Consider the following 110,226-nt stretch of genomic DNA (forward strand, 5'->3'; position numbering starts at 1 on the left):
CCCCTCGCTGCTGCCAACTGGCGTGCTCAGCTGCCTCTGGCTGTGGAGTGCATTTAAGGGAGCAAGGGTGTGTACTGTTGGCGGTGCAAAGGAGCCAAGTGCGCTGGCGGCAGTCAGAGGAAGCCGAGTGCGCTGCAGCAGCGAGAGGGAGCTGAGGATGCCAGGGATCGAAATGATGGGAAAACCTGACACTGACCTGACAATTTTCAAAGTCTCTGTTACTTCATTGCTTCTGGGGCTGTCCGGCAAGGGCTGGCAACCCAAATGCACCATGCTATGCAATGCACAGACAAGATTTCCTCAGAAAGAACAAGACCAAAACAAAACTGTCTGACTTTGGCTTTGAAAAGTGGCTCAACATGCAGAAAACAGAAGACGAAGCTTTTCCAAACACAGAATGATCTGGGATTACCTGCTAAAACAGCCAGTGTGGTGTAGTGGTTAAGAGCGGCAGGACTCTAATCTGGAGAACTGGGTTTGATTCTCCACTTGAAGCCAGCTGGGTGACCTTGGGTCAGTCACAGCTCTCTGGAGCTCTTTCAGCCCCGCCACCTCACAGGGTGTTATTGTTGTGGGGATAATAATAACATACTTTGTAAACTGCTCTGAGTGAGTGTTAAGTTGTCTGGAAGGGTGGTATATTAATCAAATGTTGTTGTTGTTGTTTTTAATATTGCTGTAGTTGGTAAAGACCCAGCAGCAGTGACTGATAGAAAAGGTGCCCTTGTGCCATCATTAACCTACATGCTAGGAAATGGAATTTCCAGACTACAGAGCCCTACATCAAGTTCATGTATCTTATTCCCATCTCTTATTCTGCACTAGAACAAGCACAATTGAGCAAAACTAGAAAGTCATGTTTATTCACAGAAATGTCATATTTTGATATTTGAGGCACACTTTCCCCATAACAATGAAAGTGTATTTATGCATCCAGCAGTCCCTTATTCAATCAATCTACCCTTAGCCTTCCATTGCAATAATTGGTTGCCCTAGAAGACATATCTCTATCTCTCTAGTACATTGTTTTCCCATTCTAAAATAATAATAATAAAAATAACATTTAATTTATATATCTTTCTTCAGGACAACTTAACGCCCACTCAGAGCAGTTTACAAAGCATGTTGATATTATCTTCACGGCAATCAGCCTGTGAGGTGGGTGGGGCTAAGAGTTGGCCAGTGGTTATAGTGGTATCTCAGCGATCTCCTGCCATGTCCTGTTTTTGAAATTCACTTTTAGGATAGTCACGTTAAGATCTACAAATATACATACCTTATGCACAGGACAAACTAATGGTCACAAATTTGACACTAAGAAAGGCAACACAGAAAAGCCTGTAGGGGAACTTTTTTAAAGTTTTTCTGGACATTCATTTACAGGAATCTTGTCTGAATCCACAACGGAGTGTGAGTGTCTTTCTGGTGTGTTTTATGATGTCATCGCGCCACGAGAGTGGCATCATGGGGCGATGATGTCATAAAACGTGCCAGAAAGATGCTCTCATTCCGCCTGTTTGGCACTGTGCCGGTGAGTGTGGATTCAGCCCTTGTTTCTGCCTTATTCATAAGGGTGACTTAGCACTGAAATTTACTAAATTATGGCATCGCAGATGCCTTCATTTGGTAAATGCATGGTTGAAGTTTCTGAGCTAGGGCACAGTTGCTGTGTGCTCAATTTCTGAGCAACGTACAGAGTTCGGAGTAGTAGCAATCAGGGCTTTTTTTCAGGGGGAACTTGGGGGAATGGAGTTCCGGAACCTCTTGAAAATGGTCACACGGCTGGTGGCCCCGCCCCCTGATCTCCAGACAGAGGGGAGTTGAGATTGAACCGGTGTGCTGCTGAGCAATCTCAACTCCCCTCTGTCTGGAGATCAGGGGGTGGGGCCACCGGCCATGTGACCATTTTCTCCGAGGGCAACCCACTGAGTTCCACCACCTCTTTTCCCAGAAAAAAAGCCCTGGTAGCAATCTTCTTCTCACTTCAAATGCATATCCTATAAGTGAGTACAAGCACGATTTCAAATAATATATATATACTATATTATTTTATTTTGAAATAAAAGTGCCTGTTATTTTATTTTGAAACAATATAAAAAAGAATGCAAATTAAGCCACAGCGCAATAATACTATTATATGCTTGAAACCATGTTAGCTGTAACTGCCTAGGTGGTCAACAATTGTGAATACACACCTGCTGACTACTTTATCAACTCTTTAGAGTGTAGACATTTTAAAAAGAATGCTTAACAGGCTTCCCGGGGCCATCAATTCACTTTAAAAAGGAACTGGTTCAGCATCCACTTCAGCAAACGTAGAAAATCACAAAATATCTATCTACCAAAAGAATCCCCGAATCTTATAGCAATATATTTGCTGTAGTTTTGAAAGTGCTACTCAACTGTGTTTTTCAGTTTCTTCTCTAAGCATTAGCTAGTTGGTTGCCCCTTTGAAATTGTACCACACCATTTTAGGTAACAGCAAAATGAAGAGCATGAACATATACAGAGTGCACATTCATTGCTAATTTTCTTTCTGGGCTGCACACAGGGGAAAAGGAAATTTTAAAAAGGCCTCTGATCTGCATCCCTCCCATCAGTTTTGTTCATACAAATAGGCAGGGCTTTTTTTCTGGGAAAAGAGGTGGTGGAACTCAGTGGGTTGCCAGCACAGGGGACAACTCTTGGCAGGAGGTGGTGCCCCTGGTACTACATGTGCACTCACAAAGTGCGTGCATGCTCCCAGAACCAATGATGTCACTTTGGGTCAGCTGGAACAAGGGGGGGGGGAGTTTTTAAAAGTTTAAATCACCCTCGGGCAAAAATAGTCACATGGCTGGTAGCCCCAGCCATGTATCCATTTTCAAGAGGTTCCAGAACTCCGTTCCACCACGTTCCAGCTGAAAAAAAGCCCTGCAAATAGGCTTTCTCATCGTTTCAGAGACAGCATCCAGGCTGCCATTTTAGGAATTGTCATTTTCTTCAATAGATACCACCTCACCATTTTGAAATGAAATGGAAATGGAAAGCAGAGTTTAGGAGTTGCTGATGCAGCCCCCCCCTTACTATCATGAAGAAATAACGGTTCTCAATCAAGGATAATTAGACTTATCCCACATCCAGCAAAACACAACAGCAGCAGTAAGCAAACAAACAAAGCTATTTCCGCAAGGAACCATGGGCCCTAGCCTTCCCCAGGGTTCCATACCCAAGATACAATATTATGATAACATAACTGCAAAGTAAAATAAAATAGAGACTCACTTTTCCCCTATCAAAAGGATCAGAATCTGGCCCTTAACAGAGTAGCATCGATTGCAGAGAAAACATGATGGGTGGTTGCAGTGTGCTGGCTGGTGTGTGAGAGAGAAAATAACAAACTTACACCTGTCTTAGGTTTAGAAAAGAAGGAAGAGTTCTTATAGGAACTCCATACTTTGATAGGAAAGTGAAAAGACAGATTCCCATCTACCTATCCAGTCTAAACTTGGATATTGATGGCAGGACAAGTCCTGCATCCATGGTGCAAGAAGGAGAGAAAAGGTAGTTGTGTGACAAAGGGAGAAAGAGAAAGATGTCACAGGGAGGAAATCCTGAGATTAGCAATCTACACATCAAAGGATAGATCAGGGCAATCAAGGAGTAAACAGATGCCCTGACCTGTTCATCTTTCTGACTCTCTAGTTGGTCCCACTCTGAACCCTGAGGGAAGGGACAGCATCAAGTCCTCTTCTAACATTGCCCAAATGTAAATTGGAGCCAAGCAAGTATCTTGGGCCTAATGGAGACATTGCAGTTAGACTGTTGCTACATGGAAAGTGGGTGGGGCTAGCCAGGGTTTTAGGGACTAAGCTACTTTGTGTGGGCCATAGCCACAGGTATTTTAAGACAGTGTATAAATTCTTTCTTTTTATAATTTTTTTCTATAAATAACAGAACAGAAAAATAAAATAAAAAGATATCACAATTATCATTACATCAACAGAAAAGAAAGAGTAAGCATAAAATAAACAATATTGTAAATAGTAAATAATTGTATGATAATAGCAACCGTTTTTGGTATGCCCTCTTGTAATACAAGATTATAATTTAATCTCCATCTTTCCCTTCTGCCTCTGTTTTGTTGCCAAGTAACTAGTAACTGATTGTGATCTGCAAAGGTTTTTGGTTGTATTTTTGCAATCTCTAGATTAATAACTGAAATTTTTGATATCCAGCACATATCAATCCTCGAATATGTTTGGTGTCTCTCAAAAAAGAAAATGTAGTCTCTAGTATTTGGATTTTTGATCCTCCAAGCATCTTCCAGTTGTAACATTTCCATATAATTAAACACATTTTGGGGAAGTTTGCCTTCTTTGGTCTTTTTCCACTGATCTTTTTAAAGCTCCATTACCCCATTTATAACTCTGAAGATCATTATCTCTTCTTCTTGAAAATCTAAAACGGATTGGAAAACATTTTCGTAAATTTTTTCTCTTGCATTATTTAGCACATATATTGTTGCTAGTGTGTAAATCTTGTCTTCTGGGAGCCTGATTTACAAAAACATATATCTTCCTTCAGAGTCTCTTAATTCTTCTGTAACATTTATTTGTATAAACTGTGACTCCTTTTTTATTATAAATTCTTAATAAAAACACAAATACATACTAGCAAACAGGAACAAAGCCCCTGAGAATCATCAAAATTATAATATGATACAACGGGAACAGTGGGCAGTCTTGTACTTCAGTTGCCATTGTATTACTGAGTCCTCCATGTGTCCCTGGTTGCCCAGCCAAATTCAGGGGGGCTTGAGCCCCTCAGCCCTCCCCCCCAAAGTTTATGCCTATGTTACTGGGCATGGCTGTGGCTCAGCGGTAGAGCCTCTGTTTGGTTTGCAGAAGTCCCAGGTTCAATCCCCAGTGATCGCAGAGAGTCACTGCTAGTCTGAGTAGATAAAGCTGAATTTGATGGGCCAAGGGTTCGATATATACGACAACTTCATGTGTGTGAGCAGATCCATATGGGATCCCCTGGGTCATAAGCCATCCCTAGTAAGAATATATGTTAACTAGAAACAAAGCCCGTTGTGCAAATAAATACAACGGGCTCTAGAAAGCTGGGGCTGGGGAGGGCTGGAGGGGGGGTGGGTCTGGGAAGGGCTAGAGGGCAGGGGGGGGGTCTGGGAAGGGCTAACAGGCAGGAGGAGTCTGGGAAAGGCTGGCAAGTGAAGGGGCAAGGGGGGTCTGGGGGGGGGGGCTGAGGCGCAGGGTGGATGCTCAAGTGCAGGATTTTATGTGTGGTCCTGCAATCACATGCAGGCTGTCTCTTGCTCAGCACACAGGCATGCCACTTTCACAGGAGCACCCTTGGTGTGATTGCTTTTGCAAATGAGTATAAATGCTACCACCGAGTCTCAGCTCCATTTTCGCAGTGAGAACTCTCAGGGATGGACACTGTAGAGCAAGTACTTTAGGCTCCTCTGACTTGCCAGTTTGTATTTCTTTAAGATGTGAGAAAGTGTCAAAATCTGCATTTCAATGAATGGATGGGGGCAGTGTCGGCGCCTCCATTGAGGCAACCCTGGCGATTGCCCCCAGCGCCTTAGCACTGGAGGGGGTGCTGGGGGCAGGGGCGCATGCTGTGGAGCTGGCAGTGGCAGTGTGCAGGTGGCTAACCGGGAGGGATGGGAAGCTGCCCACGTGCCACCCTGGCTGCCTGCCACGCCTGGCCCGCAGCTACTGGAGCCTCCCAGCTCTCCTGTGCTGCTGCTGCCACCAACACATGCCCCCGGCCGGGAGCAGCAGCCAAGGGCCAGGCGCAGCAGGCGTCCAGGGCGGCACACGGAGCAACAGATAAAATGGTGGTAATTTCATCCTGGCGCACCTACAAGAGAAAATGAAAAATTATTTAAGACCATTCCAATATTGGCAATATTGATTTACGGCCATGAACTGTGATTTTGATGAGCACATCTTACTACATAAAAGCGTGTGTTCAAGACGACTCACCCTGATTCCACTGCACAGGCACCCTTGTGCACCCCTAGTGGGGATAAGAGGTGAGACCTTGGCTGGCAGGCACAGGAGCATGTCAGGCTGCCTGCTCCCCCGCCACAGCATTCCCTGTACCTCCAGCCACCCGAACAGGGCTGGCAGGCGCAAGCAGGAGCGTGTCAAGCTGCCTGCTCCTCTCTCTCCCTCCCCTGCCACGCTTCCCTTGCCTCCAGCCACCTGAACGGGGCTGGCAGGCACAGGCAGGAGTGCATCAGGTTGCCTGCTCCCCTCCTCCCCAGTGCTCCCCACGCCTCCAGTAGAGTTGTCAGCTCCAGGTTGGAAAATACCTGGAGATCTGGGGGATGAAGGCTGGAGAGTACAGTATTTGGGGAGGGAAGGGACCTCAGCATCATGTAATGCCATAGAGTCCACCCTCCAAAGCAGCCCTTCTCTCCAGGTGAACTGATCTCTGTGGCCTGGAGATAAATTGAATTCCAGGAGATCTCCAGCCACCACTTGGAGGCTGGCAACCCTAGCCTACAGCCTCCTGGTTTGGCCCAAATGGGGCCAAACTGGGTGGCTGGCAGGTGCAGGAGCACACCAGGGTACCTGCTCCTCTCCCCACAACAGCACTCCCTGCCACACTAGCCATGTGTTCTGGCCCAAATAGGGCTGAACCAGGTGCTGCCAGGCACAGCAACGTGCCAGGGTGCCTGCCCTCCCCCCCACAGGGGTACTGGGAAGGGGGCAATGCCAGGCCCAGCCACCTTGCCCTTCCCTCCATCAGATCGGGGTGACAGAGGCAGCAATGCCTGGTCCGCTTGCCCTGCCCTTTCTAGAGCCCATTCCCCCCCCCACAATGGGCTTTGTTACTAGTGTATTAAATTATGAGTGATTAATGTATTCTACATTTATTTTTTTCATTGATGTTGTATTTAGAGAAGTGACGTAATGATGTGAGCACTTTATTCTTGAAATATTGGTTAGGTGATATATTATAACCACTTGACACTTTATACGTTGATATTGAACTTTATCTATTAATAGCTATATGTTTGATACAATTTGTATGTGAGATCTTTGAGGGTTGGATATTGTTTACACTTCTGGCCGTGGGGATTTCCTCCATCGATCAGGTTCAGCCTTACCAGGGGGTGCATCTCCCCCCCCTAATCTCTGTGGTTCCTGCAGATGGTAAAGGCTCAGCAGCAGAGCCTGATAAAAAAGCTAGCACCTCTGCCACTGCCTGTCACAATCCAGGAAATGGTGTTGCCAGTGGAGAGAGCACTAAGTTTAGCTCACGTATGTTATCATCTTCTGCACAAGGACAAACAGAGCTAAACAAAACTAGAGAGTCTCATTTATTCACAGAACTCTCATACAGTTACATCCAAGGTACGTTCTGCCCATAACATTGAAAGGACATTTACACTTCTAGAAACTCCTTGTTCAAATAACCCACTCTTCACCCTCCATGACAACAACTGGTTGCCCAATAAAAACACAGGACCTTTTTTCCTGGTGGTACACACCAGTATGCAATACCAGCACCTTTTTCCTTTGTACTAGCACCTGTTTCAGACTGTAGACTTGGGTCCCAAGGCAGCGAACACCATGAATGCTGGCACCGTTTCTTAAAGAAAAAACACTGTAAAAACAGATTCTTATCTATTTAGAATGTTGTTATCCTCAAAGTGGCATGCATAGGTCCCCCATCCCCCAATTTATCCTCACAACAGCCCTGTGAGGTAGGTTAAGCAGACAGCAGTTAAAGAAAAAGCACTGTAAAAACAGATTCTTATCTATTTAGAATGTTGTTATCCTCAAAGTGGCATGCATAGGTCCCCTATCTCCCATTTTATCCTCACAACAGCCCTGTGAGGTAGGTTAAGCAGACAGCAGACATTGGACAAGAAGTATAAAATGGAAAGATCCAAGCAGGTGTTGAAGGATCTGAGGGGAAAAGCATAATATCTCCAGTCATGGTCAACAAAACCTATGTAGCCCAAAATGTGGGAGCTGTTATAGGGGCCAAAGCAAACAGCATAAATAAGCAATGTGACTACTGCCAGTCCATAGGTGGCTTCTTGCTGGCCCAAACACTTGGCAGAGAAGCTAGGATGTATGTCACTTTGGCATAGTAAAACAGGCCAGTCCGGGAAAGGCCAACTTCTGTTTCAATTTGTACTTGATGGAAAATGAAACTCCTAGGAATTGGTCAACGCTGATTGCCCTAAGGGAAAGAATGCTGATGTATTCAGCATACAAGTGTGAATTCACAACTTCAAATCCAAAAATGGGATGAAAAAATTTAGAAGTTGTTCTATATTCACAAAAGTTCTTTCTTGGTCTAATGTGCAACGTGGCCTTCAGTGACGCTGGAGTACACTGCTGCTTGCTCTGGGTTCAGTGCCCTGACTTCACAGCTCTTTGCAGCATGGCCACAAGAGGAGGACTCCGTACCCACACTAGGCCCTCCTAATCCACTTGAAGAAGATAATCCAGCACCTCCCGCTCCTTCATCAGTTTCTCTGAGACGTTTGCAGCAGGGCAAAGAGCACTGTGGTAGAATGAGCCGGACTCTGCGGTAGAGGCCAGCCCAGCAAACAGTGACGTTTCGTCGCATGGCGTTGGACGAGAAGAAGAAGATGAAAGGATCCAAGCACGTGTTAAAGGAGCTGAGGGCAAAGCTAAAATCTCTCCATGTAGGGTCCTTCAAATTATGGTAACCAGATATGTGGGATATATTAAAGGGGCTGAAGCAAATGACAAAATTGAGCAAGGTGACCACAGCCAAGCCCATGGACCATTGCTTCTTGCGGGGCTGGACGTTGGGCAGGGAGGCCAAAATGCGGAGCACTTTGATGTAGCAGAAACAAGTGATTACGAAAGGGATGCAGAAGAGAATGAGGCAGAGTTCAAGCCGGAAGGGGTAGATGATCTTTTTCTGCTGCTCGTTGAACTCCTTATAGCACACCACATGACTGGAAGGGCGCAGTGATGTCTCCATTGAGTCATTGCGCATGGACCTCAGAACAAAGACGGTGCTGCAGTGGGAACCGACCAGTGACCAGATGAAGACACTGGCCACCACTGCATAGACCGACCTGCGGTTCAACTTATACTTGATGGGAAATGCAACTCCTAAGTAACGGTCCACGCTGATCGCTGTGAGGAAAAGGGTGCTGATGTAGATGCTGCTGTGGAAGGTGCAGCTGGTGATGCTGCAGAGGACCTCTTGGAAATGCCACTCATTTTTGTGGGCAGCTTCTGACATTTTGAGAGGCAGGAAGACTAGAAGCAAGATGTCAGATAAAGTCAGATTGAGCCACCTGCTGTGCCAGCAGCCTCTCAGCCCTCCGCCCAGCCGCCCGCCACCCTGCAGTCCGGCTGTGTGTGCATGCGCGCATGCATGTGGGGGCACGAGCAGTCCTGAAGCTGCCCCCCCCCAGCCTCAGGAGCCAGATATTCTGGCACCGGCCCTGGATGGGGGAAGTGAAGGAAACTGGGAATTTGGCAGTTCGGATACTTTTAGCAGTTGAGGAGGAACTGATATCGAATGCGTGCATGTACTCACATTAAGCAAACTGAAGTGTGAATGTGTGAGCGAGTGCATGGGAGGTTGGAGAGGGGACACATGCAATGAGGTTCACTTTATCATCCCTAGGCACTTTATAGTAAGTATTTCCACCCTTTGAGAGCTGAACAAAGTCAGTGTTATTAGTATCTCTACAATACAACTGGGGAGCTGAGGCTGAGGCCTACCCAAGGCCACCTCCTGAGCTCAGGGCAGCAGCTGGATTTGAATCAGCAGAATGCTAATTTGCAGTCCAACCACTTAACCACCATGCTACAGCAGCTCTTCATCAGTCATGGGCACCAGATTCTTATGATTAAGTTCTTCTAAGTAACCTAATTAGGACCTACTATGCAATGAAATGCACATTAGAAAAGACATTTTAATTCCAGCAACGTTTTCGAATCCTAGTTGTGCTCTAGATTGAAAGATGCTTCTTTTTTTCAAGGAGGGAGGAATCAAAGCCTTCCACAGGTGATGTGGCTAACCCTCATTTCTTCTTTGAAGAGCAAAATGCTGGGCATATTCATGTGCACTTAGAAGAGCGATGCCTATCTTTTGTGCAGGAAAAACAGGTACCTTATCAGGACTTGTGGAGGAAATAGTGGACTTGGGTGACCAATCCCCACTCCTGCTTCAAATAGGAAAGCTTTACCAACAATTTATCTGGATATTGCCCTTCCAGAATGAAACCGTGTTTTGATGCATAGGAAAAGTGCAATCTTTTGCAACTGGTTGCCCTCCATTTCCTAGGTATTGTCCAAATCAGCTTCCATATCCCCTCTCTCTGTTTGCCAAGCTGCTTTGAAAATAGCTATACTTCATGATCCATTCAATTAGGCAAGTGACAGGAAGACGTTTATACGGGGCCTGCTCCTAATATGAGCGCATTGCAAGGAAATGGCTAAATGGGGAGTGGTTGTTCTTTGCAGGACTAGGGGCCAAGCTACACATGACGAATGACACTTGAACAGCAAGTGTATTTCTCCCTGTTCACTTGCCCTCCACTCAATCCACTTGCCGTTCAAGTGTCATTCGTCATGTGTAGCTTGGCCCTAGCACTTAGTTGTCTCAGGGTGATTGTCCAGTGTGGTGCTTTATGAGGAGGTAATGCTTCCAGCAGTGAAACTATCTCATTAAAGTCACAGCTTTAAAAGGGTGTTTGTATCCTCCCTTCTCTCTGATAACCCCATGAACAGCTGTTGGTTGGATCTTTTCTTCTCAAGAGGAGGAAAACATCCCCTGAAGTAGTGGAGAGTGAATGTGAACAAATAACATGTGTCTTTGCAAAAGAAGAATTGGAAATAGGAGAACTCCTGAGGTTCTCAATACAAGGACAATCAGGTAAACACAAATTAGGGGCTGAAAACAAATGCAAAAAATGAACAAAAAAATGGAAAAGTGGTCACTTCAAGTAAGGAACTAGGTTTAACTAAGTTCAAGAACATGACAGGATCTTTAGAATAGCATTGGAGAATCTTGATCATTTGTGCACAGAGGCAAGCCACCTCTTGATGCTTTCCTCTAATCCCTGCTAGCCTATGGGAGAAAAATGAAGAAAATGGGAGGGTATGCTGGCATTTTGCTGGCATATGTTACTTCTGCCCAAAATCAGAAGAGATGTCATTAGGGTGAGGGCAATGCTCTGGGATTCACCCCAAACTCTACGGTTAAAACTAGACTTACAGTGCTATCCTAAGCAAAGTTACTCCAGTCTAAGACCGTTGATTTCAGTGGGCTTCGACGGGAGTAACTCTCCTTAGGATTGCACTGTTAGAGTCCTGGAGGGTTGCCCTCTATATAATGTCATCATCACTTCCAGTTTTTCCTACCCCAGCACCCCAATTACTCCTGGCTGCAGCTGGCAGCTCTATAAAAACAACATTTTATGTCGGGCTGTCAGTCGGCAACATAAACCCTTTAGTACTCTAAAACGTGTGGGTGAGAGCACAGGCAAAAGACTTTTCAGTTTTATTTATATGCCATTTTTTTCCTTGAACCATACAAAGAATGTAATTAAATTAGAAGTTTGCAAAAACATGGGCAATCCAAACTGCTCTCTTTCCATTCTGGGAAGTAGTTTCCAAGTTAATTGGCCATGCTTTTCTACTTTAAGTAGGAGAGTATTGGTTGCCCAATTCCCCAGCTTCCTCCACAAGTACAGATAAGGTAGCTGTACCACATAAATACATCACTTTTTGCTTTTAGACGATAGAAGGCGGGCTGACCGCAGCATGAATGGATTACTCTGATTCTTGCCCTCCTCAAAGAACAAGCAGAGAGGCTGTCCCCCTAGAACACAAGTAAGATTTGAAACTGCATCTGGACTTAATATGCCATTTCTATTGCAAAATGTATTTAGCTGCATAGTAGAATAAGGGGTCCCAATAAGGGTCCTAGGTGGAACTTAATCATAATTCCCCAAAAGATAAGACAGAGTGATTCTGGGTGGGTGATTTCAAGTCTGACGTAGTCTATCGGCCAACCTTGAGGGGCTGCTAGGAAGATAAAAAGGAGAAAGAAGCAGCTTCTTTGTTGTACTGAGTTTCTTTAAAGTGGGGCAAAAACCTTCAGAATAGAAAGCTTTATATTTCAGCGAGAGTTTTTTTCAGAAATATATATGTCATATATAGTCACTGCTTAAGTGGTATGTTTAAGTGGTATGTTCATCTATATTCATTGCTTAAGTGGAGATGTGGTCGAGGTTTTGTTCTGTAATGGTAGGGCTCAAAAATAAGAATGAGGGAAGATGGCTGGCATCCCATTGGAATGGAGGAGGTGACCAAGAATGTCACCCAAAGTCCTGTGAAACATACTTGGATTTCATGGTAGAGGAACTGATATAGAAAGTGTAAGTGGCAGATAGGCGATTTGAAAGACACCAGTGTATGAAATGTCTGATTGATGAACCTTTTTGATTTTTTCAGAGGTGGTGGGAGAGCATGCTAAGGTATTCTGCTCATGGGTTTGGATTGGAAACACGCTTCCTGTCTTAGCTTCCTATCTAACGATCGCGCCTTCCTTTACAGAAGCTGAGAAGATGGCCGCCCATGCTGCTGTTCTTGCCATCTATGTCTTCACTTTCCTGATTGGCCTCCCTGCCAACTTCCTGTCCCTCTACACATTTCTGGTGAAAGTCTGCAAGAAGCCAGTCCCCATTGACATCCTCCTGCTCAATCTGACTTTATCTGACATCTCGCTTCTGGTCTTCCTGCCTCTCAAAATGTCAGAAGCTGCCCACAAAAATGAGTGGCACTTCCCTGAGGTCCTCTGCGGCATCACCAGCTGCACCTTCCACAGCAGCATCTACATCAGCACCCTTTTCCTCACAGCGATCAGCGTGGACCGTTACTTAGGAGTTGCGTTTCCCATCAAGTATAAGTTGAACCGCAGGTCGGCCTATGCAGTGGTGGCCAGCGTCTTCATCTGATCACTGGTCGGTTCCCACTGCAGCACCATCTTTGTTCTGAGGTCCCTGCGCAATGACTCAATGGAGACATCACTGCGCCCTTCCAATCACGTGGTGTGCTATAAGGAATTCAATGAGCGACAGAGAAAGATCTTTTACCCCTTCCGACTTGAACTCTGCCTTGTTCTCTTCTGCATCCCTTTCGTAATCACTTGTTTCTGCTACATCAAAGTCATCCGCATCCTGGCCTCCCTGCCCAACGTCCAGCCCCGCAAGAAGCAACGCTCCATGGGCCTGGCTGTGGTCACCTTGCTCAATTTTGCCATCTGCTTCTGCCCCTTTAACATCTCCCACATTTTTGGCTTCCTTAGTTGTAAGGACCCTGAATGGAGAGATTTTAGCTTTGCCCTCAGCTCCTTCAACACCTGCCTGGATCCTTTCATCTTCTTCTTCTCGTCCAACGCCATGCGACGAAACGTCGCTGTTTGCTGGGCTGGCCTCTACCGCAGAGTCCGGCTCATTCTACCACAGTGCTCTTTGCCCTGCTGCAAACGTCTCAGAGACACTGATGAAGGAGCGGGGGCTGTCGGATTATCTTCCTCAAGCGGATTAGGAGGGCCTAGTGTAGGCACGGAGTCCTCCTCTTTTGGCCATGCTGCAAAGAGCTGTGAAGTCAGGGCACTGAACCCAGAGCAAGCAGCTGTGTACTCCAGCGTCACTGAAGGCCACGTGGCACATTAGACCAAGAAAGAACTTTTGTGAATATACGACAACTTCTAAATTTCTTCATCCCATTTTTGGATTTGAAGTTGTGAATTCACACTTGTACGATGAATATTTCAGCATCCCTTTCCTTACGGCAATCAGCATCGACTGATTCCTAGGAGTTCTGTTTCCCATCAAGTATAAGTTGAAATGCAAGTTGGCCTATGCCATGGTGGCCCTTTTTGCTATGCCAAAGTGGCCTCTCTGCTCAATATCCAGGCCAGCAAGAAGTAGCAGTCCCATGGTCATGTTGCTTATTTATGCTCTTTGCTTTGGCCCCTTTCATCTCCCACGTTTTGGACTACATAGATTTTGGTGACCATGACTGGAGATATTATGCTTTTTCCCTCAGTTCCTTCAACATCTACGTGGATCTTTTCATCTTATACTTCTCGTCCAATGCCATCCGATGAAACATTGGTGTTTGCTGGGCTGGCATGTACCAGAGAGTTCAGGCCATTATACCTCACTGTTTTTTGCCCTTCTGCAAAGATCCCAGAGACATGATGAAGGATTGGAAGCTGTTGGATTATCTTCTTAAAGTGGACTGGGAGATCTGGGTGTGGCCAGTGAACCCTCCTCCTCCTGCCATACTGAAAAGAGAAGAGGGGATAGCTAGGGATGCTATTCCCCAGGAGGGGGTGGGGGATCCCCTACTCCCACTATCTGCCCCCTGCCTCTACTTGCCTTAGGATTGCCAGGTCCCCTTACCCTCCTGGTGGGAGGAGGGGGACCCAGCGCTCAACTTCTTGGTGCTCAGAGAGTCATTTCCCAGAAGTGATGTCATCGTGTAGAACTGGGGAGTGTGTGTGCGTGCTTGGCAGCAGGCTGATTTGGGCCCCAGATGGACCCATTTTGGGTTCAAATTAGCTCACTGTGAAGAGCGGGAGTGCTCTCGGGCCAGTGCAGTGATGTCAGTGATGTGGTCACGCCAGCTCCGGGAGTGCGCCCAGGAGGCCTCTTCTTTGCCTTTCCCCACCACCGGCCAGGTAAGCAATGGCTAGGGGCAAAAGGTGGGAATGTGGGATCTCCCACCTCCACTGGGGGGGGATGGGATCCCTAACTCACCTGGATAGCAGGTGAGGGGAGAGGTGGATGGATGCTGCCCCAAGCAGCTTCTGGAGTGGTGCAATGATGTCACCTCCGGGAATGACAACGTTGCACCGCTCCTGCAGGAGCTCCTGTGCTTCTCAGCCAGCTGATTTTGTCCCCAAATGGGCTGAATTGGGCCTGTTTGGGGCTCAGCCCCCTGAGAAACGCATGTGCTCCTGCAGCTACAGTATGACATCACTCCTGCAGTGACAGAGCTGAGTCCAACAGAGCTCCCGGTGTTTGATAAAGAGAATTGGATCCCATATAAGCTGGGGCTCAGACCCCCTCCAAAGCAGATGCTTTATCAACCAGCGTTGGCAGGATTCAAGGGGCTGTCTGTGCTACATGTGCATACAAGGAACTCTTGGGAATGCTGAACAGGTAAGTGCCAGGTGCCCCTCTCCCGCCAGGATGGGAAGTGTACCTGGCAAGGCTACGGTCAGCCCACTGAACCCTCCACCAGAAACACGCTCCACCATGTTGCATTGAGGTTTGGCACAGCAGCTGGAGTGCAGAAGAAGCTCGCAACAGCAGCTGGCCAGGCTTGAGGGGGGATGGAGCCACACAGTAGCTAAAGGAAGTCTGCACAGAGCCTTCTGCCAGGCCTTTACCATCTGCTGGACCCGCAGAGATTAGCAGGTACTCTGAAAGATCTCATCTTTGGATGCCTGCAGACTGAATTTCTGGCAAGGCAGACATCAACCTCAGGCGGTTGTTTCTCCAGGCTAGCTTGTACGCATTACAGCATATATTGCATTACACTTTACTATTTATTTACGCTTTCTAGTCCAGGGGCTGCAACCGCTATTGCCGTCGTGGGAAACCCTTTCACTGAATGAGAGTAGCCAGTAACAAGCCCTATCTTACAATGGCCCCAGCCACTTTCTGGAAAGCTTGGCAGGTGCCAGGGGAAGCACGGGCAGGTTCCATGGTGCTCATGGGCACCCTGTTGGGGAAACCTACATTACAGCATATGCAGGCTAGACCCTGATTAAAGCAGCAATTACACAGAGTCAGTGTGGTGTCGTAGTTGCCTTCCATTTCCTAGGCATTGTCCAAGTCAGCTTCCATATCCCCTCTCTCTGTTTGCCAAGCTGTTTTGAAAATAGCTATACTTCATCATAATCCATTCAATTAGGCAAGTGACAGGAAGAAGTTTTATGGGTCCTGCTCCTAATATGAGTGCATTGCAAGGAAATGGCTAAGTGGGGAGTGAATGTTCTTTGCAGGACTAGCACTTAGTTGTCTCAGGGTGATTGTCCAGTGTGGTGCTTTATGAGGAGGTAATGCTTCCAGCAGTGAAACTATCTCGTTAAAGCCACAGCTTTAAAAGGGTGTTCGTATCCTCCCTTCTCTCTGATAACCCCATGAACAGCTGTTGGTTGGATCTTTTCTTCTCAAGAGGAGGAAAACGTCCTCTGAAGTAGTGGAGAGTGAATGTGAACAAATAACATATGTCTTTGCAAAAGTAGAATTGGAAATAGGAGAACTCCTGAGGTTCTCAATACAAGGGCAATCAGGTAAACACAAATTTTTTGGAAGTTGTTCCGAGATTAGGTTTTCGAAATCGCTTTCTCCTCCAGGCTGAGACTAGGTGGATTTTTAGACTTCATTCTATGATCCCACATGGCCTCAATAACTATCTAGATCTCTCCTCCTTCCTATGAATTTCCAGTCCCGGATCATTCCCGGTCGGCTAGCATCCTCCTAAAATGAAATTTTTCCTTCATTAAAATTAAGGATGTTTTAACTGAGTATTATTGAGCAGATAGTTATAAATGTCATGGCATGTGTTAGTGCCTGTCCTTTGATCTTTTTAATCAATAGTACAGATTTGTACTGTACCTTTAAATTAATTGCGTTTATGTTGCTATCGACCCACCTCTATGTATTTAAGCGCTTGAATTGTCCCATCCCCCTCACTCCGGAAATTTTGGATATGTTCCTGGGAGAATAAACTTGTGATTTGTAATGTAAATACTACCTTAATGATTGGGGGACGGTTATGCATGTATCGTTGGATATTACTGCTTTATGTTACCCTTTAGATATTGTGGCCTGACGAAAGATTTACTCAAGTCTGAAACGAGAAAAAGAGAACGATCTGGCCGGCTCACGCTCGTTGCCTCAGTTGCTTTATTTCCGCTCACCTCACAGCGGCTTCTACAAGCGCCGTATTGGGACGGCTTGCCTTTCAGCGGCTCTTACGAGTGCCTGCCTGGGCTCCCGCCCGCCCCGCGGCAGGCTTGCAAGCGCCTATAATTTCTCGTTATACAATTGGGAATTATATTGGCTACAGCTGACTAACGGTCATACCAGCAGCAATATTTTGGCGTTCACTGGACTTTGAAATTGCTGATATATAATGATTATTCTTGCATGTAACTTTGTATCATGTGTTACCCTTGCTGAAACTTTGTAATTTTGTCTTCAATTAATTCCGCCTTGGGCGTGCTTCCTTTTGTTGTGTTGTGTTGTTGAAACACAAATTAGGGGCTGAAAACAAATGCAAAAAATGAACAAAAAAATGGAAAAGTGATCACTTCAAGTAAGGAACTAGGTTTAACTAAGTTCAAGAACATGACAGGATCTTTAGAATAGCATTGGAGAATCTTGATCATTTGTGCACAGAGGCAAGCCACCTCTTGATGCTTTCCTCTAATCCCTGCTAGCCTATGGGAGAAAAATGAAGAAAATGGGAGGGTGTGCTGGCATTTTGCTGGCACATGTTACTTCTGCCCAAAATGAGAAGAGATGTCATTAGGGTGAGGGCAATGCTCTGGGATTCACCCCAAACTCTACGGTTAAAACTAGATTTACACTGCTATCCTAAGCAAAGTTACTCCAGTCTAAGACCGTTGATTTCAGTGGGCTTCGACGGGAGTAACTCTCCTTAGGATTGCACTGTTAGAGTCCTGGAGGGTTGCCCTCTATATAATGTCATCATCACTTCCAGTTTTTCCTACCCCAGCACCCCAATTACTCCTGGCTGCAGCTGGCAGCTCTATAAAAACACCATTTTATGTCGGGCTGTCAGTCGGCAACATAAACCCTTTAGTACTCTAATACGTGTGGGTGAGAGCACAGGCAAAAGACTTTCCAGTTTTATTTATATGCCATTTTTTTCCTTGAACCATACAAAGAATGTAATTATATTGGAAGTTTGCAAAAAAAAAAAAGGCAATCCAAACTGCTCTCTTTCCATTCTGGGAAGTAGTTTCCGAGTTAATTGGCCATCACGGGCAATGTTTTTCTACTTTAAGGAGGAGAGAATTGGTTGCCCAATTCCCCAGCTTCCTCCACAAGTCCAGATAAGGTAGCTGTACCACATAAATACATCACTTTTTGCTTTTAGACGATAGAAGGCGGGCTGACCGCAGCATGAACGGATTACTTTGATTCTTTCCCTCCTCAAAGAACAAGCAGAGAGGCTGTCCCTCTAGAACACAAGTAAGATTTGAAACTGCATCTGGACTTAATATGCCATTTCTATTGCAAAATGTATTTAGCTGCATAGTAGAATAAGGGGTCCCAATAAGGGTCCTAGGTGGAACTTAATCATAATTCCCCAAAAGATAAGATTCCGGGTAGGTGATTTCAAGTCTGACATAGTCTATCGGCCAACCTCGAGGGGCTGCTAGGAAGATAAAAAGGAGAAACAAGCAGCTTCTTTATTGTATTGAGTTTATTTAAAGCAGGGTAAAAATGTTCATAATAGAAAGCTTTATATTTCAGCTAGAGTTTTTTCAGAAATATAAATGTCATATATAGTTATTGCTTAAGTGGTATGTTTAAGTGGTATGTTTATATATATCCATTGCTTAAATGGATATTGTTTAAGTGGTAGGATGTTTTTCAATGGTATGGTTTCCTAGGGACCTTACAGTAGTTTCTCAGGTAATTTTCAGTAAGCGACTGAAAAACAGATTGCCTATATGACAACAAATCATTCCTTGCAAAAATGAGTTATAGCAGAAAGTGGCATGTGGTCGAGGTTTTGTTCTGTGATGGTAGGGCTCAAAAATAAAAATGAGTGAAGATGGCTGGCATCCCATTGGAATGGAGGAGGTGACCAAGAATGTCACCCAAATTCCTGTGAAACATACTTGGATTTCATGGTAGAGGAACTGATATAGAAAGTGTAAGCGGCAGGTAGGCGATTTGAAAGACACCAGTGTATGAAATGTCTGATTGATGAATCTTTTTGATTTTTTCAGAGGTGGTGGGAGAGCCTGCTAAAATATTCTGCTCATGGGTTTGGATTGGAAACACGCTTCCTGTCTTAGCTTCCTATCTAACGATCGCCCCTTCCTTTACAGAAGCTGAGAAGATGGCCACCCACGCTGCCGTTCTTGCCATCTACATCTTCACTTTCCTGATTGGTCTCCCTGCCAACCTCCTGTCCCTCTACACATTTCTGGTGAAAGTCTGCAAGAAGCCAGTCCCCATTGACATCCTCCTGCTCAATCTGACTTTATCTGACATCTTGCTTCTGGTCTTCCTGCCTCTCAAAATGTCAGAAGCTGCCCACAAAAATGAGTGGCATTTCCCAGAGGTCCTCTGCGCTGTCACCAGCTGCACATGCCACAGCAGCATCTACATCAGCACCCTTTTCCTCACAGCGATCAGCGTGGACCGTTACTTAGGAGTTGCGTTTCCCATCAAGTATAAGTTGAACCGCAGGTCGGCCTATGCAGTGGTGGCCAGCGTCTTCATCTGGTCACTGGTCGGTTCCCACTGCAGCACCGTCTTTGTTCTGAGGTCCATGCACAATGACTCAATGGAGACATCACTGCGCCCTTCCAATCATGTGGTGTGCTATAAGGAGTTCAACGAGCAGCAGAAAAAGATCATCTACCCCTTCCGGCTTGAACTCTGCCTCATTCTCTTCTGCATCCCTTTTGTAATCACCTGTTTCTGCTACATCAAAGTGCTCCGCATTTTGGCCTCCCTGCCCAACGTCCAGCCCCGCAAGAAGCAATGGTCCATGGGCTTGGCTGTGGTCACCTTGCTCAATTTTGTCATTTGCTTCAGCCCCTTTAATATATCCCACATTTCTGGTTACCATAATTTGAAGGACCCTACATGGAGAGATTTTAGCTTTGCCCTCAGCTCCTTTAACACGTGCTTGGATCCTTTCATCTTCTTCTTCTCGTCCAACGCCATGCGACGAAACGTCGCTGTTTGCTGGGCTGGCCTCTACCGCAGAGTCCGGCTCATTCTACCACAGTGCTCTTTGCCCTGCTGCAAACGTCTCAGAGACACTGATGAAGGAGCGGGAGGTGCTGGATTATCTTCTTCAAGCGGATTAGGAGGGCCTAGTGTAGGCACGGAGTCCTCCTCTTGTGGCCATGCTGCAAAGAGCTGTGAAGTCAGGGCACTGAACCCAGAGCAAGCAGCAGTGTACTCCAGCGTCACTGAAGGCCACGTTGCACATTAGACCAAGAAAGAACTTTTGTGAATATATGACAACTTCTAAATTTTTTCATCCCATTTTTGGATTTGAAGTTGTGAATTCACACTTGTATGCTGAATACATCAGCATTCTTTCCCTTAGGGCAATCAGCGTTGACCAATTCCTAGGAGTTTCATTTTCCATCAAGTACAAATTGAAACAGAAGTTGGCCTTTCCCGGACTGGCCTGTTTTACTATGCCAAAGTGACATATATCCTAGCTTCTCTGCCAAGTGTTTGGGCCAGCAAGAAGCCACCTATGGACTGGCAGTAGTCACATTGCTTATTTATGCTGTTTGCTTTGGCCCCTATAACAGCTCCCACACTTTGGGCTACATAGGTTTTGTTGACCATGACTGGAGATATTATGCTTTTCCCCTCAGATCCTTCAACACCTGCTTGGATCTTTCCATCTTTTTTTAAAAAAAAAAATTTATTAAGAATTTTCAATTTTTTTACACAGGGGAGTGGTGCAAAAATACTGCAAAGTGATATTCTTACATAACTTGATTATACATCCGATATAATAACTAGTATAAGTTTCATGATATAATATACTTGGTTGTCAAATTCAGCCTGACATATATGTCTTTCCATCTGTCTACAAAAGTTTTGTTATTTTCTAAATTCAGAATTGAGGTAAGTCTGTCCATTTCTATACAGTGTAACAACTTCTCTATTAATTTTTTCTCATCAGGTACGCACTTTTGTTTCCCGACCTGTGCATATACCAGTCTTGCAGCAGTAATAATATGTTGCAATAAGTATTTTTGTTCCTTTGGAAACTTGCTATCAAACATAGACAATAAAAATATCGTGGGATCTAGGGTAATATGCAAATCCAACATTTTCTTTATGAACAATGAGACCATATTCCAGAATTCCTTAGCTTTTTTACATGTTCACCAAGAATGAAAAAAGGTACCTCTTTCTACACCACATTTCCAACATCCATCGGAACAAGCATACATTTCTGCTAGCTTAGCTGGAGAGATATACCATCAATAATACATTTTATAGTGGTTTTCTCTGTATGCAGTTGATTTAAAGTTTTTAATATCTCTCCATACCCCTTGCCATCTATCTAGAGAGATCTGATACCCTATATTCTGTGCCCATTTAATCATACAGTCTTTAACTTGTTTGTCAGCCATTTTATAGTTCAGAAGATATTTATAAATTTTACCTAAAAGCTTTTGATTGCTAGATAGGAGGATTTTGTCAAATTGGTTTAAATCTTTGTGGATTCCAAATTTTTTTTTGTCAGAGTTGAACCTCGATTGAATCTGGATATATTACCACCAGTTCAAGTTGTATCCTTCCAGCTTTAGTTGACTTGATGACTTTAGTATCCCTGCATTTATGAGGAGATCTCTGTATGTGAGTGTAGTTTTATATTGTAGTGCATCCTTGGATATGGCTTCCTGAGGAGAGAACCACGGTGGGATCTCAGTGTATAATGACGGTCTTTTTATCTTCCATGTTCTTATTAGGCATTTTCTGATCCAATGTTCCATAAAGGTTTTCGGTGTTTTATTTGGATATGTCCATAAATAGGAGTGCCATCCTGAGGGGAGGTCATGACCTTCAAAAGTTAGCATTCTTTCGTCTGACAGAATTATCCAAGCCTTTGCAGATGATCTTTTGATTATCCTGGAGAATCCAGAAGATTCCATTGGCTCTCTATTATCTTTATTTGCAAGATATGCCGACTATGCTGGTCTAAAAATAAATAGACATAAAACACAAACCGTTTACAAAAATATGACCAAACAACAAATTAAGATATTAGAAACCAAAACTCAATTTGCAACCTCAAAGAAAGTTAGATACCTGGGTATACAGATATCATCAAGATACAGCTCTCTTTACGAAGATAACTATCTTAGACTACGTAAGGAAATATACCGAGACTTGGATATGTGGAGTAAAACTCACTTATCCTTCTTGGGTAGAACAGCCACTGTAAAGATGAATGTTTTGCCAAAAATACTTTTTCTATTTCAACACTTACCCATTCTGACATCGTTTAAAATTCTCGATGAATTAGACAAAAAATAAAGAAGTTTATTTGGCTACACAAAAAAGCAAGAATTAGATATAAACACCTCCAAGATAGAATTGAAAATGGAGGGCTTGCACTACCAAATTGGCTATTATATTATCAGGCGTCTTGCCTGGTATGGATCATTCCATCTTATACTTCTCGTCCAATGTCTGCTGTCTGCTTAACCTACCTCACAAGGCTGTTGTGAGGATAAAATGGGGGATAGGGGACCTATGCATGCCACTTTGAGGATAACAACATTCTAAATAGATAAGAATCTGTTTTTACAGTGTTTTTTCTTTAAGAAAAGGTGCCAGCATTCATGGTGTTCGCTGCCTTGGGACCCAAGTCTACAGTCTGAAACAGGTGCTAGTACAAAGGAAAAAGGTGCTGGTATTGCATACTGGTGTGTACCACCAGGAAAAAAGTCCTGTGTTTTTATTGGGCAACCAGTTGTTGTCATGGAGGGTGAAGAGTGGGTTATTTGAACAAGGAGTTTCTAGAAGTGTAAATGTCCTTTCAATGTTATGGGCAGAACGTACCTTGGATGTAACTGTATGAGAGTTCTGTGAATAAATGAGACTCTCTAGTTTTGTTTAGCTCTGTTTGTCCTTGTGCAGAAGATGATAACATACGTGAGCTAAACTTAGTGCTCTCTACACTGGCAACACCATTTCCTGGATTGTGACAGGCAGTGGCAGAGGTGCTAGCTTTTTTATCAGGCTCTGCTGCTGGGCCTTTACCATCTGCAGGAACCACAGAGATTAGGGGCGGGGGGAGATGCACCCCTGGTAAGGCTGAACCTGATCAATGGAGGAAATCCCCACAGCCAGAAGTGTAAACAATATCCAACCCTCAAAGATCTCACATACAAATTGTATCAAACATATAGCTATTTATAAAGTTCAGTATCAACGTATAAAGTGTCAAGTGGTTATAATAAATAACCTATCCAATATTCCAAGAATAAAGTGCTCACATCATTACGTCACTTCTCTAAATACAACATTAATGAAAAAAATAATGTAGAATACATTAATCACTCATAATTTAATACACTAGTAACAAAGCCCATTGTGGGGGGGGGGGAATGGGCTCTAGAAAGGGCAGGGCAGGCGGACCAGGCATTGCTGCCTCTGTCACCACGATCTGGCGGTCCCCCCCCCCCCTAAAATGGCAGCGAAAAAACAAAGTCCCGCTCTGGGCAAGTCAATGCATCAGCTGCCTCGCGAGATCATCATCGATTTTTCATCTAAAAGGATCCGAGACACTATCCTATACAATTCATATAACGTGGATCTGGACTTTTTGGGTAACAAAGTTAAGATACTGAAAGGCGTCCCATTTTTAGTTCGGAAAAGACGTTTTAAGTATAAAAAGCTCGCAGCTCTTCTGAGGGAACGTGGAATAAAGTACAAATGGCTATTTCCGGAAGGAATCTGGTTCAGTTACAAAGATCAAGCTTACAAGATATTATCAGAAGATCAACTAAGGGATTTTGAGGACAAAAATCCGGAATTTCAGCGCACCAAGCAAGAAGAAAAGGAGAAGTCTGAGGGGGGGGGGGGAGGAAACGAGCACTGCGGCTGCAGTTGCTCCGAGAGAACTGCGTCCAGGACCCAGGAGGGGGAGGAAAACTTAATTTGAATTTGAATTGTAATTTGCATTTTGTAAGGTCAACCACTCCATCAATACTATACAAAGCTTTAATTTTTTTTAAATAATGGCAGTATGAAGGGAAAGCATTCTGTGTAGTGTAGTTGTTATATGTTGTTGTTGGTTTTTTTTCTTTCCTTCCCTTGTTCCCCTTTCTTTCCTTTGTATTGTTAGTTAATGTAGTTAATAAAAAGAATAAAAAATCTTTTTTTTAAAAAAAGGATGAAATTACCACCATTTTATCAGGACATTACCCTTCCAGAATGAAAGGAGAACAGTTCTAATGCATAGTAAAATCCCAATCTTTTGCAACTTGCTGCCTTCCGTTTCTTAGGTATTGTCCAAAGTCATCTTCCATAACTCCTCTCCCTGTTTGCCAAGCTGCTTTGGGAACAGGTATTCTTCATAATCCCTTCAATTAGGCAAGTGACAGGAAGATGTTTATATGGAGCCACTCCTAACATGAGCACATTGCAAGGAAATGGCCAGGTGGGGACTGCTTGTTCTTTGCAGGACTAGCACTTAGGGTAATTGTCCAGTGTGGTGCTTCCTGCAGTGAAATAGTCTAGTTACAGTCACGGCTTTAATAAGGGGTTTGCATCCTTCCCTCTCTGATGACCCCATGAACAGCTGTTGGTTGGAGCTTTCCTTCTCAAGAGGAGGAATGCGATCTCTGCAGCAGCGGAGACAGAGTGTGAGGAAATAACACGTGTCCTTGCAAAAGAAGAATTGGAAATAGGAAAACTCCTAAGGTTCTCAAGACAGGGACAGTCAGGAAATGACAAATTAGGGGCTGGGAGCAGATGCAAAAAATAAACAAAAAAAAAAGATCATTTCAAGCTAGGAACTTGGTGTAACCACGGTCCAGGACATGTTAGGAGCTTTAGGATAGCATGAGGGAATCTTGATCATTTGTGCACATACGGAAACCAGCTACCTCTCAGTGCTTTCTTCTATTCCCCGCAGCCACTTCAAAGGCCTATGAGAGAAAAATGGGGAGAAATGGAAGGGGACACTGGCATTTTGCTGGCACATGTCACTTCTGCCCAAAATCAGATGTCATTAGAGTGAGGATGATGCTCTACGATTCATTGAAAACTCTATGATTAAGCCTCAGTCTAGAGTCCTGGAGAGTTGCCCCCTATATTATGCCATCACTTACAGTTTTTCCTGTCCCAGCTCCCCAATTGCTTCTGATATGTAATACTATGTGATCAAACCAAAATGATCATGAATATATCAAACATTCTTACAGTCATACAGAAAGTGTATTCATACAGTCTTGATAATTTCTAAACATAATACATTCAAAAGTCTACATCTAAAAGTTTCTACACAGACTCAATGTCCCATTAAAGTCTTCTCAGTAACAAACAAATGCTCCAGGTATGTACTGCACGGTAAGTATATGTCCATTTATGACAGTATTTAAATTCTTCTCATGTTCCTTTATCTGTTCTCTTTCAGGTGCCTCATAAGATGTTACACAAAGGATCCAACATGAAATAGCCCCAGCTGCAACCGGCTAGATGGCAGATTTCGTCGTCCCGACTTCCTCAGGGGCTGTGAGATCACTGTATCATGTGCAAACAATAAAACATATAGTACAATCCATTCTTATGTCCTTCAATGTATCAACTGTATCTTTAATTGGTGACTCAAACAGAACTTACCCTGAATCAATGTGAGTACTTCATACAACCCAGAGAGTGACGCAGAAGCAGAAGCCTGCATGTGTATCTCTGAGTCAGACATCAATTATATCAGGAAGCTCACCTGATTGTAATCCACAAACTCATTTCTTATTAATTTCTTAATTTCTAAAACTAATTTCTTATTAAAGGTGCAGAGACCTCTATCTAACCTGGGTGGGTTTCCACTTCTTTTGCTTGTCTGCACCGGGATTTGCCTTGTTGTTTGCTACCCCAATTGCTTCTGGCTGTGGCTGGCGAATCTATGGAAACATCATTTTATGTTAGGCTGTCAATAGGCAACATAAACCCTTTGTAGGTTTGTGTTGCCTATGTGGGTGAGAACACAGGCAAAAGACTTTATAGTTTTATTTATATACTATTTTTCTTTATAACCATACGAGGGATGTGATTAAATTAGAAGTTTGCAAAAAATAGGCTTTTTTCAGTGCAATCCAAACTGATCTCTTTCCTTTCAGGGAAATAGTTTTCTGGTAACTCGTTGGTCATGGGCAATGCTTTTCTACTTTAAGGAGAAGGGGATTGGTTGCTCAATTCCACAGCTTCCTCCACAAGTCCAGATAAGGTAGCTGTGTCATATAAATATATCACTTTTTGCTTTTAGAAGATAGAATGTGGGCTGACTGCAGCATGAATAGATTCTTCTCCTTCTCAAAGAATAAGCAGAGAGGCTGTCCTCTAGAATACAAGATATGAAACTGCTGCTGGAATTAATATATCATTTCTATTTCAAAATGCATTTAGCTGCATAGTAGAATAAAGGATCCCAATAAAGGTCCTTAGTGGAACTTAATTACCCAATAGATAAGCTAGATCGATGACAGGTGGGTGATCTCAAGTCTGCCATAGTGTATTAGCCAACCGATAGAGGGCTGGTAGGAAGATAAAAAGAAGAAAGAAGTAGCCTATTTGATGTTTGGAGTTCCTTTGAAGTGGGGCAAAAGTGTTCATGAAAGAAAGCTTTATATTTCAGCTAGAGTTATATTCATTGCTTAAGTGGGCATTGCTTAAACAAAAGGATGTTTTTCAATGGTCCCGTTTCCTGGGTACCTTACAGTAGTTTCTCAGGTAATTTTCAGTGAGCAACTAAAAAACAGATTGCCTATGACCACAAACCTTTCCTTGTAAAACTGAGCTACAGCAGAATGTGAGGTGTGGTCTAGGTTTTGTTCTGTGATGATAGAGCTCAAAAATAAGAATGAATGAAGATGGCCAGCATCCCATCGGAATGGAGGGAGGGTAACCAAGAATATCGCCTGGAGTCCTGTGAAACATACTTGGATTTCATGGTAGAGGAACTAATATAGAAAGTGTAAGTGGCAGGTAGGTGATTTGAAAGACACTAGCGTATGAGGTGTCTTATTGAGTCATCTTGTGGATATTTTCAGAGGTCGTGGGAAAGCCTGCTAAGGTATTCTGTCCTTGGGTTCAGAAACGTGCCCCTTGACTTAGTTTTATATCTAATGATCCCGCCTTCCTTTACAGAAGCGGAGAGGATGGCCAACAATGCTGTTATTCTTGCCTTCTACATCATTTTCTGTTCTGATTGGCCTCCCTGCCAAACTTCTGTCTCTCTACACATTTCTGGTGAAAGTCTGCAAGAAGCAAGCCCCCATTGACATCCCCCTGTTCAATCTGACTTTATCTGACATCTCGCTTCTTCCTGCCTCTCAAAATGTCAGAAGCTGCCCACAAAAATGAGTGGCAATTCCCGGAGGTCCTCTGTGGCATCACCAGCTGCACCTTCCACAGCAGCATCTACGTCAGCACCCTTTTCCTCACAGCGATCAGCGTGGACCGTTACTTGGGAGTTGCGTTTCCCATCAAGTATAAGTTGAACCGCAGGTCGACCTATGCAGTGATGGCCAGCGTCTTCGTCTGGTCACTGGTTGGTTCCCACTGCAGCACCATTTTTGTTGTCAGGTTCATGGACGATAAAACAACGGAGACTTCACAGCATGCTTCCAATCACATGGTGTGCTATAAGGAGTTCAACGAGCAGCAGAAAAAGACAATATACTCCTTCTGGCTTGAAGTCTGCACTGCCCTCTTTTTCATTCCTTTCATCATCACCTGTCTGTGCTACATCAAAGTGCTTCACATCCTGGCCTCCCTGCCCAATGTCCAGCCCCGCAAGAAGCAACGCTCCATGGGCCTGGCTGTGGTCATCTTGCTCCATTTTGCCATTTGTTTTGGCCCCTTTAACATCTCCCACAGTTCTGGATTCATAATGAATACTCTGAATGGAGAGATTATACCTTTGCCCTCAGCTCCTTCAACACTTGCTGGGATCTGTTCATCATCTTTTTCTCGCCTAACGCTATCCAAAGAAATGTTGGCGTTTGCTGGGCCAACATGTATCGCAGAGTCTGCCTCATTATACGGTGGTGCTCTCTGCCTTGCTGTAAAGATCAGAGACACTGATGAAGGTGTGGGCGCTGTTGGATTATCTTCTGGGAGGTCCTAGTGTAGGCACGGGGTCCTCCTCTTTTGGCCATGCTGCTAAGAGCTGGGAAGTCAGTGCACTGAACCCCGAGCAAGCAGCAGTGTACTCCAGCATCATTGAAGGGCACATTGCACATTAGACCAAGAAAGATTTTTTTTTCTAGCATGCTCTAAGAACATGTGTTGCATTGGACTTAGAAACAAGTTTTGTGAATATATTACCATTTCTAAATTTCTTCACCCTGTTTTTGGATTTTAAGTTGCAAATTTACACTTGTATGTTGAATACATCGACATCCTTTTCCTTACAGAACTCAGCATTCGATTCGTAGGAATTGTGTTTCCTGTGAAGTACAAGTTGAAATGCAAATTGGTCTATGCTGCGGTGGCTTTTTTTGCTATGCCAAAGTGATATACATCCTGGCTTCTTTGCTCAGAGTCCAGGCCCAACTACTCAATGTCCAGGCCAGCAAGAAGCAACAGTCCTATGGTCACATTGCTTATTTATGCTCTTTGCTTTGCCCCCTATAACATCTCCCACATTTTGGGCTACATAGAATTTGATGACCAGGACTGGAGATATTATGCTTTTCCCCTCAGATCTTTCAACGCCTGTTTGGATCTTTCCATCTTATACTTCTCGTCCAATGCCATCCTATGAAACATTGGTGTTTGCTCGGCTGGCATGTACCATAGAGTCCGGTCCATTATGCCAGTTTTTTACCCTGCTCCACAGATCCCAGAGACAATGATGAAGGACTGGGAGCTGTTGGATTATCTACTTCAAGTGGAATGGGAGGGCCGGGTACGGAAACTGAACCCTCCTCCTGTAGCCAGGGAGGTCAGTCCACTGAACCCTCCCCCAGAAACATGGTCCACCATGTTCCATTGACATTTGGCACAGTAGCTGGAGTGTAGAAGAAACTCTTGACAGTAGCTGGTCAGGCTTGAGGGGGAATGGAGCCACACAGAGGCTAAGGAAAACCTGCATAGAGCCTTCTGCTGGACCTTTACTACCTGCTACGACTTTACCATCTTCTGGAACCACAGAGATTCAGGAAAAGAGATATGCCAGGTTCAAATCCCTACTCTGCTATGGAAGCTCTCTCGATGACCTTGGGCCATACTGACAATGTCTGCCTAAGCTATCTCACAGGGTTGTTGTGAGGATAAAAGGGGGACAGGGGACCTATGCATGCCACTCAGAGGATAACAGCATACAAAATAGCTAATCACCTGTTTTTACAGTGCTTTTTCTTTTCTTTTCTTTTCTTTTTAAAAAGGGGGCTGGTACTCATGATGTTCGCCGCCTTGGGGCTCAATCCTGCTGGCTGAAACAGGTGCCAGTACAATGGAAAAAAGTGCTGGTATTGCATACTGGTGTGTACCACCAGAAAAAGTCCTGTGTTTTTATTGGGCAACCAGTTGTCAGGGAGGGTGAAGAGTGGGCTATTTGAACAAGGAGTTTCTGGAAGTGTAAATGTACTTTCAATGTTATGGGCAGGGCCGGCCCACCCATTGAGGCTGACCTGGCAGCAGCCTCTGGCAGTAAGACACCGGCCTGGGGGCAGGGGTGTGCACCATGGAGCTCAATTGCCACGTGCAGCTGCACCCAGCTAGGAGTGTGTGCTGGCGGTGGCAGCACAGAGCCACTGCTCTGTGCTGCCACTGCTGCTGCCGCCGGTGCCAGCACACAGCTGCGGGCCAGGTGCGGCAGGAGGCCGAGGCGGCGTGTGGAGCATCTGAGCTGGAGGGCTGGGAGGATGCATGCTGCTGCAAGCCGCCCCGGCTGCCTGCCACATCTGGCTTGCAGCTGCTCCACCTGGCCAGGCAGCCTCTCGCTCAGTTGCTCTGTGAGCCAGGTACAGCCAGCCACCCTGAGCAACTGAACGGGAGGGCTGACAGGCCCCCCGTGCACGCACCCAGCCCTGCATGATGACGTCACATGCAGTGACGTCATCACACAGTCCGGCACGTGCGCACAGCAGCAGCCTTTAAGCTGCCTCAGGTGCCAGCGACGCTGGAGCCAGCCCTGGTTCTGGGCGCAGCATGCCTTGGATGTAACTGTATGAGAGTTCTGTGAATAAATGAGACTTTCTAGTTTTGTTTGGCTCTGCTTGTACTTGTGCAGCAGTGGAGAAGATGATAAGGTATGTGAGCTAAACTTACAGTGAAACCCTAAGCAGAGTTACTCCAGTCTAAGCCCATTGAAATCAATGAGCTTAGACTGGAATAGCTCTGCTTGGGATTTCACTGTTAGCGCTCTATGCACTGGAAATACCACTTCCTGGATTGTAAGCGGTGGCAGAGGTGCCAAGTTTTTATCTGTCATGGCTACCGGACCTTTATGATCTACTTAAACCGCAGAGATTAGCAGGTAATCGTAGATTTCCCTTTGCTCTGAAAGGTTCCATCATCAGCTTTCTGCAGACTACATTTCTGACAAAACAGAAACCAGTCTTTTCTTACCAACACCCACCTGTAGGGGCTTACAACATTGTTTCTCCCTCCTCCATTTTATCCTCACAGCAACCCTGTGAGGTAGGTTAGGCTGAGAGAGAATGATAGATCCACAATCACCCAGTGAATTTCCATGCCAAAGTGGGGATTTGAACTTGGATTTTCTACATCTTAGTACAATGCTCTAACCACTACACACCACTGCGCTGGTTACATGTGATAATAGTTCTTCATAAACAAGAGGTGGAGGCTAAAGGGATGGGTGGAGCTTGTGACAGGGGAATCCCTCACACAGGTCACATACCCTGCAACATTTCACAGATGAAAATAAAGATATCTTTGTAAGGCCCTATTTTCATACTCTGCTGCTGTGAAATGCCAAGGGTCATTCCTCCTTTATTTTCAGAAATTCCTTTATTTATTGTTTAAACATCCAAGACAGTGTTTGCTCTTTGGTACAGAGATATACTTGTGGGAATCCCCTTACCCCAAATTATTTGATTCTTAGGTTCAAAGTATATCTCAGCATCTCTAATATGTAGAAAGGAACTAGTTTGTGTTATGCAGACCATCAGCTACCAGACAGAGTGACAAAGGTTACCAAGCTCATTTACTCCTGAGTAGATTGCCCACCAACTGATAGGGAGGCTTAGCCCCGCTTTCCAGACAGGTGAGATCTGAGCCCCCCCAGAGAGACAATATAAGCATTCTGTGGAGACTCACTGGTAGTTACCACCAAGTCTTCATCAGCCCACCGAAAAAGCCCCAAAGCAGCAAAAACTGAACATTCCTACCTCGTAATTGCTGGTGAAGGGAGTAAGGCCACCAAGCAAGTTTCTCCCTACTCAAGATCTTTCACAATTGTCCTTAGGATGCTGAAGTTATTCTGAGGGGAAAAAATCCCCCTTTAGCTACTGTTATGAGCCTGGGCCTAGTGGGTTAGGGTTGTCAGGTCCCCTTACCCTCTGGGGGGGGGGGGGAGGCAGGAGACTTGGCACTTACCTTTATTGAAATCTTCAAGTGTGCTCCTGGGCTATGTGTTGACCTTGCTTCTGGGAAGTGACATCATTGCGCAGGCCACGTGATGCCTCTGGGAGCAGCGAGCTAAATTGGGCCCATTTTGGGCTGAATTGAACCACTGTGGAGCGTGGGAGAGCTCCCAGGGCGGCACAACAGGCAATGGAGTGAACCTGAGGCACAAGGGGCACTGGAGTGATCCTGCGCTCTGCAGTAGGCCAAATTGGGCCTGTTTCGGGCTGAATTGGGCCCATTTCAGGATGAAATGGGCCTACTGTGGCACGCAGGAGTATGCCACACCGCCAGGGAGTGCACCTCGGGAGGCATGTTCACCCACCTCTTCCTCCGCTGGCCAGGTAAGTGGGGCGGCGACTGAAGGTGGAAGCAGGTGATCCCCTGCGTACAGTGGGGGACTGGCAACCCTATAGTGTCTCCAGGGGAGCCTGTACTACAGTGACTACAGGGTCTATATTTCCCAGGTTCCCTTTGGACCCTGTGATTGGTTAACAAGGGATTTGGAGGGAAAAACTGCACCAGTCGAGAAGTAGGGGGATGGTGCTGAGAAGGGATCAAAGGCCTTGCCCACAGTGGGAGGGTGTTTACTCCGAGGGAGCTGAGCTGAGGAGAGGCTGCTGCAGATGGAGGGACCCCTCATCCAGAGGGCGTGAGTCAGCTTGAAGCCAGACACCAGGAGGCAGCTAGAAACAGTCTAGATAGACACATTAGGGTGGTTTATTTCATTTGTTCACCTACCTTTACTATTCTCCTTATCCTACAAAGTTTTGAAATCCAGGCTATCAAGCCTCTTAAATAAGGTTGTTTATTATTCTGCCTCATTCGGTCACACATAGAGTGAAACCTACTGAGAAAGAGTGGACAAAAGAGGTCAGTTGGGTACTCTGGGCCCTTCCAAGGAAACCTGTACCACTTGCCAGCTCCAAGTTAAGACATTCCTGGAGATTTGTGTGTGTGTGTGTGAAACCTGGAGAAGGCAGGGTTTGGGGAAAGGAAAGGACCTCAGCATGGTATAATTCTATACAGCCACCCTCAAAATCAGCCATTTTCTCCAGGTGTACTAATCTCTGTGGCCTGGAGATCAGTTGTAATTCCAGGAGATCTCCAGCAACCACCTGGAGGCTGGCAACCCTGTGCACCAGAGTGGTGGCAGCCTACAGAGAGTTTCCTGGTCCCTGGCTCGCTGCGACAGCTGCTCTGATCATAATCTTGGCAAGATGCTTAAAAGGGAACAAGTGGAAACTAAGGAAAGCATTTTATATTCAAGGAAAGCTTAAGTCAATATCACTAAACTGGAAAAGAATGTTTTTGTTTAGTTTATATTAACCACTCCAACAGTGCACCCCTAAATAAAGTTACACTCTTCTATGTCCGGAGACGGACATAATCCTTCTTAGGAAGGCACTGTGACTCCCTTGTGTCTCAGAATCTCAAGTTGCATGTATCAGGAGAGACCTTTTTCTGCCTGTGGGGATTCACTACTAGTCAGTAAGTAGGCCAAAGTTCTGATTCGGTATGCGGCCATATTTTGCTGCTGACACGCGGCTTCATGGTAGAGTGTCTGCTTTGCCTGTTGAAACCCCCACTCTCAATCGCTGCCATCTCCAAGGATCTCAGGGAGGAGGTGCCGGGAAAGACCTTTTCCTGCCTGACACCCAGGAGAAGTGCTATCAATCGGAGCAGGGGAATTCCGTGACCCCAGTCCCAATCGCCCACCCTTGAGAAATTGAGCAGAAGAAACGGCCTCCCTAGCGCTGCTCAAGGAATTTTCCCTGACCTTTACCACAGAGGTTAGGGTGAATTTCTAGAGCGTCTCCTGAAACTGACATCACCTCCACTACTTGTCCCTTCAATAAAGTTAACTGCTTTAATATTCTATACTTGAGACCCGTTACTGGACTGAATCTACCGCTTATCATCATAATGGAACTCTTCTCTACCTGGGAATTCCTTTCTGCCCATCTGAAATTATTTCCCCTTCCTTACCTTTACTTTAGAAACAAAAGCAAGTATGTAACAGATAGGGTCACAAGGTCAGGCCTGAGAAATTCTTGGAGATTTGGGGGGGGGATGGAGTCTGGGGAGGGTGGAGTTTGGGGAACTCAGCAAAGATGTGGTGCTATGAAGTCCACTGTCCAAAGAAGCCATTTTCTGTAGGGGAACTGATCTTGGTATTCTGGAGATGTTGCAGTTCCAGGAGACCTTCAAGCCCCGCCTGGATGCTGGCAACCCTAGAACAGAGGCAGGTTGGGACCCCAAGTGCAGAGGAAAATCAGTATTCAAGCTTCTAGCATTATAATAAACCACCCTTAGCACCTGAACAGTATCAGCATCTCCAGGACAAAGTAATTTTTTTAGACAACAATGAAAAATTATGTGGTCATTCCCAGAACCTGAATTGTTTTAAGTAGGGATATTGTGAGATTTTTTATGTCATCCATTTTTGTGGCTGGTATTCTTGCATCTTTGGTTGCCCTTATTCCATTTACGTATCCTCGGCACACAATTAACATTGAAAAACATATACATTTTATAGAAGACATCATGAATTTTAAAACGAGGCACAAAGGAGCACTCCCAGGACCAATTCACCCAATATTTACTTACTTAAGTTATTGAAAGGGGCAGTTTGAAGATGAATCAGAGATCAGAAATCTGATAATATCCCCGTTTGTAATATGCAGAATGTTCCTTCTCCCAGCATGTTTGTAAACGTGCCTTACAGGCTAAATATCGACATTAATATAAGCTAATATGATGAAGAACTCAGTGGCAAAATGTGTTTTGTACAGAGAAAGTCCTGGGTTCAGTCCCTCACACTTCCAGTTAAAAGGATAAGGGAGTATCTGATGCCGTTACATACTTCTAGGTAAAACCATTGAGTTTTCCAGTGAGTCCTAGACCTACCCTGTGTCACTTCTGTGTTTTATGTGGAAGTGACATAGCAACGTCAGCAACGTCAACATCATTGTTTTTTATTTTATTTTTCTCTCGTTGCCACTTGGGTGTGCTGGGGCAGGCAATGGGGCTTGCCAGCCGGAGGCCGCTCACCATAGCAGGATCCCTGGAAAGCCTAGCCCCATGCTAGCTATGCTGTGATTGTCCCCCTGGGCAGCCATTTTGTGGTTGCTCTCTCTGGCAGCCATTTTGTAGTGTACCCATTCCTCATCCTCAAAATTCCAAAAACACTACTTAGGACTCATTCTATAGTTGAGTTGCCATAGACTTGCCAGTACCCCATAGCCTTTTGCAGGAGCTTGGTGAGAATACCCACTTAAGAACAGTAACCACCAGGAATTTATCTGTACATGTGACTGCAGTGAGAAAGATAATGAAACGGAATCTAAAAATGAACTGGATGGCCCGTTCAGTCACACAGGATCTTTGGGCTCCAACAGTTGGCTGAACGTCTGTCCACAACAGCTTGTGATTTTGACTGGACTAATTGAATTTAAGTTCTCTGAACTTTGGTTGCCCGGAGCGACTTGTGGACTTATCGTACCAAAAAGGGTCTAGTGCAATACTTGTGTGATTATTTCTTGTATAATGTATTTATGAAATGGTGAATATATGCAAATAAGCACTAGTGCTTTATGAGTATGAAATAATGTTGTAATACACATTGTGAATGTAATGCGGTCAATGATGAGGCAGATTGCATGATACGGAAACTTGGCATAAAGTTAAGATAAATAGAAATGATCTGTATAGAAGCATTAGCCCATATTAAGATGGAGACTGCTCGACCTTTTGTTGATCCAAAATTGAATAGGGAAAAGAACGTATTGAGTAGGGAAAAGAACGTATTTAGTTTGTGAAGGTAAATGTGAAAACACACAGTAGCTGGAATAGTAGATATATTCTTTAACATTGATAAACACTGATTAAGATATGTTTTGTTTACTCTGTATTTTAATAACTCTTGTAGTGCAAAACCTTACTGTTCCTTTGACCCCGTTATCCCCCCCTCTTTTTTCTGTACCCCTCTTTAATTTGAAAAAAAAACACCTATAATGAAAAAATAGTGACTGTAATGAAGTTGTAGGGAACTTTATTCTAAACATTAATGAAATACAAACCAGTGATATCCATTGTTCTGATACAATTATCTTGTTGAATGGTTATTAATTGTAGCTAAGTTGTTTCATAGTAAGTTTTCATGATTTGTTTGTTGAGTACTCCATAGGACCCTAAACACATTCCAGACCTGTCTGCAACTTGAAGGAAGTTCCCTGGAAAACCATCAATGTGAGACAGATCCTCTGCAGGAAGCATGGGGCCTCTGTAATCTTAGGGCCAAGCTACACATGACGAATGACACTTGAACAGCAAGTGTATTTCTCCCTGTTCACTTGCCCTCCACTCAATCCACTTGCTGTTCAAGTGTCATTCGTCATGTGTAGCTTGGCCCTTATATTCTATGCCTGTAAAAACAAACTAATCAAGAGATGTATACAAGATTCAAATGTTAATATAGAAATGTCATATTCAACACATCATTTTGAGTTCACAACTCCAAATCCAAAATGTGGGTAATAGGACCCCCACTCCCAGCCTCTGGCTCTCACCACCACTCACTTGGCTGGCAGGGAGAAAAGGCCCAGAGAAGGGGCCCAGGAGGCAAAAAATCTCCTAGGCTAGTGTGCAGCAGGTGCACTCCTGCCAGGTGCAACAATGTCACTTCCTTCATCACTTGAGGAAGTGACATCATCAGTCCCGGTTGTCGGCACACTCCTGCGCTTCACAGGGGCCCAAACTGAAGTGCAGGAGCATGCCCACCACCGGGAGTGATAACTTCACTTTCAGAAGTGATGTCATTGGGCCTGCTGAGAGCATGTGTGCTTTTTGCACATGTGCAAAGAGATCACTATGGTAGATCCTCCCTCCTGCCACAAAGGTAAGGGGTGAATTTACAGAAGCCCTGTTTAGAAATAGTGTGCAGAGTAGAAGAAAGAGCAGTGAGGTTTTTACTGTTCTCTCTCCTTCGCTGCATGGCCAAAGGAGGATTCAGTGGCCACACCAGTCTCTGCCAATCCATTTGAAGGAGATAAACTGACAGCTCCTTCTTTGTAATCCTTGTTGCAGGGCACAGAACACTGCAGTATAATGCGCTGGAGTCTGCGGTACCAGATGCCAGCGTTTTTCCGTATAGGGTTGGAAGAGAAAAAGAAGACAAAAGGATCCAGGCAGACACTGAAGGAGCTGAGGGCAAGGCTATAATCTCTCCATTCAACGTCTGCATAGTTTATGGCTCCAAAAATGTGGGAGACATTAAAGGGGCCATAGCAAATGGCAAAGATCAGAAAAGTAACCAGGGCCAGCCCCATGCAGTGTTGCTTCCTCCGGGCTTGGACATTGGACAGGGAGGCCAAGATGCGGAACACTTTGATGTAACAGAAAACGGCAATGATGAAAGGGAGGCAGAAAAGGGCAAGACAGAGTTCCAGCTGGAAGGGGTAGACGATCTTTTTCTGCTTCTCATTGAACTCCTTATAGCACACCACACGATTAGAAGGAAGCTGAAATGTCTCATTCGTATTAGTGTTCATGGACCTGATGACAAAGATGGTGCTGCAGTGAGAAAAGACCAGCAACCAGATGAAGACGCTGGCCACCACTGCATAGGCTGGCTTGCGCTTCATCTTGTACTTGATGGGAAATGCAACACTCAGGAAGCGGTTCACGCTGATTGCTGTGAGAAAAAGGACACTGGCGTAGATGCTGCTGAGGAAGATGCAGGTGCTGATGTCGCAGAAGACCTCGGGGAAGGGCCAATCAATCGTTTGGGCAGCCTCTGACATTTTGAAGGGCAGGAAGACCAGAAATATGAAGTCAGACAAAGCCAAGTTGAGCAAGAGGGTGTCTATGGGGACTGGCTCCTTGCGCCCTTTCATCAGGAATGTGTAGAGGGACAGGAGGTTGGCTGGGAGGCCAATCAGGAAGGTGATGATGTAGACGGCAAGAATAACAGCACGGTTGGCCATCCTCTCAGCTTCTGTAAAGGAAGGAGCGATCGTTAGATACAAAACTAAATCAGACGTCATGTTTCCTAACTTTCAGTGGAAAACCCAAGGGAGGACTTAACACCTGCAGGCTTTTCCCAGCCAGTAATGATTGTTCTGTCTCCTGATATGTTTTGATTCGGTTACATAGGAAAAACAAAAAAGGTTCCTCAGTAAGACATCTCGTACACTGAAAAACTTCAACGCCTCTAACTTCAGGAACCTTTTCATCTGTCACAGAACTTCAACATGTCGCAACAAATTCAGGATGAATTGTCACCTCCTCATGCCTGTGAGATACCTCCTCCGTTTTCTGACTCTTACCGTTGACCCCTATGAACAGAGAATGCAACCTAGGACAAACCTCATATTCTTCTATGGCCGTCTGTTGCAAGAAAATATTGGGAGGAGTAGCAAAAACACCCTTCAAGATAGAGATAGATCTGAACACACTGGAAAAGTGGGCAGATTTGAATAAGATGCCATTTAACACGGATAAGTGCCGGATTCGCCAACTGGGTAACAAAAATGTAAAGCATGTATACTGGATGAGGGATATACTTCTGGGTAGCAGTGTGTGTGAACAAGATCTTGAGATGGATGGTGGGAGCTAAATATGAGCAGTCAGTGTGATGCAGCAGCAAAAAAGGCTAATGCAGTCTTGGGATGTATCAGCAAAGGTGTAACATCCAAATCACAGGATGTCATTGTTCCACAATGTACTGTGTTGGTCAGGCCCCACCTGGAGTATTGTGTGCAGTTCTGGAGGCCTCACTTCAAAAAGGATCTGGACAAAATGGAACAAGTGTAGAGGAGAGCAACCAGGATAATGGGGAGCCTGAAGACCAAGCCCTACGATGAAAGACTGAGAACCTGGGAATCTTCTGTTTGGAGAAGAGGAGGTTGAAGGGAGACATGATTTCTCTCCTTAAATATTTAAAAGGCTGTCACTTAGAGGAGGAAAGGAGACTGTTCCTGTTGGCAACAGAGGATAGGACTTGAAACAATGGGTTTAAACTACAGGAGGGAAGGTTGCAGCTGGACATTAGGAAAAACTTCTTCATATTAAGAGTTATTCAACAGTGGAATTGGCTGCCTAAGGATACGGTCGGTTCCTCCTTATTGGCAGTCTTCAGGGAGCGGCTGGATGAATACTTGTTAGGCTATTCCTGCGCTGAGCAGGGGATTGGATTAGATAGTTTGTAAGACCCCTTCCAGTTCTTTGGTTCTATGACTGGTTGGGATAGGCAACCTGTTTTTCAGGATGAAAACTTAAAGGCTGCCTCAATATTGCCAGGAACACAGAGGATTGACATACGGCTTACCTAGTGATACTTAGTGCTAATAGGGATAATTCCAGATGTGTAGCCGTTTCAAACTGTAGCAGCAGAATAAAACAAGAACCCAGCAAAAAGTCCAACAAAAATTATTTCAGCAGGCGCTTTTGTGTTTCAGAGCTCACTTCATCAGATGCATCAGCTGGCATACCTATGAGGCTGATTTATACACACAAGAGAAAGGAGAGTGAGGGAGATGTTCCAAAGAAAGGCGGGTTTGAAACAAGATCCAGTCCAGAGAGTATTAAGTCCACTCATGGGTGTGAGACCCGATAGCCAAACCTAAAACCAAGTGCAGGATGACATGAGATAAGAGGATGGGGAGTGACAGAAGGTGCAGCTGAGAATGTGCTTCCCACTGACACTGGTGTAAATGCGAGTGTAACTACAACAAGTGACTTTCTTCACGTGGAGAACACTAAATTTTTTTCGCACGGTTAGCTGGGAAGTGAAGTCCGAGTGGTCCTTCCCCTCTCTGTTAGAATCGCTGCCTGAAGAGCCACAAGAGGGCTTTGTTTGGGGGTGGGGAGCTGCTACTTTCTCCCAGGGCATCCTGCAGGCTGCCTGCTCCTGGAGAGCTGCTCTGGAGAAAGCGGCCGCATCGGTGAAGCTTCAGCCACAGCGACAGTGGAAGAATCTGCAGCAGATTCTTCCGCTGTCGCTGTGGCTGAAGCTTCACCAATGCTGCCACTTCCAGAGCAGCTCTCTGGGAGCAGGCAGCCTGCAGGATGCCCTGGGAGAAAGTAGCAGCTCCCCACCCCCAAACAAAGCCCTCTTGTGGCTCTTCAGGCAGCAATTCTAACAGAGAGGGGAAGGACCACTCGGACTTCACTTCCCAGCTAACCGTGCGAAAAAAATTTAGTGTTCTCCACGTGAAGAAAGTAACTTGTAGCTTTGCTCTGACACTAACAGTGCAATCCTATGGAGAGTTACTCCAGTCTAAGCCCATTGAAGTCAATGGGCTTAGACTGGAGTAACTCTCCATAGGATTGCACTGTTAAATGATGCTGCCAGAACTAAGAATACTTATCACATAATGGTGATTATAAAATACTTAATACAAAATGTTCAATGTAAAGTAATGAGGGAGGGAGAGTAGAAGTATTATGTAGTTTAAGTACTTTGTTATATAGTCTATCTTGGCTACTTTAGGTATTGTTTACTGTTTATTTCTATTTTTATCTTTTATTTTTATTCTTCTCTTTTAATAAAATATACTAAAAGGTAAAAGTAGTCCCCTGTGCAAGCACCAAGTCATTACTGACCCATGGGGGGGACGTCACATCACGACTTTTTTGCATACTTTTTTTTGTTACGGGGGGGGGGGGCGGGGGTTGCCATTGCCTTCCCCAGTCATCTCCACTTTACCCCTAGGAAACTGGATACTCATTTAACCAACCTTGGAAGGATGGAAGGATGAGTCAATTTTGAGCTGGCTACCTGAACCTGGCATCTGCCAGGATCAACTTCAGGTCATGAGCAGAGCTTGGGCAGCAGTACAGCAGTTTACCACTCTGTGTCATGGGGCTCTTCAAAAAATAAAATAAAATATATAGAATAACTAAAAAAATATTATGCTGCCAAACTCAAGAATAGAGATATTAAAAGATCTCAACAAAATAAAACAAGCCCAGTCTTAAATACAATTCTTTTGCACGTCCTTGAGATTTGGGGACTCACTTTTCTTGGTATAAGGCATCTTCAAATATTAAATGTTTTGATCTATCTGGTAAAAAACAAGACACTTCCTCTGTGCATGTATTTTTCGATCTCTTACCCATCTAACACAAATAGTGGCTAGTTTCAATTCAGTTCTGTGAATGAACCTCACGGGGGCTCCTTCGTTTTACTGTGTAATTAAATAGTGTAGTCCTAAGCAGAGATACACAGTTTTAAGTCCGTGGATGTAGAAGGAAGTAACTCCGCTTAGGTTTTCACTGTGAAATCCAAAGGAGGAAATCTAAAATAGACATATTGAATCTAGTAGCAGTTTCAAATCTTACTTGAGATCTAGAGAGACAGGCTGCCTGCTTGCGTTTTCAGGGAGGGGAAGAATCACAGCCTTCGACAGATGATGTGGCCTGCCTGCCTTCTGTCTTCCAAAAAGCAATCGGTCACATACTTTCATATGCACTTTTTAAAATATTGACCTTGTGCAATAAAAGCAGCAGTCTTATGTGGAGGAAGTAAGGTTGTTAGGCAACCAACCCCTTCCTAAAAAAAACAGAAAAGTGAACTAGGACAGTGTTATCAGTGGCAACCAGTTTGCCTCCCAGAATGGAAGGAAATCAGCTTTGGTTGCACTGTAAAGGCCGAAATGTTTTGCAAACTTCTAACCGTATCACGCCCTCCACCAATTATATCTCCAGCCCCCTTAGACCAGTTCGAGCTGAAATGTTTGGCTGTGCACACTATTGTGTCTTGAGAAATGCAGACTGTAACATAAGAATTATACACTCTGAAATGGAAAGCTCCTGAACAGCAAAAAGAACTCACTCCAACATTAAGGATTCCCATCACATCCCTGCATGAGTCACTGATCTTTCCTTCTGCTATGAGGCAGTGCCAGAATAAGTGACTCATACAGAAATATAGGGGTGGGCTCCAAAAAGGTTGGGTGAATCTTGCTCAAAGAGCCTCTACAGCTAGGTGGTTTCAGAGGAGTAGCCATGGTGATCTGTAGTAGAAGAATAAGATTAGGTCCAGTAGCACCTTAAAGACCAGCTAGATTTCCAGGGTATGAGCTATCGAGAATCTGAAATAGTAGTTTTGTATCTGATGAAGGGAGCTCTGACTTGCGAAAGCTCATATCCTGGAAATCTAGTTGGTCTTTAAGGTGCTATTGGACCTAAACCATGCTCTACAGCAAGGTGGTAGGTGTATCATGTTCCTCTCAGCCCCTTGGAGTTCACCCACCCTTATCTGCACCTGCAACAGACCAGCATGCAGCCAAGAGATGGGTTTGGCCAGAGGCTGGGTCGGATTGGAAAAGAAACTCAATCTTCCTCATGTTTTCTTCACTGTTTCCCAATACCCTCCTAAGAGCATTGGGTGGCGGGAGCTTGGGTATCACTCTGCCCTAGGGTTGCCAGCCTCCAGGTAGTGGCTGGAGATCTCCTGGAATTACAACTGGTCTCCAGGCCAGAGAGATCAGTTCACCTGGAGAAAATGGCTAATTTTGGGGGGTGGATTCTTTGGAATTATGCCATGCCAAGGTCCTTTCCTTCCCCAAATCCCACTTTCTCCAGGTTTCTCCAGGTTTCACCCCCCAAGTTTGTAGGAATTTCCCAACTTGGGGCTGGCAACCCTACTCTGCCCCTTTTATTTACTATCCTCAAAAACCCATTTGGTGTTGAGGGGAACACGAAACCAGGAGACAGAAAGCAGGAAAGAGGCCCGAACTGGCCTGCTGAGAAGCACACATGCGCTCTCGCACCTGCACGATGACATCACTTCCTGGAAGTGGTGAAGGTAAATGCCAGGTCCCTCCTCCTGCTGGGAGGGTAGGGGGAACTGGCATCCCTAAGTGGGTCTCACCAGAAACCACAGGCCCTGGCAGCTGCCCCACCTCACCGTGAGCTGATGCCAGTCCTGGAGCTACATAGGGCTGTAGCCAGGGCTGGTTGCTCTGTGCCCCCTCAAGTACACTGATTTTGCCATATCTAAGCAACCCTGAAAGAAACCCCTTCCTCATTGATTTATGACAATGGTTTCTATTTAAAGAATGTTTTTTAGAATGCAACATTACTGGGTAAAAAGTCAAGGGGTGGCAGGTACCTTTCATAAGTTCTCCCAACTCCACCCATCTGATCTCCAAGACTAACACCCAAAGCTTTTCCCTTCTCATAACATTTTACAATTATTTTATGATCTTATGTTATCCTGGAAACAAAAATCCTGTTTAAAATGACAAGAGGTAACTTAACAAGAGTGTTTTTATTTCATTTGAATTAACAATTCCAACAGTGCACTCCTAAGCAGAGAGTTTCAGGCAGGTAGCCATGCTGGTTTTCAATAGAAGAGCAAGATTCGAGTCCTGTAGCACCTTAATGGCCAACGAGATTTCCAGTGCATAAACTTTTGAGAGTCAAAGCTCCCTTCATCAGATGTAAAATTACCACTGCCCTTAACTCCATAAAAAAGCAAAGCCACCCAGCACATTTTTCCTAATTCAATCCTTTTTGTAGCTTCCATGCCTGTATCCAACAGTATTTATCAAAGGTAAGACCATGGGAAAATATCACATTTCCAGAGAGAGAGCTGTTCTCCAATATCTGTCATATTTTTATCCTGACTTTATTTTCAGGAATTCAGGGCAGTTTACATAGCAGAGAGAGGATTTCAGCCAGATCCTAGGCCCAGTGGAAGGGTTGCCAACTTGCCAACCTTCAGGTGGGGCTTGGAGATCTCCCAGTATTAGAACTGGTATCCAAGACATGAGATCCTCTGTATAAATTGACTGTTTTGGAGGGGAACGCAACAGTTTTATACCCCGTTGAGGTCCCACCCCTACCCAAACTCTGTTCTCTCCAGGCACTGCCCCTAAATCTCCAGGAATTTCCCAACCCAGACTTGGCAACCCTACCCAGCACTCTAACCACTATGCCACACTGGCTCTGTTTTATTGCTACTTCAGTTCAGGCCATTTCATTGAAGCTAAGGTAGGTACAGTCTGCACCACCCTCAAGGTTGGAAGGGTTATCGACCACACAAATTATGCACACAAGATTCAAACATTAACATTTTTTTAAAAAAATGTATTCAGCATACAAGTGTGAATTCACAACTTCAAATCCAAAAACGAGGTGAAGAAATTTAGAAATTGTCATATATTCACAAAAGTTCTTTCCTGGTCTAATGTGCCACATGTCCTTAGATCATGCTGGAATACACAGCTGCTTGCTCTGGGTTCAGTGCCCTGACTTCACAGCTCTTTGCAGCATGGCCAAAAGAGGAGGACTCCGTGCCTACACTAGGCCCTCCTAATCCACTTGAGGAAGATAATCCGACAGCCCCCGCTCCTTCATCAGTGTCTCTGAGACGTTTGCAGCAGGGCAAAGAGCACTGTGGTAGAATGAGCCGGACTCTGCGGTAGAGGCCAGCCCAGCAAACAGTGACGTTTCGTCGCATGGCGTTGGACGAGAAGAAGAAGATGAAAGGATCCAGGCAGGTGTTGAAGGAGCTGAGGGCAAAGGTATAATCTCTCCATTCAGGGTCCTTACAACTAAGGAAGCCAAAAATGTGGGAGATGTTAAAGGGGCAGAAGCAGATGGCAAAATTGAGCAAGGTGACCACAGCCAGGCCCATGGAGCGTTGCTTCTTGCGGGGCTGGACGTTGGGCAGGGAGGCCAGGATGCGGATGACTTTGATGTAGCAGAAACAAGTGATTACGAAAGGGATGCAGAAGAGAACAAGGCAGAGTTCAAGTCGGAAGGGGTAAATGATCTTTCTCTGTCGCTCATTGAACTCCTTATAGCATACCACGTGATCAGAAACGTGCTGTGAAGTCTCTGGCATTTTGTCGTCCATGGACCTGACATAAAAAACCATACTGCAGTGGGAACCGACCAGCAACCAGATGAAGACGCTGGCCATCACTGCATAGGCTAACTTGCGTTTCAATTTGTACTTGATGGGAAACGCAACACCCAGGTAACGGTCCACGCTGATTGAAGTGAGGAAAAGGGTGCTGATGTAGATACTGCTGTGGAAGGTGCAGCTGGTGATGCCGCAGAGGACCTTATAGAAATGCCACTCATTTTTTTCGGCAGCCTCTGACATTTTGAGAGGCAGGAAGATCAGAAGCATGATGTCGGACAAAGTCAGGTTGAGCAAGAGGATGTCTATGGGGGCTGGCTTCTTGCAGACTTTCCGTAGGAATGTGTAGAGGGACAGGAGGTTGGCAGGGAGGCCAATCAGGAACGTGATGATGTAGATGGCAAGAATAACATCATAGTTGATGGTCTTGACGGTTTCGCTAAAGGAAGGGAAGCATCATTAGATATGAAACAGAGGGCCAAACTACAAGTGATGTCTGACACTAGTTGGACACTTGTCAGCTTCCCTCAAGTTTTGATGGGAAATGTAGGCAGCTTGGCGGAATGTTGAACAAATGACAGTTGAAAAGTCCATTGGACAGCAATCGGAGAGCCAAGCTGCAAGACCAGGACGCCTACATTTCCCCCCCAAAATAGACAAAATGAACCATATCCAATTCCTGTGCACGTCCATATGGTTCAGAGACACAGTTTTCCACCTTGGACCATTGCCTTCTCATTCACCATAGCATCAAGAAATCAGTTGCTTTAAAGTGTCCCTCCCAGTCAACTTCTAAAAAAGAAAATCTGAAATTCTATGTGAAATTCTGAAGTGCGAAATTCTGAATTGTGAAATATTTCAAATGTATGCCGAAATTTCGTTCTGCTTTGCACAGTACAGAAAGTACTTGTTATGATTGATAGGTTTAAACAAACAGAGAGGGGCTATGGCTCTGCAGTGCAACACGTGCCTTGCATGAAGAAAGTCCCAGACTAAATTAGTGGCATCTTCAGTTGAAGGAGATAGGAAGGAAAGGACTTTTTCTGCCTGTGGAGAGCCACTGCTAGTCAGAGAAGAGTGAACTAGATTGACCCCAAGGTCTGACATGGGAAAAAGAGGAGGTGGTGGGAAAGACCAGGGCTTTTTTTCTGGGAAAAGAGGTGGTGCAACTCAGTGGTGGAACTCAAGACCTCACAATGATGTCACTTTGGGTCAGCTGGAAGAAGGGGGGAGTTTTTTAAAGTTTAAATTGCCCTCGGTGAAAATGGTCACATGGTCGGTGGCCCAGGTGCAGAGGGCAATCTAAACTCCCCTCTGTCTGGAAATCAGGGGATGAGGCCACCGGCCATGTGACCATTTTTAAGAGGTGCTGGAAGTCCATTCCACTGCATTCCCGCTGAAAAAAAGCCCTGGGAAAGACCATGGCTGCCTGATACATGAGAAAGATACTGTCAATCAGAACAGACAACACTGAGCCAAATGGACCATTGGAGTGGCTTGGTATAATGCAGTTTCAAAAATTAAATACATTTGGGTCTACTGGCTGCAAAGAAACTTCTTCTGTGCTCATGTTTTTGGGCCCCTTATCCTTCTATCATGAAGATTGGTTAATTCCAATTAAGATCCACTAACAAATGCTATGGGGACCCTTCATTTTGCTCTCTGACAAAGGGAGCTCTGGCTTTCAAAAGCTCATACTCTGGAAATCTAGTTGGTCTTTAAGGTGTTACTGGAGCTGAAACTGGTTCTTTTACTACAGACCAACAAGACAACCCACCTGGAACTAGCTTCATTTTACTGTGTGACTCCCAGAGCAGGCCCAAGTAGAGTCACACTTTTCTAACTCCTTTGAAATCAATAGACTTAGAAGGAGGTAGTTCTATTTGAGGTTGCGCTGGTCATGCAGTCTGAATTTTTTAAAAAAGGCACATTAACAGTACACTCCTAAGCAGTGAATCTCATTGATTAGACTGGAGTAACTCTTCTTTGGATTGCACTGTAAGTCTAGTAGAAGTTTTAAATCTTACTTGTTTTCCAGGGTGACATTCTTTAGGCACATTCTTTGAGAAGGAAAAGAATCACAGCCTTTGACAGAGTATGTGGCCAGCCTTCCGTTTGTCTTCCAAAAGCAAGTAGTTAGGCACATTCATGTGCTCTTCCTAAAGAAAAAGTGACGTGTCTATGTGGTGCAACAAAAAAGTGCTGCCATATTTGGATGTGTGGAGGAAGCAGTGGAATTGGGCAACAAAATAGAAAAGCAAAGTAGGGCAACGTGATCAGCGGTAACCACTTTTGCTCTCCACATGACAAGAGACCGGTCTGGATTGCAGTGTAAAAAGCCAAATGTTTTGTTGACTTCTAATTCTATCCCACTGCAAAGTTATTAGACCTTCTGTCCTCTTGCACAGTTGGTTCACATAGCCAGCTATCTTCTGTTCAGTTCCTTGGAATATATCCCCTCGAATGAAATTTTTGGGACAGGCTCGAACAGGTTGTAGTTATCGCAGGAGGATTGTATCGAGGTTGTAATCAACTCATCTGTTAAGTTTACACAGAAACCATTAAACAGTACTTTAGCAGTAGCACTTTATATATACTTGAATACAGGGTCCTTTAAATATATCACCTATATTTATGAATGATTACTCCAACTGTGTTTTGAGAGTTATAGGATTTTGCTTGCCTTTACTGTCTATGTAATAAACATATAAATATCTATTCAAGTATTGCATTGATAAGGTTCATTTTGCACTAAAACGTGTGTTAGTAAGTTTATGTGGGTATTTTTATTTGCTGTTGTGAGTTTGTTCCTCGTTACCCTCTTTGCTTTGATACTTGAAGCCATGAACAGGGAGCTGGTTTGGCTGTTTGTCAACCCATTTGTGACAGTTTGGCAGATTGCGTCACTATTGCTTCCTAACAGAGATATATGGTGCAATGCCTTGCATGTACTTTCTGAGACAGTCTGATTGAGTTCTACCTCCCCCCCCTTCCTTGTTGTGTGACTGCTCTGCTCATCAGGAATTGTTTAAACATCCTTCCATCAGATCTTCAAAGCTTCCATTCACCACCCCTCCCCCACCACCCCTGCTACTACAGGAGGGCTTTTCAATGGTATATTTAAAAATTAGTGATTGCTCATGCAAAAGTGCACAAAACTCTACCATAATAACCACTTGCTGCCTTGATTGACTAGTTGCTCTGAATTTCCATCCTTCATTTAAAGAAAATGCCAAGTTTCTAGTCTTGTTACAACAACAAAGTTCATTAGCCAGAGGCCATCACATTCTTGGAATCAATTTAAAATCACATGATTGCACATCTGCGAGACACACGCCATTTTAAAATAAACATTTAAAAGGTACATATTTCAACAAATTACCACGTTTAGAAATTTACTTATAAAATTGATCCATCCTAAAAGCATAATTATTTGGCAACAATATAAACTTAAAATATCCAGGCAATCATTAAAATTGTAGCTTACTATAATTTACATAATATAAATACCTAAAATTCAAATTACCTTATATTATCAAATTATAACAATACTTATCTAGGATTCTGCACACTAAGCCAGGATTTCCTCCTATTAATGACCATCCAACCATATTTTGCCACTTGGAGTGTCGTTTCCCTATTCCTGTCTGCTAACATGATTGTAATATAGTTTTTTCTCTCTTTCCCTGGAAGGCCATCAAGTATAGGTTTGATATATATTTCCCTAATATGATCATATATTTTAAAATGAAAGCTAGTGTGATTCAAAGGAACCAGTAGATCGTAGCAACAGATCATTATTACATTAGTGCACAATTTTGAAATAACAATTATTGATTCAAAAAGAAAGTTCTCTGATGGCGCTGCAGGGGAAAAAAAGCATAGAAATAGTGACTTGTGGAGGGAAGTATGTGCACACCAATCTCATGTATGCTCAAACAGAATTGAACACTATGTTTTAAAATAACCCTACCCTTTGGCGCCTATCTAAGCAGACCTTAGTAACAGTAATCAGTCGATCTCCCTGAACTGGTGGTGTCTTTGCTGATTCAAGGGCTTGCAAAAACCCAACACAAACCTGTTTGGCATGCATTTTTGGTCTTTGGTCACAGTCTGAACAAGTGGAATGATCAGCTCATATCAGACCAATACTTTACAACATGGTAAGTTTGACTGTTGAATATCTTCACAATGAAATTTGTGACATACTGGCCTGGAAAGTTGGACTTGATTCCAGCAGAGTTAGAACGATGAGATCATCTGTTTGATGTACAATATGTTCAACTTCCATGGAACCCAGATCTTTTAGAAAGGCTGAGTACACACCAAAGGATGAGTGGCACTATTGCTTCTAAGCATTAATCACCATTAACCAGTTAAAACAAGAATTTATTTCATGGTACCTTAAGGACAACCAAGATTTTGCTCCAGTGTAAAAAAGGGCTTGTGTCTCTGACTTCACCAAACGTGAATAGAGCACCCACAGGGTTCTCCTACCTGTTGAGACCCAAACATGGGATAGAGTTAATATGCATGGATATTAGCATGAGTTTTCCTAGCTAGGCAAGAACTCTTACATTAATAATTTTAAGCTATCTCTTTCCAATTTCTTTTTGTGCTTGTTCCAGCCCTGCATTTGTCATTTTCTGATCGGTCCCCTCTTGAGAACTTTATCCAGTGCTCCTCCAATTTCCTGTTATTTTTTCACAAGGAAGTGTGTTTCGTCTACCTTGTTCCCTGCACTTGCGATGCCATGTATTCCTGCATTAAAATGTTCTCAGAGCCAAACTACAAGTGATGCCTTGCACAGGTTGGACACTTGTCAGCTTCCCTCAAGTTTTGATGGGAAATGTAGGCATCCTGGTTTTACAGCTTGGCTCTCCATTACAGCTGCAAGACCAGGATGCCTACATTTCCCATCAAAACTTGAGGAAAGCTGACAAGTGTCCAACCTGTGTCAGGCGTCACTTGTAGCTTGGCTCTCAGTTCACATGGAAGAACAGACACCTCGAAAATGTTATTTGATTGCATTCTGCTTCTGCTCCTGCAGGGGGCGCCTTCCTCCTCCAGAAGCTCCCAACAGCTGCTCACAGCACCAATCCAAGAGAGGGCAGGAAGCAAAAAGCTCTCCAAAGCTGTGGTTTTAACAAGGGCTATTTCTCTATCCTTTCGCCACAGAAAGCCTTAGCTCTCAACAGAACATCATGTCGGACAAACTGCCTGGTTGGGAAGGTGAAACAGGAAGAAGGCTACTTCTCAGCTCCACCTGCCATTAAGACACTACGTAGCAACCACCAAAGGCCACTAAGTGCTACCCTTGCAAGGAACAATGGATCCCCACCAAGCCATTTCCTTGCAATGTGCTCATACCAGGTCAGAGCCTGTTACAAGCATTCTTCCATCGTTTGCCTAATTGAAGTGGGATTAAAAGTACAGCTATTCCCAAGGCAGCTTGACAAACAGTGAGAAAAGGTGGAGAAGGTGAATTGGAGAATGCAGAGGAAATGGAATACAAAAAGGTGCAAGGACAGGAGGTCACACATGCCTTCAGGGCCTGGGTGGCTGGCATCAGCTACCACAGGGCTCAGACCAAGGCCAGAGCTCAAATAGTTACCAAAGAGTCTCTATACATGAGAAATCTTACACGGGGATGTGAAAGCGTAGGGAGACGCAATTTTTGCCAGTAAACGTAGTTTAACAAGACAGAGCTGGCAGAGATTGCTTCTCAGAGAGTTTGTTAATTTCATCTTTGCATCCCTGAAAGCTCTGTCAATTTCACCCCCCCCCTTGAGGACTCGAAGATGAAATTAACAAACCCTCTGAGGAGCAATCTCCCCTGGCTCTGTCTTTTGAAACTATGCTTCCTGGCTAACATTGCATCTCCCTACACTTGAGCATCCCCATGTAAGATGTCTTGTGTAGAGACCCAAAGATCAACAATGAAACTAGCCATTCTGTTGGAGGCAGGCTGCAGCTTGGCTCCTACAATCTGCCTTTGTCATGGGCTGAAGGCAAGCACTTGTGGCAGAGGAGAAGATGTCTTCCGGGGGTGCAAAGTTTAGCAACACAACTCTATCATCAGATGCAATTAACTGACTCCTTTAATGCACCAACCTTTGGGTTTGTTGGAACCTCCTCAGTTTGTTGAACTTCTGCAAGCACTGTAGCCAGCAAGTAGCAGTCCCTGGCCCAAAGACAGGCCCAGGAAAGTGCCGTCTCCTTCCCAAGTTGCAAATCCCAGCAGCGTACATTTCATGTGGGAGGCTTACCCCCACTCTCTGGCCATGCGTAACCCTACAATCAAATTAGCTACTCTAAGATTCAGCAATAGAGCTCAGTGGGCTTACATGGATGCAACTCAGTTTAGACTGTACTACAAGCCCTAAAAGCCAGTGCAGCTCTGGCTCCACCACTTATTTTCAAAATAGGTAGGACTGGCCCTTGCCCACGCACTGCTGCAGCCGACTGAATTTACTGCTCTAAAGACGCCAAGTAGTTTTAAACCTTTTAAGCCTTTCCCCCCCTTTTTTTCGATTGTTTTTATTTCCCTCATACTTCAAGGAGGTGCTTGGATATTTTGGCTGCGTTAAATTTATAGCTTGTTTGTTTAGTGAAGACCCCGCGACTCTTAAGATAAGATAAGACAAGAGACAATTGGGAGGACTTTCTGCAGCACGGGTTACTGCAATTGGGCTGGATGTTACATGTGTTATTTTAGTCATCACTTGAGTGGATTTGGGCTGCAGAAAGATTACTGAAAGCTATTCAACAACAGCCACAGTTACAGCTGTAAGGAATTCTTGGAGGGAGTGCGGCTCCCAGGAAAGACGCCAAAGATATCAGCGTGGACTGGTGTGTTTTAGTAAATTATCTGGCTTACGGCTGTGAGAGAACTTCTTGAATGGGGAGTTTCTAAACTAATACAGCATACTGTTGGGTTATTGCCAGCATATTGCTAACTAGTTTGTGGTATTTATTTTTATCAAGATGAAATCCTGTAAGCACATTAGACAGGATGAAGAACTCTCACCACCCCTCTCAAGACAGTTAAAAATCAATGACTATTACCTACCTCAGATTTCCACTTCTAACTGCTTTGAGGTGCTGGGGAGTCAGGACGTGTCAGCAGAAGAGCTGGGCTCTGCCCCTTCTGGTGGTTTAATGTCCAGGGAGGAGGCAGAGTGTGGAAGAGAGGAGGGGAGCCTTGCGATGCAGTGTAGTGCCGGGAAGGAGGATCTGCTGGAAGCAGACAAGGATTTTTCTGATCTGCTGCAGTTGACTGCGAGAACAGTGAATCATGTTTGCAAAATACTACAGCTGCTGCATAATAAGATGGAAGCCCTCAGTGAACAAGTCAGAACTCTATCCCAAACTAACAGTAAGGGCACTATGATCGACAGGGATGTCCCTGAGTGTACTAAGCAGGCTGAACTCAAGAAGATGTTCCCAAAGTATGGCTCCACACAGAAATCAGACCTGGCTTGTAGTCAAGCTAGACAAAAGCCTGATAGTTACAAAAAAAAAATCTTTACAGTTAACTCTGTGGGCCTCTAAGATCTGCTTGTACATCTACCCCTATAGGGGCAGGACACCAGACTGGAGTACCAGAGCAATGGCCACGAATCATCTGAAAGTCTTGATGGGTGATAGGCCGGAGGTAGGTGAGTTAATGGATGTGGAAGTGCTACCTAGAGTGAACCGGACAGTCAGAGTTCTTCTGTCCTTCCGTACTCAGCATTTTCTGGCTCTTCTATTGAAGAACGAAAGGTCTCTTAGGGCAAAGGGCATTTTCCCAACTTGTGTTTTCGGTAATGGTATCATGGAGCCTCTCTTGTCGAGGAAAAGCACTTTAGACTCGCAGCACCAATTTCAAAAGACATCCCCAAGGAAGGGACATCCCAAGGAAATAGTCAAAGAAGCCTTTCTCGTCAATAAGATTAACTCAAACATCATCCTCCCAGAGTCGACACAAGAAGAAGACCTTGTTGATGAGGAGGTTCAGAAAATGTTCACTGAGTTACTGGACCATCAACAGCGTGGATTGATTGATAGACTGGGGGGATGGAGGGACAAGCTGGCTAAGCTTAGAGTAAGCAGCCAGCAGACCATGGCCCCTGTCAATAACGAGATAGTGATGGAAATTGATATTAACCGTGATCTTCCCCCCTCTGATATTTCAACACCTCCACAGGCAGTTCAGGATATTGTGCCAGCAAGAACTCAAGTGTCCTGTGGAGGCGGAGTCAGTGATCAGAGAGTCCAGATGTCCTCATAGGGAAATGGAGTGCAAAGTTTGGAGAAATGGTAGCGTGTTCCATGACGAGAATGAGACACTTAGTCAAATAGTGGAAACTGAATGACTGAGTAGCCAGCCAGCATCCCCTAATTTTAACATAATCTCTTGGAATATTGCTGGCTGGAAGAATAAGTCTACTGATCCCTCCCTTAAAAACTTCCTGACAAGGTTTGATGTGATTCTACTCCAAGAAACCTGGGCCTGTGATGAAATTTCCTTGGAGGGATTAAGGGCTCACTCCTTGTGTGCTTTTAAAACTAAGAGATTTGGTCGTCCCCAAGCAGGTCTGGCCATACTTTGGTTTAATAACCTAAATTGGGAGTTCTGCCCCCTTGGGGATTGTGGCCACCTAGCTCAGGCCGGTATGCTGAAGAGTGCAGGGAAATGGTTGTTGTGGGTTTTCCGGGCTGTATTGCCGTGGTTTCGGCATTGTAGTTCCTGACGTTTCGCCAGCAGCTGTGGCTGGCATCTTCAGAGGTGTAGCACCAAAAGACAAAACTTCAACAGGAAAGAAGAAACCTTAAGAATGAACAGAGCATGGTTTCCAGTTCTGAAAAACACCAGGCTAACAAAACACTCTACACCCGACAATAGCCCTGCAGAGAAGATTAGCACATCAAGCACCAATCCATATGCAAAAGAACCTCCTCAGGATACAGTGAAGCCTCCCGCCATTAGCATTCCACACCCTGGGAAACTCTTACAGGATGACTCAGCTCAACCCCACCCCTCCTGAGTAGATATAAATGACCTGCCAACATCTTTTCCACACTGTGACACTGAGAGATCTCTGTCTTTTGGTGCTACACCTCTGAAGATGCCAGCCACAGCTGCTGGCGAAACGTCAGGAACTACAATGCCAAGACCACGGCAATACAGCCCGGAAAACCCACAACAACCATTGTTCTCCAGCCGTGAAAGCCTTCGACAATACAGTGCAGGGAAAGTCTTAATAGTAATTAATATTTATCTGCCTCCATGTGCCGATAGGGATGCCTTGTCCTCTCATTGGGAGACCCTCTTTAAGTATTTAGAGGAAGTGGAGCAGAGCTATCCAGGGGAAGATTCATTGATTGCTGGTGATTTCAATGCTAGGGTGGGTCAGAATAATGCAGAGATGGCTGGAAAGTTGGGGCTGGACCTTGAGACTGATATACTCACCCGTTTCTTTGAACCGAGACTTTCTAAAGATCAAACAGTTAATGAGGCTGGTGTTTATCTGGCCTAATTTTGTTTAAGGTTTAATCTTGTCATCTTGAGTGGATTGCATCCTTATGATTCTCCAGGCGAATTTACGTTCGCCTCATCTAGGGGTTGCAGTGTAGTGGACTACGTTAATCTCACCGGCCCTGAGGGATACGATGAAAGCCTTTGCAATATCAGATTGCACTGAAAGTGACCACTTTCCGTTGACCCTGGTGTTAGACAGTTCTGGTATTGCTCCTGGGAGCGTTTGCGTGAGTGAGAATGGTGGTAGCGCATTATCTAAGCTCCCCAGGGTCAAGTGGTCACAGAGGGCAGCAGAAATGACTGCTAATCTACTTGTCCCTAACACCTTAGACCAGTTTGTGGGTGCATTAGAGGCCACTCCATCAGAGTGGATTCTGCTATATGACAACCTGGTCAATGATCTTGCCAGGATCATGACGTCATATGCGAAACAGCAAGGGGGCAGCAGGGATGCCACTATGCGGGGGTGGTTTGAAAGCGAATGCCAGTTGATGACAAGGCATGTACGCGACATTTACCAACGTTACAGAGAATTAAATCTAGAGGACCTCCCTTTGGAGTATTTTGCATCCAAAAAAGATCTACACCAACTTTATAAGGACAAGCAGAAAAATTTCTTGCTCAAAAGCTGGGAACCCCTCCTTCAGGCCACAATTAGCAATGACACGAGGAAATTCTGGTCCCTGATAGCTGACTCTATGGGAAGAAAGAGTGTAGCAAACAACCTAATTACGGCAGACTGCTGGCGCAAATATTTTTCAGAGATTTTTCAGGAAAATAGGTGCAGTCCTAAAGAGGAATTTGATCTCTATCTGGAGGATTGTCCTCTATGGGAGCCAGTGTCGCCTGAGGAGACCGAATCTCTAATTGCAGTACTTAAACTGGGTAAAGCCCCGGGGCCCGATGCTATCCCCCTGAGGCTATTAAGGCTTTCCCTCAGTGGTGGGCCCCCTTCCTGGCCGTCTTGTTTTCAGCTATAGATAGGTCAGGAGTAATTCCTAAAGAATGGAAGAACACTGTTGTAGTACCCATTTTTTTAAAAGGTGATCCACAGCTTCCTAATAATTATAGACCAATTGGTCTCTTATCCATCATAGGGAACCTATATGCGAACCACCTGGCCAACAAGCTCAAAGCTTGGATTTCAGACCAGCAAATCCTGGGGCCTGAGCAAATTGACTTTTGACAAGGTAAATCAACCCTGGACCTCTGTGTTGTTCTTAGTCACCTAATAAATAAATATAGAAAAGGGAAAGGCCCTAAACTATACACGGCCTTTTTAGATCTCAAGGGAGCGTTTGACCCAGTGCCTAGGGATATTATGTGGAAGAAACTGAGCCTAATGGGGATCGATAGGCGTTTGCTTTACTTGATACAAAAACTTTACTCTGAAACCACCTGTCAGATCAGATGTTCGAAAGAAGGAGATCTAACTTCCAGGATTGCAATTACATTGGGTGTCAAACAAGGCTGTACTCTGGCCCCTTTACTGTTCAATCTTTTTCTAAATGATTTGACACCCTTTTTGGGCTCTGTCAATGGCCACTTCCCTAAATTGGAAATGAGACACATCCCCTTATTGTTGTATGCCGATGACGCTGTACTCCTTTCACTCTCAAAAGTCGGGATGAAAAAGATGCTGACGCGTTTCTTAAATTATTGTGATAAGAACAAGCTCTCCCTAAATTTTGAGAAGTCCAAAATTATCGTATTTGGTCGAAGCTGGAGGCCCTTTAAATGGACTGTACAAGGTAACTCCATTGAACAGGTGAAGAGCTTCAGATATCTCGGAATCCATTTCCACTGCAGTGGAAATTGGGCCACTCATATTAGGGAAGTGGCAAGGGCAGTGAACAACAGTGAACTTGCAATCTCTCGCTTCTTTTACACGAAAAGAAATCAATTTATACTTGCTGTCCTTAAAGTGTTTAACTATAAAATATGCGCTAAGCTACTTTATGGTGCTCCTATTTGGATTTCCGCTTCCAACGATGTGATCGAAAGAGTCCAATCTAAATTTCTTAGGAAAATCTTGGGGCTTCCAGCTTGCGTACATTATGCGGCAATTTGCCTCGAGACAAACCAGAGACATTTCGTTACAAAGGCATGGATCTCAACCTTCAAATTCTGACTTTGCCTACATTTTCGAAGCGGGCCTAATAGTCTCATAATGTATATGTTACGCGAGTCTAACACATGTGACTGGTTGAACTATATCGAAAGGAAAATTACATTGATGGGGCTCAACATAGAAGATCTGTACCTTTTTTCTGAGAAGAATGCTTTTGTTAGAAATAAACAGAGGCTAATTGACGTGGAGATGCAAGACCTTAGAAGCCTCGCTTCGGGACATTGCTCTCCTATTCAATGGGAGATTCCATTTAGAGATGCGCCGGCAGAGTACTTTTCCTGTTTAATCGATCCCTGTATTCGAAGGGCATTTATGTTGGCCTGTTTTAATGTGCTCCCTTCTGCTGTACTATCTGGGAGATTCAAAAAAATCCCATTTGGAGAAAGGTTATGCCCCTGTGGGATGTTGGAAATCGAGGATACAGCCCATGTACTTTTATCGTGCAGATTTTATGATGATTTATGTGCATTTTATTTGGATTACCTACTGCAATCACTGGAGGGCAAATCTGTTGAGAGTAAGATAGTGAGTTTTTTAGCCTCAACCAAGGTTGAAGTCACTGAAATGGTGGCAAACTTCCTTTACCGTGTATACAAGAGGAGAAGTGTGTTTAGAATGTTTAACAATTAACAGGCTCCACCTGTTTTCAACACTGTTACGGTTATGCCAATAAAGGTTCTGTCTTGTCACTTATCTTCAAAATGGAACATACAGATATGGGCCTGCTTCTTTGATTTGGAAATCTTCTTCTTTTCTTCTTCTTCTTTTTAGTAACAGAAGTAGGCCAGGACCACAACTCTGGAGGAAACTGCAGCTAGTCTTCAAATAGTTAGTGGTGGGAAGTTCCCTCGAGTCATAGCTAACTTACAGCAAGAAACAAACATAGAGTGGTTTGCCATTGCCTGCTTCTGAGTAACGACCATGGATTTCCTTGTCGGTCTCCCATCCAAGTATTAATTATTACCAACCCTGCTTAGCTTCGGAGATCTGATGAAATGAGGCTAGCCAGGGTCATCCGGGTCAGGGTGAGTTTCTAGGACTATAATAATCACCCCCTGCACCTAAACAACACCAGTCTCATCAGAACAAAATGGTTCGCTAGAGAACAATGACGAATTCTGCAGATATTCCTGGAACTCGAATTGTTTTATGTAGGGATGTTGCGAGTCTTTTCATTCCATCCATCGTCATTACAGATATTGTCACTTCATGGTTTAAGCACAACTAAGATGGAAAAACGTGCATTTTATAAAGCTGGAATTTGGCTTGAAATATAAAACGACATGAAAAGGAAACATCCCAAGTGCAATTCGCACTGGTGTGGTGTAAAACACCATCAAGTTGCAGCTGACGTATGGTGGCCCCACTGAGTTTTCAAGGCAAGAGATATTCAGGGGTGGTTTTTGATTGATAGCCTGAACTTCCTTGGTGGTCTCCCATCCAAGCACTAACCAGGGCCAATCCTGCTTACCAGCTGAGATCTGATGAGATTGGGCTAACCTTGACCAACCAGGCCAGCACCCAAGTCACCCTGGGCTCCCACTACCCCTTGATGGACAATAGGAGCAAAAGTGTGGGCTGGAACTGGCACTACATGCTGTGACATCCTTCCAGTTGTCTGCCCCAAAGTGATGTCACAGCATCATGTGATGCTTTAGTGATTTCTCAAACCTCTATGATTTTTACTACAAATATCCAGGAGATTCCTAGAACATTTCTGTTGCCATGACATCACTCTTAGGTACACAACCAGAAGTGACATTACAGGTTCACACAATGCTGTTTTCTGCAGTCTCAGACCCCAGTTACTCCCAGGGGTTGCCTAGACCCTGAAGCTGTTTGTGTTTCCAGCAACTTGGTCTAGAAATGATTGTTTTCATCTGTAAATCATGAAAAGCTTCACTTCCTGGTTGTCCAAGTTCAAGGTCAGGGCAGATTACACGTAGCCCCACCCTATGACTGAATACCAAAAAGGATCATTGAAATCGGTATTGAAATAATCCTTTTCGTTCCACTTGGCAACCTTACTGCAGCCGGAGGGGAAATGTGCAGGGATGGAAACCACTACTATTACTTCCTGCAAAATAAAAACAAAACCACCTTTCCCGTCTTTGCTTTCAGTACTTTTGTTGCTTCCTTGTCAGTGTGAAATACTGAAATCTGTCAAACCCCAAATGGAAAATATGTGCAATCGAACAGAGAACTTTTCTCCAAAACCTGCCACAGATTTTTATTTTTGATGGTGCCTTTATTTTTAGGATTTCAGGGCATTGTACATGGCAGAGATTTGAATTATCGTTTCCCAGTTCCTAGGCCAACACTCAAACCACTATGTTACACTGGCATTATGCAATAGGTGCTTCAGTTAGGGTCATTTCACTGAAATGAAATTAAGTCCAACTCTCATTGTAGGATGGGGCATCCATAGGCAGAATGAAACCACACATTTAAGCAATCTCATATTTGCTGTCTGCCCCACCCGCAAAAATTAAGATATGTAAATAGGATTCAATTGTTGACATTAAAAAACCCCACACATATTCAACGTGCAGTTGCATTCACAACTCCAAATTCAAAATTGGGGAGAAGAAATGTATAAAGTGGCAAGCATCCACAAAAGTCTGTTCTACGTCTAGTGCGCCACACGTTCTTAGAACTTGTTGCAGTCTGCTTCTAGCTCAGGGTTCAGTATGCTGACCTCCCAGTTCTTTGCAGCATGGCTGCAGGAGAAGGAATCAATGGCTATGCCAGTTCTTCCTAATCCACTTGAAGATGATAATCTAACAGCTCCCTTTCCTTCATCATTGTCTCTGGAATTCTTGCAGCAGGGCAAAGAGCAATTTGGTATAATGAGCCTGACTCTTCTGTACATGCCAGTCCAGCAGATGCCAACATTTCGTCGGATGGCATAGGACGAGAAGAAGAAGATGAAAGGATCCAAGCAAGTGTTGAAGGAGCTGAGGGCAAAGCTATAATCTCTCCATTCAGGGTCTTCATAATTTATGACTCCAAAAATGTGGGAGATGTTAAAGGGGCCAAAGCAAATGGCAAAATTAAGCAAGGTGACCACAGCCAGGCCCACCGACCTTTGCTTCCTGCGGCGCTGGACATTGGGCAGGGAGGCTAGGATGTGGATGACATTGGCATAGCAGAAAAAGGTGATGATAAAGGGGATACAGAAGAGAGCGAGACAGAGTTCAAGCCGGAAGGGGTAGATGATCTTTTTCTGCCATTCATTAAACTCCTTAAAGCACACCACATGATTGGAAGGGTGCTGTGATGTCTCCATTGAGTCATTATGCAGGGACCTCAGAACAAAGACGGTGCTGCAGTGGGAACCGACCAGCAGCCAGATGAAGATGCTGGCCACTACTGCATAGGCCGACCTGCGGTTCAACTTATACTTTATGGGAAACGCAACGCCCAGGTAACGTTCCACGCTGATCGCCGTGAGGAAAAGGGTGCTAATGTAGATGCTGCTGTGGAAGGTGCAGCTGGTGATGCCACAGAGCACCTCAGGAAAATGCCACTCATTTTTGTGGGCAGCCTCTGACATTTTGAGAGGCAGGAAGACCAGAAGCATGATGTCAGACAAAGTCAAGTTGAGCAAGAGGATGTCTATGGGGGCTGGCTTCTTGCGGACTTTCATCAGGAAGGTGTAGAGGGACATGAGGTTGGAAGGGAAGCCAATCAGGAAGGTGATGATGTAAGTGGCAAGAATAACAGCATAATTGGTCATCCTCTCAGCTTCTGTAAAGGAAGGGAGGGATTGTTAGATACGAAACTAAGGCCTAATCCACACTTCCCTACCTTCCGCTTTTTATATGCAACAATTGCGCTGGATTCTATCCCGCAATGTCCCAGTCTGTGTTCACATCCCCTCTTTTACTGCGCCAGCGTCGCCGTATGCTCCATTCACATTCCTGGGAGAATCATGCAATACGGGACGGGTTTAGATCCCCCGTCGCTGATGACGACATCACGTAGCCTTTTTTAAAAAAATTAATGCTAGATTTTCGCAATATTGATTTCCTGCTCAATAGCAATGGCGGGGCCACACCCTCATTGATGCCTGTGATTGGTTAATGTTACCGCTCAACTATAATTATAGGATAGCTATTTTCTGCTATATCGATAGTTTTAATTAAAAAAAAAACAAAACCGGAGTCAACCTTTGCCGGCACAGTCCGCTTATCAGAAATTACCTAGGCTCTCCTTCGGTACTGGAACATTATTTACTGTAAAAAAAATGGCAACCCCCTTGCTGTCTCCACGGGCTTTTTACAACGCCACTTCCCAAACCGCTTATGGGTGATCTTCATGAACGGGATTACGCAATAGTGTTAGGAATGCCCCCCTTTAAAAAAATAAATAAACAGGACAGGGGTGCACGCATACCTCAAACAGAGTTGGGACCATAAGAATTGCTTGGCAAAGAGGGAAGGTGTTCCGGAAAGGCAAGAAACAAGGAAGTGGGGGTGGTTAAGAGGGGGCGGTCTCTTTGGGAACCGCTTCTTTTTGTTCACATCCATGGTGAGAACTGCACAAGAGAAGCATTTGAAAGCGTGACAACATCGTCTGAGGTGCAGTGCAACAGATACGATAGAATGGCAGGGTTGAGGTAAGAGTATGTGAACAGCCCTCTGAGAAGCGCATAAATGGCGGGAAAATAGCGGCAAACTTGAGCCGTGTGGATTCGGCCTAAGTCAGGAGGCATGGTTCTTAACACTCAAGGGAAAAAAAGGGAAGAATACAATTGCAGGCTTCCCCCACCAACTGATGGCTGCCCTGATCCTTGAGTTTTGATTCACTATCAAAGCAAAAGAAAAGTCGAATGATAAATTAAACACAGGGGAATTTTTAAATCCTACTTTCAGGGAACACTTTAAACATCAGTTCACGATGAAACCCGCACACGTTTTAACAGATTCTGAGTTACATTCTAGGTCTCCTTCTCTTTGGGTCTCATTTGCTGATTCATACCATAAACCCATTTAAACAGACAATGCATCTCTCTCTCTCTCTCTCTCTCTCTCTCTCTCTCTCTCTCTGCCCGCCTGCCTGCCTGTTGTGATTCCTGGAACTCTCCAGCCCCCACCTGGAGGTTTGCAAATGTGGCTGTGGCTGGTAGTTGCAAGGAAACATTGGTTATGATTGGCAACCCATTTTTCAGATTTCCTCACAGTGTATCACTACTCCAAGATTCTTAAGAACACAGAAAAAGATTTTACTACTTAAATGCTGCCTACTGCTAATACAAAGATTCCAGACGTGTCAGTCTGTAGCAGCTAATAACACAGGGATCCATCTTATAGCATAACAAAATTTATTCCAGCAGATCTCATTTCACCAGATGCATGAGGTGTAAATCTCTCAAGCTTATTTACATACACAATATGGTATGCTAATGCTAAAACAAGAGGCCGAGGTTAGACCAGATCTGATTTAATGCCTATTAAGTTCTCCTCGAGAGGGTCTAAAGCACACTCACTGCTAGATAGGCAAAGCCTAAAATCTAGTGCCGGATGCAATGAGATGAGATGATACGATAGGAAACAACATAGGAATAGCTTCCAGTTTCAAATCTCAATTGACAGCTGCTCTGCTCGGTCTCCAAGGAGAATCACAGCGTTTTGAAGATAAGGCCAACCTGCCGTCTGTCTTCCAAATGCAACTGGGCAGCAGGTTTTTTGTGGACTATTTTTTTTTAATGTCATGAATTTATATGGTGCAATAAAAGCAGCCACTTTGGCCATGTGGAGGAAGCAGAGGCGTTAGGCAATCAACTCCCTCTTTAAAATAGAAAAGCGAACTAGGGTGTCATTACCAAAAGTTTATCCCCCAGACTGGGAAGAGATCTTTTTTGATTGCATCATAAAAGCCCAGTGTTTTGCAAACTTCTAATTCTATTGTGTCCCAAACCGATTAGATTTCCTATCTCCTTAGAAAAGCCATTGGTGAACTTTTGCGGTGTGTGATTTACAAACAAAAGAGAATCAGCAGATATGTGTGTGTGGGAGGGAGTATCCCCCCACTTATCAATTAACCCACCATTCCCCCCAGCGGATTACCTAAAAAAGCCCTTCTAGGAGAAAAATGTCTCCGGGAGTAGGGTGTGTAGGAGTTCTGCAGGGAAGACTCTACAGACGTGCCAAGAAAACATCTAACCGCACCCTAAGATTGAATACTTAAAAAGATTTCCTTGGAAATCAGTACTGAACCTGTGATGCAATTCATGTCGAGGCTGAGTTATTGTGGTTAGGGTGTTGGCTATTGAAAATCCAGATTCTAATTTCCACTCAGCCACGAGACTCACTGGCTGTGTCATCCTAAGAAGAGATCCCCACTCACTTCATCATGGGTAACCTTGGCTTAGATACAGTCTTGCAGCCCAACCTGCTTCACAGGGCGGTTGTGAAGGCAGAGTGGATGAAGTGAGAATGATGTACAGTAGCCTGATCTCCTCAGAGGAAGAGTGGGATAAACCTTCTCCTCCCCTGTGTTTCCTTTGGCAGATGGTACTGAATTGGGACAAGGAAGCTGCAAGAGTACTGTGGCAACCGACAGAAATGGTTTTGCTTTTATTTTTGCTGGAAATTCTAGGAGTTGTTTCCAATGCTTACACATCTCTCTCCTGACTAGAAACTTTAAAGGTGGAACTAAACAGGCAGTAGGGTTGCTACCCAGATAACAACAAAAACAACTCCCCCCCAAAACAAAAACCATGATGTCACTGCTGACTTATATGGAACTTGATTTAAGTGTTCATTTTTAGGATGGGATACCAGTATGCCTGTCCTTTAATCAGAATCATAGTTGGAAGGAGATAGATCCAGAGGAGTTAGCCGTGTTAGTCTGAAGTAGCGAAATCAAAAAGAGTCCTCCTCCTCCTCGATCCTGGGTGTAGTAATTTAATGTAGATGTTACACATTTTCAGACAGAGATGCACACACACACACTCCATACTCTACTCTGTCTCCAGTGCAGGCACACAGTAGACAGCCAGAGAAAGAAGGAGAAAGAAAACATAATAGAAGTATTATTCTGGTTGTCATCTTGCTGCATTGAATTAAAGGTGATGCTCAATTTGAGGACGTTTGTTTGTGTTTAATCAAAAAGAGTCCAGTAGCACCTTTAAGACTAACCAGTTTTATTGTAGCATAAGCTTTCGAGAATCACAGTTCTCTTCGTCAGATGCATGGAGGGCCAACAGAAACTGGTCAAATATAGAGGAGGAGAGGGGAGGGGGGGAAGAGAGGGGAGACGCAAACAACCCCTTTGATATGGAGATGCAAACAGCTCCTTTTGATGTGGGGATCAGTTTGCTTCTGTAAAGGTTCAAAGGAGTTTGCCGTGTTAGTCTGTAGCAGCAAAATCAAAAAGAGTCCAGCAGCACCTCCAAGACCAACCAATTCCACTGCAGCACAAGCCCTCGAGAACCACAGCCCTCCCCGCCAGATGCATCTGACAAAGAGAACTGTGGTCCCCGAAAGCCCACGCCAGGGACCTCCAGGGTCATCTAGTCCAACCGCCAGCACAATGCAGGAAATTCACAACTACCTCCCCCCCACACACCCACAGTGACCTCTGCTCCATGCCCAGAAGATGGCGAAACACCTTCAGGATCCCTAACAAAACTGGCCTGGGGATAATTGCTTCCTGACACCAAAGTGGCGATGGGCATTACTTGGGCACGTAAGAAGGGGCTACGAGAACTAAGCACTGGTGTAACCCTTCCTGCCCTCCCTCTCATGATCTGCCCAGGTTCACAGAATCAGCATTGCTGTCAGACAGCCATCTAGCCTCTGCTTAAAAATTGCAAAAATCAGCTTTTCATGGTCTAGACCAAAACAGACAGATGCACGTTGCTTCCTATGCCATGAAGGGGATTGCTACAGGTCAGGGCCAGTTTGAAAGCAGGTGACTTCAGGTGAGGCCTATCCCAGTGGGACACGCCCTCTTTGTTACAGACATGGGTTTGATCTTCCTTGATTTGGCTCAGATTGTACTTTAGTACAGACATTTAGATACACAATGTGATCCTTGGTTCTAGAATCCAGCCCTAGCAAGCACAATTTTTTTTTAAAGGTTGGGAAAATTAGAGACCCGCATATCACACAGATAAGGATGCATTCAGATTTTTGATCCCTGCTGGTTTATTCGGAAACTCAAAATTTCAATTTTGCCACTTTGTTTGTATGAACTGATTTGTGTGATTTTTCCGTTGGTTTGTGCCATTTTGTGTTTCATGCCCTTTTCTTTAAAATGTACACACCTTGACCTGGGTGGCCCAGGCTAGCCTGATCTTGTCAGATCTCAGAAGCTAAGCAAGGTCAGCCCTGGTTAGTAATTGAATGGGAGATCATCATAGAAGACCAGGATTGCTACGCAGAGGCAGGTAATGGCAAACCTTCTCTTGCCTTGAAAACTCAATGGGGTCACCATAAACCATCTGTGACTTGATGGCACTTGCCACAGTCAAAATGTACACATTTTCCAATATTCGTTGTGCTTTGATAGCACATATATGGCTTAAAGGAAACCAATGAAGCAAGCTTAGCAGCAAGGAAAATGGATGGAGTGAAAAGGCTGACAGCAAAATATGAAAAAGAAGGGAAAGAGGGCATTTTTAATCCCCCCACCCTATTTAGGCCCTGACCTGGATAACCCAGGTAAACATAATCTCGTCTGATCTCAGGAGCTAAGCAGGGTCAGCCTTGGTTAGTAATTGGATGGGAGACCTCCAAGGAAGACCAGGGTTGCAGAAGCAGGCAACAGCAAACCACCTGTTAGTCTCTTGCCATGAAAACCCCACCAGGGGTCACCATAAGTCAGCTATGACTTGAGGGCACTCACCACCACCACCCATTCGTAAAGCTTGGAGGCCAGAAAAGTCTATGTTTGGAATGACGTAAAGCGATTGTTTTCAATGCAAAACATTGTTTTTCTTTTAACTTGCTAGTATTATGTACATAAAAACTATCATGAGCTGCCCTGGGTGTAGGAGGACGGGAGATAGAATAACTTAAACACAAACATAGATCCAGAGGAGTTAGCCGTGTTAGTCTGTAGTAGCAAAATCAAAAAGAGTCCAGTAGCACCTTTAAGACTAACCAGTTTTATTGTAGCATAAGCTTTCGAGAACCACGTTCTCTTCGTCAGATGCATGGAGGGCAGAAGGAAACTGCCCTCCATGCATCTGACGAAGAAAACGTGGTTCTCGAAAGCTTATGCTACAATAAAATTGGTTAGTTTTAAAGGTGCTACTGGACTCTTTTTGATTAAACACAAACAAACGTCCACAAATTGAGCATCACCTTTAATTCAATGCAGCAAGATGACAACCAGAATAATACTTCTATTATGTTTTCTTTCTCCTTCTTTCTCTGGCTGTCTACCGTGTGCCTGCACTGGAGACAGAGTAGAGTATGGAGTGTGTGTGTGTGCATCTCTGTCTGAAAATGTGTAACATCTACATTAAATTACTACGCCCAGGATCGAGGAGGAGGAGTAATGAGTGACTCACATTTTTATGGAAGTGATACACATTTATTTGAGCTACCTGTGATATGGCCATCCCATTCTACCTCTTGAGAGCTCCCCTCTTCCTTTTTATCCTAACAACAACTCTATGAGGTATGCTGGGTTGAGAGAAAGTGAGTGCCCCATGGTCTGCCAGTGAGCTTCACGGCATCTCTCCAGATCTCATCAGATACTGTAACCCCTATGCCACACTGGCTGTTATAGACATACATAAACTGCAGAGTTATATGAAGAAGAATGTCCAGCATTTAACACACAAAGCCATCTTTACCTGTTAATTCATTAATCTATGTTGTTAACTGCTTCTTTATATAAATAATAGTAATAATAATAATAACATTCAATTTATATACGACCCTTCAGGACAACTTAATGCCTGCTCAGAGTGGTTTACAAAGAGTGTTATTATTATCCTTACGACAATCACCCTGTGAGGTAGGTGGGGTTGACAGAGCTCTGAGAAGCTGTGACTGACCCCAGGTCACCCAGCTGGCTTCAAATGGAGGAGTGGGGAAACAAACACGATTCTCCAGGTTAGAGTCCTGCCGCCCTTAACCACTACACCAAACTGGTATTCAGTCATCCAGTAAGAATATTAGATTAGATCCTGTCAGCTTTTCCACTCTATCTTGCATGACTCTCCTACTCACTTCAGCCACTATCTTGCATGACTTTTGTCTATGTGGGTTCCACGATCCCCCATGTGGCCTTTTTGGTGGTCAGATTGGGGCTCTTTCTTCCCTTCAGTCAGAGGAAAAAGTGGTCGAATCCAGCACATTAAAACAAGGACTATTAAAACAGCGGCTAAAACAGGGGAAAAAAATAAAGCGAGCAGGCAAAGAAAAGCTGATAAAATCAGAGCAACGAGATAGTTGATAAAAGCTGATGAAATCAGAGCAACGAGATAGTTGATAAAAGCTGATGAAATCAAAATGACGAGAGGTAGATAAAAGCAGCAAGCTCAGCATAGCACAAAATACCAACAAGTGTTGCAGTAACCCCCCTCATAGTTTCTTAAAATAGTTATCTTCTGCCTTTTATCTTCCTACTACTTCACCCCCCCCAACAAGGTAACATTGTATATTGACAATTAATGCCACCCAAGTGAGACTGGACTGCAGTCCAGTTGTGAGTTGTAAAGATCACATGTTTATCCATGCATACACACCTCTGCCTTTCCTTCAGTTGCAAAACGGTTGCCTCAGGAGAAATGCTGCAGATAAAACAGATCATGGAAACGGAGTTCAGTTGTCCTCTCGTGGCAGGGAAGGTGGCTGGTTTGGTTTTGGTTGGGGACCGGTCTTGTTTTGGACACTGTTGGCTTTGCTGTTTCCGAGAGAGCTCTCCTGGCTGCGTTGGCTGTTACATATGCCCATTGAAGGCAAACAGTAATAGGAGATCAGATCTTTAATGAGAGGCACGCTGTCTGGTGCCAGGTCCCAAGATGCATTTGGAGAGATTGCCATATGGGCGTATTAATCTCTGGGCTGTCAGGCTGCCAGCCAGTCAGTAAAAGGGATGAACTTCACAAGAAGTCAGAGATAAGATCTACCTCCTCAAGCAAGGGATGACTCCTGAAGAGCTCCAGAAGAAGGAACCCATTGTGAGATCCCAAGAAAGTGATGTCTTGAGCGTGTCAGAACATTACCCAATCTTTATCAGAGCATACTATCTCTGTAACATAGCAAGTTGCTTTTAGGAGTTAAAGAGCCCTTGTTCCAGGTCTATTCTCATTCAAAGAAAAGAAAGAATATTCATTGAAATAAAGAGTACCCAGCAAGCCTCCATGGACCAAATGCTATAGTGGTGAGACTATTATGTGGGTGACCCAGATTCGAATCTCTGTTCTGCCATGGAAGTTCACTGGGTAACCCTGGGCGAGTTTCTTTCTGTGTCTCAGCTTAACCTTCCCAACAGGGTTGTTATTGTGAGGACAAATTAGAGGACGGGAGAACACAGAGCCTCTCTGGGTTCCCACTGGGAAGAAAAGTGGCAGGAGCATGTGGAGTGGGGACATGGGGGGCATTTGGTGTCAAGTGTGCCAGGATGTCACTTCTTAGAAAACCCCAAAGTAACATTGGGTTGCTCTAGAAATTGCTGAGAACTCTATGGTAAAACCATACTTTCCCCAGGAAATGACGTAATGGTGCAAATAATGCTTATATTTTAAAAATATTTTCTCCATCACCACCTGGAAAGCAGCAGGCAATGAGGGCTGGCCGTGGGAAGCCTGGCAGCATATTCTAGCTGTCTTGCACACAGTCCATTTAAAAAAAAAAAATACATTGGCAACTCTACCTAGCCACTGCTGTGCAAATGGGCCTGAAAGCAGATCTCCCCCAGGTCAATGAAATGGCTTTCCAAGGCCAGCTATCGTCAACCACTAGGTCCTTTCGGCTCTAAAGCGGCAGAACACAAGAAGACATTGCACGTAAGATTTTGCTGCTGTGACCAGGCAGTTTTGGGGCAGATGTAGAAGGGTCTTTTTATCTCAGGTTCTGAACTTCAGGAGAGTTGGCAACTCAAGACGTGGTTGGTTGCACAGAATGCTGAAGCGGGTGAAGAGCCTTTTCTCTGCTGGCATAGGAAGCTCGAAGGAGCGGAGCTAGCCCTGATGTGGAGATAGGAGTTAAGGAGCTTTCAGCATTCCCCTGTGATGCCATTTCAGAAGGTCTGCAATTCACAAGAGGGAAGAAAATGCTGAGTCATCTTCCTAGGGTTATCAACCCCAACTTGGGAAATTCCTGGCAATTTGGGGGGTGGAACTGGGGAAAGCAGGGTTTGGGGAGGGATTTCAGCAAGGCATAATGTCATAAAGCTCATCCTCCAAAGTTGCTATTTGCTCCAGCGGAACTGATATCTGTAGACTGGAGATCAGTTGCAATTCTGGGAGATCACCAGGCCCCACCTGGAGGTTGGCAACCTTACATCTGCCAATCCTATTCTAATGCACATTGACATTTCTTTATGTAAAGAATATGCCATTTGCATTCTGCTCATGGCAGCTGAACTTCTCAGTTAATGGAAAGGAACACATTAAGGGTTCTTTGAACTTTGGTTTGCAAAATGTACACCCTGTTCTTTGGAGCATTTCAAAACACATGAATAAAATCACATTATCATGATGAATAATATGATTATTTAAAAGTGTAACAATAATTTTTTAAACAACAACAACAAAAACAACAGCAGATTAAAAAACTAGCCAAATTCATACGAGTTGGCAGAATCCAATGGTAACAAAAAAAGCTTTTCACCTCTCATGGAGAAAGACAGCGCCAGGCACATCCCCCAAGGAAGGGCATTCCAGAGCTCTGAGACAGCCTCCTTTTAACCTTTTGCTTCCTATGGAATTCTGCACATGCTCCCAAGGCACCCAAAATTTTCAGAACAAAAGCTGACTACCGTAACTCTGGCCCAGGTTTGTTGCTCACACCTAAGGTTTTAATCCAGACCAAACTGGCAATTTCTATCAGTTCTCTCTTCCCACTGGTAAAGGGAGCTTTGACTCTCAAAAGCGTATAACCTGAAAATCTTGCTACTGGACTAAGGTTTCCAGGTCCCCCTGTCCTCCCAGCGGGAGGTGGGGGACCTGGCACCTACCCTGTCTTCTACTTCTCACATGCACACAAAGTGCACATGCTCCTGGCCCCACGCAATGACATCACTTCTGGGAAGTGATGCCATTGTGCGAGCTGCGGCCACCCCCTGGCCTGGAATGGGCCCCTGTGGAGCACGAGAGCTCTCCCACCCTCCATAGTGGCCCGATCCAGGCCCAAAGTGGCCTAGATCAGCCTGCAATGGTCCACTGCAGCACTTGGGAGCACTCCCACGCTCCACAGCAGCCCGTTCCAGGCCGTTTCAGACCCGATTTGGGCCTATCCGGACCAAATCAGGCCCTCAGGAGCATGCTGCGCTGCCTGGGAGTGTGATCCTGGGAGGCCTGTGTCTCCCCCGCAGGCCAGGTAAGTGGAGCAGGGGATGGAGGGTAGAAGCGAGGGATCCCTTGCCCCCAGCAGGGGACTGGCAACCCTATACTGGACTCAAATCTTCCTTTTCTACTGCAGAGCAATACGGCCACCCACTTGCAAACCTTTCTGCTGTAGACCCTTCCTGACAGTCCTCTATCCCCCAGCGAGCAACATTTCAGTGGGGTGCAGTGGAAGGGGAGAGGCCCCAAAATTTCATTCTGCTGTTGGAAAATTTAGTCTGGATCCAACCCTAAATGTCTTCTCTTTCATTGGCTGAGAAATCCAGCCCCCAGCTTTGCAACGGATTGTTGTCATTTCTTCTCTGCTCTGAAAGCCGGTTTCAACATATCCTGTCTGGGCATCACTCAGTAGTTTGTAAGGCCTTCCTAAGAATCACCATACTTTGCAATCAACTTCAATTAGGCAAAGTTTCCTATTCAGTTAGGCCACAGTTCTCATGTTCTGTCTGAGTCCATTGCCGGGAAACGGTGGGACAAGACTAGGAAGTCCAGAATTTTGAGCAGGTGGCACTTTGTGGCCATTAGATCCCGACAGGGAGCCCTCAGCCTGACACCATGAGAGCTAAGAAATGACTTCCTATCCTAGCTACCCCCTAGCCAACCAGATGTCACAACTGAGGGCCACGTTGCATAGTGTTTAGGAAAGTGGCATCTTAGGGCCAAACTACAAGTGACAAATGACACTTGAATGGCAAGTGTATTCCTCCCTGTTCACTTGCCCTCCACTTGCTCTCCACTCGATCCACTTGCCGTTCAAGTGTCATTCGTCACTTGTAGCTTGGCCCTTAGGGCAAAGCTACAAGTGACGAATGACACTTGAACGGCAAGTGTATTTCTTCCTGTTCACTTGCCCTTCACTCAATTAACTTGCCGTTCAAGTGTCATTTGTCACTTGTAGCTTGGCCCTCAGTTAGCCTCCTCTTTCCTGCAGATGCTCTTCTTCTCTAGAAGTGAATAACAGGATGTCACCTTGGTTGCTCCTTGGGAACCTGCCACCAGTTTTTGATGCTATTAACCACAGTATTCTTCCTGGCTGGAAATGAGACCCTAATCAATAAGGTTGGCCTTGAGATCTCCTAGATTTACAATTGATCTCCAGACTACAGAGATCAGTTCCCCTGGAGAAAACGGCTGCTTTGGAGAGCGGTCTCTAATGGTATTATATGCCACTGAGGTCCTTCCCTCCAGAAACCTTGTCTTCTCCAAGGCTCCACCCCCAAACCTCTAGGAATTTTCCAAGCTGGAGTTGGCAACCCTACTGCTTAGCAGTGACTCCGCCTCTTCCAAGAAGCCCTATCCAGTAGGAGCTGGGAGACAGCTGTTCTGCACCGTGGCTGCACAAAACACTTGAGACAAACCCAGCAACTGGATAACATATAATCAGATCTACCCATTCTTTCCATCCAGTTCCTTCAAGTGGAAGAAGCTTTAAACCAGTCTCTGGACACAGGGAAGGCCTGGAGATGGGTTATGAAACAGATAAAGTAGAAGTAGTGTGGGCTGGGTGTGAAGCCATAGCAACAAGTGTACACCAGGGCTCTCATAAGAGAAGCAGTTTCCCGAGGTGGCCAGGGAAGGCTTTTACCAGCTTAAGCTGCTTCGCCAATTGTGGCCATTCCTGGACCAGACTCGGCCAGACTCATACATGCCTTTGGAACATCCAGGTTAGACGACAGTCCCGTGCAGTTATCTGTAGCAGCCAGAGAAGACTGGAAATTTTACTTAATGCAGAATATAGTAGCCAGGATCTTAACAGGAAACCCTCCACAGTGAACATAAATGACTCATGGTTTATCATAGCCAGTGGTTTACAGTTTGCTTTGGGGCTCTTTCAAGCCCTAACCACCCTGGGTCCATTCATATGAATCTGCCAGGGACTGGAGAACACCCCTATTCCAGGATCCTCTGTTATTAGGTGCTGGGCTGGTGGGTACCTGTGGCTGGCCTTCTTTGGAAGTAGCCCTCTCTTGTGGAACAACCCGCCTCTGGAGATGTGCTTGGCGTTCTCTCTTTAAGACTTCTGTCCTAACAAGGACCTGCTTTTTCCAGGGAAATTTTGAAACTATTATACGGTTCTTGCTTGCTCTCAGAGTCCCTTGAAATGGTTGTTTCTATATGTGATTATTTATTCCTTCTTTGAATTCACTCTCCCTTACACAAGTGAAGAACATGTCATCTTGTGTCAACTTTTCCCACTGCTTTGTATCTTTCTTGATCTGATAAAATTCATCTCCTGGCTCTTACGCTTGCTGATTTTAAGACAGGAGGAGGAAATCAGTGAATTATCATGTCTAGCTCAAGCTCACCCAGAGAAAGATACATTCTGTTTTCTTTCCTAGCATACACTGAAGTAGCATAAGGAAAATCATATACCCACACAGCATGAATGGGTAAACATTGCAGCATTGAATGTCTTGGACTGGACTGTGATTTTTACGACACCTCCTTGTCGTTCCGCACTAGATTGGTCTTTGTTGGAGTCTTTCTGAAAAAGAAGCGAAACCAACTCTTAAAAGAACAGCCCCGTCAGCTACAGCTACTGCAGCTTATGAACTCAACATGCATTTCATACCCCCTGGGAAGCAATCGTGTCGCCTTTCACCCAGTTTCCTTTTTGCTTTTCATTTGTCTGAATCAGGATGATTCACGACTTGGAATTTTACCCTCTTCTCAGAGCTGGCTGCTGTTCCAAACATTTTTTCCCATCTTTTACTGTGCAGTAGTACAGGATCGTTCCTTAATTTTTTTTTTTTAAATTGAATGGCCACACTCAGCTGTGGCTAGAGGGAGCTCTAGGCAACTTATCGAACAAATAGGATGTGATTCAACAAACATTAGTCCCTTCTGAAGGATAAGCTACGTGTGATATTGGAGATTTATAGCTGGATCTCCCAATGTGTAAGTGCAATAGGATCCAAATTTGATCACCGTAGCAATTAGAAGGGAGGGGTCCTTAATCTTGTCTCCGATCCAGAGGAGTTAGCTATGTTAGTCTGTAGTTGAAAAATAGTAGAGTCCAGTAGCACCTTTAAGACTAACCAACTTTAATGTAGCATAAGCTTTTGAGAACCAGATCTCTCTCTGTCAGACGCATCTGATGCATCTGATGAAGAGAGCTGTGGTTCTCAAAAGCTTATGCTACAATAAAGTTGGTTAGTCTTAAAGGTGCTACTGGAATCTTTACTATTTTGTAACCTTTTCACCATTTCCCCTGACCTTAATTTTCCCAGCTTTTAGTCTTATCTATCAATCACATTTTTATCCTGCTCTTCTTCCTCCATGGAGGTACATGATTTTCTCCTCCTACACTTTATTTTCACAACAACCCTGTGAAGTACACCAGGCCCAGATAGAGTGATTTGGGCTACTTCACAAATGCTTCAATAGACAGGAATAGCTCTGTTTTAGATTGTACTGGGAGACACCAAGGCCAGAAGCAACGTTGAACTCAGAGATGCCAAGGACAGAAGCAATAGTGAACAAACAGCTGACATCTGTTTCTCATGCGTTTCATTCATTTTTGGTCCACGCCCCTACTGAATGAGTTTTTCCGGTTTAAATAGTCATTCATTTTCAGGCAACTAGAGAGGAGTCCCAGTGGCTCAGTTGCAGCCTGCATGCTTTGCAAGCAATAGATCCTAGGGTAGATCCCAATAGATCCCTCAACACCTTTTATTTTTAAAAAATCAGATTTTGGGAGAGAACTGTTCTCTGTTTGAGACTATGAAGAGACACTGCCAGGTAGAGGAGACAATATCATTTCTCATTGGCATACCTGTGATAATTGATGTCAAAGTTAATACTGATCTTTTCTAATAGTACAAGTAAAATATTACAAGCTATGTGCTGCAGTAATATTTTAATATTTCGCTTAAAGGCCAAACAGTCCATGAAGCAAGGAACAAGGGATAGGATGTTTATTTTTCGTATGGTGTTAAGTGAATTTTCTTACTGTTGTTTGTTACTTTTATAATTGTTGTTTGAAAAAATTGAAAAAAATTGAATAAAATAAAATAATTTAAAAAACAAGTTAAAAACATAGGGCCTAAATTACAGGTTACATACATATGTTAAAAGTAACTAAAACTGTTTCCATATATAGATAGGGTTGCCAGCCTCCAGGTGGTGGCTGGAGAGCTCCCGGAATTACAACTGATTTCCAGTTGACAGAGATCAGTTCACCTGGAGAAAATGGCTGCTTTGGAGGGTGGCTGTATGGAATTATACCATGCTGAGGTCCTTCCCTTCCCCAAACCCCACCCTCTCTAGGCTCCACCCCCCAAATCTCCAGGAATTTCCTAGTCTGGACCTGGCAACCCTATATACAGATGATGCTACAGTCCAATGACTGACACAAAGACAGACCAGACCAGATGCATTTCAGTCTTCAGGCCTTCCTCAGTGGTCAATATTTAGGTTAAACAAACATACCCATACATTTAGAAACCAATGTAAAAATGCTCCTGATGCTCTTGTCTCTTGTATTGTGTGGTATAACTCTAATGGTTGCAGCAGGCTGTAGTCTGCCACCACACAATGATCTTCACTTGATACGTTATTCTGAGGCTTGGTTTCCAGTGTCTTTAGGTGTGTTTCATCAACCTGTAGTTATAGTGAAGTCAATTGTAAATATTGTACAATTGACCACTGAGGAAGCAGGGCCATATTAACCCATGGCTGGGCCCCTAGGCTTTCAGGTATTTTGAACCCCCTCTGGCACGTTAATCTTTCATCCCACTACAGCCAGGGCTTTTTTTCAGCTGGAACACGGTGGAACCGAGTTCTGGCACCTCTTGAAAATGGTCACATGGCCAGTGGCCCCACCCCCTGATCTCCAGATGGAGGAGTTTAGATTGCCCTCTGCGCTGCTGGAGCAGTGCGGAGGGCAATCTAAACTCACCTCTGTCTGGAGATCAGGGGGTGGGGCCACTGGTTATGTGACCATTTTCACCTAGAGCAATTTAAACTTTAAAAAAACTCCCCCCTTCTTCCAGCTGACCCAAAGTGACGTCATTGTGCGGTCCTGAGTTCCACCACTGAGTTCCACCACCTCTTTTCCCAGAAAAAAGCCCTGACTACAGCTGAAGCCTGACCTTCGTACGATAGGTACTAGACCGCAGTACATAGCCCTATATCCATTTTGAGGGTCTCCTGAAGAATTCTATTCAGAATTTTAAAAACATTTTTATTGAACGAGTAGAACTCTTCAGGAAAGCACATTTTGGGCCACCTGATAGCGTACTCTAACAGGCCCCTAGTCCCTGCAGGGCCCCTCGGCTTAAGCCTAGTCAGCCTTATGAATAATACAGCCCTGTGAAGAAGGCCTGAGGGCCGAAACGCATCTGGTCTGTCTTTGTGTCGGTCATTGGACTGTAGTATCATCTGTATATGGAGAATGCTTTCGTTACTTTTAACATATACATGTAGCCTGTAATTTAGGCCCTATATTTTTAACTACAACCTTGTGTACATGTATATAATAAATGCAGAAACCAAGCCAGTTTCCACACCCTTCATTAATACACTTTTTTTTCTTTCACTTCCTCATGCCGGCATAACCCAGACTATCAATGCGAGTGTCGCAAGAATGGGGATCTCCAAGTGCAAAAAACCTGAAGCCACGCTGAGGGCAGAGAGAGGGTTCCAGAAGGTGCCCTGAGAAGTTGGCAACATTTCAAATGTTTGGCTGGAAATGTTGTCGACTCTTTCCTGAGCTGTCATGCGGGGAAACCAAGGCAACATATACCTCATCCGCATCACAGAGGGCAAGACGGGATCTGTCTCTACCAAAAAGTTGCCTGCTTTTCCTCTTGGGGAGATAGTTAATCTGTTTTCTTGCTATTTCTGGATCGGATTTCTCTCATCTCCAGTCATTTCCGTTTCTACCACTCAGCCTCACCTCAAGGAGCGATGAGAAGACCAGCCCAAATTTGTTCTGGAATTCACCCGGGGTAATCGGATTCGTTTCTCCTCTGTACCAGAAAAACACCTTGCCTCCAATTGACCTGGATTGGCTCCAGAGTGCATTGGCCTATTAGGCCTTGCTTTGGAGAGACTGACATAATGGCTGTGTGCCAGAGGCCAGGTGTTTTTATCTTAGGTATGGCATTTCCAAAGAGCTTCCTTGTAAATTCCCCATTTCAAACAAGATACTAGGGGCTCATGGGACAGATAGTCATGCAGGAATGGAACTTCAGGGAATTCACCCAGGGCCCTGCCAAGCTCTGTTGTGCAAACAAGTATGAGCTTTGCAAGAGTTCGGCTGCATCTCCGTAAAGACTGGGACTTACAACCAGAAACCATAATATCTTCTATTCAGCACCTAGGAGTGAATTTTTTGCCTTTTAACTGGCATTTTACAGAGATCTGAGTGCTGAATTATACACAGCGTGGGAGATCTTTTAAAACGTTTGGTGAGTGAGGAGGGCAGAGGAGTTCGTAGCTCAGATTCCTGAGAGGGGGGCAGTAAGAGGAGGTTTGGCAGTGTGAGACAGTGGTTAGAGGTTGGGGATGGAAGGAAGGGAGGGACTTGCCTCATGTGTCCCATGTATCCCATGCTGATCCACCAACTGAGAACATTCACAGAATCACAGAATCACGAGTTGGAAGGGGCCATACAGACCTTCTAGTCCAACCCTCTGCCCAATGCAGAATGAGCCTAAAGCATCCCTGACAAATATCCATCCAGCCTCTTCTTGAAAACTGCCAGTGAAGGGGAGCTCACCACCTCTCTAGGCAGGTAATTCTACCTTTGAACTACTCTGGCCATGAAAAAGTTTTTCCTAATATCCAGCTGGTACCTTTCTGCATGTAATTTAAGCCGTTTGCTTCAGGTCCTATCCTCTGCTGCCAACTGGAACAGCTCCTTGCCCTCCTCCAAATGACAGCCTTTCAAATATTTAAAGAGAGCAATCATGTCCCCCCTCAATCGTCTCTTCTCCAAACTAAACACTCCCAAGGCCCTCAGCCTTTCCTCATAGGGCTCAGTCTCCAGACCCCTGATCATCCTCGTCGCTCTCTTCTGCACCCTCTCGATTTTGTCCACATCCCTTTTAATTCATATCAGGGGAGAACATATGAAAATGAGATGGGTAAGCACCATTAGGTATGTACACCCAACCCATTCCCCCCCAAATTCCCTCATAAAAATACACCCACTGAACTGTGCCACTTAGGTTCAGGAATGGCTTTGCCTCTTGCTTCTTTTGATATGGCGTGAGAGTGTGTGCATTTAGACGTACAGTTAAAGACATCATATTCACCCTGCAATACCATACAGTCAAAATACCCAACAGTACATTGCCCCTACGCCCCAAATGAATACGCCAGACAACAGATAGGGGTTAGCCTAGGGTTCATTTAACTCTGAGCTGCAAGTACTTTCGTTATTCCTCTCCTTTTAGTACCGGTCCTGAAAAGTTCATCAGCATTTGGGCAGCTCCACCTGTCAGGGCTCACCCCCAGGCACTGCTGTGTTGGGTGCCAGGGTGCCTGACTCTGACTCTGGGGGGACGTCAGGGATACCGCTGGACCCTGCTCTGTGGAAGGAGGGGTGGTATACATCACCCTGGCTCCCTGCCAGTCCACTCATTGGCCTGCTCAACCTGATCCAGCCACCACTCTCCCTTCCCTCCTTCACCAACCTTCATTTCCCCCCTTGCATCCTCATACTTCCTTGCTCCCAACCCCTCCCACTCCTCTCCTACACAACCCACCACGAACCTTCTACTGAGCCTGCTTTTATAGGGTTTCCTATAGCTTCGCTGCCTGATGCGCGCCAGCTGGGTATGCCCTCAGGTGTTCCCATTCCGGCCTCTCCCTGTTCCTCTGCCTTTCCCTGCAGGGCGGGGCTGGGTGTCGCCCAGCTGGGGAGGCCCCCAGGTGTTCCTCCCCTCGTTCCAGTTCCTCCCTGCCTTTCCATCTTCTCTCGCAGGGTGGGGCTGGCAGGGCTTTTCCAGGTGATGCGCCTTGGCCGTCTTTGCCTCTGCTCACGAGGAGTCGCCCCGGTACGTGCATGCGCTGTTTGCCCATTGGGACTGGGTGGGACTGTGCTTCCCTGTCTGGCTTCCCCAGCCAGCTCTCCCCCCCACCTGCACTTGCTGCTGGCTGGAGCTGTGTTGCCTTCCCTGGGTCTTCTGGGCGCCCTGAGTCTGCCATCGGGGTGCCATCAACCCTCAGGTAAGGGGGTTGTGAGAAGTCCGGGGTGTCAGGACTGCTCAACCCCAGACACCATCTGGGCGCCAAGCTCAGAGTAACTTAGATGCTCCATGCTTATCGTAGCCTGCACACCAGATTGTGCTGAGAGATACTGACCATCAACACTGTTGCCTGATGTAGGTCCAGCCTAGGGTTCCCATCCTCAAGGGATGGCTTGGAGATCTCCCAGAATTACAACTGAACTCCAAATGACAGAGATCAGTTCCCCTGGAGAAATGGCTGCTTTTGAGGTCCCTCTCTTCTTCAAAGCTGACTCCTTCCCAGGTTCCACCTCCCAATCTCCAGAGATTTCCCAAACCTGACTTAGTAAACCCTAATGCAGGCACTAATACCCCACACTTCAGATGGTTCCTTTTACTGGGACTAATTCAACCACAGTGGCTGGTGTGGTTATGTCTTATCATCATTCATAGATACCTCAGGGTGTGGGGTGCTACAAATGGAATCACCAAACCTACTCTAATCCTGCTAGCACCTAAATGAAATGGAACCCTGCCCTCAAGTCACAGCTGGCTTATGGTAACCCCTGGTGGGGGTTTCATGGCAAGAGGTGGTTTGCTGTTGCCTGCCTCTGTAACCTTGGTTTTCGCTGGAGGTCTCCCATCCAAATACTAACCAATGCCAACCCTGCTTAGCTTCTGAAATCTGATGAGATCAGGCTCTCCCAGGCTACAGGGCCTAATTAGGGCTGCCAAGTCCCCCAGTGAGGGGTGGGGGATCCCACATTCCCTGCTCCCACTCTCCATCCCCTGCCACTACCCATCTGGCTGGCGGAGGGGAAAGGCAGGAGAACAGGCCTCCTGGGCACACTCCCAGGGCTGCATGATGATGTCACTCCCAGGAGCAATACCATTTTGCCATCCCAGGAGTGCTCCCGCCCTTTCCAGCGGGCTGATTTGGACTCCAAATAGACCCTGCACGATGATATCAGTTCCTGGAAGTGATGTCATCACGTAGTCCCGGGAGCGCTCCTGCACTTCACAGCAGGCTGATTTGGACCCCAAACAAGCCCGGTGCAATGACGTCACTTTCCAGAAGTGACATCATTGCATTGTCCTGGAAGCGCTTCTGTGTTTTGCAGCAGGGTACTTTGGTTCCTAAATGGGCCCCACACAATGACATCACTTCCCAGAAGTGATGTCATCCATGATCCTGGGAGCGCACCCATGCTTTGTAGTAGGCCGCTTTGCACCCCAAATGGTCCCTGCATGATTACATCACTTCCCGAAAGCGATGCCATCCATTGTCCTGGGAGTGCACATGTGCAAAGATACCAAGGAAGATGAGTCCTGAGTCTCTCCTCCCTCTAGAAGGGGAAAGGGACCTGGCAACTCTAGGTCTAATCCCCTCAAGGGATAGGCCTGTTTAACTATCTCCACCAATGCAATGCAAACAGGGGGGGGGAAATGGAGAACAATTTGACAAAGGCCTCAAAAATTCCTCTTTACCCTCAAAGCAACCAGTTAATCCCACAAAGAGCAGGGGAAGTTTCTTTCAAGCATAGCTGGCCAAGCTGCACAGAAAGGATTTAAACAGACTTCTTCCAGCCCACCTCATTGGTCAGGATACACATCTGCTTATCCCAGCCAATCGCTGGCTTCTTTTTTTTTTAAAGGAGCAGGAGAAAATTAATGGCTCCCAGTCAAAAGGAAGGAACCACTCTTGTTGTGAGCCCCTGCTCGCCTAATTTGCATTTGATTTCTGCATCCTGAAGTATGTGTGTTCTCCCAAATACTTGTGCCCCATGAGAACACTGGGACAGTATTTCCTCTCAACAGTTAAAGTGGAGAATTGGTGCAGGGGAGACTTGCTTCAATCTTACAGTTGTCTGTGGAACGAGGCCAGGCTTAAAATAAACAAAAATACACAGATGGGATGAAATATTATTTTTGACACATGCTGTACACTGCAATTCCACCCGCGTCCTGGGCCAGAGACCTCATTTTGAGGGGAGGGCGCCCTCTACTGGAGCGGTTTGTTACACAGTTGGCCAGAAGTCAGGAGCTATCACCCGAGGCCACGTAAACACAGCTGACGTTTTGCATATACTGTCGCTCATTTGGCTGTGGTTGCTACTGCAGAAGCCAGGAACATTGATCAGACTGGGACAGCTAGGATCAAAGCAGCTTAGCTTCAGTAGGGCGGCGAGGGATGGGAAATGAGTGACACTGACCCCAGTCCGGAAGCTGGAATGCAGTGCGCTGTCCTTTTTGTGCTGGCGCATGCATTGATATTCAGTTGCATCAGAAACAAGATGGTCCCAACATTCACGAGGGCTGGCTGTATAGATGCAGCTGGATGAGGTGGTAGGGTTGCCGGACCACTGCTGGTAACCCCTGGGAGGAAACAGGTGGAACTTGTCATGCCAGTGCACTTACCTAACTTCCAGCAAAAAGTAGAAGTGATATGTTGCATTAGCAACTGCATATAATGCCAACACACATTCCTCTCCCTGGCACCTGAGATAGGATGCTGGGAGGCCAACCACCATAGTAGGAGGCTAGGTGATAGAATGTTATGTGGATATAATTGACCATACCAATTTGAACTGCATTGCGGGCTTACCTACTTTGAATACTCTCCCACTTTAAAACACCCCGAAAGTAGAAAAGTAGCAGAACAGGTGAAATATTCTTTCTAAGCCTCTCCTAACTCTACGGCTTTCTGTTGCTCTGTGCCTGTGCAGGAACTATGGCGTTAGAGACAATTTTGGAAGGACTTGGGGTGATCTTTCTGTATTTCAGTGAAAAAGCAAAGAATGAAGGGTCCAGCTTGTGTATAGCTTCTCAGAGAACAGTGCTGAAACTCAACCCTTCAGCGGTTAAGCTAACTGCCTGCTTGGGTCTCACATAGGATGCATGCAAAATGAGACCTTAATAATCAGGCTGGGGGGGGGAAATCTCCTTTCAACACTTCTCTCTTTTTAAACTGTGGAACATCAAGTCTGATGAAATGTTCTGGTGAGCTCGAAAGCTTGCAAGAGGTTTTGTGCCCATTTGGTCCAGCCTAAGAAAATGTATTGCATGGATTTTGTTCTTTGATCTTTGGATTTTGGGTGGACCAATATGGCTGTACAACCTTTCCCCTTCTAATCCAGTTTTCTATTTGCTGTGCAGTTTTTCTGTTTGCAGTGAATTTTCAGTGTAAGGGAATCTCCAAATATGGCATACTCTACCTGCACTACCTTGAGGATTGGAGTAAGCCTATTTATTTTTTAATTTTATTTATGTCATTTATAGTACACCTTTCTCACTGAGACTCAAGGCAGATTACAGTGTGAGATTAGTACAGTCAATTTCAAGGACATTGCCATAACAATGCCATAGGGTAAATAAGCACAGTTTTACAAAGACATAGTATTAGCAAGGATCCAATATGGAGTTGAAGAATTGCTGAAACAGAACATAAGCAATTCTAGGGCTGACATTAGACCACATGAAGTATAAGTAACTCATAGAAGCATATATTTAAGACAACAGGTAGTACATAAGGCAACATAGTGGTGAACTCTATGGTCCTTTTTGAATAATTCAGTTTTGCATTGTTTGCAGAAAGTTAGGAGAGTGGGGGATCTCCTGACCTCCTCAGGCAGGTTGTTCCACAGGGTAGGTGCCAGCCAGAAAAGGCCCATGTATGGGCAGCTGTTAAGAAGCTCTCTGCTGGGGTGCACCAAAAGTTCACCTTTTTCAGTGCCAAGTTTACCACAATGGTTAGTCAGCCAACCAACCAACCCAGAAGGGGACATCCCCTGCAGGTAGTAGATCTACAGTAATCTAAACTACAGATGGGCATGAACAGCAATATGAACAAAAAAAGCCATGAGCAGTCCAATTTGTTGTTCTCGAACAAGCTGTTCATGAGGCCCCATTCTAAATGAACAAGTGGTTAGTTGCAAGCCTCGTTCATTGCTGTTTGTCAAGCCAGACAGTCTGGCACCTGCAATCAAATTCCCTTGGCAACTTAGGCAGGGATTGTCTGAACTCTGTCTGAACTCCTGCTGTTGCCCTGGAAACCCCAATCTAAGCCCAATTTAGCTTGATAGGCAGGTCTTCCTTTCAAGTGTGGAGCTCCAAATTTGTTACAAGAGAGCAAAGACCATGGGGGAGGGGGCTCCCAGCTCTGGCTAGTCTTTGCAGACAGTGGAGAGGGAGAGAGAACTGCTGTTGGCATTTTGATAGAAAGACAGAGAGAGTGCATTGGAGCCTGAATTTTCTTTGTGTGTGGTAGGATATGGATCTACCCCTTCAAGTTCCAGGGCTGCTGCCAGGCTCTGGGGCCAAGCTATTTTTTATTATTGGTACCTTTCCTGCTGCCTGCTCAGGTAAGGTTTCTGGGAGTGGTGCGGTAGGGATCTACCCACCCTCAGGTTCCAGGGCTGCTGCCAGGCTGTGGAGCCAAGCTATTTTTTATTAGTGGTACCTTTCCTGCTGCCTGCTCAGGTCAGGTTTCTGGGAGTGGTGCAGTAGGGATCTTGACCAAACTTGGATGATGGCTGGAGGAGAGCTTGCTGGCCCCTACAAACAGCCAACCATGAACATGTTTGTGAATAGGGCCATGTTCATGAGTCCCTGTTCGTGGATGGCAACGAACATGTTTGGGTTTTTTTTCTGTTCGCGCCCATCTCTAATCTAAACTAGCTCTTTGGGACAGAGCCATTTTACTCTGAAAAGTATTATGGTCCATGGAACTCACTGATAATACAATATAAATAATGTTTTAAAAAACAATGTAGGGCCTACAGATACACTAGTATTGCATACACATGTAGGAATGTGTGAGAGTTCTAGATGGGGAGCCACGTTAGCCTGTCTGTAGCAGTAGAAAAGAGCAAGAGTCCAGCAGCACCTATTAGCCTAACAAAATTTGTGGTAGAGTATGAGCTTTCATGAGTCACAGCTTATTTCTTCAGATACAGCTAGAATGTAAGTCCATCTGTCCTTCTATCTTGGAGAGTGGAGTGATTTCAGATGCTGAATGACAATAGCGGGTAAATGACAGTAGCAGGCATGACTGGATTAGGTGGGGTATGAAGAGGGGTACTGAGTGTGGAGGAATCAGCATTGGAATGAGAGAGGAAGCCTAGGTCTCGTTTCAGTCCAGGTGGATGCATTGTCTTGAGCTTTGTTATCAGTTGCAATTCAGCAGTCTTTCCAATCTCCCTTTGAAATTCCTCTGTAGAATAACAGCTACTTTTAGGTCAGCAACTGAATGTCCTGGAAGGTTAAAATGTTCCCCCATTGGTTTTTGAATGTTGTGGTTTCTGATGCCAGACTTATGTCCATTAATTCTTTGTCAAAGGGACTGGCCAGTTTGTCCCATGCTGAGGGTGGAAGGGCATTGCTGACACATTAGAAGACGAGCAGATCCTGAGATGGTATGGCTTATGCTGTTCGGTCCAGTGATGGTGTTGCTAGGATCTGTGTGAAAATAAAGTTGGCATCTTGGTTTGTTTTAGGCCTTGGTCCCAGAGTCCATGTTACTGTTAAATAATTTATCATTGTGGGTGAGTAGTTTTCTTAGGATAACAGGCTGTGTGAGTATGTTTGTATCTGAGCAAGAGAAGAGGAGGGGGAGAGAGAGAGAGGGAGCGAGAGATAATTCCTTCAAGGAATTCTGGGAATTATCGGTTCACAGTGCTGCGAAGTCTCTGCTAATGAGCCACAGATTTACGGTTCCCAGGATTCCCTCGGGACCAGGAATGGTTATTAAACCCTTTTAAGACTGCAATGTACACATCTCATCTGATACGTCTGGCATTAATTGTTCATTTATAACTGGGGGAGGGGGGGGAGGAAGGGACAGACGGCGCCCGTGCATCAGCCTTTTAAAATTATTTTATAACTTCTATAAAAACTGTTAACAACTGAAAAAGAAAGAAGCTGGCCCCTGCAAGCTAAGAACCCTTCCAGTTCTAAAAGCCCATTCGAAAGCCTGTAGGCAGCACCCTTGGTGTGGCTCTGAAATTGGATGCTTCTTCCTCCTCCTCCTTCTAAGAGTTAGTTTCCCCATTTAAAAAAAAATCCCTTTGCTACTTAAGGTGGCTGGTTGGCTTCCTGCTGAGCCCACTCCTTCCCGTGTCGAGAGACTGACATAAGACCACGACGGCTTTCTCTTCTGTCGACAGATAGCCTCTACTTCTCCCCCGGTGCACCAGAACCCAGCAAAGCCAGGACTCTTCAGTGGAAAGGCAGGACACTGCTGGGCTCGTCAGGGATTCTCGCTCTCCTTCTTTGGGGGAGCAACTACCAGGACAAGATGCTGCAAAGCTGAACTCGCAAGAGAGGTGAGAAACATTCGTTTCTTTGAATAGCCTGCTTAACGTCCATGCAGCACCCTTTTGAGCATTCAAGGCACTTTCTGTGAGTTAGCCCTGTAGTCCTTCCCATTCAGTGAGCCAATGGTATGATACCAATAGCGTGGTTGCTGATGGTCTTAAAAGCGGAGCACGGCGAGTCTAAGGACACCTAGTGAGTTTGTGGCTGGAAGCCAAACTAGATGCGTGACTCTGGGAGTTATGTGAATGCATCCCTTGGCACTTCAAGGGAGAAATAGTCACTGTGAGGTGGTGGCAGCACTGATGCATATTGGGGTATGGCATAGGGGAAAAGGGGATTTAAAACATCCCTTGCACTGTTTTGCAGATACCTTTCCCTTGCATAATATTATTAGCAAAGGAAGGGGGGAGAGGCAGGCAAAGAGAGTACCTGTCTCCCCCGCCCCAGGTCTAATAGCCCAAGGGGAGCAGTTTTGATTGCTGAAACTGTGCAGACAGAGAAAATTAACCCCCCTCTCCCTCTACACCATTGTTCCAGTACAAAAATGGGGTGCCCAGGTTGCTGCAGTTACCCTTAAACAAAACACCAGGGGAATTGGCTCATAGAACTCCCAGCAGCATGTCGAGTGTGCCCTTGGCAAGACTTTGCCTGCAAGTTTCCCAGCATGCGCCGAGAGCTTCTGTGCAATAAGAATTTTTCCACTCCCAAAGGCATCAAGCGGCTAACTTAAACTGATATGCTGGCACTGTGGAGCCTCGGAGAGGGGCAAAGAAAGCCCCTCTGTGGCTGTTTTGGCTCAGTAAAACAATGCAGGAGGGAGGTTGAAGCTCCTTCTTGCCCCACATCATGCTCCTGAGTAGAATTGGCCCCAAAATGCTTGGGGATATTAGTGTCCCGACATGATGTCTTAGATCCAGAGGAGTTAGCCGTGTTAGTCTGTAGAAGCAAAATTGAAAAGAGTCCAGTAGCACCTTTAACACTAATCAACTTTATTGTAGCATAAGCTTTCGAGAATCACAGCTCTCTTTGTCAGATGCAAACAGACATGATGTCTGTTTGTCAAACAAGTTGGGGAACCATGACCTATCTTGTGGTCAATGTAATGTCTAGTTTATCCCTAAGGGAGAAGTGATTGCACTCCTTTAATACCTGAAGGGCTGTCTCATGGAAGAAGGCAAAGACCTCTTCTATTCCAGAATGCAAGACTAGATCTAATGTCACAGGTTGGTTGGTTCCAGTCAATCATAAGAACTTCCTAATCTTAAACGTGGATCAAAAATGGAACCAGTTTACCTTGGGGAGTGGTAGACACTGCCTTGGTGGAGATCTTCAGGAAAAGGATGGAGCTGTCCGAAAATGCACTAGCTTTAGAATCACTGCATTAAGCATAGGATGGATTAGATGTCCCATAGAGCCAACTGTAGGATTCTAAGTTCTTGGACCTGTCTTTTTTCTCCTTGATACACAGCTATTAATAGCTTTGGAAGGCTTTGCTGATGATGCCAAGGAAGGACAAGGTTAACACCCTTTCCCGGTGACCCTTTCCTAATCTTCAAACCAGCCACCCAGGCAGTAGATTACCTTTGAAAAACCACAGAAGATTCTAATCAGTGCTTTTTCACCCTGTCGTCTAGCCCAGCCCGAAGCAAGGATTCGCACAGGAGTTTGTCCAGTCGCAGCCAACACTCGCTCCATGACAGTACACTCATTCTCTACAAGGACTCCTCGGTGAGTAAAATGTCACACACGATGTGGGTACAACCCGAAGCTGTGGTGACTCTTTTGTTCATTGCCTATAGAGCTTAAATAAATGAGGGTGGGGAAAGGAAAGGATCCAGCCAAATTCTCCTTGCTAGTCTTTCCTCAGGAAAAGCAACCCAGTCCAATTTATTTACTCCTGGTTCTGTGTCCCCTCCCCCTAGTGTTCCAAATGATGATATATCTAGCAGGGTTTTTTGGTGGGGGGGGGGATAAAACACGGTGCTAACGTAAATACTTTTAGTAAGCTGACCCTGACTGGAAAAATGAACAGGCTATAATGCTTTGAAAAAACCTTTTCTTTTGCTAAAATAATGATATTTGGCTGTTCTGACTCAGGGAAGCAGCTTTGTAAATGTTAAAAATGATGCCTAAAAACTGATGGGTCAGAAGAGAGGTGGAATGGTTTAAGTATTATTGGAATTCCAGCTACGCATTATCAAAAGAAAATCTGTTATTATAGAGTATTATTAAAGTATTCCACCCCCCTACTCTTTTTTACTCTTTGTTTATGCATTCTTTGAGTGTTTTTACATACTTTGTTTAAAGTGACACATTTTATTACTTATCAAATAATATGTTCAACTTTTTATGTTAGGAAGCTGTAGATGTGTGGCAACTCCTTTTAAGGTTAAAAATTATGTCGAGAAAGCTAATTATGAATTGGGGTTACTTCTATTTCATAAGAAATGTTCCCTGTTTTGTTTCTTTTCATACTTATTTATTGTCACCCACAGTTTTGACTCTCTGCTATTTATTGATGCATTTGCTTTTTTACTGGGTATACATGTGGTATGCTTTTTTGCATGCAATGTGTACAGTATTTGTACACGTAATGTATGCATAGAGCTGATTTGTTGACACTCAGGCAGAACTGAAAAATGCCTATACTTTATGGGAAGAAACACAAAAGGCCATCAAAATAAAGAATCACTTGCAGTATTTTTGTGGGCACGAGGACTTCCATTCACGGAGCATAATTTTCCAACATCTCCCATCCCATGTGAATGCAAAACAACCCCCCACAATTCTGTTTTGTGTACTCTCTTTCCCCCAGAAACAGGATTTCAGGGGTCATTGCAGACTCCTGTGGGGTGGGAAAGTGGCAAATTTCTACTCTACAAATAGAAGTCTATGCACCCGTGGAAAACACTACCCAGAACCTAAGGTCCTGCTCCACTGAGCAAGGTCTAAATCTTTTCTCTAGCCTAAAGAGTCTTCCACCCGCTTAAGTGGCTCTTCCTCTGGAAGAAGGTTCCTTAGCCTGGGAGAAGGCTTTGGACTTCAATGAGCAGAATGGTAGGATACAAGCCACCAGTTCAATTTGTACAAAGGAGAAGTGAAATCAAAACAGGGGTTTTCATGACGAAGCAACTGGGCTGAGGAATCTGAAGTCATCTCCAACATCACCCACATACGTGACATTTGATCAACTCAGAGGTCAAAAGCAAACTTTGAAAATGTTCAGAACTCAAAAAGCTGGAGACAAATTCTGGATCATACATTTATCCATCAGGGCCTGGCCTTCACTGATCAGTTCAGTCCAGACCAGCATGTTTCCAGGGAGAGGAGAAGAATCATAAGATGCAGTAGCTCAAGTTAACTCTAGAGATGGGCATGAACCGAAATACGAACCAAAATTAAGCACGAACCAGGCCAGTTTGTGGTTTGCAAACCAGCGGTTTGTCAGATTCCATTTCTGATGAACTGCCACAAACTTTAGGCTGGTTCGTTTGGTTCATTTTTTGGTTCGTCACTGCAGACAGCCTGGTGCCAATCAATCAGTTTCCTAGGCAACAGGGGATGGACTTCCTGTAGACCTTCTGCTGACCCGGAAGTGAACGTCGGCTGGCCCAGAAGTGGCCTTCTGCTGCCGGAAGTGGTCAGCAGAAGAATTTGGAACAGAAAACATCTCCCTTAAAATGTGAGTGCTTGAGACCTAATGACAAGCCTTGGTTCTTTGGATTTTGGCAGGTGCCACAGAGGCAACCTGTGGAGAAGGGAGGTGGCTCAGTAGTAGGAATGCCACAAATTTCACACTAAATGTGTTCAACACTCAAAATTATTGTATTCGACTGTGGCCATCAGAAATGAGTTGATCGCTGGCGCTGTTTGAGCCACCACCAAACCACTCTGTTGGGATTTTAGCAAGTGTTTCCATTTCAGTCATGAAAGAGTTAAACTATTTGTGTTACTAAGTTAGTAAAATTATTTGCGTGTAACCACTTAGGCCTCGAATTTGGATTCCTGCCATAGAAAGGGGAGTCTTTAAGCATAATGAAGTAGAATTAGGATTTTCTACTGGGCAACCTGTTTATTGGGGGGGGCAATTAAGTGATGCTACATACTGAAGTTTTACTGCTCTTTGTCTCAGTTGTTTTCTCACTGTCTCTCACTCACTTTCTAGCAAGATGTAGTCGGTTTATCAATTTATTATTTTTCTCCAATGGAACCCTATTTTTATCCTTTAGTAAAGTATTCTTACAGAGCTACACAGGACTGTGTGTCTGTTCTCATTAATCCCGATGCGCAATCTTTGCATGAACTCTGCTAATTTCCAACACACTCAAATGCCAACCAAACAACAGAAGAGTGCTGCCGAGATGATTAAGGGGTTGGAGCCCCTTATCTATATGGAAAGGCTGAAGAGTCTAGGACTTTTCAGTTTAGAAAAGAGACAAACTAATGGGGGATATGATAGAGGTTAACAAAACTACACAGGGATTAGAGAGAGAGAGGACAGAGAGTGCTTTCCCTCCATTTCCCAAAATATTAGAACTTGGGGGCATCCAATGAAATTGATGGGCAGTAGGTTCAGGAAGGACAAAAGGAAATGGTACTTTACTCAGTGAGTGATTAGGATGTGGTCTTTGCTGCTAGAGGACGTAATGATAGCCACAGGCATAGACAGCTTTTAAAGGGGGTTAGACAGATTAATGGAGAACGGGTCTATCAGTGGCTACTAGCTGTGGTGACTAAAGGGAAGCCTCACATTGAATCCCAGTGCCAGGAGGTAACATCAGGGAAGCCTTTGCCTCTATATGCCCAGTTGTCGACCCTCTGGAGTAACTGGCTGGCTACTGTGTGAGATGGCATGCTGGATTAGATGGACCAAAGGTCGGATCTAGCAGGGCTCATCTTATGTTCTTAAGCGTGCACTGCCCCCCCTCCCAGAACTGTGCACATATGAAAATGTTGCCAATCCAAACAGATGGGCAACCGCTAATGTCAGTAAGGACTGCTCCAGTGACTACTGAACAGTAGCGTCCATTTTTAAGCGCAGCATTTATTTATGACTGATTTATATGATTTGGGACTGATTTAACTGTCTATTTAAACAATAGCCTGCCGAGAAGTGGCGTAGCAAGGGTGGATGGGGGGAGAACAGGACTCCATTGGGCTGTGTGAGAACTTACATGCACAAAAAGTCAATTGTGCTTTACTGCGCTGTTAAGAAGGAATGTGGTGAAGCAACCTGCCAAACAGCCGTGGACGAGGCTCTCGCTTTGCAACTGGAAAAAAGGATGTCAGCAGATGTGGTGGATATTTGAGCATCCCTCCTGGGTAGTGGACCTCGTGCATACTTTTCAAAAAGACCCATTTTCCATCCCTGGCATTTTTTAGGTAAAAAGATCATAGTCAGAGGTGAGAGGAAAGACTATACTGAGTTAAATGATCCAACTTGGATTGATTTGATCTAATCCAGCTTCATCAGAGAGCCAGTTTGGTGTAGTGGTTAAGAGCTGCAGGACTCTAATCTGGAGAACCAGGTTTGATTCCCCACTCCTCCACTTGAAGCCAGCTGGGTGATCTTGGGTCAGTCACAGCTCTATCAGAGCTCTCTCAGCCCCACCCACCTCACAGGGTGATTGTCATGAGGATAATAATAACACACTTTGTAAACCACTCTGAGTAGGCATTAAATTGTCCTGAAGGGTGGTATATAAATCTAATGTTGTTGTTGTTGTCGTCATCATCATCATCATCATTGAAGGGGCTGTGGTTCAGAGGCAGAAAATATGCCTTGTGGGCTACTGGTCCCAGGCCCAATTGCAGTTGCCTCTATTAGAGGGATCTCAGGTGCTGAGGCAAAAAAGCAGTTTCAACAGAGCGGTTGTTCTGCCAGAAAACTGATCTAGAAGTTGCAAAGTAGCTTAATTTAAAATCTCCTATACTATCAAATGCCCTGACCTGGATGGCCCAGATGAACCTGATCAGATCTCAGAAGCTAAGCAGGGTCAGCCTTGGTTAGTAATTGGATGGGAGACTTCCAACGAAGACTAGGGTTGTAGAGGCAGGTAACAGCAAACCACCTCTGTTAGTCTCCTGCCATGAAAACCCCACCAGGGGTCGCCATAAGTCAGTTACGACTTGGGGGCACCACACGCATACTATCAAATGTCAAATATCTAAGGAGCACATTTCTAGCCCAGGTTTTGTCTAAGAAACTCAGAGAATTGTATGCAGGGCTCATTTCGAGGGGGAACGCACAGGAACACAGTTCCGGCAGTTCCCCAAAGAGGTCACATGTCAGGTGGCCCTGCCCACCTGACTCTCGGCCATTTTGGGCCCGTTTCAGCCTGGATTGGGGCCGAAACGGCCTGGATCGGGCCTCTGACCGGTGGTGGATCACTCTCCCACTCAGCAGCGGCCCGATCCTGACCATTTTGGGGCCCTTTTCGGCCCTTTTCAGCCCCTTTTAGCCATTTTGGGCCCAATTTCTGTCCTGAATGACCAGGATTGGGTCCAAAACAGCCAGCATAGGTGATGTCAGGGGGTGTGGCATATGCAAATCAGTTATACTAATGACACACTTCTGGTGATGGCAAGGAGGTATGGCATATACTAATGAGTTATGCTAATAAGTTCCTCCAGCTCTTTTTCTACAAAATGACCCCTGATTATATGAGGCTCTTCTTTACCCCATTTCATCCTCATAGCAACCCTGTGAGGCAGGGCAGACTGAGGGGCAGTGACTGGCCCCAAGGCACCTACTAAACCTTTTGGTAATGTGAGGATTTGATTTCAGGTCTCCTTGGTCTAACATTTTTAATTACGTGCACTACCCTTTCCACTAAGAAACTCTTAAATCCTGGTATTTGTGGATGTCAGCCACAGAAACGAAACCCTTCACATATCTGATGAACAAATGTGGGCATTTTTTTCAGTGTTAAGAAATCACAATGATTCTAGGTGGAGCGTAACTCTAAACTGAAATGAATCCCTCTTCCCCACATGAGGATTTGTTTCCTTTGTCTGGCTAGATACCAAAGAGTTTGTGCCTGAGCTGTTGACTTAGTAACTTCCAAGGTAGTTTTTCTGTTTTAATTTCCTTATGGCAGTCACAAACTTTGCATAAACCGCTGAGGAAGTCTGGTAGGTGAATATCACCTGTCAGAGACTTATATAGGAGAACCAATCCTGGTTCCTCATTCCAGTCCCTCCCCTTTTGGCTGTCAGTTCTCTTTCTCTGTGTGTAGGAAAGACATTCACATGAAGAGGCGGATCAGAGAAGGTACCTAAAATAGTGAAATGGACCTTTGAATGTCAAATTGTGTAGATTATTTGCTTGTGTCCTACTGATTTATGCAGCACTGGCCGTGGTCCCTGCTACAGGACAATGCGGAGGATACAGATGTTGATGGACACATTTGGCAGGAAAAATACCCGAAGGCCCTCCAAGTTGCATAGTTTCATAATGAAGAGTACCATAGCCCATCATTGACTCCTAACAGCAGGGATGGAGGGGGCAGGGAGGTATTTGGTCTGGGCCCTTTTTGCAAAGGGAGCCACAGATTTAGACGCTTGTTAATTTGGGGGGCACTTGATAAGCTTTACAGCTTGTTTTTATGCATATCATGGCAGTCATCTTTTTGTTTTTATTAAACTTAGCTGGAATGTGAAACCTCCATCTTCAGAGGCAATAAACTTCTGAAAGCCAGTGCCAGAAAGCAACATTGGGGAAAGGCGTTGGCTGCTATGCCGTGTTGTTGGCCTCCAAAGTAACTGGTTGGTCTGAGACAGGATGATGGACTATATGGGCTACTTTATATAGAAGTAGCCGGAGATCTCTCTGGACCTCTGAGAGAGCTTTAAGAGTATTGAATACATTTTTGTTTGCTTCCTTGATTCATTCTTTCACCTGGAAACATCCTCTTGAATAGGTGACAAAAAACAAAACAGCCCGCATATAGCTTTGATTTAAAATTTTTGCATGTTGAATTTGAGGGTCAGATTTCCAAGTCAATACATGAACAGGCCATCAAACTGAGAAAAAACTTTCCTAGCACCTAGTCAGGGCTAAGACGACTGGAAGAGGACTCAAATCAACACAGCCATAAAGTTCACTAGGTGACCTAGGGTTAGCCAACAGCCTTGTCTACCTTATGAGGTTATCGTGAGAACAAAATGGGAGTGGAGAAACCCATGTAAACTGTTCTGTGCTTCTTGGAAGAAGGGTGGTATAAAACATATAGATAGGTGCTTGGTATCTATAGTCTATAATCTATAACTACAAATATTTTATTGTAGATCATCACATGCTTGGAAACAGTGATAAATACATTGTATGACCTAGCTCAGTGCTTCTGAAGAGGACCTCGGAATGATCAAAAAGGAAAAAAAAAGGCGGGAGGAGGGCTTGAACTTTTATAGGAAACTGCTTTTGTCATTCTCCAACTATAAGAACAAGCAGATTCTCCCATCCCATTCTGTTCCATTGGTCTGCCAAAACTTCACCCTATGCTATGTTTGATTCCTCCTAAATTCTGGTTTAGCTAGAAACATTTCAAAAATTAATTCCAGAGCCAAAGCATCCACATCTTGACGCACCTTTCAGTTCCTTCAGTCAATTTGCATCTCTCCTTCCTCCCGCACCACCAATAACAACGTTTGCTTTGCTAAAAGCTATCTTGGTGTGATCTTGTATACAAACATATCTTGCTGGTGTGCAAATATGCTCTCTCACAGGGGTAAATAACCACAGAAAAAGAATCTTGATGCAAATGGTCATATCAAGATGACTCTCCTGCTGTGTTTTGTTGATGGTAACGCAGGAGAAAAAAATGCAAAATGGGCTGAAGGAACTAGAATTGGTGGCCAGTTGCTCATGCATAAGTAAAGCTGTTTTCTACTGAGACAGACCATTTTTCTATCAAGGTCAATGTTGCCTGCCCAGGGTGGCCACAGCACTCCAGGGTCTCAGGTTTGGGTCTTTCCCATCACTCACAACCTGATTCTTTCAACCAGAGATGCAGAGGATTGAACTTGTGACCTTCTGCATGCCAAGCACGTGTTCTAGCACTGAGCCACAGCCTCTTCTGCTAAGCCCCCTCCCCTTAATTAGCACTGGCTTTTCTGGCTAGCAGCTGCTCTTCAGGGTCTCTGGTAGAGACAGGTCTTTCTCATCATCTGAGATTCTTTAATAAGTGGATCCAGAGGAGTTAGCCATGTTAGTCTGTCATAGCAAAATAGTAGAGTCCAGTGACACCTTTAAGACTAACCAACTTTATTGTAGCATAAGCTAAAACAGAGCTATTCCTGTATATTGAAGCATTTGTGAAGTAGCCCAAATCACTCTATCTGGGCCTGGCCTACTTCACAGGGTTGTTGTGAAAATAAAATGTAGGAGGAGAGAATCATGTACCTCCATGGAGGAAGAAGAGCAGGATAAAAATGTGATTGATAGATAAGACTAAAAGTAGGGAAAATTAAGGTCAGGGGAAATGGTGAAAAGGTTACAAAATAGTAAAGAGTCCAGTAGCACCTTTAAGACTAACCAACTTTATTGTAGCATAAGCTTTCAAGAGCCATAGCTCTCTTCATCAGATTCATGCATCTGACGAAGAGAGCTGTGGCTCTCAAAAGCTTATGCTATAATAAAGTTGGTTAGTCTTAAAGGTGCTACTGGATTCTTTACTATTTTAATAAGTGGCGATTCCAGGGATTGAATCTGGGACCCTCTGCATGCCAAGCAGATGTCAAAAATACATGAAACTGCCTTGTCCTGATTCAGATCACTGCTCTGTCCAAGTTAGTATTGTCTCTTCTCACTGGCAGTGGGGGCAGACTTTTCACCTAGCTGGCTCCCTTTTAATTGTAGATGCTGAGGACTGAACCCAGAACCTTATGCACGCAAAGCAGAAAATCTTCCACTGACCCACAGCCCCAGTCCTGTTCTATACAACATTCAGAAGTAACACATGTGGAATTCCTACTGCCTCAGTTCCACTTCAGAAATGAGACTAAGCAATTTGGAACTCCATAATCCATAGATCCAGAGGAGTTAGCTGTGTTAGTCTGTAGTTGCAAATAGAGATGGGCACGAACCGAAATACGAACCAAAATTAAGCATGAACCAGACTGGTTTGTGGTTCGTGAACCGCGGTTCATCAGATCCCATTTCTGATGAACCACCATGAACTTTAGGCTGGTTCGTTTGTTTTGTTTTTTGGTTCATGACTGCAGACAGCCTGGAGCCAATCGGTTTCCTAGGCAACAGGGGATGGATTTCCTGCAGACCTTCTGCTAACCCGGAAGTGGCCTTCTGCTGACCCGGAAGTGACCTTCTGCTGACCCAGAAGTGACGATTTTCTGACCCAGATGTGACGTTTTCACGAACCAAATGAACCGGTTCATGAACCAGGGGCAGGTTCGTGAAAGTTCGTGGCTTGTGAAATTTGATGAACCATGAACTGCATGGTTTGGGTCTTTTCCGGTTCGTGCCCATTTCTAGTCGCAAAATAGTAGAGTCCAGTAACACCTTAGAGACTAACCATCTTTATTGCAGCATAAGCTTTCGAGAACCACAGTTCTCTTTGTTAGATGCAATCTGATGAAGAGAGCTGTGGTTCTCAAAAGCTTATGCTGCAATAAAGTTGGTTAGTCTTAAAGGTGCTACTGGGCTCTGTAATCCATAGAGAAAGTCTGTTGAGAACTTTTGGAAGCGTACTTAATGGCTTAATGGGATGCTCTCTGCCCCTTCCCTTTCACTCTCTTCTGATATGATTGGTCCCATTATTTTAAGACAGACTTAGGGCCAAGCTAGACGTGCAACCCAATTCGAGTTCCCTGCAGCTTTGAGGAGTAGCTGTTAAAAATAAAAGAGACCCTAAAGGGCCCCAGAATGCCTTTTCAGGGGGAGGAGGGGCTCCTCCCTCCCCCTCCAAGCCATTTTCCCCTGTCAAAATAGCAGAGGAGGGAGGTTTTTCTCCTGTTTTTTTCTGCTCCACAAGTATTCTATGCATGTGGAAAAGTAAAAACTGGGGGGGGGGAAACCTTCTCCCATGCTATTGGGGGATTAGTATGAGGCAAGATGGGCGGGGGGGGGGAAGGAGTTCTTCTTTCCCCCAGCAGGCATTCTGAGGCCATTTGGGCTCGCTTTTATTTTTTAACTGCTTTATGGCTGTGGAAACCTGAGTTGGGTCTGGGGAACTCAGGCCCAGCTCTTTAAAAACTTGCACGTCTAGCTTGGCCCTTAGGAAGACCTCCTTGAATGAGGAAAAGGCCAATGTCATTTATCATAACATTGCATACTCACTGCCATCCTTATCAAGAGCTGGGTGGAGCAGCAGTTTCACGGGAACAGATGGTGGGTTTGGTATAGCCAAGGGCCTCTCTGGATCACAGCAATAACATTTCCATAATTTCCAAACCCAATGTCCAATTATGCAAAGCAACATGCACTCATTTTTGTACAACTTCCAGCACGCCTCATTATTGATTTTCACCGACTCTGCTTCTGTGGCCTTCACAGTGGACCAACACTCAGAAATTATACAGATGAAGCTTTTCCTGGCACAGAAATAAGGCAAGCGGAAAAGATTCACTGATATATTTTGGCTAATCAATTAAATTGACCTGCATTTTACAGTTTCCGGAGTGGTGGCAACTTTGTCTTTATAAACTTTATCTATAACCTGATCATGACCCTATTCAGTCACAATGTTGCACAAGTCTTATGCCTATGTATGGTTGTCAACTCAGACTTGGGAAATTCCTGGAGATTTGGGGGTGGAGAATGAGGAGGAGAGGATCTGGGGAGGGGAGGGACCTCTGCGAATGCTGTAGAGCCTACCCCCAAAACATGCATTTTCTCCAGAGGAACTGATCTCTGTTGTCTGTAGATCAGTTGATCTTCAGGCCTCACAAGGAATCGGGAACTACATGCCTCCGCAGGTCTTTACAGTGTCTCTTTCTTGCCCCGTCAACAGCAGGTGAAAATGAAGGCTGGCCATTAAAAGAGACAGACTTGCCAAGGAACTAAAAACAGCAAGAGGCCACATACCCATGAGTAATTTTACAAGCCGGGGTTGTATTTGGAAGCGAGAACAAGAAGGAGGTTCGACTACGGCTCTGTTTACTTTCAGGCTCCCGAGTGCTCACTTTGCCCCAAGGGATTGTATTGTTCCTGTCTCATGATTTATTCCTCTGAGACACTAATGGATAAATAATCTCCTCTCTTGGGTGGCAGCCCTGCCTTTTTCGCCCACACGCTGTTTATACACTGAAGACAAGCAAGTTGCAGAAAAAAGACATTCATAGCAAAAAGCTTGGGGAGGCAGAAAGGTCAGTGGGAAATGCAGGCCTGGGGGGACAGCAGTTGAAAACCCACCCTGGACACTGGCACAGCTGGGCCAGGATGTTAGGTTGTCAACTGACTGATACAAAAGTAGCCAGTTTGCTTTAGTGCCTTTAATAGCATATAAATCAGCAGGGGTTTTTTTTTACAGCACACAAAAGGATCTGATTAGACAATATATGAAAAATGAGTTGAGTTGGAGGAAGCCCTAACCCAACTAGTATTTAACACATGACTTGGGATACCTCTTAAAAATAGTTTGTGTGTGAGCTAAATCACCTCCCATGTGTGAGGCGTAGCAGGAGGGACTTCATCTTTCCCTCCTTTCCCTGCCATGCTCTTCCGCTAGCAGAAAAGGGCTGTGGGGTTGTTTTATCTCACTGCTGGCTCCATGCAGATGCACGGAACCAGCAGGTAGATCAAGACGGGTAGCCATGTTTGTCTGTAGCAGTAGAAAAGAGCAAGAGTCCAGTAGCTCCTTTAAGACTAACAAAATTTGTGGTAGAGTATGAGCTTTCGTGAGCCACAGCTCACAGATGAAGTGAACTGTGACTGACGAAAGCTCATACCCTACAACACATTTTGTTAGTCTTGTAGGTGCTACTGGACTCTTGCTCTTTCTAACAGAACCAGCAGTGAGACAAACAGCCTTTTTCCTCTACGGCCCTTTTCTACTCGTGAAAGTGCATGGAGTGAAAGGGAACGACGAAGCCCCTCCTGCCACAGTGCCTCGCTCAAGAGATGATTCTCCCCCTGCCCACACTTTTTATAAAGACAGGTTCCCGATCACACGTCAAATGTGAGTTAAGTTGGGGGTTCTCCCAACCCAACTTGCATTTAAAATATTTACAGTATTGTCTAATCAGACCCAAAGCCACCATTTGTCTGCAGTTGAAGACCCAGGATTGGGGGCTTACGGCTGGTGAGGCCCACCCTGTGCGGCCTGGACCCCTGCCCATCGTGGCTGATAAAGGCCAGTGTGGATGGGCTGAGGGCCCCATTGGAGGCCATTGTCAACTTGTCTCTAAGGTCCGGGTTTTTTCCTAGGGCTCTTAAGGAAGCAGTGGTGAAGCCTCTTATGAAAAAGCCATCTTTGGACCCCACTGACCTGTCCAGTTACCGCCCAGTTTCAAACCTCCTGTTCCTGGGCAAGGTGATTGAGTGGCTGGTGGAGGAACAGCTGCAGGTTTTCCTGAAGGATTCTTCTATCCTGGACCCATTCCAGTCCAGTTTTCATGCGGGCCAGGGGACAGAGATGGTGTTGGTCACCCTCATGGACAATCTTCGTAGACACCTGGATTGAGGCGGGTCGGCACTTCTGGTGTTGTTAGATCTCTCAGCAGCATTTTACACAGTTGACTATAAATTGTTGACCGGCCGCCTCATCGATGTTAGGATTCAAGGGACGGCCTTACAGTGGCTTGTCTCCTTTCTCCGTGGCTGGGGACAGAGGGTGGCACTTGGGAAGAAGTTAACAACATGCCATCCATTGGTGTGTGGTGTCCCACAAGGAGCAATACTGTCTCCTCTGCTGTTCAGTCTTTATATGTGTCCCCTCACACAGCTGGTATGAAGGTTTGGATTGGGTTGACACAAGTATGCGGATGACACCAAGTTGTATCTCTTGATGGACAGCTGACCTGACTCTGCCTTGGATGTCCTAATTAGAGCTTTGGAGGCCATCTCTAGATGGGTGAAGCAGAGTTGACTGAAGTTGAATCCCACAAAGCTAGAGGTCCTGTACTTGAGTCGTGGGCCATTGGGGTCGGGAATCCAGCTTCCGGCCTTCAATGGGGCACCACTTGTGCCCACTTGTGCCCATAACATCTGGGGGTGATGTTGGATACCTCCTTACAAATGGAGACCCAGGTCACAGCAGTTGCCCAGTCTGATTTTTTCCATCTTCGACAGGCCAGGCAGCTTCCTCCCTACCTGTTGACCCATGACCTAATGACAGTGATCCATGCAACAGTCAAGTTAGACTACTGTAACTCACTCTGCACTGGGCTTCCCTTGGATCTGATCCAGAAATTACAGCGGGTCCAGAATGCTGCTGCATGCGTGTCCTCACGGGTTCACCATACAGGGCACATATTACTCCTATACTGCAGCAGCTACACAGGCTCCCCATGGAGTTCCAGATCAGGTTCAAGTTTTTGGTTTTGACCTATAAAGCCCTTAATGGACTGGGACCAGCATACCTGCGGGACCACTTCTCGCCGTGCATACCCCGGAGAGCACTTAGATCAGCAGATAAACATCTATTGGTGGTCCCTGGCCCCAGGGAGGCTCAACTGGCCTTGACCAGGGTCAGGGCCTTTTCAGTCCTGGCTCCAACCAGGTGGAACGTTCTGTCTGTTGATACTCGGGCCCGCCAAGACCTTTTATCCTTTTGTCGGGCCTGTAAGACAGAGATGTTCTGCCAGGCATATGGTTGAGGCCGGCCTAGTATCTATCTGATAAACCTCCCTATCGGTCTCCTGTTGGGGAGGTTGCATAGTTACTTCACCACCCCCATGAGAAGATCTGACCAGAACAGCTGATCTTTGGGAATACTCTATAGCATCTTGATAGGTTTCTTCTACCCACCGACTTCTTATCTCCCTGGTTCAACTTCCCACCACCTTTTTCGACCTGAGTTTGAAGGTGCTGACTAAGGAACTTTCCTGTGGTTTTCAAACTTAGCTGACTTCACAGAATGTAAAGGAAGGTTAATCTTTTTGATTCTCCCCCTGCCTGGAAAGCACATGATAAAAAGGATTATCTGAGGTGATACACATGAAGGGTATGCTCTCAGTGCCACTGTACTGTGATTATTCCTATGCAACATCTCTATGTTCTGAGAGCAACGCAAACAAACAGACCAGTTGGTGCTCAACTAGGAACTATCGATTTACATAAATATTTGGAAGATCCAAGGCAAAACACAGGCTGGCACATTCAAATAACAAAACACTTGGTTATGTCTACTGGGTTCGTTTTGGGTTCATGTTTTTCCCGCACCCTTTAGATGCAAACGGCACTTGGCCTTTTAGTCAAAAGGCAGCCACTTTTGTGTTTAACTAGGAACTGCTGGTTTACAAAAATATGTGGAGGATCCAAGGGCAATGTGTGTGTGTGTGTGTATATATATGTGTGTATACATACATACACACACACACACACATACACACACACACACACACACACACACACATATATACACACTCCATATGTTTATCCTCCTGAGTGACCTGATGTTGTTTGGATTAAAGGACACCAGAGAAGCAAGACCTAATGAACCAGGTGGGAATATATATATATTCATTAGGTCTTGCTTCTCTGGTGTCCTTTAATCCAAACAACATCAGGTCACTCAGAGCCAAGCTACAAGTAACGAATGACACTTGAACAGCAAGTGAACAGACTCACGTGTATTCCTCTCTGTTCACTTGCCATTCACTTGTGCTCCACTTGACTACATAGTGATCGAGTGGAGGGCAAGTGGAGGGCAAGTGAACAGGGAGGAATACACGTGAGTCTGTTCACTTGCTGTTCAAGTGTCATTCGTCACTTGTAGCTTGGCCCTCAGTTGGATAAACATATGGCGCAAAGGTCCATCAGTGGCTATTAGCCACAAGGTATAGATGGAACTCTCTGTCTAGGGCAGTGATGCTCTGTATTCTTGGTGTTGGGGGGCGGGCAATCAGTGGGAGGGCTTCTAGTGTCCCTTCCCCACTGGCAGACCTCCTGAGGACACCTGTTTTTTTGGCCGCTGTGTGACACAGAGTGTTGGACTGGATGGGCCACTGACCTGATCCAACATGGCTTCTCTTATGTTCTTATGATGGTCTCTTGATCTGATGCACAGCACTGCAAAACAGTTGTAAAGCTGCCAGTCAAGCCGACTGCTGGAAAATGCAGAGAAAGGCATAATCATGAGGGATTAAAAGGTAATCACCACAACGAATACTCACTATCACTACTCTTCTAAGATGCTCAAATGGCCACCAGTTTGGCTTATGATCTGTTTATTATTATCTATTTATTATTTTAGATTTTTATTCTGCCCTCCCTGCACACGCAGGCTCAGGGCAGATTACATCCAATAAAACATACATGTAAATTTATACTTTAAAACAGTTAAAACCAAAACAATCCAACAATATAAATACTTAAAATTCACAAGATGACAGCAATCAACTAATAGAAGGCAAACAATCCACTTAAAAAACTGGGTGGTGGATACCTCTGACAGGGAGCAATCTGGTGTTTTCTTCTCCTTCTCTATTTAGGTTGGTGGGAGGTAGGGCTGCCAGACCCCCGGTGGGGGTGGGGGATCCCCTGCCCCCACCCTCCCATCCCCGCCCCCACCTACCTGGCCAGCAGGGGGGGCCCACCTTCAATGCATGCCCCCCTGTGGTGCTGCGCACCCCCGCGCACAGCAGCAGCCAGGATCAGGCCTGTTTTGGCCTGGATCGGGGCCCCTGTGGAGCGCGGGAGCATTGCTGTGCTCCGCAAGGGCCCACAATGGACACAATCCACGCCAAAACGGGACCGATCCATGCCAAAACGGGCACGGATTGGGCCCGTTGTGGGCCCCTGCGGAGCTCAGGAACGGTCCCATGCTCCACAGGGGCCTTAAACGGGCCTGATCCGTGCCCAAACAGGCTGCATGGTGACGTCACTAAGTGACGTCATGGCGCTTGCAGGAGCGCATGTGCTCACCCCCCCCCCTCAGGTAAGAGCCAGGCCCCAATCTCCCACTGGGAGATCGAGGGGGCCTGGCAACCCTAGCGGGAGGCCTAGCCTGGCCTCAACCATACATCTGCCGGAACATCTCTGTCTTACAAGCCCAGTGAAAGGATAATAAATCCTGCTGGGCCCTGGTCTCATTAGACAGAGAATTCCACCATGTTGGAGCCAGGACCAAAAAGGCCCTGGCTCTGGTCAAGGCCAGGCAGGTCTCCCTGGGGCCAGGGACCAGCAATAGTTGTTTTCCTCGCAACCGGAGCATCCTCTGGGGCACATACAGGGAGAGGCCAGTCGTGAACTGCCATGATCTAGCTGTGCCAGGGAGGCCTAGAAAGGCCTCAGAAGCCTGTTAGCAGTGGGAGTAGGCCTGCCTATGATTCCCAGGAGCTTATGAGCCATTTTGGTGCCCATTTTGGCCAATCAGAACACAGGGGGCTAGTGCTATATAAGTCTGGGAGGGAAAAGGCCTGCATTCTTTCTCCCAGGGAGCAGGCCAGAGGAGGTTCCTGCTAGGGAGAGAGGCCCTCATCCAGGTAGGGTGAGAAGACAGGCCTGGCAGACAGGGACAGTGAGTTCAGTCGCTCTAGGGCCTTTTGTTTATTTTGCTTTCACCCATCTATTGTTGCTAAGGCACGTTGTTTGCTTGTTGTTTGATTAACTGTCCTCCTTGTAAATACACTATTTTGTTTGTTGTTACTCTGCTGGGTCCTCACACCTGTTTATTGGCCAAGCTACTGAGGTCAGAAGGTTTGGGAGGGTACTCTGGGCCTTCCCAAGGGACCCTAAATCCCAGAGTGGTGGCAGCGTAAGGTGGCTCACCCCACCTGAGGCATGACATGAACATGAAATAAATTTTGTGATGATCAATAACTGTTTGTCAATCCCTTTGTGGCTGATCGGCAAGTTGCTTCACTGTATTCCTTCCTAATAGTGCAGTACCAGGCAACTAGCTTTTTTTGCAGCTGTACCCAACATTTGCCCTGCTATGCCACTGAGAAATTATTGAGGACTTAAAAAAAACCTGGTGATTATCACTGCTGAAGTACACATTAACATTCTAATGATATATTACTGTAATCTCTGAATTCCCAGCATTCATTCTTTTTTAAAATAAGTGGGTAGCCTTTTTCCTTGCAGAGTTATAAAGAGAAAGATGAGGGCCCCTCTGAACAGGCTTAAGGACCGTCCTATCTTTTCTGGAGGGCCCTCAGTTCTGACTGAGGGGCTATAGTGTGGGCTTCATTGGATTGTATCCACCCAGCTTTTCTGTTGGTGAAAAAGGAAAGACCTATTCCCTTGACCCCCACAAAAAGGTTACGCTGAGGATCATGCTACCAGCAGATAAACAACTGGTGTGGGATGGCAACTTTTGTAAGTAGTGCCCATTATGTTGACTCTACTGGGTAAAAGTGGCTTTCCTCTTAAATACTATGTATTGTTTGAAAGGTTTCTGATTTTATGTTCTTAAAAATTACCTTGTGAACTGACTTGGAGATCAGATATGGTTGAAAGGTGCTAAAACAGATAAAACTGCAAAACACAAAACCAAAGCTGAGGCTTACACAACACAGTAAACATGCAATATCTGGATTCTAAGGTAAAGCCAGCTAAAATTTTATAATACAAACCACATGGATTAATAGTAGAATGAACAGATGATAGGGTGGGCTATATAAGCTATTAGAATTTGTGTTGCAAATTTATTACTAATCTGTTTCATGCAACCAATGCAAAAGAAGTGTGGGTCACATTATTTGCATGTATCAGCAAGAAAACATTCTTTTACAGACTTCCAATATTATTCATTCTTGAAAATCTGCCAATAAATGTTTGCTCAAGGGAGGCCTACTGAGGACAATGTCACAGATGGGTGGTATTGTACTATAGTACTAGATGTGTACTATTATTTCTACCCCTTTGCACAGTTTTTGTTATATTGTAGGAACAGCAGACATAAGATAAGGAACCAGCTATCCGGAGAATTCCGCTCAAAACTTAAAATTGGTGCAATTAAGCAACAAAAGAGATTATAGTTCTTCTCTGGGGACTATTTCCACCTGAGACCATTGAAAGCCATTGCCGCTCATTGTAGAAACTCCTAAACTTAACAGACCAACAGTGCAATCCGAAACAGAGTTACTCCCGCTTAGAATGGAGTAACTCTGCTTAGGATTGCACTGCAAGGGTCTGACTCAGAGTCTTTCTACATAAGACCTCTTACACGAGGACGCTCAAATGTAAGGAGACACAATGTTAGCTGGGAAGCATAGTTTAAAAAGACAAAGACAAAGGCTCTGTCAATTTCACCTCCTTCCATAGAGCTGGCAGAGATCTCTCCTCAGAGGATTTGTTAATTTCACCTTCTCTGGAAGGCTCTGTCAATTTCACCTTATCTTCTGGGGTATAAGGCAGGTTCTTGTGCTCAAGGGTGATCCTAACAGTTTATCTCAGGAGCTTGAACTAACGCTGGGTAATTTTGATTATATTTCTCCAAACAGCTGACTTCTTTTCATATTGAATCCCCTCCTCAATTTCATCATCCACCCACCATGTAACTTTGGGGACTGGTGTTCAAGCAAAGCAAATCCAAACCTTTTTGGGCTTACAGATTTTGTTTTTGTGTTCTTTAGATCCTGACTTTTGACTCTGAATGTTGACCTATTCACTGGAATTTGCTTATCCATTTGTTTATGCATTTATTCTTCTCAGAAGTCTGCTCTCCCCCCGTTTTGCCCAGGAGCTCCTGTTTGCCCAATATATTTGCTCACAATTTTTCTTACGGCAATTGATGCCCATTTTCCTGCTCCAGTTCCTTCCCACTCCCCCAACAGACTCCCTGTATCTGAACAGGAAGCTGAGCTAAATAAATACAGATTAATAATTGCAGGGCAGCTCCATTGATTGCAACTGAGGACTTGAGGTCAGTGAATGCCGAGGCCTAGTGCTCCCAAACTGCAGATTCAAAGGTTAGCCTGTTTTGAGACTAAGGTGAAGGTTCAGATAACTGAAAACAACCCCACATATAGAAAGTTAACAAGTCTTTTCCCTGATGAGCTAGCTTTCTATGAGTATCTCTACACGAGATGTCTCTGTGTGTGTTCGTCAAGTGTAGGGAGACACAATATTAGCTGGGAAGCGTAGTTTAAAAGACTGAGCTAGTAGAGAGAAGTTTGGTAACTTCATCTTCGCCTCCCCAAAGGCTCTGTCTATTTCACCTCTCCAGTCTAAAACTGTGTGGGATCGCAACCAGAGGGCAGCGAGGAATGGAAATGGGCTGGAGCTGCATTCCAGAGCCAGGCTTGGCTCCGGAGAGGTTATAATGGGCTGAAGTTTCCCTTCTGGCCTTTCACAGCCTCTTCACACAGCTCCAGTGTATAGCAAAGCCTTTGCCCTGCCATCAACTCTGTCTTTTTAAACTACCCTTCCCAGCTAACATTGCTTTTCCTGACACATGTTCTTCCCGTGTCAGATGTCTCATGTAGAGAAACTCTTATGTGTGCAGTATAGCAAACTGATACACTAGTTTTGTGCAAGCAAGAGATTTGGTGCGTGTGTTCCTCCCGTTCCTCCTCTTCCTTGTGGATGAAGGGACATGGGAGTTCCACAGGTACGGTGGGAGAGGGCTTCAACACCCCCCCCCCCATTTTTCTGATTTAAATCACCCCTGAAGCTGCTCCACGGAGAAGAATATACTGATACCTGCAAGGGAAAACCCTGTCTCTTGCAGTCTCTTCCAGATCAGATTCAAACTGACCGCATTTAGAAAAAGTGCAAGGCTGTTTTATTTCATTTGGTGGAGGGCAGCTGGCTGTATTTTTTAAAACCTTCTGGGTGTTTTTGATCTTATTGATGGACTGTTTTGCTATTTTGATGTCCTTGGTAGAATGTAAATATTTCCAATAAATAAAAATAACTCCTTCTGCAGCTTCTTTAACTTAAAAAAATATTCCAAGAAGATACTGGATTGCCAGCATCGTGTCTAATTGTCCTGGCTTTCACTGGCACTCCCTGCCCTCACTAGGGACTGCTGACATGAAGAGTGTCTTGTGTTTGTGTATATTTATGTGCAGGAATTCAGATATTCTTGTGACCTCTAGGGAGATGCTTCAAGGTTTACAAAGATGCTTACTAGTCTAGCAAGTACAACCAGGAGAGGGGAGACTGCCACCTAGAGGCGTATTGGGGGGTGTGAGCCTGCGTTTGAGAGAGAAACAAGATGAGGGCTTAGAGTTTGGTAATTGGGGGATATAGGACTAGGGCAATTTGTAAAGATCCTTTGTTTCTTTTGCAGAATCTAAAAGGATGGATCTGTTGCCGCACAACACTTTAGTCCTCACAGTCTACGTTTTCGCATTCCTGACTGGCCTACCTTCCAATCTCTTGGCTATCTACACATTTGTGCTGAAAGTACGGCAGAAGCCAGCCCCTATAGATATCCTCTTGCTCAACTTGACCATTTCCGATATTATCCTCCTGCTCTTTCTGCCCTTCAAGATGGTGGAAGCTGCATCGGGCATGACCTGGCCATTGCCAGACTTCCTCTGCCCCCTCACCGGCTTCTGTTATTACAGCAGCATTTATATCAGCACCCTTTTCCTCACCGCTGTCAGCGTGGAGCGCTACTTGGGCGTGGCTTATCCCATCAAATACAAACTGAACCGCAGGCCGGCCTATGCAGTGGTCGCCAGTGTTGCCTTCTGGCTTCTGGCCTGTTCCCACTGCAGCATCGTTTACATCGTCCAATACCAGGTGGTTGATGCTAACGAGACCATCCCGTCTCCTTCCAACGTCTCCAAATGCTACGAGAAGTTTTCCCCCAGCCAGCTCCGCATCCTCCTCCCCGTCCGGTTGGAACTCTGCATCTCCCTCTTCTGCCTCCCGTTCCTCGTCACTCTGTTTTGTTACGTCAACTTGATCCGCATCCTGACTTCCTTGCCCAACATACAAGCCCGCAGGAAACAACGGGCCGTGGGCCTGGCTGTGGCCACTTTGCTCAACTTCGCCATCTGCTTTGCTCCGTACAACATCTCCCACATCGTGGGCTTCATCCAGAACCAGAGTCCACCTTGGAGAGTGTACGCTTTGCTCCTGAGCACCCTCAATGCCTCTTTGGACCCGGCTATCTTCTACTTTTCCTCCACCGCCATCCAACAGACTTTTGCGAGATGTTTTGCTGGCATGGGCCGCAAACTCCAGGTCTTTATGCCACGGCGTTACTGGCTCTGCGTGGCCTGCTGTGACACCGAGGGAGAAAATAACGGGATTGAAAAATCATCCATCTCTAACCTGGGGGAGCCAGCTACTGAAAGGATTGGCATGAAGAGGTAGCCTTGGGGGCGGGGGGGGTGCTTTGTTGGACATGCATCAGAGCTTTAATGTTCATGAGGTTGTCTGTGTTGGGGGACTGAAGAATCCACTTCTCTGTGGTTCTCAAGCGGGCCTTGTATCCCCCACAAACTCCCACCTACCTCACAAGACAAGTCTTCACAGCTGATTGGATTTTTCTTATGGTTGGCTCATGGGATCAGCTGAATAAATGGTTTCAGCTCACAAGAGTAAGGGCACTCAGTGAAGACTATGGAAAGTATCTTATCCTGTGGCTTGAGCTGGTCTTCATAAAGCAACCTGACTCCAAGCAGCCAGAGTGAGATCTAAGGGGGAAATCCTTGGGAATTAGCCCTCAACAACCTCCAACCAGCCTACTTCTACAATGGAGATCTCAACCTTCATTTGAATGCATGAAGTTGCTTTGTACTGAATCAGACCCTTGGTCCACCAAGGTCAGTATTGTCTTCTCAGACTGGCAGCTGCTCTCCAGGGTCCTAGGCAAAGGTCTTTCCCATCACCTATTATCTGGGCCTTTCAACTGGAGATGGCTGGGATTGAACCTGGGACCTTCTGCATGCCAAGCAGATGCTCTGCGACTGAGCTATGGCCCTTCCTTAGCTGACTACTTGCACTTTAGCTTTTGTCTGCTACTCTTGATGTGACCTACATCATTTTGTAGCCAGCACAAACCATTCGGGGATCTGGACCCGGACAACCAAAGCTAACACGGTTTTGCTGGCAGTATTGGTTAGCCTCTTCTCCATTTGGCGTCCTCAGGGAAAGTCAGGGCCAGGATTGCTTGTCTATCATGCGACAAAGAGCCCGAGACTTGTCTCAATCAACAGAAAAGCTGTTATCCTGAATACAGACTGTGCAAACCTCTGAACAGTGAAGGGAATTATCAATTTTAAAGTAAAAAAGGGAGGGGGAGAAAAAATAGGAGGAAAAAGCTACCAAGTGTCTCTATAATGGATCCTTGCCATCTGCTGTATGAATGCAGATGTTGATTAATTGCAGAGAGTTGAATAGATTAACAAACAGGCCTCCGATTGCTCTTCATTTCACGATTGTGGATTGTTCAACAAAAGCCAGGAAAGGTTTACAGAAGAGTCTCCTCTACCTGCTCCAACAATTCGATAAAGGTTGCCAACATCCAGGTGGAGCCTAGAGATCTCCCAGAATTACAACTGATCTCCACGCCACAGAGATCAGTTCACCTGGAGAAAATGGCTGCTTTGGAGCGGCGTGTGTGTGTGTGGACTCTATGGAATTATGTCATGCAGAGGTCCCTTCCCTCCCCAGACCCCACTTTCTCCAGGTTTCACCCCCATATTTTCAGGAATTTCCCAACTTGGAACTGGCAACCCTACACAGTATCCAACCCAGATCTCCAGGAATTTCCCAATCCAGAGTTGGCAACTTTAATTTGACAGCTTGTAGGAAAGAGTAGGAGCACCATTTGCTCACGTTTTGATAGACACATTTCAGGACCACAAGAGCTAGTAGTAACTTAGTATGGACAGTGTTTTCCCAGATGTGTTTGGTCTTTTTCCTAAGAAATAAAATCCCAACAAATGACACTTAGCTGCATATGGATCATATGACAGCAACTTTCCCAGAATCCTTTGTGCACCACACTGGGTTAAAAACTATCGCAACAGTGCCATCTCCTGTGTGAAGCAGGAATCATTCATTACCCAAAGGACGCTCCCCATTACCATAAGACTGCATTGATCATTAGCATCCCATTTTCAAACTCTGCATTTAATTGTCAAAACTGTTAAAATGACTGGACACCCAGTCATAGGGTCTCACCACACAGTGACGCTTGGCATGTGCTCTTTTAAGTGTCGGGTTTTGCAAATTTTACCTGGGAGCTCTAATTTTAAAAGAGTTGTTGGATAGAGAAGGAGTCACTCTTTTGTAAAACAAAGAGTTGGGGAGGGGGTGAAAAAGAAAAAAAAGCTTTTGGCTAATGACTTTAACTCCTTAGTTGCTGAACTACTCTAGATCTGGCAGTTTCCACCCAGAGAGGTTGCTGAGCTACACAGTCTCTCCCTCTCTGCCCCTCTGTATGGAATCTGCTGGTGTGGGGAGGGAGAGACTGTGTAGTTCAGCAACTAAGGAGTTAAGGGAGCTAGCCAAAAGCTTCTTTTCTTTTCCATCCCTCCCTTCCAACTCTTTGTTTTACAGAAAGAGTGGATCCTCTTCTCTCCACGTGGATCCGATCCAGCAGCTCTTTTAAAACTACAGCTCCCAGGTAAAATAGCGAAACCTGACAAACAGCACATGCCGGGCAGCACTGTGTGATGAGCAGGGCTGGTGCCAGGCTTTCTGGCACCTGAGGCTGGGGGCAGCTTCAGGGCTGTTGCTGTCCCCACACGCGTGTGCAAAGCATGCACGCACACCCGGATGATGCAATGACATCACTGTGTGACAACATCACGCAGCATGCCGCTGCGAGCTGGCACCATTGGTGCGGCAGGCAGCTGGGATGGTGCGCAGGTGGCCTCCCAGCCCATCCACTCAGTTGCCCTGTGCTGCCCCAGCCGTCTGCTGCACCTGGCTGGCAGCTGTGTGCTGGTGGTGGCGGCGGCAGCATGGGGCAACTAAGTGGGAGGGCTGGGAGGCTGCCCGCTCAGACTGCCCCACGCTGCCACCACCAGCGCATGCTCCTGGCTGTGTGCAGCTTCCCAGCCCTCCTGCTCAGCCGCCAGTGGTGCCGCCACCAGCTCTGCAGCGCATGCCCTCACCCCCGGTGCCCCCTCCAGTGCCTCAGCACTTGAGGTGGCTGCAGGACCTGCCTCAATGGACGCGCCAGCCCTGGTGGTAAGACCTATAGAGTGGTCAAAAGAACCACTAGAAAAATGCTTGCAGCAAGGGGTGGCCTGGCCATTTAACTTACAGGGACATTTCCTGGTTGGCCACTGCCTTTGAGGACTCCTGGTGGCCAGACGCAAGCTTAACAGAACTCCAGCAACTCTGCCACAGACTCAGGGGCCACTCAGTTCAGGCCCTACTTCGGCAATGGTGATTGGTGTCAATTTACCAGTTGTCTTTTCCCACACTGCTGCCAGTTTTCAAGAGGAAGCAATGGGAGAGCTAATTCCCATTGCTTACACCCCTGAACGGAGTGACCCGTGCAGAACTGGCTTTTAAGGCCACTCCTTTTGGTTTGCCCCAGGGCCATTTTCACTTCCCAGGCCACTTCCACTTGCAGCTCTGTTCAGGTTTTTAAAAAAAATTAGATAATGGTTGGAAGCTACAGCCTGGCACACACAGACAGAGAGGAGTGAGATCTCTGCCAAGAGTTATGCCGGAGAAACTAAGTATAGGTTTTGGACGCACATCATTTTGCTCAGCAACACATCAGATGAATTAATTACCGTTAATGACCTGGTTAAAAGGTGGTAACTTCAGGGGTCCCAAATGAACAGGCCCCCTATCTTTTGTGCTAGCCCCTCTAGTAACTTTTTAAAAAAGAAAGCTAAAAGGCGTGAGTCAAAATTTGGTCTCCCTATCTTGGTTCTAGAGTGAGAGGCAAGGAATTATGATGTACGGACTGTATTAAGAGACCCCCTCTGTCCTCCCCTTCTCATTTGATCATTGATGGTAAGCCAAGGAAAGAACAGGTCCT

General features: G+C 45.2%; 6 protein-coding genes and 2 pseudogenes across 7 annotated transcripts; 4 read left to right on the forward strand and 4 right to left on the reverse strand.

The window, feature by feature from the left end:
- Positions 1-8,331: 8,331 nt before the first annotated feature.
- Positions 8,332-10,088, reverse strand: LOC129342948 (free fatty acid receptor 2-like). Its single transcript, XM_054998905.1, has 2 exons — positions 10,047-10,088; positions 8,332-9,360 (listed from the first exon to the last, which is right to left on the reverse strand). Exons 1-2 carry the CDS (start codon positions 10,086-10,088, stop codon positions 8,332-8,334), a joined length of 1,071 nt encoding a protein of 356 aa, XP_054854880.1.
- A 2,510-nt stretch (positions 10,089-12,598) lies between these two features.
- LOC129343713 (free fatty acid receptor 2-like) lies at positions 12,599-13,708 on the forward strand (annotated as a pseudogene).
- A 5,446-nt stretch (positions 13,709-19,154) lies between these two features.
- Positions 19,155-20,264, forward strand: LOC129343734 (free fatty acid receptor 2-like). Its single transcript, XM_055000115.1, has one exon. The coding sequence runs from the start codon at positions 19,155-19,157 to the stop codon at positions 20,262-20,264; it is 1,110 nt and encodes a 369-aa protein (XP_054856090.1).
- A 6,925-nt stretch (positions 20,265-27,189) lies between these two features.
- Positions 27,190-28,278, forward strand: LOC129342949 (free fatty acid receptor 2-like; annotated as a pseudogene).
- A 7,386-nt stretch (positions 28,279-35,664) lies between these two features.
- Positions 35,665-51,649, reverse strand: LOC129343238 (free fatty acid receptor 2-like). Of its 2 annotated transcripts, none has more exons than XM_054999344.1 (2): positions 51,580-51,649; positions 35,665-37,625 (listed from the first exon to the last, which is right to left on the reverse strand). In XM_054999344.1, the coding sequence occupies exon 2, from the start codon at positions 37,612-37,614 to the stop codon at positions 36,598-36,600; it is 1,017 nt and encodes a 338-aa protein (XP_054855319.1). In that variant the 5' UTR covers positions 37,615-37,625; positions 51,580-51,649; the 3' UTR covers positions 35,665-36,597. The 2 variants fall into 2 exon arrangements, with proteins under 2 accessions (XP_054855319.1, XP_054855318.1); XM_054999343.1 differs by lacking the exon at positions 51,580-51,649 and adding an exon at positions 40,973-41,049.
- Positions 42,980-46,618, reverse strand: LOC129343236 (free fatty acid receptor 2-like). The gene is made up of 2 exons (XM_054999341.1): positions 46,535-46,618; positions 42,980-44,946 (listed from the first exon to the last, which is right to left on the reverse strand). The coding sequence occupies exons 1-2, from the start codon at positions 46,564-46,566 to the stop codon at positions 43,842-43,844; spliced, it is 1,137 nt and encodes a 378-aa protein (XP_054855316.1). The 5' UTR covers positions 46,567-46,618; the 3' UTR covers positions 42,980-43,841.
- A 6,753-nt stretch (positions 51,650-58,402) lies between the features above and the next one.
- Positions 58,403-67,093, reverse strand: LOC129343237 (free fatty acid receptor 2-like). Its single transcript, XM_054999342.1, has 2 exons — positions 66,876-67,093; positions 58,403-59,914 (listed from the first exon to the last, which is right to left on the reverse strand). The coding sequence occupies exon 2, from the start codon at positions 59,901-59,903 to the stop codon at positions 58,815-58,817; it is 1,089 nt and encodes a 362-aa protein (XP_054855317.1). The 5' UTR covers positions 59,904-59,914; positions 66,876-67,093; the 3' UTR covers positions 58,403-58,814.
- Positions 67,094-84,102: 17,009 nt separating this feature from the next.
- LOC129343487 (free fatty acid receptor 2-like) lies at positions 84,103-106,589 on the forward strand. The gene is made up of 3 exons (XM_054999715.1): positions 84,103-84,198; positions 85,825-85,918; positions 105,553-106,589. The coding sequence occupies exon 3, from the start codon at positions 105,564-105,566 to the stop codon at positions 106,587-106,589; it is 1,026 nt and encodes a 341-aa protein (XP_054855690.1). The 5' UTR covers positions 84,103-84,198; positions 85,825-85,918; positions 105,553-105,563.
- The last annotated feature ends 3,637 nt before the right edge of the window (positions 106,590-110,226 follow it).

This window comes from Eublepharis macularius, chromosome 15 (genome assembly GCF_028583425.1).
Source record: "Eublepharis macularius isolate TG4126 chromosome 15, MPM_Emac_v1.0, whole genome shotgun sequence".
Classification (NCBI taxonomy): domain Eukaryota; kingdom Metazoa; phylum Chordata; class Lepidosauria; order Squamata; family Eublepharidae; genus Eublepharis; species Eublepharis macularius.

Excerpts from the sequence above, each read along its gene's own strand:
- LOC129343236 (XM_054999341.1), bottom strand. The coding sequence starts at position 46,566 with ATGTGCCTAAAGAATGTCACCCTGGAAAACAA. Across the intron at positions 44,947-46,534 it reads AATGTCACCCTGGAAAACAA|CGAAACCGTCAAGACCATCA; the intron begins GTAAGATTTAAA and ends CCCTTCCTTTAG.
- LOC129342948 (XM_054998905.1), bottom strand. The coding sequence starts at position 10,088 with ATGAATATGCCCAGCATTTTGCTCTTCAAAGAAGAAATGAGG. Across the intron at positions 9,361-10,046 it reads TCTTCAAAGAAGAAATGAGG|GGTGGCGGGCGGCTGGGCGG; the intron begins GTTAGCCACATC and ends GCCGGACTGCAG.
- LOC129343237 (XM_054999342.1), bottom strand. The coding sequence starts at position 59,903 with ATGACCAATTATGCTGTTATTCTTGCCACTTACATCATCACCTTCCTG.
- LOC129343487 (XM_054999715.1), top strand. The coding sequence starts at position 105,564 with ATGGATCTGTTGCCGCACAACACTTTAGTCCTCACAGTCTACGTTTTC.
- LOC129343238 (XM_054999344.1), bottom strand. The coding sequence starts at position 37,614 with ATGGCCAACCGTGCTGTTATTCTTGCCGTCTACATCATCACCTTCCTG.
- LOC129343734 (XM_055000115.1), top strand. The coding sequence starts at position 19,155 with ATGGCCACCCACGCTGCCGTTCTTGCCATCTACATCTTCACTTTCCTG.